Source organism: Curcuma longa, chromosome 9, assembly GCF_044706935.1.
Source record: "Curcuma longa cultivar G26 ecotype Majalengka, Jawa Barat chromosome 9, ITB_CL_G26_1.1, whole genome shotgun sequence".
In the NCBI taxonomy this organism is placed as follows: domain Eukaryota; kingdom Viridiplantae; phylum Streptophyta; class Magnoliopsida; order Zingiberales; family Zingiberaceae; genus Curcuma; species Curcuma longa.
Window position 1 is genome coordinate 2,348,646 of NC_133869.1, and position 135,000 is coordinate 2,483,645.

A 135,000-nucleotide genomic window follows, 5' to 3' on the forward strand; every position below is an offset into this window, starting at 1 on the left:
ATATATACAGCTACATCTCGCACTACATCATGAAGCTTCACACAACCGGCTTTCTTACTATCAAGCAGTAAACATGAAAGTTTCAGTTTCTGGAGCAAAAAATCACTGTACCATGCAGCCTCTAAATTGGAGAGATTACTCAATAAATTCTCTCCCACTGCATATCGAGTTACTTCATCCTCACTGATGTCATAGTCCTCGCGGAACAAGCAGCAGTAGAGAAACAACTGTTTTAGTTCAGCAGTCTTCAGGTTTTGATAACTCAGTTCTAGTGGTTTGAACAATTTTTCCTCTACCTCTTCCATGTTTAAAGGAACGGATTGCTTGAGTTGGGACAAGGCATCTTCCCAAGCACTTGAGTCCTTGTAAGATCGTAATGCCCTTCCCACTACAACAATTGCCAAAGGCAAACCACAACATTCTTGTGCTACCTTTCTCGCAACCGGTTCTATGCCATCAGACTCAGCAACTTGTCCTGCCCTCATTCTGAAAAGTTGCCATGAATCTTCTTCGGACAAGGTGGCAACTTCCACTGAGACATCAGTTTCCATTACATTGCATGTTTCAACTTTGCGGGAGGTAAGTATCACTTTACAACCCTTGTGTTCTCGGTATGGAATCCCAACTTCCTTAACCAGCTCCAGCCGTGCCCAAACATCATCCAGCATTATCAAAACTTTCTTCTTCTGCTTCAATCTAGTGGCCAACATCCTATTTGAGGATTCACGCATGCCCAGCGCATCAGCGATGTCGCGTTGGATCTGAGCTATGTTTGGATTCTGTGACACAACCACATCTATTACCACATCAAACGTTTCTGCTTCCTTGACCTTTCTGCCTATTTCTTCCATCAATGTAGTCTTGCCTACACCACCCATGCCATATATTCCAATCAGATTCACTTTATCATCATTCAGTGCATCAATAACCTTTTGCATTGCCTCTTTGGTAGCTCCAAAGTTCACAAAGTCTCTATTCGATGGATGATTAAGAGTTGATGGATCGAGAGTAAGAGAAAAAGCTTGGAAGTTCTTTGTATCTAGTAGTTCTGATGCTTTGACCCTTTTCCTGGTAGCCTCCCTTCCGACCTTATAACGAGGCACCAAACTAGGGAAGCAACATTTCTCATCCCTTACAAGCCTGTTGAAGTTGTTCTCGATATTATTAAACTTCCCCTCCAGTTCAAGCACCTTGTTTAGCCACAAGTTGACTTCATCACTGATAACTTCATTGTTCCTTTGAGCTGCCTCCACTTTTTGTTGTGTGTCATCTTTTATGGCCTTTAACAAATCAAACTGTTCTTTGAGTTTCTCAAATTTCTTTTTGTAATATATAAAATAGCATGCATGTGTCTTTAATTTTTTCCAAAAGTACTTCACAATTTCATTCCCAGTCCCGGATCCTATTCCTCCACAACAGGTACTGAAGCAAGGAGGAACCATGATCTGCACAGGAAGTAAATATACAGGGTCTATTTGGTAGTTCAGAAATCAAAATTAAAAAAAAAAAATGAAGCATTTGCTGAGAAAAACCAAATCGACCATCAAACAAAGCAAAGTTAAAGAACCGAAACTTTCATGGCTTTCACAAAAGAATCCTTTAGTTTTCATTCTATTCTTGATGGTCCCAACATGCGAAATTGCCCACACAAATATGAGAAACGAAGCAAATACACGAACAGGAGCCCCTCTCAGGCTCTGATTGTGCCAGTTAACAAAGATCAAGTTTCATGTCTTTCACACGAAAATTTCCCAACCACTTCGCAGCAGAAGAATCAAGTGAAGATATACATCATCGTTTAGGTTGTCCGATTGCACATAGATCACTTGAGAAAGCAAAAAAAAAACATCGAAAGAGAAGTTGACGACCATACCTCCGCAATGTCAAAGGTGGCGAGCAAGATGGAACCAGAAGAAACCAAAGGAAATGAACAAAATGATGAACAGGACCCATGGGAAGGCATCCGTCCTACAAATAAACAGTAGCGAGGATGCGGAATCCATCCTTCCTCACGTCACCGAATAAACAACGGAAAACTTCCCATAAAAATTTTCCTCCTCAATTTTTTATATCCGTTCTCTCTTTCGTCAATAAAAGATGAAATTCACCTTTCTAAAAATTTTACATGTTTATTTGATGATTATATACGGAAAGATAAATAAAAAAAATTATAATTAATCATCACAAAAGACGATATTACTTGACTTCACTGAAATTTGAATCTTATTCATTTCAATAAATCAGTCTCATCATAATTAACTTAATTATTTTTATTTAAAAAAAATTTAAATTTGTACACCAACCTAACATTTAAACTCATAAAACCCTTCTCACTTTAGTTGAATTTTAAAATAATTTTTTCAATTTCTCTCTATAAAGTTCGGAGTCTCTAATAAAAATTTAGTAAATTTGTTCTAAATTTATATGGATGAATATGAAAGTAAGGACTTATATGCAATTTTGTTATAAATAAGTATGACCTAAGTGAAGATTCCTCCTTGTTTATTTTTGACTAAATCAACTTGAAATTTTAATTAAAAATTAAATAAACATTTTGAAAGGTACATTTTGTCTCGTAGCACTTCCTGGCCAAATAATCACCAATAATGACGTGACACAAGTCGACCTATATGATAAATATTAATTAATAAAGATGAGAAGATAAATATTTTAATCGGATAAAATACAACAATATCAAGTATTTTTTCCTCACTTCCTTCAACATCACGGTGTTCGATCCCTTATTACATTATTAATTAAGTTTTTTAAAATAATTTTTATTATTATTATGTATAGTTACAATGATTCCGACGGATAACAAGAGCGTAAACTAGAAGCGCAAATAAATCAAGTTTGTTCGTGAGTTTTTTTAAACAGATTCAAAAAGTTATTTGATTTATATTTGAAAATATGGAATTCGAGCCAAAAAAATTTTTTAATTTATAATATTTTATTCGATTATTGATAAACTTATACTTGAATTGAATTGAACTTTAATTATTTTTATATAATTTTATATATTCAAATTAAGGTAATTTGAATCGAAGTTAAATTTACTATAATTTGATTTTTCAAAACAAGGAGAAACATTTAAACTCAAATGTATAGTGAATAAACTTCGTTATAGTTGGTCCTAATATAAGTCTTAATAAAGGAGAATTGTCTAGGTCTGAATCAGATCCGAGCCGAATTTGTAACCGAGTCAATAGGTTCATTCTTATCGACTTGATTAAATAGGCTTGAACCATAATTGGTCCGTCTGGGGATAGCCTGGTTATGGTTCTTGCCCAATTTTAATCGTGAATTGGTGATTCAATTTTTTTTTTTGTATATGACAGTTTGAACTATCAATTAACCGACGATTCATACCATTTAAAAGTATTTTTTATTTTTTCGAATGGTTGAGATTACCTTTTTATCAATGACTACAATTAACTAATTTTTATTTCTCAAACTCTATAAATAGGCTACTTATTGTTGGATATTGGGTCTTAAAAGATCAATACGGGTTTATAAAAAATCAGGATGTCATCAATCGATGAAAGTTGAAATTGACTTCAAAATCGAAATCTACATTTCACGTAGATAGATTTAGACTATTAATTTGTTCAAAATCGATTAAGGATGAATGACAAATTAATTCTTCAAAATTAGCCCAGAATAGCATTAATTGTTAATTAATACTATAAAAGGAAGTGCATGGGGAATAGTCCCACATCGATAAAATTCGATAAGCTTCCTTTCCTTATTAATATTGTCGTGTTAATGAAGTTAACACAAAAGTTCATGTGCTCTCTTCTCATGGACGAACAAGTGCTCGCACCTGCGAGCTTGTGGCCCGACACTCACAATGGGCCCTTTGTTGGCGCTCACAATGGGTACCCTTTTTGCTTTTTTTTTTTAAATTCAAGAATAGTAACCAAATCCAAAAAATCTCCCCAAAATTAACTTAATCATAATCAAGGATTTCTTATATAGCTAGAGCAGTCCTCACAAATTACGAATACTAATTTATTATGAACCAATCGTATTGAAACTATAGCATCATCGTTGGATGGAATCGAAATATCTGTGAGATCCGGGTCACAATTTGTATCGATTAAAAAAATTATAGGAATACCCAAAATTACACACTCTCGAAGAGGCGCACTTCGCACGTACGCATCGTCGCGAGGAACTTAAATTTATGCTCTAGATGACGTGACAGTGCCTACGTAGCACTCGTGTGACGTGTTAGGTTCACATGTAACGTGATAGTGCCTATGTGACATTCGGTTGGCCAGGGAGAGATGACTGAGCGAACGAATAGCAACCTTTGGATCAAAGAGGTGTTATGGATCACATGTGACGCGATCTGGAGCGTTGGATCATGAAGAGTCGCAATCTGATCGTTGGTGATGAGACTTGATTTGAAGCGTCAGATCGAATGGATCATTGGATCTAGATCTGACAGCTGATAACAAAAGGGGATCTGAAAGGTTACAACCCTCCAAATTTGACGGATGAGAGATTAAAGGGCGATCTGAAAGGTTACAATCCTCTAGATCGAACGACCCAGATAAATCCTACCTAAAAATCACAGCTACTCACCAAAGGGTATTCTACCTCTTCTCTTTGTATAAATAGATCCCTCCAGATGCTGGAAAATTCATCGAATCATCGATTCAACTTATCCATTGAAGCATACATCTCATCTTGTGCATTTGGAGTCCAAAAAGTCTATGAAAAAGTTCGTTGGTCTCGAAATTTAAAATGCTACTATTTCGAGACGTCATCATTGTATCTTGGGAAATGAATTGCTGCTATCTGTAAGCACCTGTAGTGGAGCAATATCATTTTACGGAGATAGTATTGAACACTAACCTCGACGATCTGATATCAGTTTGCATCTTCCCCGACATTAATCGACAACACTTATTTCATTATTTTTACATCATTTCCTCTACGTTATCTTTAAATTCTAAAATCTTGAATGCTTGTAACTTCAATTCTTCAATTCTAATGAAAGGGAGTTCATCTCAATCTCGGAAGGGCAAGACAATAATCATTCAGATGTGGATCTCATGATATTCAATTTACCGATGATGAACTAGAGTAACTTCCAATAGTCGAGACACAAGGAAGGTCCACAATCTCTAAGATTTGGGATATTTCACTTTTAAAATCGTCTATTTTTATTAAATATTTTGAGAAAATTACTCTTCTATTTAGAGAAATACGTGTAAAATGTAAGTATTATAAAATCTCTTGTAAATGTCAATTGGGGTGATGGTTATGAGTCATTAAAGTGGTACATCGAAATGAAGCACCTGATTGAATTTAGAGTTGAGCATTCTCAAACATAATTGCCCAAATTTTCTTCGACTAGTGGAGGTACCGATTCAAGTTTGTTAAAATATTCTAATATTAAATTAAGAGAATCATTAGCTAGATTTATTTATTTAGAACATCTTTCTTTTAGTTTTGGATATAAATGCATATTTAAATTTTTTTTCAAGAATCACTTAATATATTTGTTAAACGGTTTTCCGAATTACATTTACTCACATAATAAAAAAAAAATTAATGAGATAGGTAAAAAGATTTAATTGAAAATTTTAGTAAATTAAATAATAAAATATCTTTATATTTTGATATTTGGAGTAACCATTAACAAACTCATTCATATATGAGTGTGACTTGGTATTTGATTGATAACTCTTCAATAATTCAAAAATATTTATTAGTGGCTCCCAGGGCTATGATGTTATGGTAAGAGGTGGAACATACTTCTTAGGCAACAAGGGTTCAAATTTCATCCGGGACATATTACACTTGAGGAGTTTGAAATACATAACATTGGACAGTCCGCTAGGACTCATCTGCGCTTGATTTACCTTATTGGTCGGTGAAAAATTTCCATGGGACCGGATTGATCACCTTTAGGATTAGTTGAATATTTGGCGCTTGATTTATCTTAGCGGTCGTGAAAATTTTCCATAGGACCGAACTGATCACCTTTAGGATTAGTTGAATATTTGATGAAACACACATTGTTCACAATATATCTCATTTATTATGTTAAAACTTAATTTTAGAAGAATATAAATTAACTTCTAAAATATTTTAAATATTAGTTAATAATGTTAATTCTAATACTACGAGTATTTGATAAACTTAAATTTATATGTCAACACATTATTTGTGGTTTATTTTTTCATATTCTATGTCATATTTTAAATTTATACAACTAAGATCGATTAAAAATAAAAAAAATCAAATTAACTAATTAAAATTATTATTTCTTATTTGTGATCGCATCTTAGTATAATGAAATAATGAGGTAGATTTTATAAAATTAATAGAATAAAATTTAAAAAATTTCATGTTATATACCAACATAATGTAATTCAATATATAAATTATTACAAGATTCATTTCAATATAGAGAATTATTATTATGACAATTTTTATTTAAAATATTAGTAATATCTTCTGTAAAAAGGTGGATCTGCCACCTTAGCGGTCCCACGACCATCTGTGAGGAGGTAAATCGAGAAACTGCAATTTCACTTATTGTTATATGGTTGCATGATATCTGTTGTTGTATGTAGTTATTGATTTCGTATGATATCCTGTTGCTTGCTTAGATATTTTTACGTTATGCACTTTCTTGTTTATACCTACTGAGTATTATATACTCACTACCCAGACCCTGGGGGTATCTTTGTTTTCTCTCCAGGTAACAGGTAAGGACGCCATTTGGAGCTTGGAGATCTGCCAGTCTGCCCCCTATCTGACACTAGGAGAAGTACCAGTTTGGGTAATTTCGTATGGTTTTCTGGTTTGATTTGGTTGTGTCGTTCTGGTTTGTTTTTGATGCGTGGTTTGTGGAGTTCTGATGTATATATGTGGTTGTATTTATGCTCGTATTCATGTGGATATGGATTTTGTTAAAATTCTGCTGCAAAATTTCTGTATCGTAGACTTATTGAGTTTGTCGCTCGATTTTGTTGTGAGCACTACCGATGTGCTTTGGGATTTTTCGTTGTTGTTTGTGGCTTGGTTGTTGTTGTGTGTGATAGTTTGTTGCATGTGTTGGATATGAGGTGTGTGGCCATGTGGGCCTTTGTTTAGTGGATATAATACATATGTATGTTGTTGAGTGGCCGTGTGGGCCCTATGTAAAAATTGTATTCAGGGAAAGTTGAATTGTTATAGGTGGATGTTGTCGAAAGTTTTCGGACGGCCATCTCTTGGGTCGTAACAATTTTATGGTATCAGAGCAGTTAGATCTTTGGGGATTTGTCATATTTTTAGTCTATCTGATACCAATTTAGAGGTATCAAAGCTTAGGGTGCAAAGTCTATTTTCGGTTTCGATCGAAATTGTCGTTGTATTTGTAGTTTATCTGATACCAATTATTTTGGTATCAAAACAGGTTTAGAATTCTTGTGGATTTGTCGTTAGATTTTTGAGTCTATCTAGTACCAACTGTTTGGTATCAGAATATACTAGTTGAGTCCTAGGTTGCGAAGTTCATATTAATTTTTTGGACTTTCGTCGTATTTTCGATTTACTCAATTCAGACTGTGAGATGGGATGGACAGCGGCATGATCTCTCCAAGCAATTGTAAGTAGAATATTTAGTATATTTATTCGTTCTCCTATAATTTCATAGTAGTTGTGTTACTAGGAGGTGTTATATAGTTAATTCAATTTTCTTCGTCTTGGTACATGTAAGTTCTTTTGGTTGATTTTCTACCAACCGACTTAAATTGTTGGGATATTTAGAAGTGAATGTATTATTAGACTTGATGTTAATCATTGAAGATAATCGGGAAGAGAAAGATCACTTCCATAGTAAACAACTTTTTTATGTGAATAGTGGAAATGTAACCATGAGGAAGATGAATTAAGTTAACTAGCCGAGGGTTAAAGCGTATTGATGAGTTAGAGTTTCATGTATTTTTAATCGATTCATTTTTTGGTTTTTGTAAGAAAATAAATTGTTAAATGAATCGATTTGATCATATTTATTTTATATTGCATAATCTAAGGCTTGATTATAATTTTCATGATTTAATGGTAATTTTTGCATTAATTAGATTTTAATTGATTTTAGGACTCAAATCGGATCAAACTCGAGCTCAATCACGATCAAATCAAGCCAAATCGAGTCAATTTGCCCAAATTGATCAAGCCCACATGGAGGACATGACCTAGATCAAGCCCGATCAAGATCCCTCAAATTTTTGGAAGCCCTAAGCTGCCCTAGAGCCTAGATCAAGTTTTGACCGTTGGATTCAAAATCAAGGGCCCAAATCATCGGATTAATCAAAGGTATAAAATCAGAAACCTTACCCGATGAACAGTGGCTGCGCCACTGTTCATCTTCATCCCACGAACGCCAGCCCTTGCTCGGCGACCTAACTCCACGGGCAGCGTCTTCCACCCAAATCGACTCCATCGCGTCCCTGATCCCTGAGGAGGTGGAAGCCGGCCGATTGGGCATATTCCGGCAGCTGGATGAGGTGCATCGGCAGGGGTTCTTTCGGCGGCTTTCTCCTCTGTTTCGGCGTGTTCCGGCCAACCACAAAAAAATCCGGTGTCGCAATCCTTTGAGGGGTTCTCCTAGGAGCGCCAAGCATCCCGGAATTACCAGCAAGTCAATCAGAGCACGAAGAAGAGAGGAAATCCAGTTTTGCAACTTCAATCTAACTATGCAGCATTCAGTTTTGTTCAGAAAGGGTTTTTCAAGCTTCTCCAGGTGCTGGCAGCTAGCAAACTACTCGACGACCTATCTGAAGCTTCCAAATGGATTAAACAGTTGATTGACAACCAGCCGAAGGGATTCGAAGGAGAAGAGGAGGATTTTATCATTTTCTGAATTCTGTTTCTGCACATTGTTGTTTCTGCAATTTTCAGATTTGAAGTTTCTTAATTCCTAGCAATCTTGTTGAATTAGTTCTTCAGTTCATGTTTAGCTGTTGTTGTTTGGATTCAAATTTATTAATAAATAAAACACTAAGATATCTCATATCTTCACTTTTATTTATTGATTACCATTTAATTTAGCCTAGATGCACTTAAACAATTTAATTGCACCCTTATGAATGTGACCCACTATTTCGATTTTAAAACCCAATTCATAATCGCCGCCTTAGGGTAGGTAAATTATGAATCAAATTAAAAAATCTTATCCTTTCGGAAACTAAGCCTTGAATTTTGATTCAAATGAAAACCTTCCTTAGGGAGGACGTCCTATGCGTCACTAGGCGCCATTTGAATCTCACGTTGCTTTGGTTAATAGTGGAGGTCGTAGGATTTATTGTCATATATCCTTCTCCCACTCATTATTATATAATTAAGATTTCTCAAACCCTAATTATTTAATATCATCTTATGATTTAGTAATTATTAAAAGTTCAATCTCATTGGGTTCTCGTAATTATGGTATCACATAATAAACACCACATAATTAAACATCACAATTTTTTAAAATCTAATTTAAACATGATGCATGACATAACAAAATAAACATAGGAAAGACATAAAGACATACAAATTCAACCGTATCCTTTCAATCACATTTTAATTGAAAGTATAAAATTAACAAATTAAATAAAACAATTTTATTTAATTCAAATTAATTTGGAATCTCTTGAAAGCACGTACAAGAGATTTAATTAAAACAAATTTTTAATTAATTAATTCCCTTAAATTTTTGACCACATAAAAAGGAGTTTTTAATTTGATTAAAACAAATCATAATTAAAACAATCACTTTTTAACATTTATAAAACTAACAGAAGCCACACAAGATTAAAAATAATTTTAATCAAATAATTACTTATCAACAATTGAATCATGTAAATAGCAAAGGTTCATGATTTATATTCACATAATAACCTGGCTCTGATACCATTTTGTAGTACCGATGAAATCAAAATATCTCCACAATAGCATGATATTGTTCACTTTGGGCCTAAACCCTCATGGCTTTATTCTTAATACCCAAAATTACACACTCTCGAAGAGCCATATATTCTTCTTGCTGATCAACGATGATCACAATATCAGGCAACCTCGTCATATATTTGATACCGCCGAGATATGTTTGCAAGGTAAATAATTTTCTCTTCAATATTGCCGCATCTCTTTTGGGAAGACGGTTGAGTTTACTCATCTTTTGTTCTGCTCTTAAATCCCTGATCTTTTGAAGTCTCGTTTCCGTAGTAGACCAATTCGTTAACATACCACCAAGCCATTTTTTATTAACATAATGACACCGGGCTCTTATTGCAGCCGATGCTACTGAATCTGCTGCTTTATTTTTGGTACCAACAATTAAGAAGGTTCTTCCCCTACTTGCCGCATCAAAAACTAAATCAGAGGCTTCTGATAAAAAACGAGCAGTTCCAGTGAGATTTGTAATATGAATACCTTTACGCTTTGCAGAGATGTAAGGGGCCATTCTAGGATTCCATTTCTTAGTACCATGACCAAAATGAACTCCGGCCTCCATCATCTCTTCTAAATTAATGTTCCAATATCTTCTTGTCATTTTTCCCACACTTCCTTTTTTTTTTTTTACTTTAACAAAGAGACGAGGTACTTTGAAATAAGTAATTGTTCCGATGGAACCTTCTGCCGGGAATTGACCTTTAATACACAGTACAAACCATTAATGTCTTTTAATTACTTATTTTTTTATCAATATTCGAACAAGAACAAGATAGTTAAGTTAAAAGAAAAGCCAGACCAGATAATTAAAAACAGATAATTAAAAGATAGTTAAAGATAGTTAAAGTAAAAGAATCCGCTCTTAGGAATCATGAAATCGCGTAAATGATTGTTCTAATGTCTCATGGAAATTGTTTGGTACATAAGAACAAAATAATTCTCTATGGTGTAACAAAAGATCTTTTATTTCCAAGTCAAATAGATTCTTTCTTTTGATTTCCAAATAAAAGTTTTTTTCCTTACTTGAATGGTGCACTAATTTTTTGAATCCTGTACCAACAGGTATAATTCCACCTAGAACAACATTCTCTTTCAGGCCTTTCAACCAATCAATACGACCTCGTAGAGCAGCTTTTGCTAAAACTCGAGCGGTTTCTTGAAAACTTGCTTCGGATATGAAACTTTGAGTATTCAAAGATGTCCTTGTTATTCCCAATAGGATTGCGCGATAAGAGATCGCTTCGTCCAAAGCGCGCCCCACTCGTTCCGCTCGCAACAATCCAATTAATTCCCCAGGTGAAAAAACATTAGACATTCCATCTTCTGAAACCAACACTTTTGATGTTACTTGACGTACAATAATCTCTATATGTCTATTATGGATCTGTACCCCCTGGTTAGTCCTATCCAAAAGAAAAGAGAGGATAATATATGAAAAATGTAATTGATTCTTTCGTTTACTTGGGCCACTGGCCATATGCCGGAAGTTTCGGGTTTAATACCGATATTTTAGCAACAAATCCAATAAATCTAAGTGTAGTGCTTGGTGTATTGATTTATTTTGGAAAGGGAGTGTGTGCGAGTTGTTTATTTCAAGAATAGGATGGATCCATCCATCTGCACTTATGGTATTTATAAGGGATAGGGGAAATAGTAAAAAAGTGCACGATCTCGACGAATTTCTTCTGAATAAATTAAGAAATTATATGCAAGAACCATAGCATTTCGTGATTTATTGGTAAATCCACTTTACTTTGATTCTCTATCAACCAATAATGCGAGACCTTTAACATGGTTAAAGCTAAATTGTTTAAAGTCCGGACAAAACATGGTATTCTTTCTACCACTACGTTAGTAACCAAATCAAATAGTTCAAAAAAATTGGTAATTTAGATTCGATAGAACTTGGACAGGTAAAGAAATTTCTCGGTCAGTTACGCAACTACTTAAAAAAGAATAAACCTCAATTTAAAGAAATTATATCTTCTACCAAGACATTCACCGAGGAAGCGGAATCACTTTTGAAGGAAGTTATTCAGCAACAGATCGAACTGTTTTTACTTCAAGAACAAACATAAATTTCTCACTTTTTTCTATTCTTAGTACAAGAATAATCGTTGAGAAATAGTTCTAATTCGAATGATTCAAAAAAGGTTTCTTGGTATAGCCATTTTAAAAATGGATGTAAATAAATTGCGTCCAATAGGATTTGAACCTATACTAAAGGTAATTCAACAAAAATAGAACAAACATTTATAGGCTACGAGGGGAGAAGCCGAGAAGGAGAAGGAGAAGGAGAAGATCATATTTATTTTCTTATTTTTTTTAATTGATAGCTAGTGAAATAAAGGAAAAAATAGTTAATGAGTTTATATATATTATTTAATCAGGTATTCGAGTCGGATATGGGTAATTTTACTAGACCCGTATCCAAAAATCCTCATACCCGATTACCTAATTATTTAATCGGGTTTAAAAAGTTCCTCCATACCCGCCTCTATTCAGGTCAAGTATCAAATCTTCCATCGAATTCAAAGGAAATTGGCATCCCTAATGTATATCTACTTTTTAAATATAATTCAAAGTAGAAGCATATAAATTATCATGTAGATCAAATATTGAATTTTCATAAAGTTTAATTTCATTAACCTTAAGTACTCCTCCTGGATCCTTGGATCTTATCTGTATGTATTGGTTATTATAGTGGTTCATCCGCTTGCATTTGAACCATATCATGTGTTCCTTGTTTTTTCGAACTCCTAACATTTGTTCTTCCTTTGTCGTCGATTGTGCAGATAGACTCTTTAAAGTAAGACATCTACTTTTATAATGTCCTCTTTCCCTACACATAAAATAAATTATGTAGAATTTAAAATTTGAATTTAAATCCATATCTTTCAAACTCTAGTTAGGACTCTCCTCCTTGACCTCTGATGACTTGGATTCGGGCTCAACTTGATCTTCTAACTTCGATGGGTTCTCATGAAGCTCGACGTCGGACCCATAATTCATAGGCATTTTCAAATTTTCCTAATCTGCATATAACATGATTAGGAAAAACTTCTAAAATTAAATCTATTGCTGTTATGTTTACCTCTGATTTAACCAATGATTTCTTCAATACCGCCTAATCGTTGATGTTGCCCATTAGTACAAAGGTTTCCATTGCCCACCTCAAGAACTTGAATCATCCGTCTCGTACGGTGGTGGTTCATAGATGTTCTGGCCAAGCTTCTCTCATGATCCATTCTTTGTATTTTTATATAAAATATAAAAAAATAAAAATGAACCTCTAGCTACTCTTCAAGCGATTAGTACAATGAAGAGTCGACCTAGCTCTGATACTAATGTAGGACGAAGAAGTGTGCTAGAGGGGAAGTGAATAGTACTCGCACTTTCTTCTTTTTCCCTTTGTGTTCATTCTTATCTATCAGGTTATAATGCAGTGGAATAATGGAATAATAAAATAAATAACTTAAAGGTACTAGATCCAAGGCTTATGTACGAAACATCATCCATTATCTTTCTCCGTTTTGGATACCTTCCAGCGAAGGATAAACCTCTTAGAAACTTTGATCAATTACAAACACAAGTAAATAATAACAAATGTAAATGTCACGCCCCGAGAGATGACTGTTCGAAAAATTTCGATAATATCTCCCCTGTAACAATTCACCTTCCCTGAGTACAAACATCATACGACCTACATGGCCACAATCCATATATGATAGAGTATATAACCCGTACACTAATAACCAAACACATATACGAAAATCCACATGGTCTAGATAAACATCTCTACCGATAACATAACAAAACAAAAAAAACCAACAGAGACGACATCATCTCGACAGGAGACTAGCAGCGCGGCTCTCTAGACAGACTTCAACCTGAAAAGAATAAAGTCAACGGGATGAGTTCAATGAATTCAGCGGATATCTAGTAGACATGTAAAGTAAGCTATAAAGCAGTAATAATCATGCCTGTATATATATCAGAATCATCCATACCAACACAATGGCACAAACCCTGCAACAGGATGCAAGGTTGTCAAACAAATGCATAAAGCCTCCTGATGTACTACTAACCCATGAGTGGCTATGTGTGCAGATCCTGTAACTAGCGACGGGCTCAGACAACAAAGGAGCGGATGATTGCTAGTATGCAATCCTGTAGCGACGGGCTCAGACTATAAAGGAGTCGGTGATCGCTAGTATGCAATTCTGGAGCGACGGACTCAGACTATAAAGGAGCCGATGATCGCTCGTATGAAATCCTGTAGCGACGGGCTCATACTATAAAGGAGTCGATGATCGCTAGTATGCAATCATGTATGGTACATGATACTAATGCGTATAATAACTACCTGTCTATGCTCAGTAAGGAACAATATATCAAAACAAAGAAATTACTACATATCTATCATAAGGCAAGTAAACAAGTAGCAGGTAAAAAGACATACCACCTGATATACACATGAAATAAGCATTAATATACCAGGGCATATATAAAAGCATACAATTATTACTAGCTATAACAATACTATACATATCAAACGACATATCTAAAGAGATGAGTCGAGATACCCGCCTTCCAAATGTAGCCCGTATTAGCAAGGAAAACCTCCGTCTAGAAGTCTGATAGCAAGTCAATGTCCTCATAGACCTGACCTCTTCTATTTCTGGAGTTGCCTACCCCTTTCTATGAAATGTCCATCGTTTACAACCAGATCCGTCTCCTTTCCCTTATCCATGGTAGCCCTCTCTTGAAGTGCTCGGAAAAAAATCAAATAACTTTGAAACCAAAAGCTTCAACCTTTAAGATTCCGTTAGGAAAACAACTTATATATCAAACATTATGGAGTTGAATCTGCCACAGTCATGAAGTCGATAAGGAAAAATAGATGAGGAAATAGAACTACTACGCATAGGGTTTTGATTTCTCTTACGGACGAAAAGACAGAGCTCCTATCTCTTTCTCCCCTAAGAAGAAAACCATACCTTAGGGAGAATGGGAATCCACCGATAAGGAAATCCCAATAGAAACCCTATGCCAACTGAAGATGATGATCAAATTGAGGTAGCCGGACCTTGATTAGAGCAGCAAGGGAGAGAAAAAGAGGAAGTAAAGGAACCGGCTGCGTCGAGCAGAGGAGGGGACGGAACGGCGGTGGTCGGCGTCTTCTCCACGGTAGGATGCAACAGGCGGCGGCAGGGCGACACCTTGTTGATTTTCCATAGCGGCGGCGGCGTCTAGGGGACGACGGCGGTGGCAGACAATGAACAGAACGGAGTGAAGAGAAAGAAAGAAAAACCCCTAGGGTTTGCGATGGAGCTCCTTTCTTATAGCCTTCACCATGGAGAAGAGCGGCGAAAGACTCGGCTATCGATGGTGAGAGTCGGGGCAAAAACGCAGTCTTCGTGCGCGCGAGGAAGAAGAAGTCGCGACATTCTATTCGGCTCAGGTCGCGTGGTTCAGGCAGGAAGGAAATGAAAGAAGCTCGGTTCACTTGAACCGGGTTCAGGCTTATTACTGTAGCAACCCATCTTTGCTTTTGGTTCGCTTGGTTCGATGACCAAACGACCTCCGATTTAATCCAAACAAATTTTGTTTGATTCGTCTTCAGAAGAAGAGTCTTCTCATCACATCCGTTTTGACAAAACTTTTTCCATCACGAACCAAACCAAGTTGGTTCTATTTGGTTCAAAACTGATCCACTAAAATTTCCGCATATTTACTAACCTAATGGATGTGACCTAATTCTAGCTCCGAGCTCATTAACCTAAATGACTTGGCTAATTTTTGGGTTGACTAATTCTAACTCTAAAATTTCTAGGAGATTACAGTAAAAGAAACAAAGCATTAAAGAATCAATCATCTCTGGAGATCCTTAATACATGTGATACTCATCCTGGAGCCTCTTGGATCATATGCACAGAATCTTTGAGCACTTTCGAGCATAGAATCCTAGATTGAACACGTAGAATCTTTGAGCACCTTTCGAGCACAAAACTGGAGAGGATTGATATGAATTGTTGTTTGAGTCTCGAAATTGATATGCTTTTATAGAATTTTTTTGGTTGACAGAACAAGCTTATCCAATCGACTAAACAAAATATTATCCCACTCAATTTATTGTTTGAATCATTTTTCAGTCAATCAATCAACAGTATTAGTCATTGATCATATCCGTGTCAATTTCCCGTCTAGGTTCATTTCTCAATAGGATCAATATCCTGCTTAATCTGCTAAATAAATCTATTTTCGATCACCCAATCAATAGGATCGGTCAACCAATATATCTCCGATCTTATCTTTCATGATGCAGCAAACTCCAATTATCTGATGTTTCATTGAATCAATCTGCCACCTCAGCATTGATCCATTGAACCCACTTATTAGATCGCCCAAATCATTTGGTAGACATATCATACCTTTCGGTCAACTGTAAGATCTATTTCTTATAAAATGGAGTTAGCACAACAAACAAGTTTAATTCTTAGTCTTCTTAACCAACTCGGCTTACTTGCATGCTTGGAGTTCATTCCTCCAAGACTCCTCACACTATCTAGGGTTTTTCTATTTGTCAAGCATCTGATCAACATTGACATACTCGTCTCTTTTATTTGGAGTTTACTCCTCTAAGACTTCTCACTCTACCTAGGGTTTACTCCCCTTAGAGTTTTCTCTTTGCTCAGAGTTCACTACTCTGAGTCTTCTTACTACCTAGGGTTCACTCACCTATGATTTTTTCTTTTGTTAAACATTCGGTCACCCTTGACCTGTTAGAGCTTTTCCGTCACCTAACATTCAGTTTTCTCAACTTGCTAAGGCTTCTCATTTATCAGACATTTGATCACCTTTGATCTATTCAAACTTTTTTTAATCAAATATCTGGTCAATTTTGACTTGCTTTAACTTTTTATTTGCTAAGCATCCGATTAACATTAACCTACTTGGACTTCTCACCTATTCACTTTCAAGAATCTAGTCAACCTTGACTTGCTTGAATTCTTTCATCAACTTCACTACAAAAAAAAAATTTAGGGACGAATTCTACGACGAATTTTCTAAAAAAATTCGTTGCAAATAGTTTTCCAACGAATTTCACGACAAAAAATTTTCGTTGCTATAAAGTCGTCGCCAAAATTCTGCGATGAATTCTTTCTGTTTATCGCAAATATTTATGACGAAACAAGTAAATCATCGTAAAATTCATCGCCAAATGGCGATGAATTCGCATTCGTCGCCAATTGGCGATGAAACGTTTCGTCGCCAATTGGCAACGAAATTCTGTTTCGTCGCCAATTGACGATGAATTTCACGACGAATTATGATTTCGTTGCAAATATTCGATAAACAGTAAGTTACGATATAATTACGACGAACATGTTTTAGTTGCAAATTTCGTCACCAATTTGCGACGAAATCAATTTTCGTCGCAAATTTCGTTGCAAAATAAAAAAATTTCCAGACCAATTTATTTGTTGATATATCCTGTACATACAAACAATATCGATCCAATCGGATCGATTCATAAATACATGAAACCTGTAACAAACAAGCATATCAAATCCAATACAGATAAATCAATAACATTCATTCATTTCATCCAAATATCCATAACATACACGAATCCATAACATCAAAAACATCCATATCCATAACACCAAATATCTATAACATCCAAATATCCATAACATCTACAATCCATAAAAATCATAATATACAATCCATGAAAGTAATCCAATCCAGCAAATAACTACATTAGACATGTACGTACATGTCTATGAGTCTAACTAAGTCACATCATCATAATCCAGCAAAGAAACTACAAAGTACTGATACAAACAAATCAGAAGATATATGAAGACAAGATAGAAGAGATCATCGTGGTCCGCCGGAAACTCTGCTTGATTCTTCGTCACTATCTTGTCTTCGCCTACATAGAAAAATAAGATAAAGAGAAAGTATCATTCTTAAAATTAAAACTAAAACCTATAAATTAAATATGTAAAGACTTACCTTTTTTTTGGATTTGTTTATAAAAACTACCTGTTTAAAAAAAATAAATAGTATTACTAACAAGATATAAAATATTAACTTACAGCTCTAATAAAATACCAAATAACTAAAATAATGATTATAAACAATTCATACATAAAAAAACTCATGAAGGATCACCATCATCGTCGCCGTCGTCATCGTGGTCGTCGTCATTGTCGTCATCGTCGTCACCAAGAATAGATTGCAACTGAAAATGTTGCAAGATCCGAGTTTGTTGTCTTTGCAATTTTTTAATTTCATTATCTCTTTGTTTCATTTCCTTATCTCTTCGTATCATTTTCTGATCTCTTTGTTCTAATAACCCTTTCAAGTGGATGACCTCCTCTATCAAACTATGTATCTGTGATGTGACGGCAGGGGAGGTGATAGATACTAGCAATTCTATGGGTTCTGCTCAAAGAATCCATACCCAAAATCCTTCCACCACCTTTGCATCCCCCACTCGCCCACTCGCCTCCAACCACAGACTCAATTCATTGCCAATTGAGGGCTCAGATCCCTCAGAGCTACCAGCTGAAGATCGCTGTGCTAACTCAAGCTCACAATATTTATCCTGTATTATCAAAAGAAATATTAATATGTTATAATATTTGAGAAATTAAACACATAAATATAGAAGAATATATATTAAAACCTTCATAGCTTTTGCTCGGTCTCCGCTCCAACTCTTGTCCTTTTTTTGGGACGTGCGAGTAAAGGTATCGATAAAATCAGGATCTCGACCTAATTCCTTAGCCTAAAACAACATTGTTAGACATTATAAACATTAATATGAAATAAATTTAAATAGGAATAGTATTTAAGGTCATTCACTCTACTAACACACTAAATTGGATTATTTTGAATGGTTCATGCACGGTTCGACCGAACAAACAGCCGACCAGAGTAAGTGTTCGGGTTCGGCTCAGTGCACAAGTCTGAACCAGTGGCTCGAGATGGAACCACTTAACCAGTCTACACAAGTCTGATTTCTAATACACTGGCTACTCCAATTACTCTGCTTCTCAGTGGTTAGTTGTCTATCACTCACACAGTTCCAAGAAACAAGTTTTTCTGTTCCATCTCAGGGGGAAAAATAATGGAAATTTGCTATAAAATATGATCTCGAGCTAGCATTGTAACTGAGAAACATACCTGGAGCAGCGGCAGCAACAGCAGGAGCACCGGAATCTGCAAAGCAAAACCCAAAACAACATGAACAAGGAGAAGGAGAAAGGGGCAAAAATGGGGGAAAGGAGGAGTTTTGAGTATGGGAGAAGAACAAACAGTTGCAGTTGGAAACGGAGACACCGCAGGCGGAGGGCAGGGTGCGGGCCTTGGTGACGTTGACACCGAAACTTTGAGCTTGGGCTTGGGCTTGGCTGGAGAGGCTGCAGAGGCAGGCGGGGGCCTCCTCGACCACCTTTCTGAGGCCGGAGCAGCACTGGCCGCCGGCTCGGCAGCGGTGCTGGCGTTCCGGACGAAGGGGAGGCAGTCGAAGAGGTTGGAGAGCTCGGAGGAGCAGTCGGGGGAGGGCGACGGGGCGGAGAGGGGAGGAGTACTTGGCTGACGCGAACGCCAGCGGTGAAGCAGAGGAGGAGGAGGAGGTGGGTCTGGTTCAGAGGCGGCGGCGTCTGCTTCAGAGGCGGAGGCGGTGGATTTTGGTCGGCTGGTTCGCGAGAGAGAAAGAGAACGGCGGCGAAGTTCGATCGGGAGGGAAAAGAAAGGGTAAAGGGAGTTAGGTTTAAGTGAAATTTGGCGACGAAAACTTTTCGTCATAAATTTCGTCGCCAAATTGGCAACGAAACTCGCCGTTCGTCGCTAATTTGGCGACGATGACTCTCCGTCGCCAAATTCACGAGTTCGTCGCCAAATTAGCGATGAATAGTTGACTGAAATGGTAAGAGCAGTCGACTGGCACTATGTTATTACACCTGATACGCCTCATCAGTCGACTGGATTTAACTCCAGTCGAGTCGTTTCTGGAGATTAGTCGACTGACCTAGAAGGCCAGTCGACTGATGGCAAACAGAAGGTATAACGACTCGACTAGAGCTTCACGTCAGTCGACTGAAGGGATGGACTCGACTGGATGTGTTCATCAGTCGACTGTCATCAACTCCGAGCAAACAGAAGGTAAGATGACTTGACTGATCGACCACATCAGTCGACTGATGGTCAAAATCAGTCGACTGGATTTTGAATTCGCGTATATACAAAAGCCTATCGATCCAATCAATTCGATTCATAAATACATATGACCTATCATCAAACAATCACATCCGATCCAAAATACACCAATACAAATCAATCAATAACATCCATTGATTACATCCAAATATCCATAACATACAAAGATTCATAACAACATCCACAATCTATAACATGCGGCATAATATATAATCCATCCAACTCATACAATACATGTCTATATATAAGTCCAAACAACAGTCATAACAATTCTGAAAATCCATAAAAGTACTGATATAAGCAAGATCAAGTCTTGTTTTCTTTGCAATCAAGTGACTCATCTTTTCAATCAAGTCACTCATCCGGGTCATCCTGACCCCGCCAGCTGCTCGAGGACGATGGGGGCGGTGAAGCTCGGAATTGACATACTCGCCTCAGGCTCTGTTCCACCTCCCACTCGCTAAGCATCACATCAGCTTGCCGCGCTCCCATCGTGCCCTCAGCCATGTTTTGTTAAAGCTGATGGGTGTGTCTACGTGTCTCCGCAATTTTTCGCTCCAATCTTTGTACTTTGCTGGTAGCTCTGGTCAATTCTTGTTCCAGCAGCCATATTCGTTTGTTTGCCACATTGCGCTCTTGTTCCCGCGCCAAGGACTCACCACGAAATTGGGCAGCCCTCTGAGCCCAAGTTCTAGCTTCTTGCTCAGCCTGTTCCTTCTCTTGGGTCAATTGTTCCAATCGTTGGAGCAGAGCAGCATGATCCATAACTTGAGAATATTCAATAACAGAGGAACAAAGATATGAGGGATGTTTGAAAAAATATAGCTAATCAGGCCCACCGCCGTCGGCCCAGCGCCGCGATGCCAGCGCCGCCCAGCGCGTCGGCCAGCGCCGGCGATGCAGCGCCGCCGGCCAGCGCCGCCCAGCGCCGGCCAGCGCGCCGGCCAGCGCCGCCCAACGCCGCCCAGCGCCGCCCAGCGCCGGGCACCACCGGCCAGCCCCCAGCAGCCACGTGGCCAGCAACCAGCGTGGCCGCGTGGCCACAGCGCGTGGCCACCGACCGCGTGGGCGCCAGGGGCCGCCCGCAGCAACCGCGCAGCCGCGCCCAGCGCTGCCCAGCGCGGGCCGCGGTCGAGCGCCGACCACCGGCAGGCAGGGACCGGCCAGCAGCAGCCAGCGGCCGGCAGGCGGTGGTGATGGCCCCTGCAGCTGTCCGACGGCCAAAAGCAAACAACGCTTAGGAAAAAAATAAGGAAGAGGAGGAAGGGAAGCTTACCACACACGACGAGCAAAGATCCGGTCAAAAAAAAAAATGAGATTTGGGGCGGAGGTAGCGATTTGGGTGGAAAGCGGCGGAGGAAGAAGCGGAGAAGACGCAGATTTAGGGATGGTGGAAGAATTTGGCGACGAAACAATTTTGTCACTAAATTCGTCGCCAATTCGGCGACGAACAGTGAATTCATCGCCAATTCGACGACGAACAGTGATTTGTCGCCAATTCGGCGACGAACGGCAAATTTTGTCGCCAATTCGGCGATGAATTTACTGTTCGTCACCGAATTTGCGCGAACGATAAACGGACGAGTTTCATCGTCGAATCGACAACGAATTCACTGTTAATCGTCGAATTGGCGACGAACGGGATTTTGTCGCAAAATTGGCGACAAAATTTGTCGTTCGTCGCCAATTCGACGACGAACAGTGAATTCGTCGTCGATTTTGGCGAGATTCTGCGTGGAGGGGTATTTTTGGCGATGAAAAAATAATTCGTCACCAATTTGCGATGAATTATTTATTCGTTGCAAATTAGCGACGAATTTTGCGACTAATTGATATTTTACGATGAATTTGACGACGAATATATTTTGTTGCTAAATTGACAACTAATAATTTTTTGTCGCAATTTTTGTTACGGATTTGCGACGAAAATTGGATTCATCTCAGAATTCGTTGCCAATTGGCGACGAAAATAATTCGTCCCAAAATTTCATCGCTAAATCACTGTTTTTTTTTTTGTAGTGTTTATAGTGTAACTTCTTTATTAATATTATTGTAATTAGTAGTATAGTTGTAATTTCCTTAGATAGATGTAATTACTAGAAATCAGCCTTGATTTATGGCTGAAAAACAATCTCGTAAATCTCTAATATGTTCTATATAATGAGGAGAACTCTTATTGTGAGGGTTTGTTGGGATCTCTTATGCGAAAAATAATAATATACACAGCGAAAAATAGGATCCCTTCTAATGATCCATGCGAAAAATTAATACAAAGTTCTAACTAATAGCTATACATTTGTTATGCACCCTTAGCGTATCCCGCTAATCCTTGGTTCGCCAGATCTCTGCATGATCAAAATGACCGCGCCTCTAATAGTATCCACATGAACATGATCTCGATTTTAGAGATGAACCACCTTAGTTGTGCTAGCAACTTGGAATGGTTCACAAGACAAGAGGACCATTGTGTGTTTTGGCCAAGAAGAAGGAGAGGAGGAAGAAGAGGGATGATGAGCACTCTCTCTATTTCAAAATTGCAAGAAGCCTTTTTGTATTCATCCAATGAATACAAAGAGTCTTTGCCCCTTGAGTTTCCCCTCCTCTTAATGCCCATAAATCACAATGAATACCAAAAACTCTTGGTATTCTTTTTGACTTTTCATCTTCTATTCATCTAATGAATAAAATGTCTCTTGGTCTTCCTCTTTAATAATGTTTCATTAAACCTTTTAATGAACATTATCCATTATTAAGTGGTTGAGTCTAATCTAAATGAGTCTAACTTGGATTAGACTCAATCCCATAATCTAATTGGATTCATTTAAGTTTAACTCAATTAATCTAATTTTGGATCACATTTTAGTTAAACTAAAATCAACTTATCTCCGAAATATCATGTTCTTTGTGTGTGACTCAATAGGTTTTCGTAATATTGGCAATATATCTAAACCGCTTTAGACACATAAATAATGAGTGACATCTAACAATGCATCATTGCTACCCAAGTGACGAGAAAGTCAAGATTCGACCTAATCTTTCTATGTCTATTATAATGCATGATTTTATCCTTCTATCCTCGATATCGAGATTGATCAATGAGGTACAGACCGTGTCATCTTCTTATCAATCTTTGTGTTTCTTGATCTCCGAGTAGACTCACTCAAGCAAATGAGCTCAATATCTCATATTGACTCATTTGAGCATGACCATGGGGTTTAGTAGTCCTTACTCGATAAAGGGACCCACAGATATCACTCCCGTCATATGGGAGGGATAGATCTCATCTACATCACTCACATCTCTCCATATAATTCATTGCATACCTAGTGATCAATTTTATAGTTCACCCTGTTACGGGTGACGTTTGACAATGCTAAAGTATACAACTTCTTATATAGAAAATCGTAGTGACTTCAGGTATAAAAATTATTCATACCAATAGTCACTATGATAAAGTTTATGACACTCATATAACGATCTATGAAACATTCTCATGATGGATCAATTCAGTTTATATTCTCCAATATATATCCATATGTCAACGTGATATCTCATATCCATGACTTGTGAGATCAAATTATCAATTGACCTACACGCTAGTCTCAATGCATTAATATTGTCTTTGTATATTAATTTTTTATTAGAAATAGTTAAGAGTAATGTTCTTTACATCATCTCACTATCAATTCAACCAATTGATATGATATAGATTAGAACCTACTATCCAAGGACATTATTATATTTATTCATTTAACACAAACATGAAGTAAATATAATAACCAAAATTTTATCTTTATTAATAAAATATGATATAAAAAATTTCCTAATCAATCATTTCATGACTGGGTTTAGGGCTAACATTAACAGGGTTGACACATATAATTATCATCTTGTAATCAATAATAATAATTTTAACATTTTTTTCTCTATATGAAAGTTTTTCTATGAGGTAATTATCTTTTTTGTTCGATCAATTCATCCAAGTTTTTTGTGGTTAAGTTGTGTCAATTAGTATCAAAGTCAAAGCTTGTGTTCCCATCTAAATGCTAGTTTCCCTGGTCTTTTTTCATCATCTTGAATCTTTAGTGACATCCTCATCCATGACTTCTCTTCTTCAATTGGATTCTAATCAAACTCTCGTGCCCTCTCCTTGTTTTTGTGCATTGTCGTCTCCTCGTTGTCCAACAAACTTATGGCAAACCCCTAGATCACATTAATCTTTCAAGGACATTGTCCTCACACATTGTCATTGAAGGTCAATCAATGTTGCAAACCACTCCCATCCATGGGGAAGACCAAATCTTAGTTAACCTAATTGTTACATTTTGCAATTTAGTCTAGTAGTTATACATTTTATATTTTAGTCCTAAAAAAATAATAAAAATAAAAATATTTTGTGAAAAGAAAGAAAAAATTATGAAAAATAAACAAAATTAAATCTAAAAAAAGTAGAAGCGATCAATAGGAAAAAATGCGGAGCACTGTAAATGTTATTGATATTGGATCTTGTTCGAGAGTTATATTTTATTACCCAAATCCTCATAATAGTTGACTAATCAATCTATTAGAGGACTGAATTAAGTCAAAAAAGCTCCTTATCAACTTGCAACCTCGTGTGTCATCTTAAATTGCGAGACTTGAATATCGACAAGAAATACCTAAGACACCCCTTTAGCAAAATTAGCCACTTAACTATGTGATTGATCAAGTCAAAAAAAAAAAAAAAATCAATCTCCAACTCCCTATGACCATAGGTAGCTAACAACACTTGAAATGATACATAAACATATAAACATACACATATACATGGGTTACATGATTTTCAAGTTCTTTGTGCTTACAATTTATTCCCTTGAAATGATAGTTTCACTCAACCCCACTCAAGTCGAAGTCCATATTGAGTTATCTCGTATAATGAATCCCACAAGTCATCTTACCTTACACACTTTAAACTCACTTCATTAAATCACAATTTCTAACTTAAACACATTAATAAACATCAAAACATTGTGATTAAATTTTCCCCTTTTTTTACTCATCTTGATCTAAGTTTCATTCCACTACAATTTTCTTAACTCAAGTTTATTTTTTTATTTTTCATTCAGGAAACCTTGAAAAACTTTTGCATCAATTAGCCTCAATATAAATGATTTTGATTACTTTAATTATGTCTTTATCTTTCTACAAAGATGAACACAAAACAAACTGTTGTGATGACCTACAGTTCCATCACAACATTATCCAAGCAAACTATAAAATGTCTTAATTTACACATTAATCAAGTAAAAGAAGCAAGAAATCCACTACTCTTCAGATCTTTAAGAGTTCTTCACAGATTCAGCAAAAATGAGATTTATTATAGGTTTTTGCTGGCATGAAATTAACCCAACAAAATGAAGGGTGATAAGAGCATCAAGCATCCATCAATGGTGTGTGAGTTGCATGATCTCGAATGGATCATAACTCCCCCATTTCTTAACCAAATCTCGTGATTTCAAGTTCTAAGGGTTCTTCTGTTACTCTACTTTAACCTGAAACAAACATCTTTGCATGAGGATCTCTGTGGTTCTCTCTGGAGTTCTTGAACTCTGACAAACTCACACAAAGGTCTCGATTCGACCTTTTCGCATTCAAAATTCAATTTGTCACTGATAACTCAACCAATTCTCCTGAATCCAGACTCGTTTGAAAGCCAAGTTCAAGAGCTGTAGAGTGATGGAAATTTTGAAAATTTTAGTTGAATATTTCATGAGTTATTATCCTCCAAAGTGAGAAAAGAAGCACACTCTATCCAAGTCCAAAGACCATGCCAACCTAAACTACAAGCTGGTCGCTTGTCTTAACTCCATCACGACCGTTGGTAAACATCCAATCCGAGGGCTTACATTTGAAGGCAACCGGGGGAGCGATCCGTGGGAAGAAACCGTGGGCCAATCAGCTTTCGTCGTTCTCCCTTCAGGCTTATATTTAAATCCTTTCTCTTCATGGCTTCGGCATCTCAGCCGGTCTCTGCCATCCACTCCCAGATCTGTTAAGTGTAACTCTGTCCGAGTACCAGAGCTCCGGCGATGGCGCAGGAGGAGATAGAAGTCTCCACGGAGGCTAAGGAATCCTTGGTCGATCTCCCCGTTACTGAAGCCCCGGCGGAAGGTGGCGCGGAGGCCACTGAAGCTCCTCCGGCCGGAGATGCCGATCCTCCCAAGGAAAAGAAGGAGTCCAAGCCCAGGAAGAAGCTTTCAGGCCCCCGGAAGCCCGCCGCTCACCCGCCCTATGCTGAGGTAGGAACAGTATCTCCCTCGCATGTTGGATCTTGGTTTAGAGTAGATCTCGATTGTGAGTTTTGTGGTTGGATTACGTAGATGATTGTCGAGGCGATCGTGACGTTGAAGGAGCGTGCTGGATCGAGCCAGTACGCGATCGGCAAATACATCGAGGACAAGCAAAAAGATCACCTCCCCGGGAACTTTAGGAAGATACTCCTCGGCCAGCTGAAGAGGCTCGTGGCGTCCGGAAAGCTGAAGAAGGTAAAGAACTCGTACAAGCTCCCCGGTGCTCAGGTCGCTGCTTCCTCCTCTGCTGCCCCGGCCAAGGCGAAGGCAAAGCCTAAGTCCAAACCAAAGCCTAAGCCTAAGACCGTCGCCAAGACAGCCAAGGCGAAGACTGCTGCGTCCAAACCCAAGGCGAAGCCTGCTACACCTAAACCCAAGGCGAAACCTGCTACGGCTAAACCAAAGCCTAAGTCTGTTACGGCCAAACCCAAAGCGAAGCCTGCTGCGGCCACCAAGCCCAAAGCCAAATCGGCGCCGGCTGCGAAACCAAAACCTAATCCGAAACCCAAGGCGAAGGCCAAGCCAGCAACTCCTGCTAAGCCCAAGGCTAAGCCTGCTCCGGCAGAGGCGAAACCCAAGGCGAAGCCAGAAGTACCACTAGCGTCCAAATCGAAGGCAACGCCGAAGCCAAAGCCTGCGACCACCAAACCCAAGCCAGCCGTGACGCGATCAAAAGCTAAGACCCCCGCGCCGCCTGCTAAGGCGGCAAAGACCTCGACGAAGGACACACCTTCGAAGAAGGCAGCGCCGCCAAAGAAAGCTCGGGCCGCTACCAAGAGGAAAGCGGCCACACCGGAAGCGAAGAAAGCACCCGCGAAGAGGGCCCGGAAGTAAGCTAAAAATTTTTCAGCTGTTTCATGTACCCCCCTTTCTTTTCTTTTTCTTTTCTTTTTCTTTTTATTTTTTTTTTTTTAATGTTAATTTCTACGTTGAAGTGGCAGTATTCTTGTAAATCTTATGATGTTTTCTTTGGCACGGTAAGGATTACGAGCGTTGGTTGTACCGTAAATTTTCGTTTTCTTCTCTTTGAGGATGTGTTTCTTTGTGCGATAGAATTTCACTAACTCCTCATATTTAAGTTTAAGAGACTGATGTAGCATAATTTTAAATTTATTTATAATTTATTATAGTAACGTGCGCAGGATTAGTAAAAAAATTGACTTTGTGCTCGTTATAATTAGATGTTCCTATTTATTTATATAAATTTAAACAAAAATTATCGACCTTTTACCTCTCAAACTAGTACTTGATTTATTAAAAAAAAGTAAAATGTCTGTTATATCGTACATGATATATTATAATATGGATTAATGATTTAATCATGATGAGTATTTTCATAGGATGATTGGAAACATCAGGATGACATTATTATTTGTTAATTACTACTTTTATTATGCAAATTTGCTTGGTACGATCTATCTAACCTTTACATTTTTTTTCCGAAATTTAAATCCCTGATTTTATAGGTAGAAAGTAATTTCTATAATTTCTAACAGACAAGTCACTATCAATAAAATTGCGACGAAAACAAGTTAAATTGACCTTTAGCGTCAACTACAAGATCTCATTATATTAAAATAAACAAATTATAAATATTTAATATAATATTATAATATATCATAAATTATATTTATATTATTTTATATTCATAGTAAATATTTGTACTAATTAATACTTCATTGATGTTTAGTTTTCAGTGACGGAGTTCTATTGAATCAAATTAGAGTGCTAAAGGGAGGAGGAGAGAATAAATAATATTTTATTATTTTTTTACTCTTTAAATAATTTATATGTAAAATAAAAATAAATAAAAATAAAAAGTACAGTGAAAAAATAAATATGAATATTTTTATTTTTATTTGGTTCATAGTCACAGGCTGCTATTTCAAGTTTCACGATTCGTGATCGTTTTCGACGGATAATTCATTATAAAAACTCTTCTCTCATGAGAAAGAGTTTATCACTTTTACAAAATTCGTTAGGATCGATAAACTTATATCGTCATAATCTTTCAAGTACAAAACACAACAAAGAAATTACTGACTGAGAAAATTAAGCTTGATGTTGTCAGTGCAGCTTCTTGGCGTTACCACGACGTTCTGGATTAGCTGTTTGCACGCAGGAAGTTGTCGTAGAAGCATATTGAATTGATCTAGGGTTTCCTCTCGTAGCTGTTTATAAAGCTTGATCCAGGCGTCTGAAAGTCCTTTCGGGCGCCTCCACGTCATCTCGTCGATCTACTTTCAACGCTGACTCGACATCTTTCGAGCGTCTGTATCCCTTCTGGGCATCTGGATGCTGATGTGGTGGTTATCGGATTAATTTTGACTCCACAACGTCTTATCCAGATTCGAGCACCTAGAACCTCTTCGAGCGCTTGGAGGCTGAGGTGTTTACACCACTAGAACTCTGCCACCTCATCTGCCTTGGTAGCCCATTCGACTGACGTCCGGTCGCTTGGATCCAGATAAGGGCATCCGGAACACAATGTTTCAACCCCTCCTTTCCTGTATTACAAGTAGTTCAGAAACAATATAACAGGAAGGAAAACAGTTTTTGCAAACTATTAGGTCTCGACTTTAGGTTTCTAGTAAAATCCTAGGTCAGATCGACACCTATTGTTTCCTTATCGGGAACGCGTTTTCACCACTCTACTCGAGAGAATTTACCTTTTGCCAACCATGTCCTCCAGACCTGTTGGACTTTTGCTCAGTCTTGATCCTCGACCCCCAGGTCTTCCACTGCTAGACGTCCGGTTCTCCAAACCTGCCTAGACTTTTTGTTTGGTGCTCTGATTTGCCAAGGCTTCCTACCTAATCCTCCAGACCAAGACTTCCTTACCCAGTCCTCTAAACCAGGTCTTTCTTGTCCAATACTCCAGATCAGGTCTTCCTTATCCAGTTCTCCAAATCAGGTCTTCCTTCTCCAATCCTACATATCAAGACTTTCTTTGTCTAGCCGCAACTAAGACTTCCCAGTGCTACCTGCACACTCAATTCACTTCATTAGTTCATTTCTCAAATTTAACTTAAACCTTTTATCATTATCAAAATTCAAATTCGATCATTTGGTGGTCCTTGTACCAACATTTAAGTCCCTTGCCTTAAAGCTCTCAGGTGGCTCTCCTTAGTTATCCCTACTTATGATTCTTTATCTTGCACACATTGTAGCCCTAAGTTGTGTTTAGGCATGGCAAAGAAAGTTAGGTTAATTCTTGTGAGTGAGTTTTATGTTAGTTAGGTTAATTCTTGTGAGATTCGAGTTTTGTGTTAGTTAGGTTTTTGGTACAAGTTCCAGGCTAAGAAAATAGGATAGTCTTATTGTCCTGTTTATCTTCCAATGAGGCTCACCCGTGAGAGAACTAGGTTTGGAACTCTGCCCCGACTTTATTCAGGTCTTATGGCTTCAAGCCTTGCCTTACTAAGTCTGCACAAGTCTTATGAGCGTAACTTCTTGTTTTTTTTTCATAGTTACTGTTCATCTCATTTGGAGATTATTTAGAGAAGGATTGAGAATAGAAAAGGGGAAAAAGACCAGAGCCTTCCTTTCTTGGCATATAAGAAGTTCTATTTGGCCATTAGTAAACCAAACTAGTAATATTAATGCACACAAAAGTATTACATAAACTTGAAGACTTACAAGCAAAATAAAAGCAAATGAAAGAACACAATTACAATACTCAGTAGTACACTTAGACTAGTAGCACACCAGTAGTACACTAGCTTACAAGGGAAGAGGGAAGAGAGGTAGCACACAAGGAGGATGGGATGAAGGGGTCTTGTGAGACTTCGAGTAGGATATCTTTGATGCCTTAGTTGTGTAGAGGAGGAGACTATTTATAGAGATTTTTCCTTAGGGGTGAAGGTTGAAGGGGGAATCTTCTTTTGGTAATGGTGTCTTCTTTATTGGTAATAGTCTTCTTTTTGATAATGGAATCTTCTTTTTGGGAGTGGAGTCTTATGGAGTTCTTGTCACCAGTTCCTTGTTCTTATCCCTTGGTGCCTTGTCATGCTTGTTTTTTTATTTTTTATTTTTTTATTTTCTCCCTTGTGAGTGGAGAGTGACGTTAGCCCTCCATTATGTTGTCTAAATTTGTTTCGCCAACAGAATCTAGCGAGGGTATAAAACTGGAGCTGGCAAGCCTACGACAAGGAGTAGGGAGCCTGGTAGAAGCTATATGACTACGGGCCAAATATGCATTAGCAATATGAACTGAACTTGCTAATTTTCTTACGGCACAATGATCATGTTTTTTCTTATATTTTTGAAGAACAGCTTCATGTTTAGTATTTATAGGAAAGGGAAAAAATGTCGTTCCCATTTCCTTGGGCCAATATATTTTTTCTATGAATGAGTCTCCTGCAAAAATGTAATCATTAGGAGTGTAATCTCTATCCCAGAACCATTGACTGCCAAAAACAGTAGCTCTTCATTCTATTAGTTGTTCTGGTAGTGTAGTTCTGGCATTCCATTCAGTGTCTGGATCTGAAGGATAGTCCTCTTGTTCGAGATGTAGGCCATTCACATCATGTACATCAATTTTGATTAAATATTTTGCTGGTTTTATTTTCATGTTCAGCCATTCTAGAGGAGTACTGTCTAATGTCAGGATGACAAATGTTTCTTATTTCAGAATGTGTTGTAATATTTGTCTGAGTTTATAAGGAAACTCTTGAATAGAGTCCAATTCATGGACCCAAAGTTTATGTAGTAAGTCATAGTCCATGAAGGTTAGTGGTGTTACTAACTTGCCTTTGAAGTTTCTGAGTATAAATTTCTCATAGTTGATATTAGCTTTTCTGATGGAGTAAAAAAGCATACATGGACAACCTTGAGAATCTAATTCTGGACACTAGGAAGAAGTCTTCTGACATTTTAATTTGAAATTGAATTCTGTTTCATAAGTCATTGAAATGTCATTGCCTATTATTGGATCTTTATGTATTAATTCCAGTAGTTCACATAAATTAGAAAACTATTAAAAACTAACTGTATCAACTTTGTCTTTTATGTATGCATGTATGTCTATTGGTAGAGTGTTTAGTCTTCCCATCATCATTTTTTCAGTTTGTAATCTATCAGGTGTAAAAGCTGTAGGTGGAGGATTTACTGGAAGAGCCTTGTGTTATTGCTGTAAATCAGCTAAAGTTGTATAATTACCTGGTTTTTTTCTGACTATCACAGGTTTTTTCTCTTGTTGTTGTTGTTCTATGGCTCCAAGAGCCTGTGCATATGTCATTCTGGCACCAGAACCTGAAGTTTTGAGTGTTGTACTGATAAAGAAATTAGGGTCAAAAGTTGTTCTTACTGCTGTTAAAGCGTCTTCAATAGAGAAACATCCTTTATACAAAGGATTCTCTAACTCTTGTATGCCTGTAACTACCTTAACTCATATCTGATATACCCCTGCATGAGTTCTGTAAAAACTGCATAGCAGGTGAATCTTTTATTTTCCGTCTTTTGTAAGAAGTAATGTGTAAGAACATTGATAATAGAACTCCCAAGGATGCTGGGAATGCTCCATATATTATCGGTGAAGCAGAGTTGTTGTGTGTCTAGTTTATCTCTTGAGTCGATGTGGAATTGTTCCTCATATCTGTGAAACTGTTATAATGCCTGTGATCCAAACCTCATATTTGGCATAGCAAAGGAACGTACCTTACATTGTCCGTCCATCTGCAAAATTATCATTGAAAAAGCTTGGATAATGTATCTGCTAAGGAATTATTACTTCCTTTAATATGTTCCCAATGAATTTTTAAGCCTCTATTGATAATAGAATCAGAGAATTTTATCCATTTTTTTATACTAAGACTTTTCTAAGTCCTTTTGTTTGTTGACTATATTTGACTATAGCTTCACAATTAGTTCTAACCGTTATTTCTGCTTTATTACAAATAAAGAGTCTAAAGGAATCTAAGCAATAAATGACTGCTAAGATTTCATAATCTAAAGAAGTGTCCTTTTTCTTTATATTTCCCAGAAGTATATCTACAAATAACTTCTGTTATTTTGGGTTCATATTTTGTTATTTTTCTTTTGTTTTAGAGAAGACTAGCACATCATCAATGTAAACACATGTAAAAAAAAGTGGTATTTCTAAAGATGTCATCTATTTTTCTTTGAAATATTTATGGTGCTATTTTTAACCCAAAAGGCATGACTAGTCATTCAAAATGTCCTTTAAAATAAGAAAAAGCAATCCATTCTATAGAATCCGGGTGTATTTTTACTTGTCAGAATCCTGATTTCATATCAAATTTGGAATACCATTTTGATTGTTGTATTTTGTTTAGTAATTGATCTTTATCAGCTATCTTATAGCCATCTTCGTGATAATTATCATTAAGTCTTTTATAATTAAACATCATTTTTTATTGTCCTCTTTTCTACTCAGCTCCTTTATTTGCTATAAAGGCTGGACTTCTATGTCTAGAGGTAGATCTTTATATTGTTCCTAAGGCTAGCAATTGTTTGATGTGCATGGTGTATTCTTCTATTTATCAATTAGTATATATTAAGTCTTGTGCCTTGATGGTTATATCCGAGTTAATGATGTTAAGTTTACAGTAAACATTATCTCTTTCCCAATATTTGATAGGATTTTCTCCTATAATTTCTAATTTTTCAAGTCTTGAAATAAGCTGATCTAAATCTGACTGGGTGTTAAGTAAGTGTATTAAGTAAGATGGGATAATAAAATCTGTGGGGATGTCTAAGTTTTCTTCTTTTAAGCTTTCATAGGGAAAAAGGCATTTTGGCTACAGGATCCTTTTACTGGGCATTGCCATGTGTTGTAGGGCTATTGTTAAGAACATCTATTTCAATTTTTGTGGTAGGAATGATAGAGGAAAAAGGAGAGACATCACCACGCTTTCGTATGCACGAAGAATAGTCAGAGACAATAAGGCAATAACGAGAGTGGAAAGGAAGAGACCATAATCTTTGGTAAGTAATAATGCTCTATCAGAGGCAACTAGAAAATTGAGGCCTAAGTTAAGATGAATATTGGGATGGTTTAATGACTTCACCCAGAGTTTGGGTAAAGATAATGGAGGACTATAACTGTCACAATTAGTATAAAACCTTAAATGTGTATTGGTGACAAACTGGGAGCATGAGAATTTTTGTCCATTAAATTGAGTACTGACTAATGGCTGTGTAGCAGTTTTAATCAGATTTGGAGGAAGTATAGATCGAAGAGTAGGTTCATCTATAGTAGAATTAGTAGCTCTACTATCTAAAAAGGCATGTAAGGTAAATTCATGTCCATGTATGTTGACTAGACATTTAACTCTAATTTCTACTGTTCATCTAGTATTGCAGATTCTAGGGGTTTTAATAAAAACCATGTTCATGTCAAGTGAATCATGTTCTGCTTGTGATTGGATTATAATACCTTTCCCTTTTGTGTTTGGTTGGATTATTTTCTATAGATTTATTAGTTCGACTTCTGATTGATTAAGTCTAGTTTCTAAGACTGAAACTCTTGTTTCTAATAGTGTGTTTCTTGTACTTTCTCTAATAGTATGTGTAGTTGGGATTGTAATTTGATATGTTTATTGAAGACATAAATTACAGATTTATTTTTTGCATAGTTTGCAGGTTGCTCTTTTGTCAATAGCAGGATAAAAATTACATAAATAATAGGGAACATTATCTGTTCCTATTTTAAAATTCCATTCATGTTCATAATCTCTTAATCCTGCTTGTAAGTCTAAGGGAGTAATGGGAGGAAATTGGGAAAACATGAGATCCCAATTTTGGTCTACTTGATATAATTGTTCAGTTATTTGATCTAAGTTTACTTGAAGTCGTGTATTGTGATAGTTTGCTGGGAAGTCAGGTAAGGCATATGAGTTATCTAGAAAAGAGTTAATTAAGGTATAATCATTAGAAGAAGATACTTCTTCTAGATCTTGGACTGAAATAATCGAGTAGATAGAAGAGATTGTAGAGATATTTGATTGTATCTCTACTAAGTCTAAGTTAGTACAGGATGCAAATTTAGCTTCTTTGATGTTTTCTTATTGGGACAGGCAGATGATAGATGTCCAGCTTCTTTGATGTTTTCTGCTGAATCGCTCTGAGGAGTTAGCAAACTCTTGTGAACGACTAAAGTCTTGTGACCATCAACATAAAGTATCTCATCAACTCATCATCATCATACACCGATTCACCAATTGCTTCCTTCTCATTTTCCACGTCTTACTCGATCAATAAATTTTTATCTTTCTGATTAGAAAGAGCAGGTGTCCTATATTCATTTGCCCTGTGTCCTTGTCCACCATAAAGATAATACCTAATAGGGGGCCTTAGAATTAACTTGTGATGGTTGCTGCTATGAAGGACTTAAATCCTAAGGGCGAACCATCTGACTATTTTGGTCACCTCTGATCATTGATTTTTAGTTCTGCTATTTTTCAATAGCTAGTGTGCACTGGAAGACCTCTGAAACCATCCACAACAAATAAAGATTGAAGACATCTTGCAAGGGCAGGCGTAACCCTCCTAACTACCGTGCCACCATCTGCTTCTCTATCTCAGATAAGTAATTTCGAACAATCAACTAGTAGAACTCCTCCGTATAATTGTTGACTGATCTCATACCCGACCTCAACATGTGAAGTTGTTGAAATAGAACTTGGGTGTAGCCGAAAGATAGGAAGTGACCCCTCATCATCTTCTTCATTTTCTCCCAATCAGTGATCTTAGTCTTGCCTTGTTTCTATCATAAGCATTGCAACTATTCCCATTATACAGATGCTCGCCTAGAGTCTGATGGCAACTAACTTCATTTTCACCCGATCGAGCACCTCTTTGTAATAAAAAATTCTTTCTCCTAATAAGTGATCTTAGTCTTGCCTTGTTTCTCTCATAAGTACTACAACTATTCCCACTACATAGATGCTCGACCTAGAGTCTGATGGCAACTAACTTCACTTTCACCTGATCGAGCACCTCTTTGTAATAAAAAATTCTTTTTACTTCGTTGAGCTAATCAACATATCCTTCCACTTGTAACGTTCTTGAAAATTTAGATAGATCAACTCGAAAATCGAAGTTTACATATTGTTCCTCTTGACCTCGACGCTGCGAGACCTTATTAGGGTTGTGGTAAGAGGTATCGAAGGTGGACGCGGAGAATCATGATCATAGATCTCTCAATCTTCAAAATCCCACGCCGCCAGACATTGGATTAATTCTACGAGTTGCCTCTGCAAATCCTCAATTGTCACATCCTAAACGCTACGATCATGGTATTGGGCTTCCTTAATCAGAACCTGCCTATTGCGACCACAACCACCATGACTTTCCATTGGATCTGATGTGTTCTGATATCAACTGATGTCAAATAGAATAATGATTATTCTGGAGGCAGAAGATTAGAAGATAATTGTAGATAAAACAATCACGAGAAGTTAGAAAAAAATAAAGAGAAGTTGCCACGCCGTCTCTATAATTTTTACCAAAAAAGAAAATTTTATTCAATAATCAAAAGTCATCCAAAAACAACTAAATATGCATATAATGGACCCTAAACAAAACTCTAACTTGTAAAAGTTAAAAATACCCTCAAATCTTAAAAATAAAAAATTATTATAAATTGTAAAAAATATGTTTGAAGCCTCTGAAAAGACACTAAACGATGTCTAATGGGTCTGAAAGTGAGTCAATATGGGTTCCACTTAGTATCAAATAGAGGTATCTGAAAGAGCTTCGATTAGCAATCAATCGTATTTTGTTCTGATATCCGAGTCAGAAGTTATGGTTTGTTGAAGTTCGACTCCTCTTACGTCATCCCTACATCATATTCCAACAACCTCCATGTCATTCAACTCGTGCTTCATTGTCGTGTAACTTAGCATCCAACATTAGACTGTAAATGAGCCAAGCCAAGTCAATCTTTATGATGTTCAAGTTTGTTTGATAAGGTAATCAAGTCAAGCCAAGTCGAGCTTAAAATGAACCAAATAATTAAAATGATTGTTCAAGCTTAGTTTGGTTTCTTTTTATCAGTTTAAGTTTGATTTGAATTTGACTTGAGTTTGGTTTATTTAAATATTATCAAACTCTCAATTTAAGCTTGTTTGATTATTTAAAATTTTTATACTTTTAAACTTATTTAGTTGATTATTAAGTTTAATAATATAAACTTATTTATTTATTTTAAATTTTTTATTTGTTTAATATTTTGATAAGAACTTTACGGATAAACATGACTCAACAATATTATTCACGAACGTTGTTAACAAACATTGTTGTTCACGAACATTGTTAATCAATATTAACGAGCTTGCTTATTTAGTTTAATAAGTTGTTCAAGCTTATTCATTTAATTGATCTTTATGTGTATTGAACGAACATAAATAAATTCTTACCAAGACGAATATCAAGCTTATACATAAATATTTGATTGATTTACATCCCTAGACATTAGTGATGAATTTCAGCCATATCGACTAGCATGAATATGTCTTGTGGAGTAACAATTTATGTATATATAAAACTATAAAATAATAATTTCAGCCATTTGATTTATTTTTTCAGGATATTTAATATAAAGAATAAAAAATAATTTTTGCTCAGGACGAATTTTCTATAAAACATTAGATATATTGAAGGCCTCTTAATTATGTTTGAGGCCTATATACGAAAAAAAATCTTTAATATATTTTTAAAAAATTTAAATATTCATTCTCATCTTTTTTTTTAATTCGAACTTGGAACCATGATTTTTAAAAATAAAATATAAAACATTATTAATTAAATTTTATATTTAAATTTTGATAATTTTTTTCAGTTGATAAAATTATTAAATTATTTAATTTTTATTTAGATATTATTGAATCTATAAGACTTTATTAATTTTAATTTTAAAAAATTCCTTTCTCCTAGAGTTGTACTAACGTGTATTGTTAGTAGTATTTTATAAATTATTCATATTTCAAAAAAATAATTTGTATAAGGTTTAATATCTTAAGTATTATTTTTAATTTTTAATTTATTATTTTAAAAAATTAATTTTAAAAATAAATCTAAACCAACATTGATGATAACATATCATGTTTAAAAAAAATTTCAAGATTCAAATATTTTTCCTTTAAAAAATTATCATCGATCAAATTTAAATTTTTTATATCATATAAAAATTAAAATTGCCTTCATATATTTTAAATTGTTCAAACTACTTTAAAGTGAATAAATTACATAATCAATAATATAACTGATATAATTAATTTTTAAAAAATTCTTTGGGTGAAAATTTATTCTCATTGGTTTCATTCTCATTAAAATATTTATTTATTCTACTTACATATTTTTTATAAAATTTTAATTCTATATTCATTTGATTTATCTTTGATAGAATATGAATTTATTTTCTCTATAATTATTAAAAAAACAAAACTTGTAATAACAATATTCATATCTTTATATTGTAAAAATTTACTAATAGTATTAACTATGAATATTATATCATACCAAATAAGATATATAATTTTTAAAAAATCTATAACAAATAAAATAATTTAAAATTAAAAGTGAATATTTTTTAAATGAATATAAATAATATTCCGACCAAATACTATCTATGATGAAGCCACCGACCAACAAATGGATTGACTTACACGTTCCTTGGAGATAGTCGCCACAAGATAAAGAGACCTAAAAAGTACTCGAAAAGAGAGTTAGAATGACACCGGAGAAGGATCCTAACAAGTCACTCTGATGTTCAAGTTAGAGTTTTACGTAAGGAAGGAGATTAAAAACTTGGGGAAATTATGATTTCGTGTGTGCATACCTATGCCTATGGGTATGGGTAACCTATTATGGAGTTGATTTCCAAAATATTAGCGTCCATTTAGAAAATATTTCGACATAAGTGCTTTTGTTCCGATATACACATTCTAATTATCCATGTCTTTAGAGATATTTTTCTTGTTCTCCGAGTGAAATAGTCTTAGGGTTTCCTAATTTTAAGGATGAATCAACTGTATGGGCCACGCTTGAGATTGAGTAGAGGTTGAGGTCGGCACCCCTTTTGACAGCTCATCATGATTTTACTCCTGCGCAACACATGGAGGTAACAGATTTCTGCGACATCACAAGCATCCCCAATTAGTCTAGTTGAAAGAGGTGTAGTCTGACTGACTGAACTGTGTTGAGTTGTCGTTAAGATACCTTAATGAGGTGTCATCACTCTGTCACATATGGATGCAGTGGTCATAACAGGATCTCGAGCTTGGGGCTTGTTCTATGTCGTGAGCTCGGGGCTCCGTGCCTGTCGTAAGGTTATGTTGCGAGTTCGTAAGGCTTGGTGCTCCTTGCCTATTGTAAGGCTATGTCGCGAGCTCGATGCTCCAAACCTGTCACTTATCATAAGGCTTTGTCTTGAGCTTGGGGCTCGATGCTCCGTGCCTATCATAAGGCTATAGCGCGAGCTTGGAGCTCAGTGCTCTATGCCTATCGTAAGGCTATGTAATGAGCTTAAGACTCGATGTTCTAGGTGTTGGGTTGTAAGGGTGCAAACATAGTCCCACATCTAAAATACATGGGAAAGATCATGGGTTAAAAAGGATGGAAAGTATCTCCATTGGCATGAGGCCTTTTGGGTAGAGCCCAAGAACAAAACCATGAGGGCTTAGGCCCAAAGTGGATAATATCATGTCATTGTGGAGATACGAACATCCTTTTGGACCCAACAATTGGTATCAGAGCCAGGTTGCTCTTCACCGGACTAACCACCGGATGAGCCATGATCCAGATCTAACCATGTGGGGACCCTCGGGGAAAACAAAGGAAGTAGGGGAGGCTCAGACCATGAGGGACATGGCAGCCGGACCATGAGGACATGGCAGCCGGACCATGAGGACATGGCAGCCGGACCATGAGGAGATGGCAGCCGGACCATGAGAAATGGCAGCCGGACCATGAGAAATGGTAGGGGAGCTTCCAGTGGTCCTTTGTTTGAGGGGGGGATTGTTGGGTTGCAAGGGTGCAAACATAGTCCCACATCTAAAACACATGAGAAAGATCATGAGTTTAAAAGGATGGAAAGCATCTCCTCCATTGGCATGAGGCCTTTTGGGTAGAGCCCAAGAACAAAATCATGAGGGCTTAGGCCCAAAGTGGACAATATCATGCCATTGTGGAGATACGAACATCCTTTTGGACCCAACACTAGGTTTGTCGTAAGGCTAAGTCGCGAGCTCGAGGCTCGATCCTCTTGGCCTGTCGGAAGGCTATGTCGTGAGTTTGGTGCTTCATGCCTATCGTAAGGCTATGTTGGGAGCTCAGGGTTGGTGCTCGATACTTCATGCCTATCATAAGGCTATGTTACGAGCTCTGGGCTCCATGCTTGTCGTAAGACTATATCGCAAGCTCGGTTCTCGATGCTTCGAGTCTGACATAAGGCTATGTCGTGAGCTTGAGGCTTGGTGCTCCATGTTGATGCAGGGAGCACCAATCTGCCACTAGGATTTTGATGTTTGATAATATACCTAGGTCTGATCAGTTTGACCAAGGGTTGATCCAAAAAGGACCTAATGTTTGGATGTGAGTGAAGTTTAGTCAGGTTAGTTTAACTATAAGACTAGCGAGAAGTCCTAATCAGTTAGATCGGACGAGGAAGTCCTAGTCTGTTGGACAGAAAAAGGTGAAGTCCTAGTTGGAGGCTAGGCAGGAGAATTCCTAGCTAGAGGCTAGGCAGAGGAAGTCCTGGATGGAGGCTGACAAGGAAGGCCTGGTTAGTGAAGCTGGGCAGGAAGTCTTGGTGAGTGAAGCTGGGCAGGAAGTCCTAACTGAAGGTTAGGCAAAAAAAAGTCCAAACAGGAAGACCAAATGTTTAGCAGGTGATAAGTCTACCGAGTGACTAATCCTAATTGGAGATTAGGTAAGGGAAAGTCCAAACAAGTCAAGGGTGATCAGATATTTGACAGGTGAGAAACCTACCTATGAAAGTGACTAGTCCTAACTGGAGTTAGACACGGGTAAGCCTAGTGTTAGGATACAGGGTAAGGTTTAGTAAGCCTATTAGGAGATCAGATACAAGTAGGCTTCGATTGCTTGCATGTTTGTATGCTAATCTTAAGGAACCAAGAGCTAGAAGTAAGACTGAGGAAACATAAGAGAAACAAACAAAAGCAGCCGAACTAAATCTGAAAGCCAACTTAGGTCAAACCTGGTTGACTGATTTTGAGCACCCCTATTGGATCCGAGCGCTCGAAATAGTCCAAGCGGCCTAATGAGGTCTAGGCTCCTGGACTAGGGCAGATCCAGGTGTCGGGACGGTCCAGGAAGAATCGAGCACTTGAATCTGGTAGAATTAGCCTCGATAAAGACTGATGGAATCAGATCGGATCGGATTGGTTTGCGGCACCCGAAAAGTGATCCAAGCGCCCGAAAATATCTTTATAAGGCCTCTTCGCCCAGCACCAAGACAGAATCCTAATTTCTACCATTTGTCATTCTGCAGTGCTATTGAATGCGAACGATAATCTACTCATGTGACCAAGGAAGTTTCAAGAAGGATATGCTGCGCTCAAGGGCTTCCAAATCGACTATACGAGAGTTTGATTTTTATTTAGTCTTCTTAATTGTACCTTCATTATTATTATTTAGTTGGACTGTAAGACGGCGCCTTCAAAAAAGTTTTGGAAAGAAAACTATTAGTGGACGAGCACCTTCCCGTGCGTAGGCCTTGGACGTACTAACCCTGAGGTTAAGAACCAAGTAAAAAATTTACGTGTTCCTGTTTTATTATTAATACCGATGCAAGTTCTCTGTGTTAATAAAAATGAATGAACGAACACATACATGCTATTTACCCCCTCTAGCATGCACCGATCCTATACTCCGTACCTGTTGTAAGGCTATATCACAAGCTCGGGGGCTCAGTGCTCCGTGCCTGTCATAAGGCTATATCATGAGCTTGGGGATTGGTACTCTAAACCTATCATAAGGCTAAGTCATGGCTTGGGGCTCGGTGTTTCATGCCTGTCGTAAGGTTATGTGGCGAGCTTGGGGCTCGGTGCTCCAAGCCTGTGGTAAGGCTAAGTAGCAAGCTCATGGCTCAGTGCTCTAGGCCTGTTATAGGCCTAAGTTGCAAGCTCGAGACATGGTACTTCAGGCCTATTATAAGGCTAAGTTGCGAGCTTGGGGCTCTTTGCTCTAGGCCTGTCATAAGGCTAAGTAGCGAGCTTGGGCCTCAGTGCTCCAAGTCTATCGTAAGGCTATGTCGTGAGCTCGAGGCTTGGTGCTTCGTGCCTGTCGTAAGGCTATGTCGCAAACTCGGGGACTTGGTGTTTCGTGTCTGTCATAAGGCTATATTGCGATCTTGGGGCTTGGTACTCCATGCTTGTCGTAAGGCTATGTCGCGAGCTCCAGGCTCGGTGCTCTGTACCTACCGTAAGGCTATGTTGCGAGTTCGGGGGCTTGGTGCTCTGTGCTTATCGTAAGACTATCTCGCGAGCTCAGGGCTCGGTGCTACGTGCCTGTCGTAAGGCTATGCCTCAAGCTCAAGGCTCAGTGCTTGTCATAAGGCTATATCACGAGCTCAGGGCTCGGTGCTCTATGCCTGTCATAAGGCTATGTTGTAAGTTCGGGGCTCGATACTCAGTGCCTGTCGTAAGGCTATATCGCTAGTTCACTTCTAGGGATTCCAAGAGAATAATAAGATTGATCTCCCGACTCTAGAGTACCCGTGGAGTCGGAGAAAGAATATCTTGATCTACGACTATGTCTGAGTCGGGAGAGGCTCGACGATGGACGCTTTGGTCTAAGATTGAGAACTTTTTTAAAGTATTTGAAATTTTTTGAAGGCACTCTAAAGAGACAAATTCATTATTTATGGCAAGAGGATTTATTAAGTGAATGACTTATAAAAAGAGTTAAAAGAAGAAGTCTCCAAAGTGCAATCCTTGTAAAACTGCATATGATCTATCTTTAAACACAATCAATGAAGTACTTTAAGGAACAACCTTGAGTTTTGTTGTAAATTCAGAATCTTCGATAGCATTGGATGGAGGATCATAAAAGCTAAGATGCAGTATTATTGTTGGAAATATATGACCTCCATATGACCCTTATAGAAATAGAATAATATGATGGAAAACTAAACCAAGTAGAAATAGAGGTTGTATCTTTGAAAGAGTTAATACACAGGGATTACCGATCTTCCTTGAATTGTTATTGCTGGAGCAAGACTAATATTCTGTGCCAAGCACTGATGCTGATTTGGTTAGCATTGTTTTGAATTTGAGTGCCAAAAATATTTTAGTGCTGAATGAATCATTTCTATAAGCTTGAATCTACATGGTTTAAGGAAAGACCCTCTCGAGTTTCAATTCCTAAAACTTAAGTCTCTTAGATTTTGATTTCAAAATTTGAATTTGTGGTATTTCAGAAATTGGAAAATTATAGCCACTGGATTTCATTGTAAACTAAGTATCTCAAGAAGGGAAGAAAGATGTAGGTTGAAGAGATAAGTAGAAATTGATTTTGGCTATGTGCCAAGATCAATTTGCTAACTCCATAAGTATTTTTGATCAGTTAGAATTCAGGCCCCTATTAGCATAGTATCAATTGATGCTTTCTTTCAAAGCTACACTCCTCATGACTTGAGCTGAAGTTCCTTTGAAATTAGAAGGTTAAAACTAAAGTGTAACTCTATTGACAGAGATATGGATACTGCATACATGAAGAAATAGAGCAAGAATAGGAAGAGAAGAAATCTGAAACTGAAACTATGTTAACATTAAAAAAATAGTGAGTTGGATATGATTTCTAAGGTTTGAAGGAGTATGTATCAAGTTGAATCATTTGGTGTACTAAACCATTGCAAAGTGAATGTTGAAAGTTAGAATGCAGTAATAGAAGTGAGGTCGAATTTCACACCAAGGGAGTTCGATTGAGTTTGATGGCCACAACAATATTAACCCCGTGCCAATTCTAAGATTGGAATTTCTAAAATTAGGAAGTCAAATTGGAAGTACCTCATTGCGCTATTAAGAGATAAGAAGATTTACAACAAAAGAAATCAGAAACAAGGCTGATTTATTGGATTACAATATCAACCTTAACAAGGTTGTGTCAAACCTTGATGCAAGTTCTGATAAGTAAAGAGTCTAAAAGAAACATTCAATCTTCTAGTTTCCTTTGTTGTGTTCCTTTCTCCAATTCCTTGTGATTCACAACCTAGAAAATTTTCAACAGTCGATTTCTAAAACTAAGTCCAAAGAGGAAAATTTTGTTACTACTAAGAAGAAATAGGGCTCCTTGAGCAGTGAATAAACTCAAATGGGAGTTCTTAATGACTTAGTGGGTATTAGAAACATGACTGCAACCCAAAAATATAGTAATTGAAAATTTCATTATCATTGCTTTAGTTTTAGGAACTTCAATGTCAGTCACCGAGTCAGAGGAAACCGCCAAGAAGGGAGAGGTCGAGAACAATAAGTCAAATAACATGCAGGATAAGGAAGGCCAGGCCGGATATAAGGCCTCTCTCATCGTTGCCGATAGGGCATGGCCATCATATGTAGTAAGCAATTGAGATGTTTCTAATGTAGGGTGAAGACTCTATGCAACTTTGTCTCGACGAACAAAAAAGATAGTTGGAAGCAACTTGGAGACTTGAAGAATCCAAGAACGACATCAGGCTTCTTGGTGGACTGAATACGAGGGAGCAACTTGGAGACCTTGGAAGCATCGTTGGCAGAGAACCCGCATGTATCCGCGAGGTACTTGACCAAGAAGTGTGGATCGGGAGAAGAGGTGGTGCTTGAGGAGGAGATGGATGTGCCGGTGGAGAAGAAGACACAAGGGAGTTGGGCCAAAGGAGGGAAAGCATAAGTGGCAGGACAAGGATTGAAGCATTGCATCGGCTTGCCAAGCGACAACGTAAGGACGACCCAAATAGATCCTGTAAAATCCTACTTTAATCACCTCTTCTAGTTGCCCTCTTTCATCCTGCAGGAGATTATTTGGGAGACAAAAAGCAACAGAGGCGAGATTAGGATTTCCTGGTGGCAAAGGAGGAGGCTTTTCGCCGTGATTTTTTTCTCCAATAGAGTCGTGATTGTCATTAGTTCTTCTGATGCTAACCATCGTAATGTCTTAGCTCAGATTTTCCATAGACAACACTAATTTATTTTGGTTAAATGCCATGGATGATCAAGCCATCGATCAACGAATGGGTTGACGTGCACGCTTCTTGGAGATAATTGCCACAAGAGATGAAGGGACCTGAAAAACACTTGAAAAGAGAGTTAAAATGACATCGGAGAGAGATCCCGACAAGTTACTTTGACGCTCAAGTTAGGATTTTGCATGAAGAAGGAGATTAAAGACTTAGAAAAGTTAGGATTTTATGTGTGTATACCTATGTCCATGGGCGTGGACAACCTTTTATAGAGTTGATTTCCAAAACATCAGCATCCGATTAAAAAATATTCCGAGATACGTGCTTTCTGTTCTGATATACGCATTTCAATTGTCCATGTCTTTCGAGATATTTTTTGGATGAAACAATCTTAGGATTTCCTAATTTTAAGAATGAACCGGCTTTGTGGGCCACGCCTGAGACTGAGTAGAGGTTGAGGTCGACACCCCTTTGACTAACATCTCATCATAACTTTACTCCTGTGTGATATGTGAAGATAACAGATTTCTGCCACATCAAATAATATTAAAATATTAAAAACCATGGATCTAATTAAATTGTGGCCTTAGTCATGAACCTTAATAGCCTATGCCTTAAGCCAATATTGGGTATATTTATTTAAATTGTCCTTTTTATTGGTGGATCAAATATATGTTGGTGCAGGGAGCATCATAATCGAACTTGAGTTTTGATATTAGCAAAGGTTTAAAGTTAAACTATTATGTGGATCTGATAAGTTGTGTTAAGTGTGTAAAACTTAACAGGAAAGCTCTAATAGGTTAGGTTTGGTCAGATACTATGCAAGGAAATTTTGATGGATCAAAGGATCGGACACCAGGGTGAAGCGATGAGTTAGCTGGACATAACATTGGTAGGACAGACTCAATGGGTCAATCGAGGACATCGACATAGAAGACCTGGTGGATCAAGGAATCTGACGTCAAGTAGTGGAAGCCTAAACAGGTCAGCTAGACCTAATGTTTGACATAAGATAAGCTCCTGGAGTGAAGATGTTCTTCTAAAAAGAAAAATAAGTAAGGACGAGTCCTCATTATGAAGACAACCTTAGGTGATCCGACTAAGGATTCTACTCGAATTTCGAAGTCAAGATCGGACAGTTTGTTAACTATCACAACTTAATTTTCATATATTATTTGTATTTGTGCTAACTTGGTGTTGCAGGGTTTGGAACACCAAACTGGTGTTACCGGTCGACCAAACCAACTGGGCGAACAAATAGTAAGGTTTAGTCGATCAGATGCTAAGGTGGCATAGCTCAATGACTTGGCAGTTGAAGTTTCCAAAGTGCTAACGTGGGCGACTGATGTGGACAAGATAAGTCATAGAAGGCTGATGTGGCAAAGGATAACTCTTGACGTGTTGATGTGGTGGTTTAAGCAGTAAAGATAAGTCATGTGAGGCTGATGTGGCCGAGGATCGACGTTAAGATGCTGATGTGATAGTGAGACAGTGGTGGAATGCAAATTTGGTGACCGAACCTCTATACCAATAAACCAATAGATCATATCTAAATCCAATTATCGAGGGAATCGGTTGGCCGATCCATTCCTATAAAAGAAGCTCGACTAGAAGGATTTTGACATCAACTTACAACGTCTCAAGTCTTCATTCGTTCTCAAAAGAAAACTTCTACGTCGTGGTGCTCCTTTGACAACTACAATCCACTTCGATTATCTATTTGTCAATACTTGTTTATTTTATTGCTTTTATTATTTTAAGGGGTGGTAAGCTTGTTACCACACCCTTACTCTTTGTAAAAGGGTTTCTCCGCCTCCAAAGTTTTCAAAAAGGATAAATTTGTCGTTGCCCACTCATGGCATTCCATGATCAGATTATGGGCCTTGGAGTAGCAGCCGGAGGTTATGAACGAAGTAAAAAATAAAATATGCTTTGTGATTATATTTTCCACTACATTTACTCTAAGTTTTAAATTAGAAAAGAAAGTTTTAAAAGAAAAGATTTTACGTGCGCTATTTACTACCCTTTAGTGCTTTTTCATTCCTACAATTGATATCAGAGCGGGGACACTTTGAATTGGTGCAACCACTATTCGAGTAAGTTTTTTTATTTTCTCATTCTTTTCTTTTTTAATCGCATTACTTACCTAAGATTAAGTGTTGGAACATTTCATGAGTTTTGTTTTGCAAGAAAATGACCCATCAGGAAAACTATAGTATGGTCCATCTCCCTCTCTTCAATGACGATGACTTTGACTACTAGAAGGGGTGCATGAAGTTCTACCTAAAAACTAAGGTAGAAATGTGGATAATTATCAAGATCGGGTTTACTCTACCAATAAACGAAGTCAAAGAGAAGTTCAAATGTGAGAGTTGAACCTCTGACATCAAGTGGTAAATCATAGCCGGTGCGAAGATCACTCATACACTATAATATGACATAACTAAAGAAGAGCTCAATCATGTCAGACCATTCATAAGCGCAAAGGATCTTTGGGACAAGCTGGTCGAACTCCATGAGGAACCACACACACCAAGGTAATGAAATACGATTTATATTTAAATAAGTTATTTAATATTAAAATATAGGATGGTGAATCCGCAAGCCAATTGCATGCCCTCATCAAGGACATCCTGAACGGACTACACTCTGTCGGACAACCATTAGAAAATCGAGACATCATAAGTACACTCTCAAAGGTTTTCTTCGGAACACTTTGTGAGCATCTATGGTAGATGAATACAAGGTCTCTATGAATCTATCTATAATTAAGATTGACAAATTATTTTTACGAATTTGAACTGCATGAACAGACTAACTTGGATCAATCCTAGAAAGGTATAGCTTTGTTTGCAGGACAAACCAAAAACAAGGAGGATAAATCAAAGTCTTGACCAAAGTCAAAATCAAAAGATGAATCAGATTCAAGCAAGGATGATGAAGAACTCACCTCTGAGATCGTCAACTTGGTCCACAAAATGATTAAGAAGAAGAGTTTGACAGTGGGAGATTAAGAAGGTGATTCAAGCAAAGGGTAAGCAAACCCAAGGCCGAGGTGACTTGCTACGAGTGCAACTAAAATGATCACTACAAGTACGAGTGTACAAACTCGAAGGAGACCAAGAAACAATGAAAGAAGGTGCTAAAAGCCACATGAGACAAATCATTGTCGGAGGAATCAGACACGGAGTAATTGAAGCAAATGAGCTTTATGACTCTAATGGTGAAAGGAGACATAGCCGAGTCCGAGTCAAGTCACGAATCCGTATCCGGTTCAAACAATCAAGAAGACGAGGTAACATCATCACTCGTAGATAAACTATATATCATCATAACATGTCTAACTAAGAAGCTAGCTAAGTCTAAGGACTGGATTAGGCCACTTCTTAAGGAGATCAAAGACCTTAAGAAGGAGACTGACCTTAGTCTCTAGATTAAAAAACCTCAACTCAAGTTGAAAAACTTGAGGAAGAGAACTCTCTCTTGAAAGGTCAAGTCGAGGAACTCAAGGGCTCGTTGGAAAGGTTCATATCGAACTCCAAGTACTTATACATAATACTTGGGATCCAGCAAGTCATATATAATAAATTCGGACTTGGATTCAAAGCTATGACGAGATATAAATCCTATATACCCTTAGTTAATTGACATGCTAGAAAACGAGTTCAAGCATGGATCCTGAAATCAATGTTAATCAATAAAATAAAATTTAACTAATATTGGATCTCCAACGATCAAATTCACTGCTTAGATAAACGTTATCAAAGTTGTGATCTAGGAGAAGCCAATAAGAAAATTATTTCTTTATTTAGTTAAAATTGTATGCATGATTGTTTTATTTTCTTGTTTAATTTAGAATGGCTAGATAGAACTAGAATGACTAGATAGGAAAAAAGTTATCTGATTTTGACAACATAGTATCAAGACGAGGTGAGCTGATAGTACGTTAGAAATACTTAGTCTAAGTGTATATGTTAAAGAAGGAATATCCTACCTAGCTCACTTAACTAAGAAGAATTGACTGAAGCTAACTCACTATATCCTAAGCTAGTTAGACTAAGATTTAGTTCAAAGTTTGTCAAGTGTGTAATTTTTTAAGTTTGACTTTATCTAAGGAAGCGATTGTTGATTTGATTAAAAAGACCACCGTACCTTACCACTATCTCGAAGTCAAATCTAAAAATACATACTTAATTGACTAAGGACTAAACTTGAATTAATTCAAAATTAAACAATAGCAAGTTTTTGTAAAGTCTAAAATAATTGTAAAATAAAAAACAGTATGTTAAAATTAATATAATATTTTTTTATGATTTATTTTTGTATTACTTAATTAACATAAATCCTAAATTCTAATATTTTTATTATGAATTTCAATAGAATTATAAATTAAAAATTATATTACTTAATGAACAAACAGAACCACACTCCAAAATTATGAAAAATTTAATTTTTACACTTCAATTATTTAAACTTCAGTAATCAACTAAAATAGACTTATCATGTTTTTATTTATTTTGTATTTTTTTCAGTAAGAGTAATGCTTTGATTTTGATTTTTATTGTAGATTATTGTAATCTATTTAGGACAGTATATCCGGCAATATTTTTAATGGGCCGACTAAACAGGCCCGGAAAGAATCACAGGATTCGGCCCAAAAATAGGCTTGCTGGAACAGAGGACTGTAGTCATACACATACTGCCTTTTCCCCAAATCCGTCATTTTAGTCGTCCTTTTCGTCTTCCTTTTGCTCTGGTTTCCCCGACGCTTCTCCGCCTTGCTCCTCTCTTCCTTCCACCAGATCGGCCCGATAGTAGCCGATTCCGAAGCTTTACGTCCATGGAATTCGGTCTCGAGCACTGATCCGTTCCGCGTCGTTTACTTACTGGGCGGTCCTGTTCGCCCCTGTTGCATCCCGGCGCGTCTCCAAAAAATGGGATCTGTGGTCCCTGGAGTCGGGTCGGGAGCCTACGGCGAGGAATTCTTTGTCTGTTAGGCTCAATGAAGCCTAGGTATCAAGAACTCTAGCTTAAGAATTCTTTCTTTGGTCCTGGGGTTCCCTTCGTGCGATGGCATCGTCACCAGTGAAGTTCTTCAGTGCTCTTCTGGTCGTTTCTTCGGTTGGATGGGTCATTTTTGTGTAAGTTACTGAGAAATTTCTTGGATACTCGAGGGATTTTTCTCTGTTATTTTAAAGTTACTGTCTTTCTTGATCGTTAAGCACGTGGAATTGTTTTCCCCCGTCAATCTATCACCATGTGTCGAAGTGTGAATTTGGATGTGCTTTACTTCTTGAAGCCTTTTTCATTTGGCTTGCTACTAGTAAAATAGGACCATATCAGCTAGATGGTCAATTGAATTAAAATTTTAATGAGATAAGCTGAAAAATTATGATAAAACATCCAAAGCAATGATGTGTTACCGAATAATAGTAGCTCTATTAGTGACTTAATTTTGTTATGTGATATAAATTAATTTATTTTTTTATATCATAACGTTAATATTAAATTGTAGTTTAACCAAATATATTTAGAATACTATATTGATGATATAATTACCATAATGTAGTCAAACAAATTGAACAGAGTAAAAAAAAAGATCAAATGGGCTAAAGTTTTATGTTAAATAGCACTAACTAGACGCTAAGAATTTCAATTTTGTTCTCTGTACTCTTTGAAGGTTTCAAAAAAACACTTAAGGAAACCTAATTCTAACCTATTTACTCTTCCTACATTCCAATCCTCACTTCTCCTTTGTTCATGTTAATGCTTCTTGTTGAACTGTCATTTGATGATCCAGCCTTCCCCACCTTAGAGCCAACTATTGTCACCTTCTCTCATTCAGCCTCTTTCTTTCTTCTCTTCAAAAGGGAAGTAGGAAAGTCATGTTTTCCAAGTTTAAGCTATGGGAAAAAAAAATCTATTGACCAAAGCTTTCTTGCTTATCAAACACTAGAAAATGCACAAACTATTTCTTGGAAGCATTTTTTTTATTATACAGTCGAAATCTTACTTCATCCATATTTTTGCTCAAATTAGACTTCAAATATTATTTTGAAAACAGCTATGCTGTTGAGTATCAATATATATTGATTGTTGGGATGCTCAGTTCGTGGTAGGTGTTGAAGGAAAGGACTCATGCCCTTAGTCGCATGGGGAGATACCATAGTCCACATGCTTATATTGAGGGGCCTCCTCTACCAACAAGCTAGTCATTTAGGAGTGATGAAAATCCAACAGCTAGATCAATATTTCGAAGTCATGATGGTCTAAGGAGGCATGGGTAAGATAGAGTGCTTCATGCCTATAATCCAACATGGACCAGAGTTGGGATGTACCCATCTCAAAAGTTATCATTATGGGGATGGATAGACCTCCTCCCTTCCTTAGAGAGTATGTACTTGTCCCGTCAAGGAGAGATATTGGTGCTGAACAAGAATCTTCCGAAGGAATATCATTTGGTTCTCAAAGATAGAGTTTCGTCTTTTTTCTTTTCTTCATTTTCTTTACTTTCTTATGCATTCTTCATTGCAAGTCTTTAGGTATTCTAACTTGAGATTTTTTTTAAAAGTTTGTTTATTTACCTAGAGATATTTTTAATCCCAAAACATAAGATAAAGATGTGTTTGTTTATTTTGTATATGAAATAACAATTGTGAAGAAGGATTTTGAATGTTATTCTACTGCAATGGAGGGCTTGTTTAATTTTGCAAAGGTTTTGTCTGACTAGGACTAAGTTTTATCTGACTGGGACTAAATTATCAGCACATAAATTAATGCAGGCAGGGCTGCATATGTAGGCTAAACCAGGTGGCAATACCTACCTTCTTGATTGCAAAAGCTGTAACAGTTATCTCCAATATCTACATTAAGATAGCTACACATTGAGAGCAAACACTAATGTTGTTTTGCTATATAAACATCATGATATCTGCTCCTTTACAACTAGACTATTCTAGCATTTGGCAGCCGACACTTGACCACCATACATGTGACATATCTTGTTTGGGCATTAAACACACTCATTTTATTGAATTTATTTTATATTTTGCTATAACAATGATGATTTTTTTAATTTTTAGTTTTCATTTATGTGACTTTAGCACTTAATAGCTAGAAAATTCTACTTATTTATTATGCCACTACTTGCATGATTGTCATTGTATTTTTCCTAATTTTTTTATATGCTAATTGAACCACTGCACCTATGTTCTTTCAGATTTGCTTCCAGATTGCTGGCTTGGTTTTTGAGCCGGATTTTGAAGGCATCTGTTGGCTTGCGGGTTGCTGGGTGCAATTGTCTAAGGGATATTACCATGAAATTCCAAAAGGTATTCTTCTCTCAATATCAAAACTTGTTGTTAAGTTATGCCAATAACTTAATTTTTCCCTTATCTTCTTTGAATTGTCACCATTATGAAGCCACGTTAGTACTAATTATTGGGGTTGCCCACATGAAACTTATCTCTCTGTTCCAAGTTATTTCACTAGTAATATTCAAGTTAATTCACCTTTTAATTATGTTGACAATAATTTTTCTTTAGGCATCCTTTGTGCTTATACTTTTGATTCTAATCAATTCAACTTGTGTAACTATTGGAAACTACAAATTATAACTAATCTTATCTTAAATTTTGCACACAAACAAAGAGGATGAGAGACAAGCTAGCAGTTCTTTAGACGAAAAAGAGGAAAAGAAAGGGAAACTGAAGTTGAAGATTGTTAGAAATAAATGCTTCAGCGTCTCATCATTTTCTGAATGCTTCTCTCTTGTCTCATCATTGGCATTTCCTTTCTTTCTTTGTGTCTTTTTTTTAAAAATCAACTGCTGTTTTTTTTAGGAATGGCCTTCTCCCTCTTTTTTTTTAAAAAAAATCAAATTGCCTTTTTTTTTGGAATTACTTTCTTTTTCTTGTAAACTTTTATTTCTTTTAATCCATACATGCTCTTTTTTTGAAGAAAGAAATATACTTTTAGTTAGGCCTGTTTGAACCAGGCCTAATAGGATTTGGTTACTTCTGTTTCCATTCATGTGCATTTTGTCTCTCCTGTTTCCAATCATGGATGGAGTCAAGATTATAAGATTTTAGGGAAGATAGAGAATATCAAACATTTTTGAAACCCTAGGCATGAAGGAGAAGCTTGAGCAAAGGTTTGTAGCAAGGATGAGAGAGTAAAGGGTGAGAACTTGAGGAATTGAGGGGGTTCGAGAATCCTACAAACCTTATAAGGAAGAGGAAATATAACAAAAACCAAACTGGACAATTTGAGCTCGGGTAAGAGGATAGGGCTTGGGATTTCAGAGGTCGAGGATAGGAACAGTGTTCTGCAGGGAGATGGAGGCATGACTGAAGAGAAAGCATGGAGGTCCTAAATGGTGCTTGTCAGTAAAAGAGGAGAGGAGATAGGTAAATGGGCTGAGAGAGGAGAGCCATTTCACATCATGTATAGAAAGAGGACCCTCCATGCATTGAAGAAAGCTATATTGAAGTTCAGCAAGGAGGAAGATAATCCAATGTGGAAGCTAGCTTCTCTATTTACAACCTACAGAGATATTGTGGTGTAGGAAGGAATGTTGCTTCCCAGAATTCTGGGTGCTTTGTCGTTGTAAGGTTAGTTTGTGATGTACTCATGGCTCTACAATAGAGGGGAGTGCTACTTCTAAAGGGAAAAATGGGGAAAAAATAGAAAAAATAAGGATTATGATGGTGGACAAGAGTGAAAGGTTGAAGAGGAAAGAAAATTAAGGTTTATAGAGGAAAGGGAGATGAGGAGGAAAAAAGAACTGACTTTATCAGCAACTGAGGAAGGCCATGTCATCATACTAAAGAACTATGACTTTGTCAGCAACGGAGGATGGCCACGTCATCATACTCACTTTGCGGCCTTCCCCTTTGGTCATTGAAGAAGGAAAACCTGATCCTAAAAGTGGAGCACACTGCAATACTAAGTTGAGAAGGATAAGAAATTGTGTATTTATAGTTTTTAGATACAACTAATTCTATCTGAATCTAAGCATCAGAAAAGTTAGGTCTTACACTAGGTTGCAATATTTTAATCTAACATATAACTGTTGTAATTTTTGAATTTGCCGACCCCAAAGTTTAAACCATATTATTGATGATCTTAAAGTCTCAACATAGGAATGTTCTTGGTCTAGTCTTGGCCCAAGATCATACTGATACAAACTCATAGATATATCACAGCCCCCAACATATTTTTAAGGACCATAGGCAATGAAAACAATCAGTATGTATTCTACCAGATATATCAAATCTCTTGAGTCTTGATCAAATAATATATCTGAGTCATTATTAATTTATTTTTCATGGATTTAAATAACCTAATGATTCTTGATTTCAAATAAAAATGAGAATAGTAATAAAAAAACAGATATATGCATCGTAGCCTCAAGTATGAAAAATTAACTGGGTGATTTTAGTTTGATCAACAACCACAACTCTAAAAAAAGGGCAATTCGGTGCACAAAGCTTCCACCAATGCCGGGTTCCAGGGAATAATTTATTGTATGCAGCCTTATTCTGTATTGTAAGAGGTTGTGATTCGAATCCGTGACTTCCAGGTCACACGGCAATAACTTTACTGATGTGCTAAGGCTCCCCTTCTAATATCACAATTCTTATAATTCATAATTCACATCTAATATCTCTTGACGATAGGAGAAATTTTTCTCCAATTCTTTCTCTCATGTCTTTTGAATCCGCTGACACTAATCTGTCTGTTCATACTGCTCATTGGTGAGGGGGAACGATGAGCTACAAGTGATGCGTGATGGGCCATGAGCCATGAGCGACAAACTTCTACTGTCTTATTCTTGAATCTGACACCACTAATTTGGATTCATATTGCTAACAACATGTGATGATCTATAACTCTTCAATTCTCCCAATTTCAATGAGCAGTGCTATCTTCTAATTCTGAAATCCAATTTGAATCTGCTAATGTTTCTTCACTAATCTGATATCTTTAGATCTTTATTTTCATAGTTTCTTGAGTTCATGAAATATAAATGTACAGGAAAGTACAAGTAAAATATCATAATTTGATTGAAATATATTTTTCTGTGAAAATAACTACTTGTTTTTGTATTTTTTTTGTTTCTTTATGTTAGTTGTATTGATTATTTTAGTAGCCATCATAATATAATTAGTTTTTCTTCTTCTTATATTATCAGTGATATTTTTGTTATAATTTTTATGGTTTATGGAGACATTCTTTCTGGAGATATGCATTAATACTAAATATCAGGTCATGCTCAAACTAATGACACTGCATATTTTATTTTTTATAAAATTTGTGCATACTTTATGGACAAGAGAGTTGATACATATGATAAGCCATGAAAATTAAATCAAAAGATTTAAGGATTTTGCATGATGCAAAATTCCTAAAAAGGGTTACAATAGAAAAACAGATTGTTCCGTCTATGCTAAGCTTATTTTTTAGGGAAAGATGCCCATGGCAATGCTGAAACAGGCCTTAGTCTAATACTATTCGCAATGGAATTTCTAGATAGTTGGTGCTTACAGCTCTATGTTTAATGCAAGTTTTCTTTATGCTATTAGCTTATTCATTTTTTGTCAGTTATTTGTGAACTTCTGTTTGTCAGTCAGTTTTTGTGCATTATTTGGAATCTATAATTAACTCAGTTATTTTTTCTCAGGGTTCCATTGAATCATTATCTATTGGAGAAATTAAACTCAGTTTTCGCAAATCACTTGTCAAGCTGGGATTTGGTTTTATCTCTAGGGATCCCAAACTTCAATTGTTGATATCTGATATCGAAGTTGTAATAAGACCTTCCCCGCAAAGCAAAAAAGTAAATAATGCTAGCAGGGTGGAGAAACCTCGATCTGCTGGAAGAGGGAAATGGATGTTGCTAAGTAGCATTGCTAGATTTCTTTCGGTTTCAGTGACGGATTTCATTGTGAAGGTATGTGTTTTTTGGAAAATGAATGTCTAGTTGTACTGTAGAATTGATGTTTATACACATTGTCACAAACTATTTTAAATAACTTTCTGCTAAAAGGAATTAATGAAGCCATAAGGTTTTCATTGCTTCTAGGACTCGAGTGAAATTCTCCTGGAAAAGAGCATTATTGTCCTTTTAGGCTGTATTTACTTAGAGAGATGGAGAAAGAGGGGTCTGAAAATAGAGGGAAAAGAAAGAAGGGGGGAAAAGAATCACATTATGCTGATGGAAATGATGTAATGCAGGAAACATGCCAATCCCGTTTTGGTGATTGGTTGGTGTCCCTTTACTCCTCTTCCATTTTTGCAGATTTATCTATTCTTTGTGCCCTATTTTTGGGCAACAAAAGCTGATAATAAGTAGGCTCTTTTCCTTTATTATTCTCTCTGTCCAAGTAAACAACCGAACTTGCTTTTTTTCCTGTTGTCCCTCATTTTCTCTTTCATTCTTTATTTTAAGTCAACAATATGTTTTTGTACCATTCTCAACTAGGTGCTAAAGCAGAGAATGTAGGCTCTTTTATTTTTTTGGAAAATCTTTCTAGCTTTAATTTTCCTTTTCATAAAAAGGAGAAATGTTCATCAAAATGTGTTTCATAGTAAATTTTCAAAAATATGAGTATATATATGGAGAGAGGAGTAAAGAGAATGGTGGAAAATGATTTTCTTACTGTTTTTTTTTTCATTTTCCAGATTCTCTCTTTTTCCTAGAAAAAAAATTGAAAATTTCCTAGGAAGCAAATTCACTAGATTATACTGTTGGACTTTCTCTCACTTCATTCCCTCCACACCTTCATAGATATCCTCAGCATTTCCTGTACCACTCTTTATCAGTATCTTCCACTACAATCCCTTTGTTGTAGATGCTTCATACTTGTCACAAACCTTTCATTCACTAGCTAGTTGGAATAAGACATAAAGGTGATACAGCCCCACAACAACCAACATTGGTGTGAGATTTTTCATCTTAGCTCCAGTCATTAGATTCCTCTGCCCCTTAGATTTGGCATATGCGGCCACATGTAAGGGATGCTGTGATCCAACTCTTGATTGGTACCTTCTTCACCTTGTCCATTTGCTTCAAGCGTTAAAATGACCTTCCCCATAACAGGCCAAGCTCCACTACTGCCTTCCCTTTCTGGTGATTAAAGGTTATCATTGAGACACTCATTTCATTTCCCTCCAATTAGCATTATCATAGTTTTGACTTCCAAGATGATTTCACCCTCAAAAGTCACTTCTTTGGCTGTAAGATTTCAATATGTTAAAGCAGAAAAAGGAGAGATGAGGTAGGAAATCTGCGAGAACCAACCCATGAGAGGGGTTTGTTTTTGAATGCCAGCCATGATCCTCTATGCTCATGACTGTGAAACTCAAGTGTCAACCTGGAAAAGCAAGACCAGGCCCATTTTAACAAGGACATCTATACATGTTGAAACAAAGTAGGTTTAGTATAAAAATGGAAAGACTAGAAAAGGTTGGATTGGAAAAAAAAAAGTTACAACAATGGAAAAAGATAAGCCAAATTTGAGAATAGAAAATTACAGATTCTCTATGCTCATGACTGCGAAACTCAAGTGTCAACCTGGAAAAAGCAAGACCAGGTCCATTCTAACAAGGGACATCTATACATTTTGAAACAAAGTAGGTTTAGTATAAAGATGGAGAGACTAGAAAAGGTTAGATTGGAAAAAAAAGTTACAACAATGGAAAAAGATAAGAAATATTTGAGAATAGAAAATTACAGATTCTAGAAAATGGGGGTGGCTATGGTTTAAAAGGAATAGATAATAAACCTGAAGTATTATAATTCACCATTTACATCTCAAGTTTACACAGTGCTGATTCATTGTTTCACCCTCAATTTTCATCCTCCATTAACTTTTGATACATTGTGTGCTTGATTTAAGGTGAGATTATTTCAGTTTTCTCTTCCATCTTTCTTTATTTTCTTGAAGTCAGTATCAGATTTTTTTTCCTTCTGACATCTATATTTCTTGGGGTAAAATAAGATAACCAAAAATTTAGTCTGCACATCTCCTCTTTGAAAGTAGATGCTGGAATTCTAATATCATCACTCTCGATAGTGCAATCCCAATAGATAGATTAGTCATTGCTCCCTTCTAACATCTTCTTTTTTCCTTATCTAAAGTAAAGGTCAATATTTAGTCTGCTCTCCTTTTAACATTTTCTCCTTGTATCTTAAATTAATATCATATTTTTCCATGTGATTTCAATATATATGTATGTCAAAGAGTAGATATTAAAATCCTAACTGTAAGCTGTTTTTTTTTTTTACTTCACGATTTCTCCATATTCACAAACTTTAGTTTTCCACAAAATTTGTGGTTGGAGGGGTATTTATGGATGAAGATTAATACTTAACCTCTGTTACTTTGACTTGAATATGAGTGTTTTGACACAAGTGTGGATGTAAATGTTTGCCACAATTTTTTTTTTTTAAAATTTTGTACATAAGGTGAATAAGGATATTGAGTGTCCCAAGGGGTAGACTGCCGGTATATGAGTGTTGTTGCTTGACTGTCGGTATTCAACATGGATAAGTAAGGGGTAGATGAAGTGTTTAATACCAGATGCTGCAATAATATTGTGTTTTTATCGAGTGATGTAGGGTTTGTTTGTTTTGCAGAAAATAATTTCTATCGGTAACATGTTTTCCTAGGAAAATTTTCACAAAGAAAACTTTTATTGGGAACCATTTTTCCCCTTGTTTGGTGGTGCATGACAAAACATTCTAGCCTCTTAAAACCCATAAAGTTGTCCCAACCTTGCAGTGCCACAGCCTCAAACTTTTCTTTGCCACCCTAGAATGCTTCCTTGCTGCCAATCTTGGTCATATTGTGACTGCTGAGCCTCCCATCTCAAATGTGCTTATTTTGGCCCTTAAATACACTTAGGCAACCAATGCTATGGGTGCCTTGAGCAAGAACAACTATCCCTCATTGTTGGAGCAACTCCTAATGTTGATTGTTAAGGAAATGATGTTGTAGATGCCATCAATCCTTTTTGGGGTGTTGCCATTCCTCTGTGGGAGGTGCCATCAACTCTTTAGGTGTCACCAATCCCCCATGGGAGTTGTGACTGATCATCAACATAGGTACCATCAGTGCTCCACGAGTTGAGGAACTGATGCTGGAGATACCGCCGACATCCATGGGAGCTAGGAGGTGCTGTCATTGCACCAATGCTCCATGGGAGTTGTTGCATTTGGTAGATGAGTGTTCATGGGAGAAGATGTGAACGGTGGAAATTATCTGGCATTGATGGCTTGTGGCATGGCAAGAGGGAAATAAAATAGAGGGAGAAAGGAAATGAGAGAGACCAAGTAGGTTTCGGCAAAGTGATTTCATTCATTTTGAGCTAAAGTGACACACACAGAGAAAACCCTCTTCTTGTCCATTGACCAACTTAAAATTTTCAGGTGGCTATGAATTTATGGTGCTCCAAACAGTGGAAAATGAGGAAAAAATTTTCCAGAAAAAGATTTTATGAGAAACAAATGGACCCTTGGCTAGTCTTGTTTTCTATTTGTAGGATGTTTTTTATTTTCTACTGCAAGCTATTGATTAATCAATATCTATGTTCCAGTTTCATCATGATCTTTAGATTAAATATTTATACGGGCTTTAGAAACTTAGAATATCTAAGTTTAGTCTTGTATGAATATATAGTCTTTAGGTGGCACATGAGTGTAGCTGTCCCTCTTTGTTGGAAGATCCAATTTTGTCTAAATTTAGGTGTATTGGAGTATTCATTTAACTATTATTAGAGTAAGTAGCAGATTCTTCATAAGATAGTTCAGCTTAGAAGTTAAATACATTGCTTCAATTCTGGAAATCCTTCTTCATGCACAATATCGACATCAGCATCAACCAGCCTTGTTAATCACAACTATTTAGGGTCAGATCGCTTACATAATCATATCCCTCAATTGAATCTACCGCATTCACCAATTGAATTTGTATTGCTGTTCACTCATGAAGATGATTTTTCATTGACTTTCTGTCCTACACGAGGTTACTTACTAGAAACTAGTGGTAAAGTTTTGCTATAATTTATATATTTTGTTGTTATGAACAGGTTTCTTTTTTTTGTCTTAAAATTTGATCTATTTTTGTTGGTATAGAGGGACTAACATGGTTTTGTGGTTCTGATTTTTTAATGGTATAGGTGCCAAAAGCAATCATTGAAGTCAAAGAACTTAAGTTGGACATTTCTAGAGAAGAACCAAATCAGATTCTTCGTGTCAAATTGCACCTTGTACCATTTATGGTTCATTTAGCCGATCCATGTCTCAGCGTTGATAATACTTTAACTTCTAGTCAAAAAGAATGTTTGCAAGATGAACAATCATTTTCTTCTGTAATGGAGAAGAACTCTTTTATTTGTGAGGACTTGTCAGTTGCTTGTGATTTTGGTCATGACAGGTATGCCCTACTTTAAGCAAGTTATTCGCCATTGTCAGTTACCTAATTAATCAGATATATAGGTTACTCAATATTAACTTGATTTTAACACTGGCAGTCTATGATAAATAAAGACACTGTTACAGTCCAATTCCTATTCTTTTATGTTTCATAAGTTGCAGAGCTGCTTGCTGTGAACTTTAGATTTCTAGGCCAAACATGTAACTTAAAAAACATTACATTAACATATGCCAGTTGCAAAATAAATTGTTATATAACTATCTTGCAACAGTTTTGCCTGGGACATTTTGAAGATATCAACTATCCTACACTCATTCTTCAAAATATTTGTGAATATTAACATTCTATAATGAAAACCAACACTCAATTGTGTGATAAACACAAGACTCATATTTGTCTGTTTGACATAGGGAGAAAGGTGTCAAAGTCAGCGATCTGGACATGGTATGTGGAGATGTTTCAGTTAATGTTAATGAAGATCTCTTTAAAAGAAAAGATAAAAATCTGGAACTGCTATATGACACTGCAACTGAGGGTGCTACATCAACTATGATTTCCGAAATATCTGAAAAAAACAAGTCCACCCCTTCCATAAAGAGGCATATTTTTGCTTTTCCTGAAAAGGTTTGCATCCTCTGAAGGGATTATCATTTTTTACTTCTGTGTAATATGCCTCTACTGTTTTCTATAGATAACCATCACTGCACTTTTTTATGGTGTTAAATTGATAGTTTTCTTCATGTAATTTAGTGGGTATTAATCTGACAGAAATGCTCTGGAAATTTAGCTGAGAACTGTTTTAGTTTCATATCTTTCATTACAAGCTGTTCTGAATGTGTTTGTGTGGGCAGCTACTTATGGATCACCTTTTCTTTTTTTTTTTTTTATCTATGAGCTCTTGATCGTAAACTATTATACTTGAGACATGTTTTTGAACTATGTTATTTGTTATGAAGTCTCTAGTGGAATATACTTGGATCATGGGCCTTTTTACCTTTCTGATTAGGGATCAGTTCTCGTTGCTTGATTGGATTAATATCTTTGTGTCCATTTGTTTAATTGTAGCTGATTTGCACTGAAATCAACCAGAGTTCTGAAAATTGAAAAATCTGATGCTTCTCCCATTATGAATTTTACAATTGCACTCTCCCTTATTTTCCATTGGTTGGTTTTGTTAGTACCCTAGTGGAGTTTTGATGTGTAGTCAAATAAGTCTGAAATTAGGTCTTGTTGTATTTGACACGTGTGTCTAAGTGTACAAAAACTTAGGAGATCACACGTAATATCCAGATGGCGAACCTTGGCAGAAGACACAAGCGAGCGAGAAGGATGACATGGGAAAGAAGCCGACGGGCTCAGTGCATCCGAGGTACGAGGAGCTACAGAAGAGTACTTCGACGAAGCGAGAAGGACGCACGAGAGTGAGCCGGAAGGGCTCAATGCATCCGAGAGACGAGAGGCTGGGATGAAGACTGTGTAAGACGACCAAGGCAGAACGGAGAATGGAGGAGGAAAATGGTCAACATGAAGTTGACCATTCCAGGCACTCGGATCCAATTTGGACACCTCAGCATTCCAGGCGCTCGAATCCACGGATTGGGATTGATGAATTCAGGCGCTCGGATGGCTTTCAGGTGTCCTGAAGTGCCACGTCAGCACAACGGTCAGATCGAGGTGAAGACCATAAATAGATTGAAGCTCAATGTAGAATATACACATTCGAATTATCTGTTTCATTCAGTTCGTTTAAAGTTTACGCTCAACCGTTGTACGAGGTTTCTTCACCTCCAGATCAATTTCGACTAGGAGACTTTGATTAGAGCTTTCATACTCTTGGACTAACAGCTCGAGGGTTATAACCAAGTAAATTCTGTGCCTCGTATTTTATTTCATGCTATTTACATTTTAATTAGTGTGTCCTTGTTCAAAACATTAGCAAGAGAAAGAGGTTAATTTTGTAGGTCTATCTAGGGATTGAAATCTCCCGTATCGTCCGATACGCACGAAAAATTTCGTTCCGTCACGGCACCGGCACCGGCACCGGCACCGGCACCGGCACATGAGTTCCGGCCGGGGAACGCCTCCGGAGGCGTCGCCCGGGCTCGGCGACGCCGCCGGAGGCCCCGCTCGGTGCCGACGACGTTGCCGGAGGCCCCGCCCGGGGCCGGCGACGCCGCCGGGGCCCGGCGACGCTCCACACGGGTGAACCAATCGCGCGGTGCGCGATTTTTCCCATTTTTTTTAAACTTAGGTTTTAATTAAGGTTTAATAATCAACTCCTAGTTATAGTTCAAAATTATAATTCGGGATAATTTAAATAGGCTTTATTTAAACCTATAAATTATAAAAAAAAATTTATTTTTTATTTTTAAATATTTAGATTAAATTTTTTATTTTAATTAATATATTTTATATTTTAAAAATACCAAAACTATACCGGCACAGTACAATACGGTACCGAAACTGTATCGTTCCGGTCCGGGACCGAAACTCCAGTACGGCTCGATATTTTAAACCTTGGGTCTATCTTCACTCCTCCCCTCTAGCAATCCACGAAAAGCTTACACTACATCTATAGGTTTCTCTGTGCAGAAGTCATGGTTCTGCAGATTTTGAGGCTCCAACATCTCAACGTTTTCAACTTTAGAATTATTGAAAAATTGCTGATCAATGAGCAAGCCAATGGATAGGTTTTGTAAGATTAAATATTATTCATTTTATACGGAATAATAACTTGTTCCATTATTGAGTAGGCCCCTCACTGTATACAGGGAGTCCTCTATGTTTGAGAAGGCCACGTACTGACTTTAGTCATTTTACAGTGCTAGTGCATAAAAATAGTATATATAAATAAAGCTATTCTAACACTTCCATCAAGTTGAGTATTAATATATACCATCTGCGCAATTTTTTATGTTGATTAATCAAAACAGATGATATTGTAATCCAGAGTTTTTTTAAAGACATCATATGAAAAATATGATCTCCATTTACTGAATGCTATCGATAAGCACAAGTTTCGTTTGCTCTTGCATTTCTATATTGAGTTAATTGATACTGATTCTTAATAGGTCGTGTTATGATTATCATTTGGGTTGTATGTGTAACCTTGATCAGATATTTAGGGCTTAAGTGTTGGAGTCGAGGGAATACAAGTTTCACTATCACAGTATATCTCTGTTGCCATTGTCTTCTTTGGTAGTTGTATTACTATTGATATTGCCATCATCAGTTTGAATTTCTTATCAAATTGTAGTGTGAGAAGGTGATGATGTTTCTTGCTCATCGATTATATTGAATAGATTTTGACCAATTATCAATTTGCCCTTAACTGTAGAATAGCTTTAGAAAACTTTTCTTTCTTTTACTCGAATGTACAAGCTTCTCCATTTTATTTTCTTGTGGGCTTTGGTTGTCTTTAGGGGTGTGATAAATTGAGACGTTTGAGTCAAGATCCAAACAGAAAAGATTTCAATCAGACAGTGCGTTATCATGTTCTGCTTTATCAACATCTCTAGCTTGCACTACTTAAAGCTGTTAAGAAATGAAATCTTGGTGGTGGATCTTCTGCTATTCCATGAAGTAATAGATTCTCAACCTCAATAATGCTCCACCAACCATGCTAGATCATTCCCACTCTAAGCCAATATCATATCTACATTATTAGAGTCTTGTTCTTCCTTCTCCCTTCCATCATGAATTTGAATTGAAGATACATATTATGGTGAACGTACACCATCTTCTATACACAGTTTTGTATGAATAAGAAACCTACCAATTTCTTTCATAACATTTGAAGACATTATGCGTAAGAGAATCGTTATTGTATTTTTTTTCTTCATGTTTTAGGCTAATTCTCGTTATCTTACTCACTTTACAACAAGAACAACAATTAAGCCTTATCCCACTATGTGGGGTCGGCTATATCAATCCTTCTACGCTATTGGGCTCCTATCCCCTACTATATTATTATTTATATTTAAATAAATTTTATCTTGTTTCTAACAAAGTCTGTTTTGGTCGTCCTCTTTCTTGTTTGATTTGCATATTTGTTATAGTTTTACATCGTTTAACTGGAATGTTTATTGGTCGTCTAAATACATGTTTGTACCATCTTAAATGTATCTCTCGGAGTTTTCTCTCAATAGGTGCAAATCCGACTCTCTCTAATATTTTCATTTCTTATCATGTCTATTCTTGTATATTTGTACATTCACTTTAATATCCTCATCTCTATAATTCTCATCTTCTGCTCATGTGCTCGAGTCATAATCCAACATTCAACTCTATATAACATAGTAAGTCTAACTGTCATTTTATAAAACTTTCTTTTAAATTTTAGAAGTACTTTACGATTATAAAGGACACCTTGACGTTTTTCTCTATTTTTATCCTACTTGTATTCTATGTAAGACATCTCTCAATCCTTCTATCTTTTTGCAAAAATAATCCTAAATACTTAAAGCTCTTAGTTACGGACAATTCGTCATCTCTTATCTTAGCAATTGTTTCATTACATCTAATATTGTTAAACTTAAATTCCATATATTCTGTCTTTACTCTATAAGTCTAAAATCTTTCACTTCTAGCATTTTTCGTCAAGATTCAAGTTTAACATTTACTCCTTCATGTGTCTCATCTATTAAAATAATATAATATACAAACAACATGCACCACAATACTATATTTTGGATGTGTTCAGTGAGTTCGTTTATGATTAGTATAAAAAAATAGGGACTTAACATATCTCTTTTCTAGAATTCTTCATATAATTTTTCTTGAGACTTTATCATAAGCTTTTTCTAGGTCGACAAATATCATATGTAAGTCTTGCTTCTGTTCCCAATATTTTTCAATTAATTGTCTGAGAAGATACATATCTTCTATCGTCAAATTTTTAGGCATAAATTCAAATTGATTTTCTATCATCGTGGTCTCCTTCCTTAATCTTTTTTCTATTACTCTTTATCAAAATTTTATGATATGACTTATTAGTTTAATACCTTTATAGTTTGCATACTTTTTTACATCTTTTTATTTTTATATAAGGGAACTAAAATATTTATCCTCCACTGATCAGATTTTTTTTTCGTTTTCAATATCAAATTGAATAACCTTGTAAGCCATTCAATACCTCGTTTTCCTAGGCACTTCTATACCTCTATAGGAGTATCATCAAGTTTAACTACTTTTTCATTTTGCATTCCATTTAAAGCTTATTCTATTTCTGAAGTTTGAATTTTACGATAAAAATTTAAATTTCTATACTTATTTGATCTACTTAAATTACTTAAATTAAGTTGTTTATCTAAACCTTCATTAAAAAGTTGATGAAAATACCTCTTCCATCACTCTTTTATTTCTTCATCGTTTACTAATACCCTATTGCATTCATCTTTAATACATTTTATTTGAATAAGATCTATTATCTTCCTCTTTCTTATTTTAGTTATTTGTAAATGCCCCTTTCGCATTCTTTTGTATTCAAATTTTGATATAAACATTCAAAAATTTCATTCTTGATTTCATTTATTGTTTTTTTGGCTTCTTTCTTGGTCACTAAATACTTTTTAAAGTTTTCTTCGTTCTTATATATAATATCTTATAGGTTGTTTGTTTTTTTCCTTTACTTTCTCATTTCTCATTCGATCACCAAAATTCTTTATTTGGTAGTGCACACCCCTTTGACTCACCTAGTAAACTCTTGATTACTATTTTCAACTTTAATGTCATCTTATCACATGTTGTTTGATGCAAATATCCAATACTACTAACCTATGTTGGGTAGTTAAGTTCTCTAGGGTTAATTTTACAATCTTTACAAAATTTTTTATCTTTTTTTCAAACCATAAGAAAGTCTATGTGTGACTTATTATTCTTACTTTTGAATTTGAACAAGTATTCTTTTCTTGAAAAACATATTAGCTAGTATAAGGTCATATGCTCTTGCAAAATCCAATATAGTTTTACTTTTTTCATTTCTTGTTCCAAAACCCATAACCACCATGCACCCTATCATATTCCTCATTTTAACTTCTACATGTCATATTTAGATTTTCTCCTATGAAAATTATTTAGTTTGGCGGGATGTCTTAAAGTGTATACACACTAATGACATTAATAGTTTCTTTCGTCATTATTATTTTGAGAGTTATAATCCTATCCGCTTTCTAATTACTCCTATTTCATTCTTTAATGAACTATCTACAATAATATTATTTTATTTCTTATTTTACTTATTCTTGTGTACCATAACTTAAAATTTGAATTCTCTATCATCTTTGTCTTCTCTCATATCCATCTTGTTCCTTGTACACTTAATATAAATTTTTTTCTTAATCATCGTGTTTACTACTTCTATTTCTTTACTAGTGCACGTTCCTAGGTTATATATTTCAAATATTAGATAATTAGTTTTCTTATAATATTTGTTCTTATCCAACTTATGATATGAGAACTTTTGCATATTTAATACTACATTCAAGTTCTCATAGAGATGTAGCTGTCCTTGCTAAAACATTACAGTCGGACCTTGCAATGCATTCCTTCCAGGGGAAGACCTAGTATTAATACAATAGTTTGATGAATCCATTCATTGAACATTTGCCTGATCAACGTTGGCTGACAACCTAACGTGCAACTCTCAACCTTTTTTATCCGGGCTTGAGATTGACATTGGTGGGCTTATCTTACTCACTTTAATTGTAAGATAAATAAATGAATCAAATCAAAATTGTTTTCTATATAAGTAAATAGTGACTATTAATAAATTATTTTATAGTTACTAGTACTAATTTATATCTATATCATACTGTAAAAGATCTCCAAAAGAGATAAATGTGTCTTGAAATTATTGACTCCTATTAATAGACTCAACAGCTCATTCTCTTGATGGTTGTAGTTTGATATTACACATCCGAGGGCCTTACATATTATCATTTGTAACTAGACTATATTGATAATGATGTGCTGAATATGCTAGACTAAAATAATACCCTCAAGTAATTAAAAGCTAGCAAATTGAATAGTTTTTTGTGCCTATCTATCTCCAGTAGTGCTAGAGTAATAAGATGCCTTTTAGTCCTCAAAAGTGAACATCATCTTCAATTCGATCCTGAAATGATCTTTTTTAGGAACAATAACTTTATAAAGAAAAACTAAGATGCAAACAAAGTTTCTATTGGTTGTTGAATCTTCATAAATTTCCTTATTAATGTATGTACTCAATGATGTTTGTAGAGCAATTTTATTAATGATTATTTTCTTTTAAGTACTTTTTTACTATATCAAGGTTTACCTATCTCCATTATTATCAAATCAATACAGAATGTTGCACTTGATGTTCAAAATAATGTCGGATGATCTTTCTCCAACAACTTTCTATCTTGTTAAAGTTGACACTGTTGTTTGTGACTACTTGCACTATATGTTTGACACCTATCTCTTGAGCTATACTATTCATTAGACTATATGTATAAGATGTATCATGGTATTCTTTAATTGCATTAACAAATTTGTGAAATATTATATTTCTAGCTATCACACATCAACATAACTCCACATAGGTTTCATTGTTTTTTGGATGATATGAGTTACGTTTTGGTCTCCTTTGCTTGTTCATCTAAGTAAAAACTAACAATTTTATACGCAATCATAGTTTGATGTCATACTTATTATTTGCTGCATTTGGTGGAATTTGATTGAAATGTTTTTTTTTATGATAGATGGATTTCTTCCCCTTTGTGTTGGCATATTAATTCTGGTCTACTTGTTAGCATGGTTTGGGAAGGCCATCAGATCAATATTGCTAATATTTACCTTATGCCTTTGTCGAGTAGAAGGAAAGAAATTACCAATACCACCTCTTGATGAGGAAATACGAACATTTGCACTCCTTAATATTGGTTCAAGAGTTTGAATCACTTCCACTAGCACTAATTGAGATTTTTCTAGCAGCAACAATTGTACACATTTGTTGCTCAATCATATTTTTTTCAGGTGGCACAAAGAGCAGTTGGGTCATGTGGGATATCATTGCCACGACTTTGAATAAATAGGATCTTTAGAAGCTTTCCTATCAAACTCTTATGTTGTTTCTGTTGGTATTTGAAGTTTCTCTTTCATTCTATGTGGAATTTCTTGATGAAATTTTGAACACTTTGGGACATGCGAGTATCCATTAGCAAGTTGTTGTTTGAGATGGGTGATTCCATCTTATGTTCAATAATATCACAGTATAAAATAATGTTAGTAGAATCAATTCCTTAAGCTACACACGTGTCTTTATTCTGAATCATACTGCTTATAGTTTGTTCCTAGTCGTGTATGTACACATTGTTGATACCTAGATGTGAGATGACCAGAAGCTAGAAGTGGGTGTGCTTGTAGCGATTATACTTGCAATTGCAATCCTAATCTACTCTTGATACAAATTTAGCAAGGTCATACAAGATTAATGCAGTAGAATAAAAAGAAACATTAAAGCAAGCACATCACAAAGCTAACACCTTCATTTATGTGGTTCGGAACCCTTCTTTCTATTGCACGACTTATGATTCATTAGTGAGTCACTCTCAAGAAGCTACTATCTTTCTCCTTCTCAGCGAACTATTAGAGTTGGAGAAACCTCTTACAACATACAAGGTTTATAAGAAAATTCAATAGGAAGGCTTAAGATTATGGAGAGACTTATAATAAAATTTGACCAATTCTATTTTGCCAATCTTGAAGCTTCCATCGAGCTCCCTTTCATTGTCTCCAATCTCTTTTTATTTCACTTGCTCTAAGTTGATTTGTCGCCAATCAATTGATTGGATCCACTTATCAGTCAACTAGTTCCTTAATCACTTTAGCTTGAGTCTGCCAACGACTACTTGAGTTGATTAGATTTCACCATCAGTCGACTTGGTCACTATAGCCTTGTGATAATCCAACTGTTGTAGTGCAAATCAATGACTCCTTTCAACTTTACTTCTGTAGCATTAGTCAATTGATCATAGCTCGTTGAGTCGACTACCTAGTCAACTCAACTATGAGTTGGTTGATCACACTAGTTGTCTCCTTAGTCAATTCAATCCTCCTATTCATTAAATTCTACTTTAGTCGATTGGAACCTACTTGATTATGATCATTTTGATGATCGAGTCTCATGCCTAAGTTGAGATTTTACTCTCACTCTATGTGTACAAGCCTTTCGACTCTCACAACTTACCAAATTTTACCTTTGCAGCTTAATTTTGCCACCATAACCATCTCCCATTTGGGTACTCATCCCTTAGATGCATGGAGCCCTCAGTTCACTCCAAGTGTTATTTTTCACGCTTTACCTACGTACTGTGCCTCCATCGACTGATATCAACACTACCCTTACTCCTCGTCATGTGGTCCCTCAGATGTCTCATTCTTTCCTTCTTCAATTTCTACGAACCATCCTTCTTTGATCTTTATGAACTTCGAGTTACTGAGCTACCAACTTGGCCATGTTAAGTTATACTCTAGAGTTGCTCCAACACACCTCAGTGCTTTTATCTTGCAGTCCTTCAATCACTTCGTATAACTTTTTTCAATCTTCACTGACCTCCAAGTCCCTTAGGGTGTGTTTGGTTCATGGTGATCATGCATAACCTCACATAACCAAGGTTTTGAGGTGTTTGGTTCAATCTTAGGTAATGTAATAAAAACCTGTTTGTTTGAAAGTTTTAATGTATAACTTAGTGTAGGGAATTGTATCAATCACCAGATTGACTAATAAACTAAACTAAAATATATATAATAATAATAATATTATTATTAATGGTGATATATATAAATAAATTTAAATAATATTTTAGAATTTTTTATTATTTTAGAAATTTTTTAGGATAATTTTATTGGGCTTTAAACTAGATCTATTTAGGTTATCTCAACTATAATTAGGAGTTGGTTGATTCAATTAATTAAAGTTTTAATAAAAAACTTAAGTTTTAAAAAACCTAATTTTAAAAAACCTAATTTTAAAAAAAATCGTGAAGGCAACGGAGAGCTCTCACGTACACTACATGTCGCATGCTGCCCGCCTCTGCCTTTCGCAGAACATCTGCAGAACAATGCTCGCCCGCAGAACGCCGCTTGCCTCCCGCCGAACTTTTGATCACAAAACATCGTTTGCTGAGCCTTCTGGTGCCGACTGCCAACTCCGACCCTCGTCGAGCCTTTTAATGCCACTTGCCACCTCCGGCCCCTGGCGAGTCTGACGCGCGAAGGAACGGTAACGATCGATGCGGAGAAGCCCGGAATCGAGAAAAACCTCCAAAATCAAAGGTAATCACATTCCAGGTTAAATTCTCGGATTGTTGACGTTTCGTGATATGGCGGGAATGCAATATAACTTGGGAATGGTTCATTACCTAAACCAAATAAGGTTTTTGTTGATAACCTTGGATGGATAACTAAGGTTATCAATATAACTCCCAACCAAACCACCCTTAATGTATCACCTTGGCCGCACTAAGTCATCATCCAACATAACCTTGACCTTGTTGAGTTTCAAGCCTTGTGAGCTCCATGTGTGTCTTATAAAGCTCCTGCACACTCAAGAACATAACAAATATACAATGCAAAGCTAACTTAAACCCTTTGTATAAATATCAAAACCTTAATGCACAAATATCAAAATATTATTTTAAAAAGTTAAATATTTAGAAAATAAAATTCATACATTAACTCCAACTCTATCTATTATAAACCTACACACTAGTATTTTTCCTAATTTGGAGGATTAAACATTATTGATTATAATTTTAAAATTGTCACCATGTGACCTAGATGGGTTCGAATCTCAAAAACAGTCTCTTGCAAAGTAGGGTATGATTGCGTACAATAAATCCTTACCTGGGACCCCGCATTGGCGGGAGCTTTGTGCACTGGGCTGCCTTTTTTTTTTAAAATATATTAATTATTTAAAACTATTTATTGATTCAATATGATATTTTTTATTATTATCCAGTAAAATACAGTGTTGATTAATATAGTAATTACAAATTAATATTATTAAATTAGAATATTTGTAAAGAATACAGTTTTATTGAAATATAGTATTTTATAATCAACAGTATTTAATAATAATTATTTTTTTGTATATTAATACATAATTATTGGCTCTGATACAGAATTAATTCCATATTAGTACACAATTTGTTAAACTGTATTCACAATATTTTAATTATTGAGTTATAAAATTGATTAATATTTGTTATATAATTTATTTTATTCAACTCTTACCTCTGCCCCTTCCCCATCTTGCAGCAAATGTGCGCTCCTATCCCCGAATGTGTGGCAACTGCTGTTGCTCCTATCCCCTTCCCCTTTCAATATTTTCCTTGCATGATCAGTCCATTGTGATTTTCGATTACTTCAACAAGTTGTGCCCTCAGCCTTGCTGTTGCTACCTTGATTCTGCCTCATTTCCTCATCAGTATGCTAGCTTCTCAACAACAATTTATAACATTTCTTCACATTTCTCCTTTTTTTCTCTTCTCGTTTTCGTGACTCACATAAGGAATCAGAGGATCATGGCTTCGATTCCTTGTGTTTGCTCTTGTGCTCATCGAGTTAATGTAGGGTACCACATGACATAGGAACAACACAAATGATATAGGGTGATACCGTAGCAGCATGAGCAGCATGAGGTCAATCACCTTTGCCATCTAGTTATGTGTGTTGGCTTCACGTCATAATGAATATTTTTCAGCATGCTACTTGGCATGACTTTATATTTTATTCCATGCCTAGGATTGAGATTCTATATAAGAATGGTAAGGGTATAGAGGATTGAATCATAGCTTTGTTTCAGGAGGTAAATATAATTATTTGAATATATGAATTACATGGATGCATGTGTAAAATGACAATAAGAAAATTTGTATAGGTAGAGGACCATCTAGAACTCTACTAATTTTCCTATTCTCATGACATTAAAGTCATAACATCATCTTGAGAATTTTCTTCCTCATTCATGATTTCATTGTCGTGCTTTCATCCCACAAGTACGTTCTGTGGTCTGTGTGCTCAGCAATTACAGCATTTGGCTGAATTTGTTGATTGGCTCTTAACTTTTCATTCATGACATGACTTTCTTCTCTGTTGATTGGCTCTTCATCTTCTCCAACAGTCGTTGAATCCGAGACAGATATGCACTGGAGCCTGTGTTGGTTAAACCCAGCATCTGAACTTCAAATTTGAAGGCTTGAGTTTTTTTCCTAGGCATCCAAGTTTGTGAAATTATTATGTTCTGATTTTCAGATTTCTCTAATCTCTAGTAGTTTTTCTGGCACATCAAAATTATCCTTGTTTTTCAATTACTGATTTCATGTTTTGATCATATTCTCGGCAGATTTTTGGTTTCCTGTAGAGAATTGCTGCTGAAATTGAATACTCACAGGATATGATCCATTCTTCAGCCACATTACCATCTTTCATCCCTCTGCCATTCCAAGTTTATCACACAGAATTCTTACATTGAATAACACGGAATTTTTATACTTGAAAACGGCCATCATGAAAGATTTAAACATGTTTATAGATCTCAACACAAGCAAAGTTGGCAAATAATCAAATGAAATTAGGAAATACAAATATATAATTAGACTCCTACTAAATCTAGTTTACCTTCTAAATTAAACATACCAAAACTACTTAAACATCCCAAAAGTTAAAGAATTGCCAACTTAAAACTTCCTTAGAGACTCACTCTTAAAGAGGAGACCTTATCAAACTTAATCCTTACAAATCCAAACTTAAGATAAATTAAGATTCCCCACCAAAATTCAACCCCATTGAGTGGGAAGAAAGGATAATCCAAATCAAGATTTGTGATGCCGAGCATAGGTGCGAAGTGTATGACTATCAAGTGCTTTGGAAGGAGATGGGTCTTGCACTTGTTGATTGATACCATCAAACAAGTCAGGAGCAATTTAATGAAGCTCGTCTTCGGTGATCCCATCATGATCTATCTTTAGAAATCCTTCCAACAAACCAAGTACTTTTGATTGTTTCAAGGAGTTATGGTGATCTAAGAATCAAGTATACTCCATTTGAGGAATTAATTGCATTGTTGAGGGAAACACATACTCTAACTAGTGGGAAAATCAAGAGGAAGACTCAAATTCCTTTTGATATAGCAATAGTCCTCAACATTGACAACTGAATTTATGTTCAAATAGTTGGAAAGTCAATATAATAAGCATTAGTACTTTTTTGTTTTTTTACGAAAGGGATCAGTGGAGCTCTTTAGAAAGTGCTTAGGGTGAATATGAACCAGAAAATAGTCTCAAAGTTTCATTAATATGCTTCCTAAGTCTCATTATTAGTGCAATTTTCCTATTGATATTTGCATTGCCAATATCAGTAAGCTTCGAACTGTGCTTGACAAAATTTTCAATAAACTTTGAAGAAATGGCGAATGGAGGAATCAAATCATCAAATTAATGATCTCCAGACCTCTAAGGTCATAAACAACTTTAAAAAGACATTTTCCTATAGGTTGATATAAAAAATTGCATAGGCAAACTCAATGATCAACAAAATAAAATCCCAAATTCTTGTTTTTTCATTCACTAGACACATGCATTTTCTAGTCTATGTATGAAATGCAATGCAAACTTAAGTTGGGTTATAAATAACTTCCATAAGGGGGTTTCAAAAATAATTAATAAATTTACATCCCTATCCATCACTATCATCCCTACCTGTCACTATTGTCGTGGATGTAATGTGATTTTCTAAATTTCATTAAAGGATATTTTAGTCAATGATATGGATTATTTATTTATTGCAAGGAATAAAATGTTATTGTAGAAAACCTATCTACAATTAATAATTCAAATCACAACTTGAATTAGTTTGGGGTAGCCCTGAAACAAAGTTGCTGTCGTTCATGAGGAATCAATGGTAGTTTATTAGGTTATCTAATTGAGGTTCATATTGTGAACCATTTCAACTTTATGAACCGGGAACCATAAGATTCATATTATTTCTACTTTACTAATATTAAAAGACTATTATATTTAATGTCGTTGTATACTTAATGAAACACATAGCCCCAAATATAAAAAGTAATAAAATAAATTAAGCTCAAAGTGTGCTCAAAGTAGTAATAAAACAATTATACCTATACTAATACTTCAAATTAATTAAGTTCAAGCAATAATAAAACAAGTTAGTTCAGATAAAGTTCAAAATAGTAATATAACAAATATACTTATACTAATTCTTCAAATTAATTAAATTCAAACAGTAATAAAGTAATAAAGCATTCAAGCAGTAATAAAATTATAGAACACTTTTACATTTCTAAATAGTTACACCCTGATGTATGGTGATATGAATCAAGTGAGCCATTAATTTCTTTTACAAGCAAAATCAGTGAATTTTATTTGATTAAAATGAAGGCACATAATCTTTTCATGAATGGTTGAATCATGATGAGCATTTGGAAATCTCGATTACCTGCCACTGTTTTGTTGATGTGATGAACTGAGTTGTTGTGCAAAAAAAAGAACATTGCTTGTCTCTAAGTCTAGCTGAAGCCTCTTTGAAGTCCTCTGTTCGAGGGCTGGGAAAGGTTTGAATCCAGGTGTAGGAGCTACAGAAGCTGAAGAGTGACGGCTAGGAGGTCATTTTTGACCCTAAATTACTATGCAAATGCCTTTTTAGTCGTTGATGAGAGTTTAAAATGGATTTATAAGATGAAACTTGAAACACTGCTCTTATAACTCATTTTGAATCAGACATTGAATAAGACTGTTTCACATTTAGATCCAAATCAATTCAAAACAGTTGGCTCGGGGCATGATGTTCATTTATAATAACCACCTTGCATACCCATATTCTATTTGGTTCCTATGGCTATTACACATGTAATTCTAACAATGTCACATCTCAAGGATGACCAATAAACTTTTATCTAAAATGAGGGCTTGACTTTATCTTTCTTAAAATGCCCAGCACGACCATGTGTGTGCAATTCCCAAAATGAGTCTTACTGGTCTATCTCCTTGAAATGATAGGTCGGTGGATTGATTGAAAACAAGAGATAAGTTAAAGGACGGATCCTCTATTTCTCTTGTAAAGAAAAGATGGAAGATAGAAGTTTAAAGAGGTACATTTAAGCATCCACCCTTCATAATTTATCTGCCCAAATTTGTACCAAAAGCTAATTGATAATTGTTAAACAATTATTGTGTCTTATAAAAAAGTGATATTTCCTCTTCATTTACATCCATTCAAGGAGATTACTTGAAGGATAATTTTATTGCCATCCTTCCTCTCTATCTTTCCATTATTTTATATATTTCACACCATTCAATTTAAGGAGTGATTTCCTTCATATTTGGGCATAAGCACACTGTTGATGTGGAAATGCTGTCAACATTGTAGTAGAAAAGCCAAAGAATGGAGAGGATGGCTGTGTAGTTGCATTAAAACACTAGTCAGTCAGTTTATATCTAGTACGTATTGTTGTAGTCTACTATTTGGTTGTGTGAAGTAGCACAAAAGTAGTGGTCAGTGATGCTCTGATATTGTTTTTCTCTATATTAACTGTTGTGTGTAGCTGTTGTAATAGAGTAGTGGGAGCATGTAATGAAGGTGAGGAGTAATGAGAATAGGAATATTAATTGAAACATTATATATTGGGGAACAGGATAGAGACGAGGTGCATATTTCTCTCAATAGGGGCATGTTTTAGCTCTTAATTTTTTGTTTCACAATTATCCTTTTGCTTGATGATCAGTTTTTACTCCTCGAATGAGATAATTATGCCACCAGCATGGGTCAAAGGGAGAAGCCAGCCATTCCCATGGTTAATCCAGCTCATTTTAGGAATAGACTTTTTTCTGATGTGCTAGTGCAGGAAAGTTGTCTGACACAATTCATCGGCAGAGCCCATAAGTCATTTCCTCAGTATCTTGATATTTATTACTATCTTTTAGTTTTTGAGTGGTCATCAATTATCTTGCGACATACTCCCGTACAGCACAACTAAGAACATTCAACAAAATTAAACATTTTTTTATTATGGCGGTATGGCCAGAATAAATTTGTAGTTCATGCCATGTGGTATATCAACATTTACTTTCCAATTGGTTGGTACATTTGATGACCATATTATACTGGATGCTCCGGGTTTCAGAATCTTGTACCACCTAATATGTACCACTCATACCAAGTGGGTGATTTGATTTTTAAATCTTTTTTGCTCTTCAAATGAGAAGTACTACTTTTAGCTGAACATAGATGATAATTTGTTTTACATTTTCAATTGAAATAGACAGGTTGTAAGTTAATGATAACATATCGTTGATGTTTGCTACTGTTTTTCTGTTCAGCTAACGTCAGATTTACATGCCTTTGAACTTTATATTGATGTGATTTTTTTTCTTTGATCCTCTGACTTGATAAACTCTGTTGGTTCCTTTCAATATTTTCTTTGGAAAGATTGGATGAGATTAAGTTTCCTGTCGTAGAGGAAGTTGTGAATTATTTTATTACAATTGATTCTATTGTAATAGTGCCTAATGTAGATTAGGATCAACTTGACTCTTAACAAGACCTATTTGCATTTTGGAAGGTTAGCTTCAGTATGCCAAAACTTGATGTGAAGTTTATGCACCGAGGAAAAGATATTATGATTGAGAACAATGTCAGGGGCATACATCTGAGCAGCAGTAAATCACAGCTGCATGAGGAATCAGGGGAGACTACATCACATTTTGATGTTCAAGTGGTTTTCAGCGAAATTCATGTACGCATGAGTTGTAATTTTTGGTAATATGCATTCCATCTTTATTCAAATTGTTCATGTAATTAACACTACTGTTATTTCAGTTATTAAATGAAGGGACTAGTTCAATCTTGGAGATTATGAAAGTTGCTATTGTCACATCTTTGGATGTTCCGGATGAAGTAAGCCCCTGACATCTGATTCCCTATTCTACTTATTTTCATTGCTTGCTCAGTGACGTGATCTTAACATGCTTTTCTATGAAGCTCTCTTCCTAAGTGTGATTCTTTCAGGCATACAAATAAGTGAAATTTTTTATTAACCATATGTTTTACCCTTTTTTTCTAAGAAGTCACTCAAACTTTATGAGATTCCATTTTTTCCCCATTGCTTAGTAGTCATTGCATTTTTCCCAATGCTTAAGTCTATTGACTCTGGTCAACAATTAATTCATGCCAAATGACCATTTAAGGCAACACGAGGTTAAGTTTTGCCTTTGACAGTTTGTTTGACCAGTCATAGTAAGGTGCAGAGGTCAGAAGGTGTTACATGCAACATTTTTATAACCTCTGGGATGGTGATATAGAATCTCTCAAAACATGAGGAGCATTCTTCATTGGTAATTTTTGGTAAAATTAAAATTTTCCTACATATAAAATCTTCTGGGTCTCCTATTGTGGTCACTTACATTAACAGAAGTTTTGCCATAATCTAAATTTAGATAATTTAATTCCCTTCACTGTTTATGCTTATTCTGAAAGAAATAAAAACAACTTTTCCCTTAATTATAAAAGTGGGTTGAAAACTTGTTGAACAAATTTGGGAAGGCTTCTTGAGATAAAGGCACTTGCCTTCTGCCCGATTCTTGAAGTTCGTATGGTTAATATCCAAAATTGCATCATAACTATTGGTTTTTTACTTTCAAATATGATATACTTTTTTCCTTGATTTTACATCAATTCTTTGGACAAACATTCAAACTTGTATTAATTGTAGCCAGATATCATCCTAAATTGCTAATACAAATCATATGGATATAAAATTACCAATAATATTTAATATTTTGTATGTCCAAAATGGACAGTTTTTGACTAGGGCAATTAGACATCCAATTTGGATCAGTTCACAGTTAACAATACGGTATGGTGTAGTGCACTACAGGAGCTATCAGATCAATCTTTGGAACAAAACATAGTTCATATTGATTCACAAACATTTTATGATTGATGGTCATCAGCAAGTTCAATTTCAATTTGTTAATGTTTGATGGTAATCAATGATTTCAATTTGTCCATTAGACTACACGTGATTTTATGTTAAAAATATTATTCCTTAAGAGGCCAATCAATCAGCTATAACATCTTGTATTTGCCTCTATTTTTTTACTCAAAACATCCTCTAAACTTTACAATGTTAGAAATAAATGTTTAGATGTCCAGTTTAACAGAAATAGGAATTGAACTACAGTAACTCATACTTTGTAATGGAAAAATTGTAGAAGCCCAAGTATTAAGCATCTAATGGGGGTTATGCATAATATGAATTTTGGTAGATCTATCAAGCACAAAGTGTTGCAAACCTACTATGCCCATTTGAATGGACAAGCTATCTCTGTCAAACTAAATTATTCAAGTTGGTACAGTATATTTAGAACCATGGTTTAAAATTTCATATCGTGCTAAGCAAAATGGATAAAATTTGTCATTCTGTCCGTCGCCGTCCGACTCCGATACTACGAGCTGTCGCAAGGTCACAGAGGCACGCTGCGATGGGTAGCAGAGGCGTTGAGATCCCGTATTATTTTTGTTTTTTTAAAAATTATTATTATTATTTTTTAATATTTAGGTTATTTTTTTAGTTAATATATTTTATATTTAAAAATTATCGAAATCATATCGGCACGATACAGTACCTAAACCGTAGCATTTCGGTCTGGGATTGAAACTCCAATATGGGTTGAAATTTTAAACCGTGTTTAGAATTACAACATGCATTAGGTATGCAACTAGATCTGCATATGAGAAATCATATATGGTGTGATTGATCTCATAAGTTAGTTCCATACTCACTTAAACTTTGGCATGATATTCACAAGGTGCATTCATCCCATCTTATTCGTATAAATTTATTGCCAACCCTTTTCTTAATTAGCCTTGATTGGAACATGGTGAAGTTTTGCTCAATAATCATTTGTTTGGGCTGTGAGGATGGTTGATTGAAATGACTTATATGCTCTTTGTGACCTATCACATCATCTTTATCCTCTTTTCTGCCCTTTGCGCTAGCACTGCCATGGATGTCACTGTCACCATTGTGTCTCATCCATCATATTGTACCATTTAAAGGGCTATGTATATCTATTTCCATGAAATCTTTCACATAATATCTTTCAAGGGTCTATCATCCTCTTTAATAGCTGGCCTTTTTTGTTGCTTTGGCCAAGATGTTGGACGATCATTTGGTTAGGATGGATGTTGAGACTTAAGAGCATTGCAACTGAGATAGAGTCATGGAGAGCATTGGAATAGGATGCGTAAAGGTTGATGTTAACAGTACAATAATATCCTGGTCCCCATGCCACTCAAACTCTAGTACAAGTGTCCGACATGGCTGTGGATCTAAGTGTGACATAATTGTTTTGCAAAATTCTTACGAGTGATTAATAAGAGTGTCAAGTATTCCCTCGAAGTGTTGATGTTGGAGTGTCAATGATTGACATTGATATAAAGGGACACATACAGAAGTGCTAAGACTTAGTTTGATCCCAAGATTTAATAAATAAGACTATCTAGTGTTTCTTCTTAGATCCAATTACCACCTTCTCTCTCCTAGGTTTGTTTAGCTTCATGATTTATGCGCTACCAATATATGAAATACCAATTTATTATTTAGGCAGGGAAGGGAGACAAAGTGAAAGGGGAGGGAGAGTTAGGGATGAAGAGCATCTGTCTATTTGGACGGAACTAAGGAAGGATCCTTTGACCTCTCCTGCCCGAGTACGGGCGGATTGGAAGAAGAGGAAGAAAAAAAATTGTAAAAGACCAATATATATCCTTTCTTCATCACCAACCACTAATCGCCAACAGATTGCCAAGCCACCGTTAGACTATCATTGACTGAATTCAATTGATCATCATCATCAGCCATCAACAACCTCTGTCGAACCATTGCCAGTCATCGTTAATTGTTGACAAACCATCATTTTGCCACCAGATTAACCATCAAACCACTGCTGATTGTCAAATTTGACCACCAAGATCATCACACATTGTTAACGGGTCATGGCTGGACTACAATCACCATTGGATCCAGTCGTTGAACCACCGTCAACCATTGCTGACCAATGGTCAGACCACCATCAGTGTTGACCATCCTTGTCACCTTCTAAATAGAGGGAGCACGAGGGTAAAGATGAAAATTTTCATCTTTTCTTCCCCTCTCCCTCTTTTTCTCGCACTCCTTTCTCTCCAACCTCCCTCCCTCCATCCATTTGGACGCAGCACTAGTGCTATTTTTATCTTCTGTCTACTTGAAAAAAAGGAACACAAGTTGATTTCCTTGTGGTAGCTAGACATAAACCATCTTCGCCTAAGATCCTTTATAAAAAAATTGATTATACACGTGAATCAGATAAGGGGACCAACTCCAATTTACTACTGCTTCTAAGAGATTATTTTTGTGACCAACTTTCTCATGTTTATCTGAAGTTCAACATGATCCCAAAACTTTGGCCACCATTCATTGGAAGGTTATGCTTTAGCTAATAATTTATACTAACAAATTACTGATAGGCATAAATGATGATTTTTTTTGGAATATATATCTGGTTTTGTATCATGATGTAAAGATATTACCCTCTATTTGGAACTATCAGAAGCTTCATATAACAAACGTTCTTCATTTATATTGTTTGTTGTTGAATTTAGTCTCGCTCAATTGTTGCTATGATATATAATATAGCACGTTCTCATTCTCAACAAGGTGGTAAAGATATTGATAAGCATGATTAAAATATTATGCTATTTTTTGTTTTTGAAAAATATCAGTCTGTTTAAAACCAAGAATGTTACAACTAAAGAATTTAAATATACATGCCACATGCTTATCTTTGCACTTTGTGTTTCCCCTATTCTAAAATTGATTCAAATGTTGAGTTGGAATTTGGTCAAGGATAGCAAACTTGTTGCAGTATTTTATGCCATTTGTTGAAGCCTAAGTCCAACTGTGTCTTGTCTGATTAGCTTATTGGCCTACAAAATGATACATATCTTCAGTGTTTCTACTTTCAATTATAGTGGCTATCTAGTTGAATGCCATGTTGCCATGCGTGATTGACATAATTTTCATGTCATGGAAGAGATTCATAGAGATAATTCAGAGTCTAATAATAAGTGTCAGTGAGAATGAGGGTTCAACAGGGTTGGGGAGAGGGGGGGGGGGGCGGGTTATGAGCCAATATGGGTAGCATATCACCGCCAGTACATCCAATTCTGGTGGGCCACCCAAAGCTAGGTGATCCAGTTGCTGCTCGGAACAATACAGTTTTCCATAAATTGATTCATGGTACACTTGAAACAGATTTGTGAGTACAGAATTGAGCAAAATTGAAAAAAGTGATTGTATTTGAAACAACCTCAAATCTATATTTAGAGATTAACCTATTTTAAACAATGGAGAGGGGTTGCTTATATATGTTTTAATATTAGATGGTAAACATGCTCATTGATCCTGCCATAAGGTAACAAGATGGCATGACTGTTGGAAAGATAGCCATCAGTATTATGATATGATACTTAAACTCAAGTCATCACATCATTCATCTTGTAATTAAAGGAAAATGAGATCCATTGAGTTGAAAGGTGAATGGTGAGTTGGTACCATTTTCATTTCAATTCTACATGCTTTTGTGTATTCTCACTTTTGAAATTTAAAGTTTGTCTGGCTTCTCTAGTGTTGCTTATATTATCTTGTGCCACATTCATTAACCTATTGTGCTTGGTAGCCCCTTTTTCTTTACATTTTGTGTTAAGGCCAAGTAAACTTATCTGCTTTGTTCTTTTTTATTTTCAGTACCACAGTACTTGCATATAGAATTTTTTTCTTAGCTGTTTTTGTGTTTTGATGTCAAGGTAAATTTTCTCTCTTTTTATCTGTTGCAAATTTAACTTGTACAACTGGATATATATGTTATATGTCTTTGTTTATTCTTTTAACCTGGAGCATAACGTGGAAGTTTGTTTCTTGTCTCAGCGGCTTCTACCTATCAGAGTTGAGATTGATGTGAAGCTTGGTGGTACCCAGTGCAATCTCATTATTAGCAGATTAAAGCCATGGTTGCAACTCCTAATGTCCAAAAAGAAAAGTTTTAGCCTTGGGAAGGATAATTCTCGACATGAAAACTCTCAAACAAATCATGTTAAATCAATCATGTGGACCTGTACTGTTTCAGCCCCAGAGATGACTATTGCCCTTTATAGTGTTACAGGACTACCGCTATATCATGTAAGTTGGCCATAATAAGAAGAAAATGTGAAAGCTGCTTTTGTTAGAAAGATTGCTGAATATTACTAGTACAGTAGAATCATAAGGTATTAATAAGACTATTTCCTTTTTATCAATGATATTACTCCATCAATATATCTTTTTTATGCTTATCCTTAAAACTAAGTCCCTAATATGATATATTTTCTCCTAATTATGTGTATAGGCTTTGCTTATCCTCAATGTCGTGTTTCTTATGGAGGAATACCTAGGGATATAAAGGTGGGTATTGATTTTGTTCAATTCTTTGGAGAAAATTTGAGAAAAACAACTCTCTCCCTTCCATTCATTTTGTTCCACCCAAATTAGCTGAAAAACATTTATGTTCCGTTAACTTTTGAGGAAATACTTCAAGCTCAGAAAAGCATTTTTTTTGGATAAATAAAAATATATTAAATTCAAAGAAAAAGGGGTACAATCAGGATTAGGCAAGCCCAATCACCATCATCTGCCATCCAGCCTAGGGAGCTACTTATGTCTGGCATAGCGTCAGATCAGAGTATACTCCCTGTCGAGTTGTAAATAGCTGTGTACAGAGAAATAAACAGCCGTGTACAGTAGGAAATCCCTTAAGTTAAGGGGTTTAGTTAGAAAGATATCTTATATTTTGGAATAAGTTAGTCCTAGTTTCCTATCTTATCTATTGTAATTTTGTATATGATATTGTGTATTCCCATTCTGAAAGTAATAGAAGTGAAATCAATTTTTCCATGTGGTATCAGAACCCTAGTTTTTTTCTGGGTTTCTTCTTTTTGTTCAGCCTTCATCTCTGATCTCTAATCCTTTTTTTTCCAGCCTTGATTGCTAATTCTCTCTTTTTTTCCCGCTTTTGCCTTTCGTCATCATGGCCGATTCTCAAACAACCATTTCTAGCAATCCTAGCCAATCTATTGTGTTTGATGACTACAGTTCAGTCCATAAAATTGACGATCTGCAGAATATTCGGGCTTCCAATAGTCTCAACGGGAAGAACTACCTGAAATGGTCTCAGGTTGTCCAGGAAACTTAGCTATATCCTTGGGACGGGATCTGCCACGAATGATCTAGCCTTTGAGGCATGGGATGAAGAAGACTCTATGATTATGTCTCGGTTATGAGATTTCATGGAACCATCCATCAGTGATACATGTATATTTCTCACTATTGCTAACGAAATTTGGGACTACATTACCCACACTTACTCAAAAGCCCGTAATGCTACCCAAGTGTATGAACTCAAAGTCAAAGTGGGTGCTACTAAGCAGGGAGATAAAACAGTCACTGAATATGCTATTGTTTTGCAAAATCTGTGGCAAAAACTGGATTACTACCAAGTAATTGATATGAAATGTGCTGCAGATGCTGCTGTTTTGAAGAATTTTATTGAAAAGGATTGTGTATATGATTTTTTAGTTGGCTTAAATCCTGAATTTGATCAGGCCCGAATCCAAATCATTGGCAAAGACTGCATACCGTCCCTAGCAGAGATGATCTCCCTACTCCGGGTTGAGGAAAGTCGACGAAGTGTGATGCTTGAGCCTCAACTCATGGCTGGATCAGCTCTCACTGCCAAAACTGATTCACAGGAGAAAGATAAGGGTGGTTTGCCTCTGATTAAAGACAATAAAGCTCATATTTGGTGCAACTACTATAAGAAACCATGCCACACCAAAGAGACATGTTGGAAACTACTTGGTAAACCACCAAGTTGAGAATGGGGAAGTCGTGGGGGGCAGGACAGACCTCAGGCACACCTGGCCGAGCAGTCCCATACCGAAGACATCCCAATTCTAGGCGGATTCAACAGTGTAGAAATTGAGAAACTTCGAGGATTGTTGGGTTCTCTTGATAAATCATCTGGCATGTGCTCTTTGACTTTCTTAGGTATCCCCTTGCTCCCTTTTTGCATGAATACCTCAAGCAGTTTCTTTGATAACTCATGGATAATAGACTCCGGTACCACATAGCACATGACTTCCAATTCTCAATTTTTCTACACTTATAACCCCAGCCCAAGTAACAGAAAAATTGTAGTAGCTAATGGATCGTTAGCTACTGTTGCTAGTTTTAGAGATGTTCACCTTACCCCTAACGTCCTCCATGTACCAAAACTATCTGCCAACCTTGTTTCCATTAAAAAATTAACTATTGAACTTCACTGTCATGCCATTTCCCCCCTTCCTATTGTGTTTTCTAGGATAAGGACTCGGGGAGGAGGATTGGACTTGCTAAGGAACATAGTGGACTTTACTACCTTGAATTCACTAAGAGAATTAGGAATAAATTGTCTCTGTCTTTTCACAGTTCCTCCAATAAAGACAACATTTGGTTGTATCACAAACGTCTTGGTCATCCCTCTTTTTTTAGGGTTTTAAAAGTCATGTTTCCCCATTTTTTTCAAAGATTGGATGTTTCTAAGTTTCAGTGTGATGTTTACGAATTGGCAAAACATTCTCGTGTACCCTTTCCTATTAGCAATAAAAGAAATTCTACTCCCTTTCATATGATTCATAGTGACATATAGGGTCCTAATATTCCCAATGTTTCTGAGGCTCGATGGTTTGTCTCCTTAATTGATGATTGCACTCGGGTTACATGGTTGTTTCTCCTCAAACAAAAATCTGATGTCAACATTGTTATTCCTAATTTCCGCTCAATTATTCAAAATCAATTTGGAGTGGAAATCTTTAGCTTTAGGACCGACAATGCTAGCGATTGAATAGAAGAAAGGAAAAATGGACATTTATTCAACATTACTCGTGTCATTCTCTTTCACAACAATGCCCCTAAATCCTATTGGGGAGGTGGCTGTCCTTAATGCCACATACATGATAAACAGACTTCCCTCACGTGTCTTGGACAACAAGAGTTCCATGCAACTCCTCAACAATTTCTATCCTCATTTTCGAATCACAAATGGGTTTACTCTTAGGATTTTTGGGCGCACTGCCTTTGTCCATATCCACGGTCCACTATGAGATAAACTAGACCCTCATGTCATCAAATGTGTGTTCCTTGATACTCATCCACTTAAAAAGGGTACAAGTGTTACCATCTTTCATATAAAAAATTTTACACCTCAGTCGATGTTGCCTTCTTTGAGCATACCCCATTCTTCCTCAAGTCCTATCCTCGGGGAGATTTCAATGATAGAAGATAGCACTTGTGAGTCATTTGCACCCATTAACACTCTTGATCTTCCTCCTACTCAAATCCGTACTGAATCACCTTCTATTCCTATTCCATTTAGTGAGTCACCTCCATCTTCCTTTCCATACAGTGTCCCTTGTGATGCTCCAAGGATTCCTCAAGTATATTCAAGGAGAAAGGCTGCCCCAGAAGTGATATAGGTCCAAGAACCTCACCCACAAACCTCCAACCTGATACTAGTATCACAATAAGATTTGACCTACAATTTACTGAACCATCCGTTGACCTAACAGACAGCCTTGACCTTCCCATTGCTCTTAGAAAAGGTACTAGAGAATGCACCAAACACTCTCTCTACCCTCTATCTCACTATGTTTCTCTTAAACATCTTTCACCAGCTCACAAAAAATTCATTGTGAGTCTAAATACCATGATTGTTCCTAACACTGTTTCTAAGGCATTGCCAAAAAGGGAATGGAGGGATGCCATGAGGGAGGAAATGGATGCATTAGAAAAGAATAAGATATGGGAGGTTGTTGATAAACCAAAGGGGAAGAACATTGTTGATTGTAAGTAGATTTTCACACTGAAATACAAAGCAGATGGATCACTTGAGAGATATAAAACTAGATTGGTGGCAAAAGGAAATAATGCTGTCAGAGTTCTACTATCTTTGGCTGCACACTTCAACTGGCAACTCCTACAGTATGATGTGAAGAATGCATTTTTCCATGGATATTTAGATGAAGAAATTTACATGAACATCCCACCAGGATTTGCAGGAGATATTGGTAACAGAGTATGTAAATTGAGGAAGACTCTTTATGGTCTAAAACAATCTTCTAGGGCATGGTTCGGAAGATTTGCAAGAGTCATGAAGAAGTCTGGGTATAAACAAAGCCAAGGGGACTATACTCTCTTCATTAAGCACTCAATTGCAGGGAAGGTGACGACTCCTAGTCTATGTAGATGTTATCATTGTTATTGGAAATGATGAAAAGGAAAAACATGATCTAAAGCAGAAATTAGTGGAGGAGTTTGAAATAAAGAAACTGGGCAAACTGAAGTACTTCCTTGGTATTGAGGTAGCATACTCTACCAAAGGAATTTTTATTTCTTAGCAGAAGTATGTGACTGATCTGTTAGCTGAAACAGGGAAGATTGGGTGTAAGTCGATTTCTAGTCCAATGGATCCAAATCACTAGATAGGAGAAGCTAAGGAAGAGCCAACTGTTGACAAAAGCATGTATCAGAGGTTGGTTGGTAGACTCATATACCTTGCTCAAACTCAGCCAGACATAGCATATGTTGTGAGTGGAATCAGCCAATTCATGCATGATCTATGAGAATCTCGCCTTCAAGCTACTTACAGGGTATTGCATTACTTGAAAGGCACTCTGAGAAATGGAATCTTGTTCAAGAAAAATGGACACTAGCTTTAGAAGCCTACACAGATGCAGACTGTGCATATTCTCTAGTGGATAGAAGATCAACTATAGGATATTGTACTTTCCTTGGTGGTAATTTGGTGACATGGAGGAGCAAGAAGCAAAATGTGGTGGCGAGATCATCTGCAAAATAAGAATTTAGGGCCATTGCTTAAGGATTATGTGAACTACTTTGGTTGAAGATTATTCTAGATGATTTGAAAATCAAATGGGAATGCCCCATGAAACTCTTTTGTGACAATACGTCATCTATCAATATTGCTCATAATCCTATTCAACATGATAGGACTAAGCATATTGAAATTAATAGACATTCCATCAAGGAAAAATTGGAGGAAGGATTAGTGTGTATGTCATATGTCCCTTCGGAACTATAATTGGCTGATGTGTTAAGAAAGGGGCTGAACAGTTCAAGATTTTATGATCTTATAGTCAAGCTGGGAATGGAAAACATCTATTCCTCAACTTGAGGAGGAGTGTCGAGTTGTAAATAGCTGTGTACAGAGAAATAAACAGCTATGTGCAGTAGGAAATCCCTTAAATTAAGGAGTTTAGTTAGAAAGATATCTTCTATTTAGGAATAAGTTAGTTTCTTATTCTCTCTCCTAGTTTCCTATCTTATCTATTGTAATTTTGTATATAATACTGTGTATTCCCATTCTGAAAGTAATCGAAGTGAAATCAATTTTTCCACTCCCAATGATTGATATACATGAGTTTGCACATTCTTGAAGATCTTCTCAATATCTAACTGGCCCTTTCCAAAGAAACTACTATTCCTTGCTCGCCAAATATAGTGAATCATGGAAGACAAGGCCAAGTGACAGGCAAGATAAAAGGAACAATTTATTTGAAACAATAAATCTTCTCAATATCTAACTGGCCCTTTCCAAAGAAACTACTATTCCTTGCTCAAATATAGTGAATCATGGAAGACAAGGCCAAGTGACAGGCCTTTGTTAACACCTTATTCCCTCGATAGTATTGTCCGAAGACTCGCATCATCCGCATGTATGTAGACATCTTCTGTTGCATACAAAGCCAGTCTCTAATCCTTCTCCATAACTTCGCAATAAGGGGGCACCTAAAGAAAAGATGCTCTTGTGACTCTAGCACCTGACGGCAGAAGGTGCACTGCCGATCCTTCAAATACATCTGCCTGTCTCTAATGGGGAGATGTTGCTACGCCAACATCCAGAATGTAACTGCATGACTCGACTGAATATATGCCTTCCACAACATCCAGAAGGTTGCCTAAAGAAGTCATAAGCCCTAGCCACTCCATCACCCCGAACAAACCAATCTACCAGCATCAACCTCCGGTGTTCTAACAGGCAATAGGATAAGATCCCGCATCCGAAGCAACCGCTTAATTAGTGGGGAATCTGTGTGGATGACCTCCCAGGATCATGATAAGCATGAATGCATGTCTGATGGTTCCTGATCATTTACTATTTTTAGTTCTCCACATGAAATTTTTGCTTTCTGTTTCTGAAATTGCATATCTGCCATTTTGGTTGTCTGCTTTATTTTTATGTTAGTTCTAAACTATTTCCTTCCTGCAGAAAAGTGGGTCTGTTGTTGCATGCTACTTATTCAGGTCCTTAGTTTTTTTGTTCTTTCTAAAGTAGAATATCTTGTCCAAATAGCTTGCTTCTTAAAGTTCTGGTTGGGACTTGTTTTCTACTGACATTCATGGCTAACCTAAAAGTATTTTATTGGCCTGGAAGCTGAGGAATTATTTTGTGATCACTAGTGAATTATGCAATCACTTGGTTGTTGTTGTTGTTGTTGTAGTGAATTATGCAATCACATATTCTCTCTTAATTAAAATAAGATATAATTTTCCTTGACCAGGTCTCCATGATACAAGTACTCCTAATACGGACTACATAATTGCATTGTTCAAGTCTATTATGCTTTGATTTGCAGTGGTCAGACAGTTTTCCAGAATGCTTAATTAACTTTCTTCTTCTCATTGTCTTCTTTTTTAGGCATCCGAATTATTCTTTTATTATTTTTGTTTCTTTGTTTGTTGTCCAGGCCACTGATATTTCCGCCCTTATAGTAATTTAGCCTTTTGTTTGAAGTTCTAAAATTCTTGTCATACTTTTTCTTTTATATAAATTTTGTAATGCTGTTAATTTTCAATTTCTTCACAAATAGAACATCTTTCAACATAATGTTTTAGTTAGTCAATTTTAGTTTGCTATTTTGTATGTTTGGATAATTATGTGTTTGATTATGAGAATATGCTATTTTTTATATTTTTCATCTTTGTATAACTACTGACTGACTTTGAGAACCTAGGATTGCATTGGTCTTTTTTCCTAGTGTTGGTGTGCCTGGCAAGGGCATATTTATATCAAACTTGTTATCATACTTTGTTCTCTTTCAAACTATTTGTACTCTATGCAGGGTTGTTCACAGTCTTCACATTTATTTGCGAACAACATAGCATGTAAGGGGATACAAGTCCACATGGAACTCGGTGAGCTACAATTGCACATGGAAGATGAGTACCAGGAGTGTTTGAAGGAGAACTTGTTTGGAGTAGAAACTAATTCAGGTTCTTTAATACACATTGCACGATTAAGTCTAGATTGGGGTCAAAAGGAAATTGAATCCAAAGAACAACAAGGTCTAACTAGGTGGATGTTGGTATTTTCAGCTGATATAAGTGGTATGGGAATAAACTTTGGCTTTCGGCATATTGAGTCTCTTGTATACAACTTAATGTCCTATAGAACACTAATCAAAACCTTATCATCTTCTAATAGAAGCGGTACAGAGTTTAAGGTTGCATACTCTAGCAAAAAGTCTGCAAAAGGAACACGAATAATGAAACTGAATCTTGAAAAATGCTCAATATGCTATCATGGTGAAATGGCTATTGAAGATACTGTTGTAGCAGATCCAAAACGTGTGAATTTTGGTTCACATGGCGGCCATGTAGTAATTAGTACATCAGAAGGTGGGATGCCACGTGTAGCAAATATTATTTCAACATTCCCAAATAAGAGTAAGATCCTCAAGTTCTCAACATCTCTTGATATCTTGCAGTTTAGTTTATGTGTAAACAAAGAAAAGGAATCAACACAGATGGAATTAGAGAGAGCTAGATCTTTTTATATGGAATTTACTGAAGGCCGTAAACCTGGTAGTAAAGTTACCTTGTTTGATATGCAAAATGCAAAGTTTGTGCGTCGTACTGGTGGTCTTACTGATGTTTCTGTCTGCTCCCTATTTAGTGCAACTGATATTACTACTAGATGGGAACCTGATGCTCATTTGGCATTATACGAAATTTTTGCTCGTGTTAAGCTTTTATTAAATAATAGCAAGATCCAACACTCTGACAATGAGATAAAGGTGTTGGCTGATAGACTGAAAGACTTGGAATTTGAAAAGGTTTCTATGAAAGATAAAATTCGAGCTGAAAAGCAACTTGGTAAACAAGAGTCGATTTTTGCTGTTGATGTGGAGATGTTAAGAGTATCTGCTGAAGTTGCAGATGGTGTGGAAACAGAAATTCAGGTGCAGTCTATCTTTTCAGAGAATGCTAGGATAGGTGTATTACTTGAAGGCTTTATGCTTAGTTTCAATGGTTCCAGGGTCTTGAAAAGCAGCCGAATGCAAATCTCATGTATTCCAGTTCCACCAGGTAACATACATGATGCTAAGGCACAATATAGTGTGACAAGGGATTGGGTCATTCAAGGACTAGATGTGCACATTTGTATGCCCTACCGGCTACAGTTACGTGCTATAGAGGATTCTATTGAGGATATGTTCCGGGGTTTGAAGCTTATTACTACAGCTAAAACAAGTAAGATTTTTCCTACTAAGAAGGATAGTTCAAAGACAACAAAAACCAAATCAACAAAATTTGGTTCTGTTCGATTTGTCATACGGAAATTCTCAGCAGAAATTGAGGAAGAACCAATTCAGGGCTGGCTTGATGAGCATTACTTCTTGATGAGAAATGAAGTGTGTGAGAAAGCTGTGCGTATGAAATATCTTGATGAGATTCTGTCTTCTTGCAACAGGGTTATGGGAAATGGGGATAAAAGTGATTTCAAATTCCAAAAAGCTATCCATAATGGAGTTGAGTTTGATTTGAATGATTTTTCAGCAATTAAGAGGTTGCAGGATGACATACACAGGCAAACATTCAAATCTTACTACCAGGCATGTCAGAAGATTGTCCATGCAGAAGGATCTGGTGCATGCTCAAGAGGTTTACAATCTGGTTTCCGAATGAGTAGTCGTAGATCTTCACTTCTATCACTTTGTGCTACTGAATTGGATGTAACTTTGACCAGAATTGAAGGAGGTGATTCTGGAATGGTCGAGTTCATAAAAGATATTGATCCAGTCTGCTTGTCTAATGATATACCATTCTCCAGGCTATATGGAAGAGATATTGATGTACATGCTGGTACTTTGATTGCTCAGCTTAGAGACTATACTTATCCTCTATTTTCTGGAAGTTTGGGCAAATGTAAGGGGCGTGTTGTGCTCGCTCAACAGGTTGCATTTTAAGTCGTTTTTCTATTTATTGTTTAAGTCGTTCTGTTTAATTGCATAGTTGATCTCTCTTTTCAGGTCTTTCAATTCAATTTATTTTTATTGTTTGGATTGTTCTGTCTGATTGAATTAATGATCTCTCTTTTCCTGTGTTTCATTTTATGATAATTAACATGGTTTCATTGAAGTGCCATCGGTTTGCAACTATATTTATGTTAGTTTTTCTTAAGATTCTTTTCTTATATTTAGGTTTTACAATCCAATCTTTTATTAAAATCATTTTTTTTAAAAAAAATAATAAGCAGTGCCTTGATCCATGTCCCTTGTGGTAGCACTTCTCTTTGGTTGTTATTCTTAGAGCCAGACAGTATACTTAACTTGTAGTTGTTTTGTGGTTTATACTTTATATTCATTTAACTAAGTTTTTCTGGTATAAGAATTCCGTTGAAATGAATTGGTTCAGAATATGGATGTACATAATTAGCCTTGTGTACTCCTACATACTTCACGGAAGCTTGAGGCAGTAGTTAATGGTAATTAAATGACAGTTGAACTTTAAATGAAAAGTTATGACATAAAACATTCATAATTCGCATTGTATAGTCCCACTTATTGTATGATGATGTGATTTTTTTGGAACTTTCCCTGAAAGATGACAAGATAGATTGGTACTAGTCCCACATATGGGATGATGATATGTGATTTTGTTGGAACTTGTCTTGAAAGATGACGAGATAGACTGGAGAACCCACCTGGACATTCAATGCATTTTTATGACTAAATATCAATGATGTTGGGGTATTTCTACATTTATTGGTTGAACAATTAGTTGTGAATAGGGAGAGCAGGAAAAGTAAAACTTTGTTAATGATTGTACTATTGAGCTTGGAACTAATCGATAATGAAGCACAGGAAGGTTGATTATGATGAGTGTTTTAAAAAGGGATATAGTAATTATGTCACTGGGATAAAAAGATCCATCTTAGTGTAGTTATGTTTGGACTATAGATAGTGTGTCTAGTGTGCTTTCTATAACTTAAGTCTATACCAAGCATCATCTCCCATGCATCATCTTTTGTCATTAGTGATGTATGAGCTTACTTGTTAAAAACTTTACAACGTGCAATATTTATAAATGGGCACTTTTGGTTGATGACAGTTTGATTAAGAAGAATGCTGAACTTGAATTATTTATTAATGCTCTCATTCATGGAGTAGCTATTGCCCTACATCTCGTTATGTACAATGCTGAACTTAATAGAATTGTTCTCTTTTCCTTTGGGTAACAGGCAACTTGTTTCCAACCCCAAATACATCAAGATGTATTCATTGGGAGATGGAGAAGAGTGTGCATGCTCCGGTCAGCTAGTGGAACAACTCCACCAATGAAAATGTACTCTAACTTGCCTATATACTTTCAGAGAGGTGAAGTGTCTTTCGGAGTGGGATATGAACCAGTATTTGCTGATATAAGTTATGCATTTACAGTAGCTCTAAGGAGGGCTAATCTTAGCACCAGAAGCCAGAGTTCTCATTTAAATTATCATAATTCCTCAAATCCTTCAACTGCTACAAATTTAGTGCTAGAGAGTCAACCGCCTAAAAAGGAACGTAGTTTACCGTGGTGGGATGATATGCGATACTATATCCATGGAAAGATTGTGTTGTATTTTAATAAGACTACATGGAACTTACTTGCTACTACGGATCCCTATGAAGAATTAGACAAACTTCAAATTGCTTCTGAATACATGGAGATTCAACAAACAGATGGGAAAGTTTTAGTTGCTGCAAAGGAATTTATGACTTATATAAGCAGTTTGGAGAGTTTGTTAAAAAGTTGTAGCTTGAAGCTTCCTGTTGTTTCTAGACCATTTATTCACTCCCCTGCTTTCTCTCTTGAGGTTGTAATGGACTGGGAGTGCGAGTCTGGAACCCCTCTGAATCATTATTTACATGCACTACCTAAGGAGATGAAACCACGAGAAAAAGTATTTGATCCATTCCGGTCAACTTCGCTTTCGTTAAGATGGAATTTCTCTCTAAGACCTTTTCTGCAGGATGGATTGCTAGATCAGGCCATCTATGAGACTTCACAACAGTTGGAGAACATTGATTCCCCACTTATGAATCTAGGAGCCCATGACTTAGCATGGGTGTTTAAATGGTGGAGCCTAAATTATAACCCCCCATATAAGCTACGTTCTTTCTCCAGATGGCCTCGATTTGGAATCCCAAGAGCTTCCAGATCTGGTAACTTGTCTCTAGACAAGGTTATGACCGAATTATGTCTTCGTCTTGATTCCACACCTTCTTGCATCAAGCATATGCCTTTAGGCGATGATGATCCTGCAATTGGTTTAACTTTTAAAATGTCAAAATTGAAATATGAATTATGCTACAGTCGAGGAAAGCAGCTATACACCTTTGAATGCAAGCGTGATCCTCTTGATCTTGTCTACCGAGGACTTGACCTTCACATGCTGAAGGCCTACTTAGATAGAGATTGTAGTTCATCTGCAGTTCATGAGATTCAAGCAACAACTAAGAGAGCTTCAATGACAGGTAAAGTCAACGATAAATTCATCCAGCCACATAATTTTACGGAAAGAAGTAGGGATGATGGTTTTCTTTTGTATTCTGATTATTTCACGATAAGAAGGCAAGCACCTAAGGCTGATCCGGAAAGATTATTGGCATGGCAAGAAGCTGGAAGAAAGAATCTTGAGATGACCTATGTTAGGTCGGAGTTCGAAAATGGTAGTGAGAGTGATCACACACAATCAGATCCAAGTGATGATGATGGGTTTAATGTTGTAATAGCTGACAATTGCCAACGGATATTTGTATATGGCCTCAAGCTCCTTTGGACACTTGAAAACCGAGATGCTGTCTGGTCCTGGGTAGGTGGAATATCTAAAGTCTTTGAAGCTCCCAAGCCTTCTCCCTCTCGTCAATATGCACAGAGGAAATTAATTGAAGAACAACAGAAGAGAGATGAACCTGAAGATCCTCGTGGCGACATCTTAGTCTCCTCGACTTCTGCAATACATTCTGGCGGTTCTGCTTCTAAACAAGCTGAAACATCTGAATCAAATTCATCAGGTTCTTCTTCAGCCAAAGCTGAATGCTTACAATCTGATATAAATGGTGAGTTCAAAAGAGCTAATCTCTCATTGTAGATATGCTTGAGTAGCTGCATAAATTGGCACACCAAGAATTGGTAATTGATTCATTTATTGTTTAACTATGCACATTTGCACTCTTTTCTTATCTCCAAACCTTTCATGAAAAATTATTCTTTCAATTCATTTGGGGCTATTTCTGTATGTTTAGAAATACTAGTTTTGAGAAGAAACGTTGACCCTGTTTCTCAAAAAAATGATCTCTATGTTTTGAAAGCCTTTGCTACTACATACATGTTTATGTTTCTCTAATCATTTGGTATTACCATCCACCAGTAAAGCCTGGGCAGATTGATGATCCAGAGGAGGAAGGGACACGCCATTTTATGGTTAATGTCATTCAGCCTCAATTCAATCTTCATTCTGAGGAAGCTAATGTAAGCAGATTTGGCTTTGTTTGTTTAAATCAATCATTCCAAAGTTATGTTCGGAATGGGAAATGCATCAGACCTCTTTACTGCCTTTATTTCAAGCATTGATTCAATTTTTTTTAATATTAGTTTTCTTCTGTATTATTTCCTGTCAAATGGGTCAGTAGAAATAGTTATAGTAATGGTTTTAAAAGTTGGCTGATTCCTGTACTGATTGCTTGAGTTGGATCAGAATCTTAATGATTCAATCCTGTTCCGACTGAATCTAGGATTAGTTTTCAGAGCTTGTTGGAAAACGGAAGATATTCTCTGATTTAGTAGGGTTCTTGTGGTAAATTGATCTAATGAGTGATGGTTGGGAGGAATTGATGATTTTCAAAATTGCCTGATCTCTCATCAAGACCCGAATTCAAATCAAATGTGAATCATGACTAAAACTAATTGGGTTTAAGTCAAAGTTCGACCCAAGACTCATCTTTAAATTCCTCTTTCCTCTCTCCCTCTCCCATGCACTAAACACCCAACAATAAAAAGGTAGAATAAAATTCAGCGAAAGAGAAACTTAGTCAAACTTATGAATATGGAGAAGAATAAAGAAAGTAATCCCCTCCCCACTCTATCGTCTTCCAATCACTAGTTAACATCTCACCCCTACTATTCTTAATCCTCTAAACTCCTTTATATAGTTCCTCTCTTCGTTTGCTGCTTCCTTGATGGAGTTGATGTTCTTTGTAAAGAGAATTCCATTGGTTTATATATGAGTGGAGGAAGATATGAACCAGGTAAAAGAGAAAGCAGAGATAAAGGAGATCCCAATCTGCTTTTTCCATTTGTAAACTACAAGGAAGGCTCCTTATATAAATTATATAACACCGTTTTATAATATGCTACGAATAATTACTAATGCATATTATTGTAACAACAACAATAATCAAGTCTTATCTCAATAGGTGAAGTCGGCTATATGGATCCTCCTATGCTATTGGGTTTTATCCCCCTACTATATCATCATCTATATTTAAATAAATTTTATCTTGTTTTAGTGTTAATAACTAACTCTTCCTCTTCTTTTCATTGAATGTGTATATTTATCATAGTTTCATATCGCTTAACTGGAGAATTTATTGGTCATTTAAGTACATGTTCGTATCATCTTAAATGTGTCTCTTGAAACAACTTCGACTCTCTCTAATATTTTCATTTCTTATCTTATCTATCCTTGTATGCCCGCATATATACCTTAACATCCTCATCTCTACGACTCTTATGTTTTGTTCGTGTGCTTGAGTCATAGCCTAATATTCCACTCTATATAACATAGCAGGTCTAACCATCGTTTTGTAAAACTTTCTTTTAAGTTTTAGAGGAACTTTACATTCACAAAGAACACTTTATGTTTTCCATATCAATCATCCTGTTTGTGTTTTATGTCTGTCATCTCCTACATCCTTTTGCAGAAACGATCATAAATACTTAAAGCTCTCAATTACATGTAATTCATTATCTCCTATCTTAACTATTGTCTTACTATGTCTAATATTGCTAAATTTAAATTCTATATATTCTGTCTTTATTTTATTAAGTCTAAAATCTTTTGTTAAGATTCTAACTTAGCATTGACTCTTTCACGTGTATCATCTATCAAAATAATATCTACAAACAACATGTACCATGACAACATATCTTGGATATGTTTAGTGAGCTCATCCATGATTAGTATAAAAGATAAAGATTTAGGGCTGATTCTTGATGCAATCCTATCTTTATAGGAAATACATCGGTTAATCAACTTGGAGGCTTCACTCTTGTCATTACATTCTCATACATATCCTTAATTATGTTGATATACATTATATTAACATCTTTCTTTTCTAGAATTCTCCACATAATTTTCTTTGAGATTCTGCCATAAGTTTTTTCTAAGTCGACCAATACCATGTGTAGTTTTCTTTTCTCAATATTTTTTAATTAGTTGTTTGAGAAGATGTATCTTCTATTGTTGATAATTTTCAAATTGATTTTCGATCACCGTGATCTCATTTTTTAATTTTTTTCTATCTTTCTTTTCTAAAGTTTCACGGTATTACTCATTGACTTAATGCCCCTATAATTTATATAATTTTGTACATTTCCTTTGGACAGAGGACTAGAGTACTTATCCTCTTTTGATCAGACATTTTTTTTCGTTTTTAATATTAGGTTGAATAACTTCGTAAATCATTTAATACCTTGTTTCCCTATGCAATTCTATTATACTTTTATCGGAATATCATTTGGTCCAACAACTTTTTCATTTTGCTTCCTATTTAAATCTTGTCTACTTTTAAAGTTTGAATTCTATGGTAAAAATTTAAATTTTTATACTTCTCTGACCTACTTAAATTACCTTAAGTTAAGTTGGTCGTCTAAATGTTTATTAAAAAGTTGATTAAAATACTTTTTTCATCACTTTTTATTTCCTCATCATTTACTAGTACCATATTGTATTCATTTTTAATGTATCTTATTTGGATAAAATCTTGTCTTCCTTTCTCTCGCTTTAGTTGTTCTATAGATGCCGATTTTTACCTTCACTTTTTCTTGTACTTTCTCGTTCTACTATCAAGATTCTTTTCTTGATAATGCACACCCTTTTGACTCACCAAATACGTTCTTGGTCACCATTTTCAAATTTAATGTCATCCCATCCCATGTCGTATTCGAGTTGCCATATATTTATCCTAATAGTTGTGTTCTTACCTTTTCCTTAAATATATTTTGGTTCCTATCCTTTAACTTCCATCATTTGATTTTAGAAGTCGTGCACATCTTCCTTCTATTGATACTGTACTTGAAGTGCATATGTAATACTATTAATTTATGTTAAGTAGTTAAATTTTCTCAGGGATGACCTTGCAATATGTACAAATCTTTTTATACTTCCTGATCATAAGAAAGTCAATTTTTGACTTCTTGTTCTTATTTTTGAATGTACTCAAGTGCTCTTCTCTTTTGTTAACAAACGTATTAGCTATTGTAAGTTTATATGCTGTCACAAAATCTAATATAGTTTACAAAATCTAATATAGTTTTTGTTCATTTCTTATTCCAAAATCATAATCTCATGTATCCTATCATATTCCTTATTTCTTACTCCTACATGCCCATTTAGATCTCCTATGAAAATTATTTTTTTGGTAGAATTTTTTGTACTATCTGATCTAGGTCTTCCTAAACTCTATATTTGACATTTGCATCTAATCCTACTTGAGGTACATATATGTTAATTACATTAGTAGTTTCTTTCGTCATGACTATTTTAAGAGTTATAATCTTATCTCCATTTCTAGCTATTACTACTACATCTTTACACCAATTATCCACGACAATAACTATTATATTTCTTATTTTACTACTTGTGTATCATAACTTAAAACTTGAATTTTCTATCATTTTTATATTCTCTCATATTCATTTTGTCTCTCGTAAATACAAAATATTAATTTTCTCCTAATCATTATATCTACTATTTCTATTATTTTTTTAATAAGAGTTCACATGTTCCATGTTCTAAATTTAAGACAATCAATATTTTTATAATGTTTGTTACTATCCAACCTATGGTGTGAAAATTCTTGTATATTAATATTATACTCAAGTTTTTGTGGAGATATAGCGGTCCAGGCTGAGACCTTTCAGTTGGACCCTATAGCGCGTTTTTTTGGGGAAACAATCTAGTATGAACATAATATTTTAATGGATCCATTGTTAGAACATTTGCTTTAATTTGATGTTTGCTGACAACCTAATTCAACTCTCTACCTTTTTCACTCCGGCTTGAGACCAATATTGACAATTTTAATAATGTTGTAACAGTAATCAGCTATTTGATAAGTATCTTAAATTATAGCTAGGCATGACAGCCGGATTGGGACTCTCATGGTTTTGCATAAATGGCCATAGATTAAAATAACTTAAACCTAAACTGGATGAACATAAGGCTAGTTCAAGTTGGAGCCTAATGATAGTGCCTTGGATGGTGTGTTGGGTTTGACACGACTGATTCAAAGTCAATTAGGCATGACACATGCTTGTGTCGGACCCATACGCATGGAGCCAAACTATTATAATACCAATGTAACAGTAAAAAAAATTACAAACTTTAAGGCATTATGGTTATTTGGCTAGAATTTTACCAAATTATCCATAAAAATAAAGAAATTATAGAATATTCTTGAAAATTTCCTTTAAATACCCTCCTATTCTACCCTTCATCTCTCTTCCAAACATAAATTCTCACTCGTACTCTTGTGATGTTCATTTCTTATTCTCTCAAAATTCAGAAACTATTTCTCTGATATTTTATTTTCTCTTAATGTCTTTTAATTTTTTTCTAACTATTTTTTGATATATTATATACTATCATTATCAGTAGTGTGCCCTAACTATCGTAAACATGATTCACTCTTCTTTTGGTGTATTTTTTTAGTTTTTAATATTTCATTTTTATTCATAATTGCATTTTTGGATTTAATTTAGTTTCATCTTCATCTTTTTGAAAGAATGTTTGGAATGCGTTCATTATGGAACTTTAATGATTTAAATTTAGCCTAAGAGCAAATAAATCAGATCCAAGAGATCTTGAATATTCAGGGATGATCAACCTGCTCAGCAGGCTGTTAACTATAAAATGATGAAATAGTGGGAGTGCTGATGATCTGATCCTTGAGATAATAGTGACATCGAACTTCCTTAAGTGAAACATGGAAGTGCATAAGCTCTCTTTGAGAATCATTCAACATCATCATCAGAATGGTTAAAAAAACCCAATGTTAAAAATAAAAGAAGGCTTATATTGCAAATCTTTGAGGGAAACATACCACCTTTCTTACCACTCCAAATATAATTATTGTTGGTTAGTCAAGATTTTCTCTTACTTGTGACAATCTTAATATAGTTGTTTTTTCAAACCGAAGTGGTGCCAAAAAATGATTTGTTAAATAGACAGTGAAGTTTGAATAATGCATTTATTAGTTGACTATCAAATTTTGAATATTTATGAGGATATATTCACGATTTATAGACACACAATGCAATTTAGCAAGGCTTAAAATCTCTAACCATGGAGTATCCGTCTTTGACTGCAATGATAGTGTTCTGATATCGTGTGTATGTTTTGATATATGATGCCAATTGTAAATCGAGGTGAAAGGAGAAAGGAAATAAAGGAAAAAAAAGATGAGAAGAAAACTATATACCGAAGTTTGGACTTTGTGTCTCATCTGAAATGATATAATTTTGACATTATATTGCATGACATAAGCTTTAAAAAATAATTAATATTATTTCAATTCATTTTAATGCTTGTTGTAGTATATGCTAAGGGGTGTCAAATGTTGGTATGAGACAATGCTTATCGACATTAGTTACACAACAACACAATGGCACAAGAGAGATCACTTGTGTCGAGTGGTATCGAATTTCAATAATTTATCGAAATAATACATTTTGACCATGCCGCTTGACACGGTATTAGATTTTAAACCATGATTTGCCCCATTATTTTTTTTGAAAATTTTAAACTAAATCTCTTTTCTTTTGCATAATTTTTTATTGCATTAACATTTGATTGGATTAATAGTCATAATTCTTTTTCTTATATTTGTTACACATCACATTGACTAAGTGATAGGTTTTTAGTTACAAAGATAGTAGTTTTAAGTGTTTAGTATTACCCCTATAATGCTTCATCAATACTATAACAACAACTAAGTCTTATCTCACTAAGTAGGGTTGGCTATATGAATCCTTCTACGCCATTAGAATTTATCACCTACTATATCATCATTTATATTTAAATAAATTTTATCTTATTTTATTATTACTAATCAAGTTTTTTTTGTTTTCTGCTTCTTCGTTTAATGTGCATATTTGTTATAGTTTCGTATCACTTAACTAGAGCATTCATTGATCGTCTAAATATATGTGTATACTATCTTAAACGTGTTTCCCGAAGTTTTCCGTTAATAGGTGGAACTCTGATTTTCTCTTTAATATTTTCATTTTTTATTTTGTCAATCCTTGTGTGTCCTCACATCCACCAACATTCTCATCTTTGCAACTCTCATCTTTTGCTCATGTGCTTGAGTCATAGCCCAACATTCAACTCCATATAATATAGTAGGTTTAATCGTCGTTTTATAAAATTTTTCTTTAAGTCTTAGAAGTATTTTACAATCACAAAGAACATCTGACGATCTTGTCCATTTCAATCATCCTGCTAGTATTCTATTTAAGACATCTCTCAATCCCTCTATCTGTTTGCAAAAATAATTTTAAATACTTAAATAGTTTGTCGATATCGGTTAATACTTAGTGCAATATATGGATATGGCATATTCCTTGTGATATAGCTCATAGGTGAAACTTAACATATTTAAGGTTGAAAGCCTACTTAAAATATAAGGATCTTTTATCACTTTATCTATAAATATTCCCAAAATCCTACTGTTTGTCTTAGAGTAAAAAAGCATTTGATCTTTTTGAGTTTTTTATTCTACTACTAATCTGCATAATAGTCAGTGAATATAGGAATAATAATGACTTAGCAGAGATTATTACGACAATGGAATTAAAAAAATTAAAAACCATTGAGGTGTTAATATTGGTGATATTTTTTTATAGTTATAGTTTTAGATGCTAGAGTAAAATATAACAGATTTTGTCATGCCAGTTCAGTTCACCAACTATAGAATAGGCTCAGCATATGTAATCTATAATTAAAAATTATCTCATATCTACACCAATTAGATGTTTATTAACCAAGATGATAAGGATGTGATCCTATAGCAATAGCTCCTTGTTTCTTTATCTTCAGGGTAGATTTCTTCTTGCCGCTGCCAGTGGCCGTGTTTTAGCTCGTTCATTTCATTCAGTTCTCCATGTTGGGTATGAGATGATAGAGCAAGCTCTTGGAACTAGCAATATTAAAATTCCAGAATTCCAGCCTGAAATGACTTGGAAGCGAGCAGAACTTTCGGTCATGCTGGAACATGTTCAAGCGCATGTTGCACCTACTGATGTTGATCCTGGTGCTGGACTTCAATGGCTACCGAAGATTCTGCGAAGCTCACTGAAAGTAAAAAGGACGGGTGCTTTGCTGGAGAGGGTATTTATGCCATGTGAAATGTACTTTAGGTACACTAGGCATAAGGGTGGAACTGCAGATTTGAAAGTAAGATTTGACTACATCCAACACTTCCTTCAAAATAATTATATTTGAGAATCAAAATAGTTTATCTTCAATTCTTTTTGGTGAATCTATGATAAATGTCCATTCTTGTTGGGAATCCAGGTGAAGCCTCTAAAAGAACTGTCCTTTAATTCTCCTAATATCACTGCAACTATGACATCACGTCAGTTTCAGGTGATGCTGGATGTTCTCAGCAATCTCCTGTTTGCCAGGCTTCCAAAGTGAGGTTCTTAACTTTGTTTGGTCAGTGCAATGCTTTGATTCATCAGATAATTGTTTCGCTTTTGGTTATTTTGCCTGCTCATTTTATCCATCAATGAAGCCTATTGGCTTTATTCAACTGAGCATTACTGAAAGGTGCTTGGGCAAGCACCTATTTGCTAAAACCATACAAGGTTTCTCTTGAATGCCTTAAATCTTTCCATAAGACATTTGATTGTGTTGCATAAGTAAGCATCTTTTAGAAAAACGAAAATCAAAACTGACATCCAAAAGAAATTGTTCCAGCAGAAACAAATTATATATTTATTTATGTTTCTATTTTTTATTAACATAATTATTTGGTCATAATACATGTTAGAAAATGGCAGACAAATTGATTTCTTGTGAACCATTATAAGATGCTTTTTTACTAGGTTTTAGAATAATTTGTGGTTTGCTAACGTAGTGAAAACATTCAAGAGGGGCATTCTTTTCACTAACACAATAAACTCTTCCTTTCTGTAGCCATTCCTCTTATGCTTCTGTTTTCCTCTATATTCTTATCTAATTTTTCTTCTCTGAAGTGTCTACATCGAGATTGAATCTGTTACTGTTATATTTAGTAATTTGATTCTCTCTCCTATTTCCTAATGCAATATGAATGAATCAAAACTCACATGGAAGTTTGAACTCACTTTGATAGTAGTAACATGAGGTAAACAATTTTAAAAAGTGAAATAAATGATGACACAGAATGTGAACTCATGAAGTGGTATGCAAAAGTTGGTGTCACACATAGAAGTTTGAACTCACTTTGATAGTAGTAACATGAGAGGTAAACAATTTTAAAAAGTGAAATAAATGATGGCACACAATGTGAATTCATGAAGTCGTATGCAAAAGTTCATGTCAAAGACACCAAAATATGCTAAGAAAGATTCCCACACCTAAAAGGACTAAATCAAACTAGTAAATAAACAAAATTACAAACTTAAAAGCGACGAATCCATACATAATATTTGTCTATGTTTCAATGCTGGCGGACAACTTAACATAACCCTCCTCCGTTATCCGGGCTTGGGACCGATCATGATGGAGGATTCGCTACGAGTGGAGTTAAATATTTTAACCATCCAAACTAAATCAAGTGATGAATTCCTTGGATACATCCAACTCCAAGACTCATTATGATGGTGTATGTTGTTTACAAATAATATTATTTTAGTCGATGAGATGCGTGAAGGCTCGAATCGTGACGAAAAACATTACAATTTAAACATTTCAGGCTTAATAGAGTCAAGAATTGAAATCTTGAGCCATTTCGCTTGATACCTGGGAAATTTTTCATTCCGCTAGCAAACCAGCACTGACACCAGTGTTCCGGTCGGGATACTGTCCGAAGGTGTCGCCCGGGTCCAACGATGCTTCCGAAGGCGTCGCGTGGGCCGTGCATACCCCAGTCACACGACCCACGCATGCCCCGGTCGTGGTCACGATTTTTTTTTAAAACTTAGGTTTTAATAGGTTAATAATTTTAATCAACTCTTAGTTATAGTTGGGATAATTTAAATAGGCTTAATTAAAACCTTCTAAACTTATCCTATTATTTTTATTTTTTATTTTTAAATATTTAGGTTAAAATTATTATTTTTAATTAAAATTTTAAAATATTTTAAAAATATCAAAACTATACTGGCATGACATGATACGGTACCGAAACTGTATCGTTCCGGTCCAAGATCGAAACTTTGGCACGACTCGATATTTTAAACTGTGAGTAGAGTAAAGACAATACATATGAAATTTAAGTTTAATAATAGTAGATGTAGCAAGATAATTGTTAAGATAGAACATGACGAGTTACCTATTACTGAAAGTTATAAATATTTAGGATTGATTTTTACAAAAGGATAGAGGGGTTGATAGAGATGTTATATATAGGATACAAGCAGACTAGTTGAAATGGAGGAGGAGGTCAGTTGTTTTTCGTGATCATAAGATATCTCTAAAAGTTTAAAGGGAAGTTTTATAAAATGACGATTAGACCTGCAATGTTATATGGAGTTGAATGTTATGCTATGAAGCGATCACATAAACATAAGATGAGAGTTACACAGATGAAAATATTAAGATAGATGTGTAGACATACGAGGATGTATAGTATAAGAAATGAGAATATTAGAGAGAAAGTGGGAGTTGCACCTATTGAAAGAAAACTTTGAGTGACACATTTAAGATGGTCTCGGCATACACTTATGCGACTAATAAATGTCTCAATCAGGCGATGTAAGGGCATGGCAAATGCACACATTAATCAAGGAAGAGGGATATCAAAGAAGACTTGATTAGCAATGATAAAATTTATTTAAATATAGAAGATGATATAATAGGGGATTAGTCCAATGGTGTAGAAAGATCCATAAGCCAACCTCAGTTAGTAGGATGAAGACTTGGTTGTTATTGTTTTGAGTTATTGGTCCTTTCAAGTATCAAATATGCAATTAACCCTTGGATAATTGATTCCTAACTTCTGATTTCCGCTTTATTGCACATATTTGGTTATTATTTGTTATTAACTATCAAAAGCAATTTCAGGGTTTTCCAGATTTTATATCAAAACCTGAAACTCTACCCTAACCAAAACCTGCCATATTTAATACTCTAATACTGAAAACCCCCAAACTGTATGGCCAATTTAGATGCTGTTGGGTTGAGTATGTCAGGTTTTTTGCCCACCCTTATATGGCTCAGTGGCAAGAGCATTGATTCAGACCTTGGTATGACTACTACCTTTAAACACTTACAATCACAAGCTGATGGTCTTGATTTTTAAGGTCTTTGTTTTCTTAGATTTCTTTAGGTGCAATCTTTTTGTTGTTACAGTTACATCATTCATGACTGAACCATAGATTATGCTCGCCCATCATCTCTTTATGTCTTTCTTCAAGAAGCCATTTATCTACTTTTTTTTTCATATGCATGTTTTTTTTAATTATTTTAATAATTGTGGTTGCGTCTGATTCATTTAGAATGAGAATCATTATTTGTTTTAAGATGCTGTTATTTTTATTTTACTTCTGAGATTAACAGTCAAATGAATGTGTTTTGCAAAGGTCTGGAAATTGTTCTTAGTTGTCTTTCTGCCTTGTTTTACCCCATTGCTTCACTTTAAAATTTGTTGTCGCACATGATTATCATTGTTCAACTTCAAAGTAGTGGAATTACATGAGTTGTTACCAGGCCTCGTAGAAGTAGCCTTTCCTATCCATCTGAAGATGATGAAGATGTTGAGGAAGAAGCTGATGAGGTAGTTCCTGATGGTGTTGAAGAGGTTGAATTGGCAAAAATTAACCTTGAGAAAACAGAAAGAGAGAGGAAGCTGCTCCTAGATGACATTAGGACCTTATCGGATGATTCTCACTCTGATTTGTGTTCACAAGAAAAGAGTGGTGACTTGTGGATGATTACCGGTGGGAAGTCTATTCTGGTAAATTTTCTGCTCAAAACACTTGAACTAGAACTTTAATGTAATTTCTATTATATCTTACTATTTTAGGCTTCAGTTCAAGGTAAATCTTAATCAACATGTTTTACAATCATTAGAATGATGTAGTTCCTTATGCTATCCAATACCGTTAAGTTCTGCAAAATTTACTTAACAACATCACTTAAAGAATTTCATCAGTGTTTTCTGTTCTAAATGATTTTGTCAGCCCTGTATGTATATACAATCTTTAGGTGGACTGATCAACCTGCTGATTGAAAAAAAAAATAACGGGAGTAAAACATGATTCAACATGTTTATAGCGTCTAGAAACTGAATTTTCCTTTTCATGTCACTTAGATATGTTATTTAATTAGGTGCAAGGTCTAAACAAAGATCTAGTAAGTATACAGAAGTCCAGGAAAGAGGCATCTTCTGCATTGCGGAGGGCTTTGCAAAAAGCTGCACAGTTACGTCTAATGGAGAAAGAAAAGAACAAAAGTCCATCTTGTGCTATGCGGATTTCTATGAGAATCAATAAAGTCGTTTGGACTATGCTTGCAGATGGAAAATCTTTTGCTGAAGCAGAGATAAATGAGATGGTGTGTATTTACAGATTTTTTCCTGAAACTATTAAAGAGCTTGATTATTTTTTATAATTTCATGGTTGCTTAAATTTCTTCTATTTCTCTCTGTATACATTAAAACCTGTTGAAGAATTTTAGGATGCATTTGAGAATATTGGTAGTCCTAGGAAATGAAATGCTGAGTAAAACATTTTGTTTGTTTTTCAAAGGTAATTTGTTTGTTATTTTCATTGTTCCTGGCTATATCAAGCACTTTAGTCAACACATTTTTTTTCTCGTGAATTGCTAAGCTAAAGAATGCTTTATATGATGTGACTATCCTCTACAATTGGTTGTGTTGGTAAAAGGCATTCTGTTTGTCCTTACCTTTTTAGTATTTTTCTCCTCTTAATCCAATAACTTCATTATTAGTGGTTTAAATTTTAAATGATTGACGGCTGCTAGTTCTTTTTAGTTACAACCAGTTACAGTGTTCTCTTTGATAACAATGATGCAAGAGGCTGATTATGCTTTACAATTCCATGATTGCTAAATTTTTTCTCCTGTTTCCTTGTATACATTAAAACCTTTTAAAGAATTTAAGGATGCATTTGAGAATATTGGTAATCCTGGAGATGAAATGGTGAGTAAAATATATCTTGTTTAATTTTCAAAAGTAATTTGTTTGTTATTTTTATTGTTCTTGATTATATCAAACACTTTAGTCGGCACAGATATTTGTTTCTCTTGAATTGCTAAGCTGGAGAATTCTTTATATGATGCAACTTTCTCTACTGTTGATTTTGTTGGTTAAAAGCATTCTGTTTGCCCTTACATTTGTAATATTTTTTGCCTCTTAATACAATTACTGAATTATTAGTAGTTTAAATTTTAAATCATCAGAGGCTGCTAGTTCTCTTTAGCTACAATCAATTACAGTGTTCTCTTTGATAACATTGATGCAATCCAAAGAAGAAAGAATCTCAGCGTTTGTGTTCATTGTCTTCTCTTTAGGAAGATAAGTATTATAAGTATTTTTCTTATTTGATACTGCATTACTTAGGAGCAGTTGTCCTTCTGACTGTAGTGATGGAGACAATTGTAAAAAAGAAACATGGTTGTCAAGTATTTGCAGACTTCCATAGCTTTAGAGATTTCCAATATTATTCAGAGTTGCATTTTATTGGTGACTTGTATTTTCAAATAATAAAATGGGGTATGGCATGCTCTGGTTATGAAAATGTTGCAAACTCTTTTTCTGAGATATTAATTACTTAGGTGCTTGAATCAGGTAGGTAAATCATGTTAGCCTTGATGCTTGATGGGAGTTTTTTTTTTTTTTTTTTTTGAACTTAAGCGGCTGGAGTGTGCATGTCAACATGTGATTTTCTATAACAAGTTATTCCAACTCCCTATTATTTTTCTCTTTGATGTTTAATGCTGCTCCTTGTCTAACTCGAAGAACTTTAATTTCTTTATGAGATGACTGCACATAATCAATCTATTGATGAGGACTTGAGAGAATTGCAGTCTTCAATCTAAAGCGCTTGTTGCTATGTGTTTCAAATCAATTTCTCATTGTGATGTCCCAGAAATATGAAAAACCATTGTTCAAGCAATTTTCCTTAAAAGTTTGTTTGCAGCTTTGTATTAAGATTGTCAATGTTGTTTGGTTCTGTGTAGTTTCCAATCATGTCCAGTTTTGTTTTTGTTTTTCTATTGCCTTATTTTGAACAATAGAATTTGGCATCACTTGTTATATAGTTAAACATGGTGATCTTTTGTTGCCTTATAGTAATATCCCACATATTATAACATCTCATTTCCTTTTATGTTACATCAGATGTATGATTTTGATCGGGATTACAAGGACATTGGTGTTGCTCAATTTACTACTAAATCCTTTGTTGTTAGAAATTGCCTACCCAATGCAAAGTCAAACATGCTATTGTCAGCTTGGAATGCTCCTCCTGAATGGGGAAAGTGAGTATTTAGTTGCTTCACTTATGTTATGCTGGTTGAAAGTATCTTATATCATTTCATTATGTATTACATAGATTGTACTTAGCTCATGATATTTCAATTAGAGTTAAAAGTATCTTGAATGCTTTAAATAAGTACAAACTAGTCCTTTGCCAGTTGATACAATACATATTTACAAAACTATATTAAGCCTGTACTGTTTGTCATTAAGTTCCAAAGTGGTCACCTAAAATTGGGTCGTCAACCTATTGATATTTTGTTGGAACATGCATACAACTTAGAAGCCATCGCCTAAAAATCAGGTGGTCCACCTATTGATACTTGGTTGGACGGTTCAGACCACCTATACTAGCAATACATATTTACAAAACTATATTAAGCCTCTACTGTTTGACATTAAGTTCCAAAGTGGTCACCTAAAATCGGGTGGTCAACCTATTGATATTTTGTTGGAGCATGCATACAACTTAGAAGTCATCGCCTAAAAATCAGGTGGTCCTCCTATTGATACTTCATTGGACGGTTCATACCACCTACACTAGCACTAGCAGATCCATCTTCATTATCGATCCATGTTTGACCACATATACTAGTAGATATAGACTGGAATTGAGACTGTAACCCAAACTTATTGTTCTGTTAGACTTAGATGTGAAAATAAAGAGTACTAATTTACCCAGAAATTCTATTTTTGCTAGCATGTCTTTCAGATTTGCATTTTGCATTAGTATGTGGTTTTTGTTATAGTTACTATATTACCAGATGCTTGCCACTTTTTAAGTGTACTTTCTTTTATGAAATAATTGTCATTTAATCATCAAAAGCAAATAAAAATTTTGTTTTATCTTTTTTTATTTTTGATGTTTGCTACCAATGATAATAACCAAAATTTCAATGCAGAAACGTAATGCTTCGTGTGGATGCCAAGCAGGGAGCTCCAAAGGATGGAAATGCACCACTTGAACTTTTCCAGGTTACTCTTGTCATAATGTGTTAAGTGTATCCATCGTTATACCATATTTATTTGACATCGAAGCTGCACATCTTGGTTTGATTAGATAACTACACATAGACATGTTGACTAAGTATGTCGATCAGCATCTACACTAGTAATGCCTATCATCCTTACCTTCGTTTCCATAGGGTCAATTACCTTAGGCACTTAGCTACTTTCTAGCTTCTTTGCTTATGATATAAACCCAAGTAAACCCAACAGTCAATGGAATCACAATTGACTTTAGTTTGCCTTTAATTTACTAGCTTTACAAATTATAAAAAGTTGAGAGATTTTCAATTGTAAGGATGAAGTCCTTGCCATAGTTAAAAAGAAAGGGAAAACAAATTGATTGAAGCTTTTCTTCTCTCCAACTAAATGTATTGGTAATATAATTGAAAATACTAAATTAGCTATATTGTAAACTAGTATGATAGCAGTTAATTGGAAAAAAAATAACTTTGAATACAATACAATTAGTATCAGAGACCTATATATAAAAAAAATGAAACCCCAGGTCAAGAAATGTCAAATGAAATTATCTTTTTTTCATTATGCATAATAAAGAGTATATATATATATATATATATATATATATATATATATATACACCAAGATTTAAAATTTCGAGCCGTGTTGAAGTTTCGGTCCCAAGGGACCGAAACAATACAGTTTCGAGCCATAGTAGTTCACACACACTTTAAGTCATAGCCTTGAACTCTGCTTTTGCAGTTGACCGAGCTACCACATTTTGTTTCTTACTCCTCCATGTGATCAGGTTACCACTTAGAAACATGTAATAACCTATTGTGGAACATCTATCAATCAGAGATTGTGTATAGTCTGCATCAATGTAAGCTTCAAAAATCAATTCTTCACCTTTCTTGAATAAAATTCTTTTTCCAGGATTAGTTTTCAGATAGTGGAGTATCCAATTTGCAGCTTTGTAGATGAATTTCTTTAGGGTTATGCTTGAACTGACTTACCACACTTATAGCATAGGCAATGTCCGACCAAGTGTGTTAAATATATTAACTTCCTAACTAATTTTGTAACCCTTGTCTACTACCCTATCATCATTTGCCTCTCCAAGTTTTTGATTGGGATCAATCAAAGTTGAAGTAGGTTTACACGCTAATTTACCAGTTTACTTTAAGAGACCAACCATGTACTTTTGTTGGGAAATGAAGATACCTTGCCGAGACTAAGCTACTTCTATCCCAAGGAAGTATTTTAAACTCCCCAAGTCTTTGATCTCAAATTCCTTGGCCAAATAGTTTTTCAAGGCCTCCTTTTCTTCCTCATTATTCTCGGTTATAATATATCATCAACATGCACTAGAAGAGTAGTAACTCTCCCTGAAGTTGTGTTTGATGAATAATGTAAACCTTGACTCTATTTATATCCGATATTGAGCATCACCTTTGTAAACTTGCTGAACCAAGCTCTTGGAGATTTCTTGAGTCCATATAATGTCTCTTTCAGTTTGCAAACCTTGCTCCCTTTAAACTCTCCTCCAAAGCCCGGCAGAATCTCCATATATATATCTCTTCCTCTAAGTTAGCATACAGGGTGACATTCTTTACATCAAACTATTGTAAATCCCAATTAAAATTTGTGGCCAAGGATAATAGAAGCCTCATTGTATTCATCTTAGCCACCGGCGCAAATCCGTATGTTTGTCTGTAGCCCTTAGCAACCTTTCTCGTCTTGTATCTCTCTACAAACTCATCTGATTTGTACTTCACGGAAAACATCCATTTGCATCCCCCTGCTCTTTTATTTTGTGGCAACTCTATAATTTTCCACGTTTTATTTTTCTTGTGTCTCCATCTCTATTCTCATAGCTTCTCTCCACTTCTCATTAGATGAAGCCTCAAATAAGGTATCAGGAATTGGGATGATGTTTAAATTTGCTAAAAAACTTCTGTGAGATGAAGAAAATCTATGAAAGGATACTAATTTGGCTAATGGATATCTTGGATATTTAGTGCACTCTTATCTCTTTTCTTAAGGGAATAGGTAAATCATAATCAGACAAAATGGGAGAGGAAATTATATTTGTGTATACGTCATTTTCAAGAGTAGAAGTTGAGTTTTGGACTTGTGCAGGATCAGATTCTTGTGGAGACAATTCAGGCCGTAGGGACAGCTCATGTGAAGATGATGTGGACTGAGATGAGTAAGGCTCTAAGATGAGTATGTCAAAAAAGAGTAAATCTTTTGCCTTTTCCTTAATAGAGCAAGGTTTTACCCTTGAAGATAAGGCTGAGAAAAAGACCCAAGAGTGTAGTTCCTAATTCATGAGAGAAAGACTAGAAAATGTTAATGAACAGGAGCCACTGAGCAATTGTTTGTTTCTGCAATCTTAGACATTGAAGAATATAAAAAAAATACCAACTATGAAGGTCGACACAACAAGAGGAATAAGAAGAAAAAACAATATATCGCAATGAAGGCCAATAATAAATCAACAATGAAAGTTTAGAAAGAGCAGATAGAAACTTAGCAATGAATACCAAAAAAAGAAAATCTCAGAGGCACAAAATCCTAGAGCTCTAATACCATATTAAGAAACGTGGAATGAAATTCTCTCTTACCTTTTTTTATCATGCACAATAATGAGTATATATATATATATTGTACATTAATTATGTATAGAAATCAGAAAAATAAAAAAGAATAAATTAAAATATTTTATTCCTAAATTTGATTCCCTTATCAAGGGATTTCCATGATAAGAGATCCCCTGTTTCAACGGATTTTCTTGATCAACTATCCTAAAATAGTTGTCAACTTTCCAACACTCCACCACTGAACCATTACCTAGTTATATCCAGATTTACTGGTTTCCTGTTTTATAATAGAGCTTTTTGATTTTCACGGGCTTTAACGTTGACCCATTTTTGAAAAAATGGACCACATTTGGTGTCAGTTACCAGTTGAACCAGCCGGTGCAGGTTTTAAAACGTTGATTCCAATATGTGTCACTGTATCAGGAGACTATATCTTACAAGTAAACGCAGGATATGGAAATATGAAAACATTAGAAGTTAGAAAAGAAAGGACTCAAAAAGGACAGAAATGGGACTTTCTGCTCACTGAGGCTTAAAAGCTGATATTCTTTTTGGTTTGTTTACTCTTTTTTTTTACAAATCATGGTTAAAAACAGCAATTGAAGGGGAACTTTAGCGCAATGGTAAAATTATTATCATGTGACCTAGAGGTCAGGGTTCGAGTCTCGGAAACAATCTCTTGCAAAGTAAGATAAGACTGCATACAATAGACCCTTCCTTGGGACTCGCATTGGCAGGAGCTTCGTACACCGGGCTGCCCTTTGTGGCTCAAAATAGCAATTAAACAAAAAAGCAGGTAGGGAAATCCATCAATTCTGAAACAAATGGCAATGTAATCCAAACTGGGTGTACAATGACAGGTCGATCTGATTAGTATTTGGGAGAAAAACAAAGAAGAATTGCAAACGGATTTGACTGGGTTCTAAATAATTGACAATACAGTAAAGGATCTAATTCTAATCATATAAAGTAACTAAATGATCAACTAATTTTCCATTTGAAGGATCTCAACATTTCAGAACGTTGATTTATTGTTTAGATGATTAATTTTGACTAACCAAAATGGTCTTGATAATCAAGTAATACCTGTGAACCTTCTTATGGTGTAAACCTTGGACGTGTATATCCTAGTATTAGACTAGCACCTTGTACCTTTGGTCATGAGTTTTGTTGATTATTCATTGATCTCTCCTGTCCATTTTGACCATAACTTCTGAAATTATGTGAAAATGGCGCGTAATGTAGTGAAATACATTTGAGAATATTCTCTTTCTTCTATAGTTCATGTCACTTTTATGATTAGTTTCTACTTGCTTTACATGAGAAGCTGACTTTCTTCTTTACCAAAAGTATCGAATATGTTTTTCCTTACATTTCCAAATTTTAGGTGGAAATATATCCATTGAAGATTTATTTAACAGAAACAATGTACAGAATGATGTGGGATTACTTTTTCCCAGAAGAAGAACAAGATTCACAAAGACGGCAGGTTAGCTTTGTGTTAATAGAATATTCATTATTTGATGTGGAAGATAGTAGCATAAATAATTTCTGACTGTTCTCTTTTTACAATATGGAAAAAAAAGGAAGTTTGGAAAGTTTCAACCACTGCTGGTTCACGGCGTCCAAGAAAAAACTTTACTGGTCCTGAAGCAGCATCAGCTAGCCAATCTACAAGAGAAGCTGAGGTACCAGGTAGACTTAGTGCAACAACTTTAACATCAGGGAATACTGGATCCTCTGTTTCTGGTTCTCATGCTGATACTTCTCAGGTATCTTCTCCGAATTGTACTCCCACATTTGTTATTGTTAGAATATTTAGGGATAAATATTCTGTTAGGGATAAATATCTTTTTTTTCTAGAATAATTCTCCTAAATAGCTCTCTATATTCGTGTATAAATAGGGGTTTATTTATTGTAATAAAACATAATTTCCATATTCTTTTACATGGTATCAGAGCCAAATTAGAGCCGGTTTAGGTTTTTTTTTCTTTTTCTCCCAAGTCGCGCCGAATCGCGCTGTTTGTCCTCGTCGCGACGCAGTTGAGACGGCGGTCGTTCTCCTCGATGCTGTAGCTGTTTCTCCTCGTCTCAATGCAGCAGCGCCTTCCTCTTCGCGTCGCGCGTCTTCCTCGTCGCAACGCAGTTGTGGCGGCGGTCGTTCTCCTCGTAGCGACGCAGCAGCGCCTTCCTCTTCGCATCGCGCATCTTCCTCGTCGCGACACAGATCAGCAGCTTCGCGACGCAGTTGAGGCGGCGGCTGTTCTCTGTTCGTCGCCCCGGTCGCACGAGAACATCACCTTCCTCCCTCGTGTGAGCGTCCGCAGGCGAACGATCCTGATCTTCTTGATTGTCCCTTGCTGCGTTTCCGACCAGCTCCAGAACCTCCGCGGCAAGGTACTCGAGAGCGGTGGCAGTTTCTCCAGCAAAAGCGTCGGTCGTCAGTAGCAGCACCGCAGCCCTCGCATCGGTCGTCATCTGGTATCCTCCCCGCCCGACGCCTCTCTCTCTCTCATCATCGCCCGCCCGACGCCTTTCTTCTTCCTCGTGCGACGCCAGGCATCGCAAATGGGCAGCCTCCTCCACCAGCCGCTCTATCTCCTGAAGGTAGTCCTCTCTTCCTTTTTTTTCTCACCATCGCTTCTCGAGATAGGAGTACAGCGGCTATTGAAGTTTCCTAACTTTGATTAAATGTTGGTAGCCTCATCCTGCTGTCCGACTACGGGTGGCCAAGCGGTAAGGCAGCGGGTTTTGGTCCCGTTACTCGGAGGTTCGAATCCTTCCGTCCCAGATCCTATCTTCTGTTTCTGATAGATAGGATCACACTGTATCCCACATAAAAATCCCACATAAAACAAAAAATCTTTAAGAGAACAAAAAGTTGTTCTGAATTCTTAGAATGTATTTTTTTTTTATAAATATGTTTTATTCATATGATAGAATATCGAGGTAAATAAATTTGATCCTTACTGAACTTTATCCTTATCCCAGATTTACAAAAAGTATATAGAATACTTTTCTATCCATAGGTAGAAACTATCCATAGGTAGAAAGTATGGACTATTATATACTGCTTGTTGAGCCAATGACTATTCATAATTACACATATTAAATGAAATATATTTAAGGTTAAATATATTTCATCGTGGTTTGAAATTCAATTGAATTTTATTTTTTTTTATTAGAGGAATGTTATGGTAAAACTTCGTTTGAAACGATGTGGTAGAAAGCAACGTGCGACTTGAAGGACATGATCGGCTGTGGATTTTTACATCCACCATTTTCCATAAAAATGAAGATGCTCTTGTCTCGACATAATTTGTTCTGTTCCATTAGGAATCTAATTTGTCTTAGATTGATAGTACGTGATGGAGCTCGAGTAGAAAAGATTGATTTATTTATCAAGGGGAAGAATCTAGGGTTAGTGCTAATCAATCAATAAGTTAGATCAACTTTGTAAATATATCTTCAATATCAATATAAAATAAAAAAAATCGAAAGGTTTAAACTTGAAACAAGTTAAAAAAAAAAGTTTTTTTTCGATAAAAAGGTGTATCCTAGGAAATCAATTCTTCGTATTCTATTTCTATGGGTATTCCATTTATATAGAAAAAAATAACAAAAAACAAAAGGTATGTTGCTGCCCTTTTGAAAAGGAGTAAGGATCACCGAAGTAATGTCTAAATCCAATGATTTTACAAAGGAAAGATAAAGGATTCCGGAACAAGGAAACACTATTTTCAATTGTCTCAAGAAAGGGATCAGAATAATTGACTCGGGATGAGACAAACAAAAGAGGTTAGAGACGGCTCAATAAATGTTTAAGGATTCCCCTGGGACTATGTCAGAATTACCCAACTTGAGTTATGAGTACGAATGAAAAATTTTTTTCTCGAGTTCGAGCCGTATGAGGATAAAACCTCTTATACGTTTCTGGGGGAGATTGTTTATGTGCATCTATCCCAATGAGCCATCTATCGAATCGTTGCAATTGATGTTCGATCCCGACGAGAAGGGAGAGATCTTCGAAAAGTGGGTTTTTATGATCCGATAAATAATCAAACTTATTCAAACGTTCCTGCTATTCTATATTTCCTTGAAAAAGGTGCTCAACCAACAGGAACTGTTTCTGACATTTTTAGGAAAGCAGATTTATTTAAAGAAAAAATTTCGAGTTAAAGTTAATTAGTTAAAATGAAAAGTTAATTAAAAGAAAAAAGACCAAAATAAAGAAAAAAGGGGGGGAGGAATAAATATATATATAGTGTAATTATTTACCTACAATTTATTATCTATAATTTGTCCTTTTCCTGTTATAGGAATCCAGCAACAAACAAGGAATTAATCTTGTTTATCCTTTATTGATTGAATAAACCTGTCTGTCTTTATCTCTTCCTTATTTTATAAAAATTTCTGATTTATTTATATTTTTTTTGTTTGTGCCAATCCGACAAAAATCTTTATTTGATTTACTTCAGTTTTTTATTCGTTTTATCACCATTCTAGTCATATTTATATTGACAATGTTATATTGAACAAATATAATTGATCGTAGATAAAGAAATCTCTTTATCCTGACCCTATCTGTATTATTGGATTTGGTTTTCAATTCACTTCAGTCAAATGACGGGTTTGTATTGCCGAGTTTACTGTCATAGAAGATGTTTTTTTTTCCTTAACTTGGGTTAAATAAAAAAATGTATAAATAAATGGTTGGTCCGTCGGAATTTTGGCATTTCTATTAGGAATTTGGTGTTTTTTACTACGATCTATACATTTTTTTTCTAATTGATCAATAAATCAACAAGAAAGATTTGTTCTTAGTTCAATGTTTTGATGGGGTCGCGCAGTCTAATTCAATTGGTTTTTTTTCGATCGTATCTACATATCCAACTTTTGTTTTGAAGGGTTGGGTTGCTAACTCAACGGTAGAGTACTCGGCTTTTAAGTGCGACTATGATCTTTTACACATTTTGATGAAGCAATAAATTCGTCCAGACTTTTGGTAGAGTCTATAAGACCACGACTGATCCTCAAAGGTAATGAATGGAAAAAGCAGCATGTCGTAATACGTAATATAATAAAATAATAGATTTATTATTTTATTTTCATTGAAAAAATTTCAAATTAAAATGAAAGTGAAATTAAGAATTTATCCTTACTCAATTCTTACAATTTTTTTTGGTAGGGAAGTGGACAAAACAAATTAAAATTTATAGTTTGGTCTAGTGAATAAATGGATAGAGCTTCATGGCTCCAATTCCAATTCTGATAAACCAAAAAGCAACGAGCTTATGTTCTTAATTTGAATTAAATGATTACCCGATCTAGTTAGACGTTAAAAATGGATTAGTACCTGGTACCCTGGTACGGGAAAGGATGGGGTCTCCCGTGAGGAGACCATTGATTCTTTTTTTTTTATGAATCCTAAATATTGATTATTATGGGTTAGAGACGAATGTGTAAAAGAAACAGTATACTGATAAAGATAATTAATTCCAAAATCAAAAGAGCAATCAGGTTGCAAAAATAAAGGGTCATTATCCTCTTGTAATTATAACGAAGATAAACCATTTTTGATAGAAAAAGGGGAGTAAAAAAACCTATTGATTGGATTCCCTCTTTCCTTTACAGGTTTTTTATTATTATTGTATATATACATAATCTTCTTTATTATACATAATACTCTGTTTTGACCATATTGCACTATGTATCAGTTATTTTATAACTCAAGAAGTTCCTTCTACCTCATCGTCACTTTAATTAGAGTGAAAAAGTATCTATTTATAATGCAAACCTTTAATCCTTTAAAATAATATGTAATGGCAGAGACCGTCTAGGTGATTTATCCGAGTTGATTTTGGATTGTGGGCTACACCGATGTAACACCCCAAACTATCTTCTTCGTTCTTTCATTTTTTTTTCTTTTACTTGTAAATCTAAGTTTTTTTTTCTTTTCCGACGTTGTTGGACCTCTGGGCTATAGCCCGAGTAACTTATAAGGTGGCTCTGCCCTTGATAATATGGAATACACTGAGAGTATATTACTCTTGATTCAGTTCTACTCTTAGTTCACTCTCGATGCCATTGATACTGAGAAGGGAAACACCGAGAATGTATGAAGAGTAATTACTTATCGGTCGGTCTATAACAACAATATTCTTCTATTTACTTTGTTAAGGCTAGAAGTCTTGCAGGGTGACATATACAAGTGAGAAATACAACAATCGGAGTAGATGGGTGTTCCGGTTAAGAATTGCTTCGGGACATGTCACCGAACCTCCTCGTAAGTGGCTGTGAATAGTGGCTGGTGTTGGGGAGCAAGAACAGCTTCAACGTCGCTGGAGCGCCGATAATGACCGGCCGCAGCTTCTGAGGACGGCCTGCGAACACAGTGAACGTCAGTAGGAAGGCCAGGGGGTGCCCTGGCGCGACCACTCCGACGATCAAGTCAGGGACGGTGGAGGAAGAAGATGAACAGTAGAAAAATAAAGAGGAGTTGAGAGTATGAGAGTGGCTAGAGAGATACCTGAGGAGCGAAGTGGTCTGTTTATAGAAGGATGGACGTGCATACCTGTCACGTCATCATTTAAGAAACATCTCATCATGATTAATGAGGTGGCAAGAACAATCGAGCTTATTGTCCCATCGCCGGTAAAGCTTTATGTTGTCACTATCCCTGCAGACAATCAGAGAGATAACATTAATGGTGAGGGACGTGGGTTTGTCAGAAATCATGATGAGGTGGGCCAGGACACTGTGAGGAGTGTAGTCAAACCGGGCTGATGATAAGCGTAAGTATAAGCCACGTGAGGTGACTCGGCGATGCGGCGAATGAATAGTAGAGGGGTATTTGGCCAGTGAGTAGCCGTATGAAGAGAGTCGACTAATGCACGGGCGGTCGGAAGGATTCGGCGAGATGACTGCTGAATGGAAGAACTCGGCCGGGCTCCTGCCGAATGGAAAGGAGGCTTGCCGAATGGAAGGATTCGGCCAGGCTCCTGCCGAATGGAAGGATTCGGCCAGGCCCCTGCCGAATGGAAGGATTCGGCCAGGCTCCTGCCAGATGGAAGGATTCGGCCTGTCTCCTGCCGGATGGAAGCCATCGGTCTGTACTTAGCCGAATGGAGGCTTTCGGCGTATAGCTATCCGAATGGAGGTATTTTGCCGATGCAAGCTACTCAAGGACATTTGATTTAGCGAGTGGGGACCCCTACGATGGGACCCTCTTCAGACTCGAGTTTGATCCTGGCTAACCCCATGATTTATCCCCGGAACATAAGCCTCCCCACTAGTCTAGTCGAAGGGAGCGGGAGGCGGACTGACTAGACCAAGTCAGGCTCGAGTCTGAACCCAATCTGGAGGCTCCTTTGAGTCAGCCGAGAGAAAGAGCGGGACGATTGAGCCGTTATACTGTGCAGAGGGAGACTAATCATCGAGAGACACGTGCCGCTATGTGGCTGGCCGCATTTAATGAAAGTACTGGCGGCGTGCGTGCGCGGAAAGGAGCGCTGTCTTTTCCGAGACAGACAATTAAGGAGGTGTGCTTTTTATCCGCCCTTTTGTATCACTGATCTGACATCAGCGGATCTGCTCGGAGAAGCGTGTTGATCCGATGACTCTCATTGAATCCCGCCTTTTCTGTATTGTTGATCAAACGGTTCCGACGAACTAGGGTTTCCGATAAATAGCTGATGATAGTTTGCGGAGGGACCATTTTGCTATCCCTGCTCTCGCGCATCCCTGTCGATCGTGTTCCTGCTGCTTACTCTTCTGCTCTCCGCTTTTCATCCTCCGGCGAACTTTCCGGCGTAAGCTTCACTCCTTCTTCCTTGTTTCCCATTTTCGGTTTACTCCGCTTCTGTTCTAGGTTTAACAACATGTCTGAGTCAAGTAGGGTCTGGTATGAGTTCGCGGTTTCTGTGTTCGATAAAGAGTCTAGGTCGGCGGTGAGGGTCCGATTCGGGATTCCCCATCTGTATAAGATTAAGGTTCCTAAGAGCCATCATAGACCACACCTTCCTCCTCCCGGTTACCAGACCTTCTTCCTTGATCAACTGGAAGGAGGGCTGCGGTTCCCTATCCCCGATTTCTATATTAGGATAGCCGCGTACTTCGGTGTCCCCGTCAATCAGTTGGCTCCTAATTCCTTTCGTTTGTTAGCTTGTTCGTGTATAGTGTTCCAGGTGTACGACATTCCGCTGAACCCCATTGTTTTCCATTATTTCTTTTACCCAAAGAAGGGAGAGGAAGGAGTCTTCTATCTAAACGCCCGTCCTCGCATCAAGTTTCTAGACGAGTGTTCGTCCTCTCTTAAATTTTGGAAGACAAAGTTCTTCTTCGTTCGTCCCCCGAGTCCTCTTCGTGTTGCCGAATGGCAGGATGATCTATCGCTTCCTCCTCGGCTAGTAGGCTATAAGTGGGATGCCGCCTTCCAGTCTGCGTCTCAGGTGATAGACGGCTTAAAGTTTCATGCTGGCCGACTACTCGGTGAGGAGGGCTTGCTGTTTCGAGCGGGTTTAAGCCCGGTTGCCGCGGAGCTGTCTCAGCCACTCGGTAAGTAAGTGCTTCTTCCTTAGTTTGTCGATATCTAATTTCAAACATTTCTTGTCTGCTTGCAGAGGATCTTTGGATGGCGGCTTCGCTGAACAAGTTCATCAAATGGGACCGTGCATCCTTCAAGAAATTGGTGACCCCATCTCCATCTGAAGGGAGTCCGGCACCAGCTGCCTCGGCTGGTAGTCAGGTGGCAGCAGCCGGATCCGAGACGAGGTCCCATTCGGCGACGCCCTCTGAACGAGTTAGTCAGCGACAGCCTCGAGAGGAGTCTCGAGGGAAATCTGCTAAGGAAAAGAGGCCGCGACAAGAAGAGCCGAGAGAGAGGGAGCCTAAGTCCAAGAAACCTCGGGCAGAGAAGCCCAGCGGAAAGGCTCCGACGGCCTCGAAGTCCCGAGCCGAAGAACCACAAGCAAAGGCGCCTCCTAAAGCGAAGGCATTGACTATCAATGAGCCGAGTGACGACCCGGCGTCTCGGCCTCGCCCCCCTACATTCGAACCGGGGAAACTGAAACAGAAGGCTCGGCCAGAACTGCAAGCTAAACCTAAGCCGAAGAAGAAGAAGCCGAGTCCGGAGAAGGCTCCACCACCCACTCCCAGGGACCGAATCGAGTCGCTAGGCGGAGCGACGGACGGAAAGAGCTGGACGACCCGGCAGGAGCAGAGCCGGCTGTGCCATCTATACAACTGCCTGCAGGCCACGCGGAGGAGTCGGCACCCTTGTTGCCTGAGGCTTTGGATACGGAGCCGGGGGTTGATGCAGAAAGTGAGCCAGCCTCTGATACTTGCGCCTGCTACCACTCCTGCTTCGGGTGTGGAGGAGGCCGAGATAAGGGAGGTATCGGCGCCGAAGATCCAGCTGTCAGAGCCGGCGTCTGCCGAACTTCCTCCGCCATCAACAGAGACGACGACCGACTTGCCCGCGGAGGTGACGGCGGTGCCTCCTGTCGAGCCGACTGCGGAGGCTGAGGGAACACCTTCAGGTGAACCAAGGAGGGAGTCAGAGACGGCGCGCCAGAGGGATGACGGAGCAACCTCTCGCTCCAAGGCTGACTTCTCAGCCTACTCAGCGCCGGAGGTCCCTGTGGAAGGATCGGGTACGGCAATCAGGACGGTTACTCCCGGGGTATGCCCGTCTTTTGAGGCGAGACCTCTTCCGTCTCCCTCCATCCCGTTTTCCTCAGGGTGCTGCGGGGATATTCCCAGGAGGGATCTTTCCTCCACAACAAGCTCGCTCGCCTGAGGCTCCCGCATACGCGTCTTTCACACCAGCGGAGGTCAACAGAATAATGGAGTTGTGAGATCCATTCGGGACCACAACCACTATGCTCCACTGCTGCTGTCGGACGTGACCAGCCGTGGTATCTACGCGACCATCAGGGTAAGTCTTACTTTTAGTTTTGTTAAACGCATCCAAGAGCATTAAATAATATCTATTGGTGGTGCAGGCCTTAGGCGAACTTATTAGAAGTGCACAACCGACTGCCCCAAGTTTGCCTTCAATTCCGAGCCCTGGAGGAACAAGTTGCAGAATTACGGGCTCGTGAAGCGGCACAAACTAGTGAGCTGCAGGCTCGGGAGGCAACAAGGGTTAGCGAGCTTCAGGCGGCGCAGAGTGAGGCGGCGCGGCAGAGGCATGAGGCCAGCCTTGCCCTGGCTCGGCAGCAGACGACTGAGGATAGGGCTGAGAATTTAGAAGCCGAACTGCGAGAGGCCTCGGCCCAGATACAGGATCTTAAAGGAGGAGCTGCTGCAGAAGGAGGATCAGCTCTCCAAGGTAGAAGAGCAACTCAAAAAGCGAGACGACGAGCTTTACTACTTGGAAGAGCAACTTGACCAACAGCAGGCTGACTTGGACTTCGTCTGCGACGAGTCGGATGACAGGCAAGCTCAGAGTCCTAAGTTGGAGGCTGAAGTGGAGGGCCTAAAGAAGCAGGTGGCCGAACTGACTGAGGCGGCGAAGGTGGTGGAGGGTGTCTCGGCTGACGCGCGCGGCGAGCTGGCTGCCTATAAGCTGAGTGAAGAGGACCGGCTGGAGGAGGCCAAGGAAGACTGGCTGAAGTCCAAGGAGTTCACTGACCAGTTCTTGGAGCGGACGGCCAGCATGCTCCAATCCGGCTTCGAAGGGGCGCTTCAGGCAGCTTCAAGCGGCGGGAGTGACTATCCCGGAGGAAGCTATAGACAAGCTGGACCCTCAAGAAGTTTGGAAGGAACTGCCCGAGGCAGCTCGAACGGCGTCGGCGGTTATGAAGAAGCCTCCCTCCGGCAAGGGGAAAGGAAAGAAGAAATAGATGTGATTGTATTCGGCTTCGGCCTTGCCTTTGTAATTTTGGGATAATTAATGAAAAATTTTGCTGTCTCCCTTGCTATTTTGTTACTTTTGGCCCTTCTCTCTAATTAGAATGTTGTCTAATATAGAGGAGTTAGCAGTGAAACCGTGCGCCCATAGCACTTGGCATTGGCTATGTTCGACTGAGTGGAGTACTCGGGTAGTGAGACCGAGTAGTCGATGTGTGAACAAGTTGGCATGGGACAAGTGTGCATCACACTTGTATTCTCCCAGAGTCATGTGCGAGCCTCGGAGTGTCATACGATTCGGGGGTATGGACGATTCGGGTGTGGAGGAGATACGGGGATGTGAACGGTCCGGGCTTGCGGACATGTCGGAAAGGCAATGAGACGGTCCGGGCTCGCGGACGATTCAGAAACAAAGTATGTCCGGGCTTGCGGACGATTCGGCAACGAAGTATGTCCGGGCTTGCGGACGATTCGGGAGAAGTGAAGAGTGTCCGTGCTTGCGGACGATTCGGAAGTGTAGAGTGTCCGTGCTTGCGGACGATTCGGAAGTGTAGAGTGTCCGTGCTTGCGGACGATTCGGAAGTGTAGAGTGTCCGTGCTTGCGGACGATTCGGAAATAGAGAGTGTCCGTGCTTGCGGACGATTCGGAAGCGTAGAGTGTCCGTGCTTGCGGACGATTCGGAAATGAGAGTGTCCGTGCTTGCGGACGATTCGGAAGCGTAGAGTGTCCGTGCTTGCGGACGATTCGGAACGTGTAGAGAGTGTCCGTGCTTGCGGACGATTCGATTCGTAGAGTGTCCGTGCTTGCGGACGATTCGGAAATAGAGAGTGTCCGTGCTTGCGGACGAGTGTCCGTGCTTGCGGACGATTCGGAAGTGTGCTTGTGTCGGCGACTGCCTTGGGTTGATACAGGTGTTGGCGTTGACAGATGCTTCCATGTTGGGAAGGCACAAGCGATGGCTGCCGCTTCCGTAGCGGGAAGGCGCCTAAAAAATGAAGAAGGAAGGCAAGTGTTAACTTACCTCTTAGCTTGTCGTTGGAGTAGGTCCGAGACCTAATGCCGATGTCGATGGAGTAGGTCCGAGACCTAAGTTGGCTCGATCCACGACTATGTCCGAGTCGGGAGAGTGTTGTGGATGGCCGAGAGACCCTGTGGTGGAGGAGGCCTGTAATCAACACTAATTGTCATTGCATGGAGGGAATGAATATAGGCAAGTAATGAAATGTATCGAAATGAGTTTAAGTATGATAAGGCCGTAAGTGCGTGGCGCTCCATGGTCTGATCAGGTCCTTTCCCTCCGAGTCGGTGAGATAGTATGCGCCGGAACTTGTCTTCTTGACTACCCGATAGGGGCCTTCCCACGGTGGCTCAAGCTTGCCCACGTCGCCTGCTGGTTTTGCTTTCTTCCATACCAAGTCTCCTACTTGAAAGGATCTGGGGATTACTCGGCGGTTGTACTTGGCGCACATCCTTTGTCGGTAGGCCATGAGTCGAGAGGCGGCTCTGTCTCTGTCTTCGGTGATGAAGTCAAGCTCCATCCTTCGGCGCTCCCCATTGTCTTCATCATAAAGCATCTTTCTGTCTGATGGGACTCCCACCTCCATTGGTACGACAGCCTCTCCTCCATACACCAGATGGAATGGCGTCATGTTGGTGCTTTCCCTCGGTGTGGTCCGGTAGGCCCATAATACACAGGGTAGCTCCTCCACCCAGCTGCCTCCTTCGTGATCTAGCTTGGTCTTCAGGCCATGCAGTATCTCCCGGTTGGTCACCTCGGCTTGGCCATTGGCTTGTGGATAAGCCACAGAAGTGAAGGCTTGTTGGATGCCGAGTCCTTGGCACCAAGACTGAATCTTCTTTCCTTGGAACTGACGGCCATTATCCGACACCAGCCGTTGTGGAATGTCATATCGACAGACTATGTTTTTCCACAAGAACTTAATGACCGCTTCTTCCGTGATGCGGGCGAGAGCTTCGGCTTCCACCCACTTGGAGAAATAATCCACTGCAACTAGCAAGAATTTCTTTTGCTGCGGACCAGTAGGGAAAGGGCCTACGATGTCCATGCCCCATTGATCAAAAGGACACGAGGCAGTGGAGGCTTTCAGCATCTCAGTCGGTCGCCGTGAGAAGTTTTGGTATTTCTGGCAGTGCAGGCAAGTAGACACTAATTTTGCCGCATCAGCTTGAAGAGTCGGCCAGAAGTAGCCGGCTAATAGAATCTTCCGGGCCAAGGATCGTCCTCCCGGATGATTGCCGCAGCATCCTTGATGAGCCTCCCGTAAGACGTAGTCAGCGTCCTCTGGCCCCAGGCATTTGAGTAGAGGGCGAGAGAAGGCACGCCGGTATAGCTGGTCTCCTATCAAAGTGAATCGGGCTGCACGCCTTCGGAGCACTTTGGCTAAGCTGGGATCTGAAGGAGTAACGCCCGTCTGAAGGAAGGTGATGAGGGGACTTCTCCAGTCTTCTGGCTGTGATGCGGCTTCGGCTTGATCTATTTGGGCGACGAAGGCTACTTGAGTGATGGGCTCTTCGTCCGTCCATTCGGTCATGGAACTGGCCAGTCGGGCTAATTCATCTGCTTTAGTATTCTCAGTGCGGGGGATTTTCAAGAGGGAGACTTGTATGAATTCTGCTTTGAGCTTGATGAAGGCTTCCGAATACCGGCGAAGTCGGTCATTGCGAACTTCGCAAGTGCCTGCTGTTTGCTGCGCCACCAACTGAGAATCCGAATGCAACTGGACCCGTGCAGCTCCCATTCGCTTGGCCGCCTGCAGACCAGCCAGCACAGCTTCGTACTCAGCCTCATTGTTAGATGCTCGGAAACTTAACCGGATGGAGAGCCGAATCTCTTCTTCTTGAGGGGAGATCAATACGACGCCCACTCCGCTTCCTTGCTGATTGGAGGAGCCATCTACGTACACCCTCCAGGTCTGTTCCGGCTCTCCTTCAGGCATTTCAATAAGAAAATCAGCTAAGGCTTGAGCCTTGATGGCTGTCCGAGGCTGGTATTGAATATCATATTCTCCGAGTTCCACCGTCCACTTGATAAGCCGTCCGGAAATCTCCGGATTGGTGAGCAGTCGGCCCAGGTTACTATTGGTAAGGACCGTGACGGGATGGAAAGGAAATATGGGCGCAGCTTCCGCACGGATAAGACCAGCATCAATGCTAACTTCTCCAGATTGGTATACCGGGTCTCGGCGTCTTTGAAAAGATGACTGGAGAAATAAAGGGGATGTTGAGACTGACCTTCTTGCTTGACTAGCACGGAGCTAGCTGCCGAATGGGAGGCCGCTAAGTACAGGAACAGGGGCTCGCCTGGTGAAGGTTTAGCGAGTCGAGGAAGCTGGGCAAGGTATTCTTTGAGCTCGGAGAAAGCCTTATCACAATCCGCATTCCATTCAAACTTATGCGCCCGCTTCAATACCTTGAAGAATGGAAGACTCCTCTCTGTTGCCCGAGAGATGAACCGAGAGAGGGCAGTGATTCGGCCCATAAGCTTTTGTGCTTCTCTGAGGTTGCGAGGTGGAGCCATATGAGATAAGGCTTGAACTTTGTCTGGATTTGCCTCAATTCCTTCTTCCGTTACTATGTATCCAAGGAATTTTCCCACTCGGACACCAAATAAACACTTAGCTGGATTCAACTTCAGTCCGTATTGGCGTAGGGTGCCGCAGGTTTCCTCTATGTCAGCAATGAGTGAGCTTCCCCTTTCGGACTTAACCAAGATGTCGTCTATGTATACTTCTATATTGCGGCCTTGTTGATCCCGGAAGATTTTGTCCATCAAACGTTGGTAAGTGGCTCCGACATTTTTGAGTCCGAAGGGCATCACAGTGTAACAGAAAGTGTCATCTGCTGTTATAAAACTGACCTTGTCTTAGTCTTCTACAGAAAGAGGAATTTGGTGGTATCCCTGATAAGCATCGAGCATACAGATGTATTCAAGACCAGAGGTCGAGTCAACTAGCTGATCTATGCGGGGCAACGGGTAGCAGTCCTTCGGGCAGGCTTTGTTCAAGTCTCTGAAATCCACGCAGACTCGCCATTTGTTCCCGGGCTTCGGCACCCGCACCACGTTGGAGAGCCAAGTGGGGAAGTGTACCTCCTTGATGTATCCCGCCTTCAGCAGCTTCTGCACTTCTTCTCTGATCACTTTGTTCTGTTCGGGGCCGAAGTGACGTCTCTTCTGTTTGATGGGGCGAGCTCCCGGCAGGACGTTGAGGTGATGCAAGGCGACGTCAGGAGAGACTCCCTTCAAATTGGCCGGATCCCGGGCGAAGACATCCTGGTTTCGGTGAAGGCATTCAGCTAATTGTTGTTTCAGCTCATATGTCAATTTGACAGCCACTTGCACGATTGCTTCCGGACGGTCGGGGCATATTTGCAGTTCTTTTTCAGTAGCGGCACGGGGATTTGGCGCTTCTTGCATAGCATGCACCTCTGCTCCTTGAGTCCATCTGGTCTTCCTGGCTTCTGTTTGGACAGAATCAACGTAACAGCGCTGCGCCGTCATTTGATTGCCTCGGGCTTCCCCAACCAAGTCCCCAACAGGGAACTTGATCTTCTGGTGGTATGTGGAAACGACAGCAGAGAAGGTGCCAAGTGTCGGGCGACCTAGAATCACATTATAAGAGGAAGAGGCGTCTACTATGGTGAAGAAGCAATATCTTGTCCTCCGAGCTGGTTCCTTGCCGAGGGAGATGGCGAGACGGATCTGTCCGAGGGGGTGTACCTCATTCCCCGTGAAGCCGTAAAGGGAAGTGGCCATTGGCTCCAAGTCATCCATGTCGATTTGCATCTGTTTGAAGGCAGACATGAATATAATGTTGACGGAGCTACCGGTGTCCACAAATACTCGAGATATCTCATAATTAGCAATGGTAGCTTTGATGACCAAAGCATCATCATGAGGAGTCTCAACTCCTTCCAAGTCTTGGGGTCCGAAGCCAATAATTGACCCCGTGCTCTGGCTGCTTTCAGTCACACTGCAGACTTCCAATTGTCTGCTATAAGTCTTCCTGGCTCGATTGGAATCTCCGTCTGTAGCGCCCCCTGTAATCATGAGAATGTTGCCGAGGGGGGCGTTATCTTGGTTGCCAGCTCGAGAGTCGCGGGAGCTGGATCCTTGGCCCCGGTTTCCTTCGTTCTGCACCGGGGGAGTTAGTTCTCTGGGAGAACGCATGACAATTTTACATGAGTCAAACAATTCAAGCAATATATTTTAATTTCTAATAATGCATCAAATTCTCGATTTGATATATTTCGTATGAACACGCGAATGTGTCAACCCACTTTGATACACTTTTATTTTTATTGTTTAATTTGGTGATATTTTAATTTAGTTTTAAAATTAAAGGTAGTTTATTATTAAGTTCATCACTTTTAACTTTGAATTTAATTTTATTTAATTTAATTTTAATTTTAATTTTAATTTTAATTTAATTTTAATTTAATTTCTTTTTAAGTTTAATTTAATTTAATTTAATTTAATTTACTTTTAATTTAATTTAATTTAATTTAATTTAATTTAATTTAATTTAATTTAATTTTAATTTAATTTAATTTAATTTAATTTATTATTTTATTTTAATTTTACTTTTAATTTAATTTAATTTTAATTTAATTTAATTTTAATTTAATTTAATTTAATTTAATTTAATTTAATTTAATTTTAATTTAATTTAATTTCAAATTTTAATTTAATTTAGGGTTATTTAATATTTCATAAATAATGGTAATTGTTGCAATTAATTTTATTATTTAATTTTAAATTTTTAATTTATTTTATTAAAATTATTCAATGTTTGATAATTAAAAGGTACATTGTTATAATTAATTTTATTATTTAATTTTGAATTTTTATTATTTATTTTGTAAGAGTTATTCAATGTATCATAATTAAAGGGTATACAATTATAATTAATTTGATTATTTAATTTCAAATTTTTAAAATTTAATTTTGAATTTTTATTTGTGAAATTATCAATTTTAGGATTTATCTTGTTGAAGTTTGAATTTTTCTTATTATCTTGAATTTTTAATTCTGAATTATTAATTAAATTTGAATTATCATAATTTTTATTAATTTTTCTTGTTGGGTTGAATTATTATTAATTTTTGAAATTGTTAAATTATTTAAAGTTGATTTATTAAATTTATCTTTATCTTGGTTGAAAGAGTTAAAGACTTGGTCTAATTTTTTATTTAAATTTTTAATTAAATTTGAATTATTAAGATTAATTGCATTTAAATTAGTTAAATTATTATTTAATTCAGAATTATTAATTAATTTATTAAGTTTAGATGAATTTTCCTTATTTTTAGGATCTATATTTGAATTTTTTAATTTATTTAATTTAAAGTTATTCCAATTTGAATTATTTAAATTATTATCTAATATTTTTAAATCTGACTTTTTCAAATTTGAATTATTCAAATTTGATTTAGTCAAATTATTTAAATTTTTTTAATTAGAATTTTTTAACTTATCTAAATTTTTGGATTTATCCGTTGAATTATTCAATTTGACATTTTCTAATTTTTCAGATTTATCTAAATTTTCTAATTTTTCTAAATTTGCAGGAAAATTATCTAGATTTGCAGAAATAGAAAAACTAGCATGCGCATGCAACCTAGGGGTATTTTCATAAATTACTTAACTTACCGGAATCGCTTCCCCTAATTCTGATTTTTTCGCCGTCTTCCTCTCCGGGCACCGGTTCTTGTAGTGACCGTGTTTTCGGCACTTGAAGCACTGGATGTGCTCTTTGTTCCTCCGGGCTCCTGGCATCGGTTGCTCCTTTGCCGCCGGTGGTGCCGTCCGATTCTTACGAGTAGGACACTTATTTTTGTAGTGCCCTCTCTCCCTACACTTAAAACATATAATATGAAATTTAAAATGCAAATTTAAAATATTACCTTTTTCCCCCTCCATCTTTGCCGTCTTGCTCCCTTGGCGGTTAGTCCAATCAAGAGCGCACCGGCTCTGATACCAATTGTAGGATCGATGTACGCGCTAGAGGGGGGTGAATAGCGCGTGTAGCTTTTTTGAAATCGTTCGTTAACTATCATATAAACACTTGCAGCGGAAATATTAGAAATAAATGCAATGGGACACGCGGGATTTACTTGGTTCCTAACCCCCCAGGGTTAGTACGTCCAAGGCCTAATTCGGGAGGCGCCCGTCCACTAGTGGTCTCCTTTCCGAAACGTGTTCGGAGGCGGAGAAACCCGTCTTACAGTCCAATAAACAATTAAATAAAATAAATTGAAATTAAGACAGTAAAAATAAAACAAACTCTTGGTCGCCGATCTGGAAGTCCTGAGCGCCGCGCACTCCTCCTGGATCTTCCCCGGTTGCAAGAACTTGGCCTCGTTCGCGTTCAGAAGCACCACTTGTTGGAAGGAAGGTCATATCAATTGTGTTCTCCAGCTGCTGGTCGAAGCCTCCTTATATACTGGTCCTGAGTCGACTCAGATGCCCATCTGGGTCGACTCCAGCCGACGTGGCAGATCAACTTTTATCGCTTCCGCCCGTTATCCTGTCTGAGTCGACTCCAGTTGCCTTCTGAGTCGACTCCAGTTGATGTGGCGTCAACTGCGATAAGTCTTGACTCTGCGTCAGCCTGAGTCGACTCAAAACCTTATCTGAGTCGACTCCACTGCCGAGTCGACTCAAGTCTCCGGTTGAGTCGACTCAACTCAGGTTTGACCTGAGTTGACTTTCGAGCTTGACTTTGAGTTGACTTTGCTTGCTTCACCTCTGCTTTTCCCTCTTGCTTCCAGCTCCTGGTTCCTGCAAGACAAGCATACAAGCAAGCAAACAAAACAACCTAAAGCCTTACCTAGTGGGTCTAACTTCTGATTTCTACCGAAATCTTGGGTTAGTCTAACCCACTCCATTCTGGAGAATTCATGCCAACCAAGTCCTCCAGACTTGTTGGACTTGTGCTCGGCTCTGTCCTAGCCCCCCAGGATTTTTGCTGCGGTTCGGTTCTCTCTAACCAACCCAGACTTCTGCTGCGACTCGGTCACTTAGACCAGCCCAGACTTCTGCTGCGACTCGGTCACCTAGACCAGCCCAGACTTCTGCTGCGACTCGGTCACCTAGACCAGCCCAGACTTCACCTGGTGCACTTGACTCTGCCAAGACTTCCGCCTGATCCTCCAAATCAGGACTTCCCTTTGCCTAGCCTACAACTAGGACTTTCCCTTGCCCAGCTTCACTCACCAGGACTTCCCTTGCCCGATCGTCCAGATCAGGACTTCCACTGCCTAGTCTAACCGACTAGGTCTTCTCGCTCACTTCAAACACACATCCAAACATCAAACAGTCCAAGATTTGGATCAACCCTTGGTCGATAAAGGTTTACTATTGACCAGACCTTTGAAGTATTTTTTGTGTATTGTCAAACATCGAAACTCTAGGCAAGATCTTAGTGCACTTCTTGCACCAACAGCGTGTTTCCGATCCTACACTCAGAAGGATTATCATGTAAACTGCAGATACACTTAGCCCGCATGACAATAAAGTTGAGTGGTACTACTCTTGGAATTAGAAGTTAATTAATTGAGTTGTTAGTAATTCAATTAATTAACGGACATACGATATCTTAAACACAGGGAGATTAATGCACTCATAATAAGAAGGAGCTCATATTGTAATATGGGATTGATGCGGTAGTTCAATAATAACCCTTTAGTAGTATGGGTTATTATTGATGGACTTGAGTTGGGTGTTCTGGGAGAACACAGGAAGCCCAAGCCCATCAGGAGACCTAAACCAATTCCTCGTCTAGGTCCCTGTTGTATCCTCTAGATAAAGCCTCATATCCACCTAACAGAATTTCTGTAATTCTGTTATCCAACAGAATTATGTTAATTTTGTTATCCAACAAAATTATGTTAATTTTGTTATCCAATAAAATTATGTTAATTTTGTTATCCAACAAAATTATAGTAATTTTGTTATTTTTTCCTAAACTTCCTAAGTTGGTAAGGCTATAAAAGGAGGATGAAGGGGCGCCTAAAAAGGGCATTTAATTGTGGTTTTCCCTTGCTAGGGCCGGCCCACATCATTCTTTTTCTCCTCTTTAAACTCCTAGGGTCGGCGCCCCTTAAGGTTGTTCTTCTCCTTGATTAGGGCTGGTGGTCCTCATTGCTTTCCCTCCTTGGTTCTCCCTAGAGCAGGCGTCCAAAGAAGGAAGAAGAGGAGAGGAGGTGGCGGCAAGAAGAGGAGAAGAAAAGAGGAAGAGAAGAAGAGAGGAAGAGGAGAAGGTGGTGCCTCAACCATAGGTTCTCCCTTCCCTTGTTGCCTTCGGTTTGGAAGAAAGGAAAAGAAGAGTGGGTGGTTTCTTTTGGTAGATCGTCGCCCACACGACTTCCAAGAAGAGGAGTGCAATATAATAGAAGATCAAAAGGTCTTCGGGTAACGAACCATCTTCTATACAATCTACAAAGGAAAGGTACAACTATTTTATTCCGCTGCGTAGTTATTCTTTTATGTTCCTTTGTATGGATCCTGAATACCAACATAAAAGTCCAATGATCTTATGTTTCGATCAAGGTGTGCTTCGATTGGTCAAGAACTTGCTTGATCAATCAAGCACATGTCTGATCGAAGATGTAGGTTGCTTAGAAAGGTTCCGTCCCTGTAAAATTTTTGTCTGGTAGAAATTAAATATGACGGAATTCCTAGGCACCTATGCTTCAATCCTGGATCCAGGATGTTCTCTCTTTACATTTATTGCAGTTCCTTCTCCACGAATATTATAATTGGACTAGTCTCATTATTCCGAAAAAATCTATTTACGTATTTTCAAAAGAAAATAAAAGACTATTTTGGTTCTTATATAATTTATATATATATGAATACGAATTTCTATTAGTGTTTCCTTGTAAACAATCCTCTTTTTTACGATTAATATCTTCTGGAGTCCTTCTTGAGCGAATACATTTTTATGTAAAAATAGAACATCTTGGAGTGTGCCGAATTTTTTGTCAGAAGACTCTATGGATTTTCAAGGATCCTTTCATACATTATATTCGATATCAAGGAAAATCGATTCTGGGTTCAAGAGGGACTCATTTTTTGATGAAGAAATGGAAATACCACCTTGTTAATTTTTGGCAATATTATTTTCATTTTTGGTCTCAACCATATAGGATTGATATAAAGAAATTATCAAACTATTCTTTTTATTTTCTGGGTTATTTTTCAAGTGTACAAATTAATTCTTCGATGGTAAGGAATCAAATGCTAGAGAATTCATTTCTGATGGATACTCTTACTAAGAAATTTGATACCATAATCCCAATTATTCCTCTTATTCGATCATTGTCTAAAGCTCAATTTTGTACCGTATCTGGGTATCCTATTAGTAAACCAATTTGGACCGATTTAGCGGATTGTGATATTATTAATAGATTTGGTCGGATATGTAGAAAGCTTTCTCACTATCACAGTGGATCCTCAAAAAAACAGAGTTTGTATCGAATGAAGTATATACTTCGACTTTCATGTGCCAGAACTTTGGCCCGTAAACATAAAAGTTCAGCACGCAGTTTTTTGCAAAGATTAAGTTCGGGATTATTAGAAGAATTCTTTACGGAAGAAGAACAAGTTATTTTTTTGATCTTTCCAAAAATAATTTATTTTTATTTATATGTATCATATAGAGAACGTATTTGGTATTTGGATATTATCCGTATCAATGACTTGGTAAATTGTTTATTAGTCACAACATAATACAATATAAATATAAGATCCATAGAAGATGTACAAATGATCTATATTTATACTATAGATCAAGAGAAAAAATATTCAGAGAATTATCATTCTGAAATGCTCATGTAGTACTGTACTGCTTGAATCAACTGAGTAGTCAAAATTCTTATTTGCACTTTACTTTCTTCTCGGGATGTTTTTTATATGTATACATAGGGAAAGTCGTGTGCAATGAAAAATGCAAGCACGTTTTGGGGAGGGATTTGTTACCTATTATAACAAGGAAAAATATCTACTCCATCCGACTAGTTCCGGGTTCGAGTCCCGGGCAACCCATAGAAAAAATAAAGATTTTTTTTTTATTCACTTCATTTACAAATTGTTTAGTCGTAGATATTTTTTGTATTTAGTCATAATTTTTTGTATTTAGTCATAGATATATAAGATGGATATACGTCTGTTCGGTTGATATTGGTTGACATTGACATATAAACCATGTTATACTGTTAGATAACAAGCCTTCTATTATCTAACTCATAACTATGAATAGTTAATACATATGCTTGGGAGTCCTTAATAAATTGAATAAACCAAGATCTTACCATGACTGCAATTTTAGAGAGACGCGAAAGTACAAGCCTATGGGGTCGCTTCTGCAACTGGATAACCAGCACTGAAAACCGTCTTTACATTGGATGGTTCGGTGTTTTGATGATCCCTACCTTATTGACCGCAACTTCCGTATTTATTATCGCCTTCGTTGCTGCCCCTCCAGTAGATATTGATGGTATTCGTGAACCAGTTTCTGGTTCTCTACTTTATGGAAATAATATTATTTCTGGTGCCATTATTCCTACTTCCGCAGCTATAGGTTTGCATTTTTACCCAATTTGGGAAGCAGCATCCGTCGATGAGTGGTTATACAATGGCGGTCCTTACGAGTTAATTGTTCTACATTTTTTACTTGGTGTAGCTTGTTACATGGGTCGTGAGTGGGAACTAAGTTTCCGTCTGGGTATGCGTCCTTGGATTGCTGTTGCATATTCAGCTCCTGTTGCAGCAGCAGCTGCTGTTTTCTTGATCTATCCTATTGGTCAAGGAAGTTTTTCTGATGGTATGCCTTTAGGAATATCTGGTACTTTCAATTTCATGATTGTATTCCAGGCAGAACACAACATTCTTATGCACCCATTTCACATGTTAGGTGTAGCTGGTGTATTCGGCGGCTCCCTATTTAGTGCTATGCATGGTTCCTTGGTAACCTCTAGTTTGATCAGGGAAACCACTGAAAACGAATCTGCTAATGAAGGTTACAGATTCGG

At 36.9% G+C, this 135,000-nt stretch overlaps 4 protein-coding genes across 4 annotated transcripts in view; 2 read left to right on the forward strand and 2 right to left on the reverse strand.

Annotated features, from left to right (window-relative positions):
- LOC141835077 (disease resistance protein At4g27190-like) overlaps positions 1–1,445 on the reverse strand; it is a 2,304-nt gene extending 859 nt beyond the window's left edge. Inside the window, exon 1 of the mRNA XM_074722504.1 lies at positions 9–1,445. Coding sequence (XP_074578605.1) covers positions 9–1,442 — 1,434 coding nt within the window. The 5' untranslated portion in view covers positions 1,443–1,445. The remainder of the gene's footprint in view (positions 1–8) is intronic.
- Positions 1,446–26,185: 24,740 nt separating this feature from the next.
- Positions 26,186–27,391, forward strand: LOC141834314 (uncharacterized). Its single transcript, XM_074721689.1, has 2 exons — positions 26,186–26,459; positions 26,541–27,391. The coding sequence occupies exons 1-2, from the start codon at positions 26,250–26,252 to the stop codon at positions 27,342–27,344; spliced, it is 1,014 nt and encodes a 337-aa protein (XP_074577790.1). The 5' UTR covers positions 26,186–26,249; the 3' UTR covers positions 27,345–27,391.
- Positions 27,392–49,420: 22,029 nt separating this feature from the next.
- LOC141835079 (protein SABRE) lies at positions 49,421–113,971 on the forward strand. The gene is made up of 20 exons (XM_074722505.1): positions 49,421–49,793; positions 51,872–51,983; positions 55,337–55,606; positions 59,836–60,092; positions 60,503–60,716; positions 76,699–76,872; positions 76,956–77,033; positions 82,102–82,353; positions 89,388–91,502; positions 92,789–94,649; positions 94,961–95,061; positions 101,912–102,268; positions 102,389–102,507; positions 105,728–105,974; positions 106,349–106,573; positions 108,381–108,520; positions 109,421–109,493; positions 113,478–113,579; positions 113,677–113,862; positions 113,954–113,971. The coding sequence occupies exons 1-20, from the start codon at positions 49,723–49,725 to the stop codon at positions 113,969–113,971; spliced, it is 6,972 nt and encodes a 2,323-aa protein (XP_074578606.1). The 5' UTR covers positions 49,421–49,722.
- Positions 113,972–126,829: 12,858 nt separating this feature from the next.
- On the reverse strand, positions 126,830–128,134 carry LOC141835080 (uncharacterized). The gene has a single exon (XM_074722507.1). It carries the CDS (start codon positions 128,132–128,134, stop codon positions 126,830–126,832), a length of 1,305 nt encoding a protein of 434 aa, XP_074578608.1.
- Between the last annotated feature and the right edge of the window lie 6,866 nt (positions 128,135–135,000).

Excerpts from the sequence above, each read along its gene's own strand:
- LOC141834314 (XM_074721689.1), top strand. The coding sequence starts at position 26,250 with ATGGCGCAGGAGGAGATAGAAGTCTCCACGGAGGCTAAGGAATCCTTG. Across the intron at positions 26,460-26,540 it reads CTCACCCGCCCTATGCTGAG|ATGATTGTCGAGGCGATCGT; the intron begins GTAGGAACAGTA and ends TGGATTACGTAG.
- LOC141835079 (XM_074722505.1), top strand. The coding sequence starts at position 49,723 with ATGGCATCGTCACCAGTGAAGTTCTTCAGTGCTCTTCTGGTCGTTTCT. Across the intron at positions 60,093-60,502 it reads TGTGATTTTGGTCATGACAG|GGAGAAAGGTGTCAAAGTCA; the intron begins GTATGCCCTACT and ends TGTTTGACATAG. Across the intron at positions 94,650-94,960 it reads CTTACAATCTGATATAAATG|TAAAGCCTGGGCAGATTGAT; the intron begins GTGAGTTCAAAA and ends ACCATCCACCAG.
- LOC141835080 (XM_074722507.1), bottom strand. The coding sequence starts at position 128,134 with ATGCGTTCTCCCAGAGAACTAACTCCCCCGGTGCAGAACGAAGGAAAC.